A 142,160-nucleotide genomic window follows, 5' to 3' on the forward strand; every position below is an offset into this window, starting at 1 on the left:
GGGGAGACCACAGGCTGGCCATCGGCGCAGCGTCCAGGAGGCCGGGGCCTTGACCACAGGGAGAGCAGGAAGCTGACGCCACGGGTCTGAGGGCGTCTGGGAGCTGGGGCTGAGACCTCTCTCGGAGCGTGGGGGCCGGGGTCTTGCTTGTTGTTTTAAGAAGTAAGTGTTCGGTGCTGATGGGCGGTGCTAAGGAGCCCCTCGGACCGACCACGAGCCCTGCGCCCAGCCCGAGCCCAGCCCGAGCTGGCCCTGCACGCCGAGCGCCCTCCAGCCGCTCTGCCCACCTCGGCTCCGCAGAGCCTGCCACCACAGGACCTTCCCTGTCACGTCCGTCCAGGAGGTCTTGACCTCCGCGGAGCTCGCCTGGCGAATGCAGGTGTCCTGGGATTTCCGCCGCCTGCGGAACCAGATCTCAAACCTCAAGCCACTGTCCCCGACGTTCTCCGTCATCCTGATCTGTGCCATCTGCAGCCACGAGCACCGCGAGGGACCTCAGATCCTGCCCTTTGGACAACTGACCGCTCTCTGGCTGACGCTTGACCCCAGCGCCTCCGTGCCGGAGGTCCCCTCACCCAGACACCGAGTGGTGTGGACGAGGCTGGGCCGGGAGCCCGTCGCCCCTGCCCCCCCGTTCCCCCTCGCCCCCACCCCCGCCATCCACACTGGCTCCCTTGTGAGGGCTCAGTGCCCCCCCCCAGAAGGGCTCCCTGGCGCGTCATCACAGGACCCCTCCGATGAGCTCGCTGGCAGGGAAGGGGTTGTGGTGGGGCCTCTCCCGGGAGACTTCGCCCCCAGGGCCTGTCTGGGGGGAGGGGTGAGGCCCTGAGACCGCCCAGGGGAAGGCTGCCTCTGTGCTCTGCCCACCTTCACCCAAACCTGAAATGGAGTCACCGACGAGGAGACATTTGTTTTCTAGCCCCTGGACTGGCACGTGGAACACGAAGGACAAATGGCTCCTTGCGGCTTCTAGAGGCCCCAGGCTCCAAAATTCAGCCTAAGAGCCGCAATAGCAAATAACCTGGCGTCCCCTCCGGCCCCCAGCGCCCTCCCTGACGCGGTACCTTGAAGGACTGCTCGTACGCGTACACGTCGTGGCCTCCGTCCGCCTTCTGGGTCTTGCTGAACAGGATGAGGTCTTCAAACAGGAACACACGCCTCAGGTGCTTCTTCCCTCGGCAGCAAACGAGGAACTCGTCCTGGCATATCAGCCGCCCCTGTTCCTTCAGATCCACCTGCAGGCAGGCCGGCCTCTCTCAGGGGGACGGGGCATGACCTGATCCCAGCCCTGCCCTCGCGCCCCTGTAACGAAGCTTCCACAAGGCGACGGCTGCGTGAGGGTCAACTGCGCCCAGCCAGGCCGCCCCTTCATGGGAGGTGCCCCCCTGCCTCCCGTGGACGGCCCTGTCCTGGGTGACGCCTGGGCTGTCCCAAATCGCTGGGCTGAGCTCACTGGACAGAGGGCTCGGGGGCCTTCGGGTCTGCGGTGGCCGCCTGGGGCCGATCTGTCGTCTTGGAACTCTTACTAACGCTGCTCTAACAAGGCGACCGCGTCTTCACTTGGGACGGGGAATTCGGGGCGGTCCTGCCTGACCGGGAGGTCCGCTCTTCCTCCTGGCCCTGGGCGCTGGCCCCACCATGGCCCCCACAGGGGGCGAATCGGTAGGCTCAGGCCCACAGCCTAAGGCCAAGCTCAGTTTTTCCCATATCCAGTTATTTCAGAGTAGCCCCAAACACCGACGTTTAACATTGAGAGCCCGCCTGCCTCTCCTCCCGTGGCTCCCGCCCCAGCAGCCTCTCCCGGGCGTTCCCTTCCCTCTGGGCGGGGGTCTGGGGGGTCTCAAGTGTGGGCGCCTCCCCGCAGGCCTGTCCTGTGGCCCTCAGCTCGCCCAGCGCCTGCTCACGGGCGGGGCAGCCGCCAGCCTCCTGGACCAGGGCCCGGAGCAGCAGTGCGTACTTGCCCACGCGCTGCACGGGCTTCAGCAAGTAGGAGGCCAGGTCCATCTTGTCACCCAGCTCCTGCTGCTTGTTCTGCAAGGCCGGGCGATAGGGTCAGCCCGGGCCAGGCCAGGCAGCAAGGCTCACGGGCGGGACGACGACCTTGAAGAAGGCGTTGCCGTGGCTGCAGAGCAGGGCGTCCGCCCGGGCTTGTTCTTGCTGTACGGTGCGTTCCTGCCACGCTGCTCCTCCTGCGAAGGGAGGGCTGGGGTCAGAGGCCGCCCAGCTCCGCAGGGTCTTGCCGCAGTCGGGAGCGGGCACTCGGCTCCCCGGACGTGGTGGGAGCCCTAGACTCAGTCTCAAAATACCAGTTTTCAGGGAAGAGGCAAGAGGGGTGCTCAGGGGGTGGGCGCGAGGGAGGGTTTGAAATATTCATTAACAGTCAAGAACCAACTTTGGCTAAACATTTAAAATTCTCAAGATCACTGTCAACATAAAACAACACGGAAGCTGCACACAATGGCTAAAAGCATTTTTTAAGAAATAGCTGAAAAGACACAACACGTGGGACGTGCTCCAGCACCGGTGCTTTTGTCGTATTCATAGTTAACAATGCTGAACCAGGACTGTCACCTGCCCCCAGCACAGACGCTGCCCCGGTGCCCCGAACTGTGTTTCGTGACTAACTACTTGTTGAAAGAACCTTCTTTTCAGAGTAAATTAAGAATTTTATAAAGACTCAATATTCATGGTTGAGAAGAGACTTATCAAAACCTCAGGTCTCCTCGGAATGATCTATACATCCATGCGGCTCTCAGAGCTGGTCAGGAGGGTCTGGCGCTCCTCTGGAAGGGGAGCTGGGCAGGCTCGCAGGAAGACCGTGACGGGGACCAGGTGGGCTTCCTACGTGCAGGGAGCAAACCGATTTTGGACGCTGCTTTGCGCCAGCTAGCTGTGAGGGGTGGGTTGTGGACAGATTAGGTGTGATGACACAGGTGCAGCCCCAGTGCTGAGGGGCTCTCGACCAGGGTGCCGTCTGCTGACCCTGAGGCCCAAGTGTCCAGAGCCAGGTCATAACTGGCAGGGACGTATCTCCTGACCCGGACACAAGGGATCCACTCGCCTGAAACGTGGGCCGCTCCCAGCACGAGTGGGGCTGGCCTCACCCTGTTCACACAGTGGGCTGGGGACTCACATATCTCAGGAACGCGTGGCCCACGGCCCAGGGGCGGTGCCGGCAGTGCTCCAGCCCCGGGAGGAAGCGCCCGTGGTGGAAGGCGTAGAGAGTCTCCCAGTTCCCGAAAATGACGCTGCGCTTCCCTCGGAGGTCCTGGGGCAGGTCCGTCCTTTCCATTTCTGGAAAATAGTTGTCGATGACATATCCTAAGGACCTAACATACTGCCTCTCCGTGGAGATCATCTCGGCCATCACGTGCTGCGTCGGCTGCTGAAAGAGAGCCGAGGGGACGCTCAGGCCTCGCGTCATCAGCGTTATTCCTGCCTCGGAGGAAACCAGAGACTGAAACTCCAGAGTGATGAACGCGGTATGCACAGACGGGAGGCGCACAAAAGCACTGTCTCCCGTGGTTTCCCGTCTTTGGGGACGAGTAATTTGGAGGCGCTTCGCACCTGAGCTGTCCTCTCACCGGTACTGGAGGCGCTCCTCTGGCGTAGCGGAGCGCAGGGAGGTCACAGCAGAAGGAAAGCTGTGGCGACGTTTCCACGCTGCCGACCACGGCCTTTTCAGAAGAGAGATCCCTTCGGAAACTGGAAAGGAGAGATTCGCAGGCTCCCTAACTCCAACCCTGAATCCAGACGGCTTGATTCCAGCACCGTCTTAGCGGGCAGCTCTGGCAGGAAGAAGATTCGCACGCCCGCAGCAGGGAGCCCTCTGCCAGGAAGGCTGTGCTGGGGATTTGCGGGAAAACCGGTTTCTGGCGCACACCGGCGGCTAACCTACCACAAGGCGTCCCTGAAAAGTCAGCTTTACTCAGGGACCTCTGACCCAGATGCACAGAAGCCGCTGCAGCAGAGGACGGAGCGTAGGCCTGGGGGCCCGTGTGCTGCGGAGATGGACAGTAGGCGGAGGGGCCTGTCTGGGCTGGAGGTCCCCACGCACACTGCGCGTTTCTTCCCTATTTGAGAGCATCCCACCAGCCACCTTCTGAAACTACTCCATCCTAATGACACCAGTGGGGGTTGGTAGAGTTTTTCCTGCCATTATCTGTCTTTACTTTTTTTTTTTAATTGGAAGACAAGCAGCTAACCATAGGAAACGCACCGTGGTCAGAATGCTGTGAGTTCATCCTGTTTGCAGCAGACCCTGGACGGCCCCCTCACGCCTGCAGCACGGATTTTACAGGTGCTTCTTGTTTCTGGGAAGACGGCGCCTTCTGGTGGTGGGGGCCCTGGAGCCCTTGGCGGTGGCAGTGCCGACAAACACAGCTGCTGCCACGCGAGGTGCCCTTGTCACACCCACGCACGGCCGCTGAGTCACCTCCTGTAGACACTCGCCGAAAACAAGTGTTCTTCTTCAATATCCAGAAAAAAAATACACACTAGCATGGTCTGGGCATCTGGACCAAGTAAATGGAAATTGACTCATAAAGGATGGAAAGTTCTGGGGGAATGACTGCTGGCCAAGCGGCAGGAGCCCCCTCCAGACAGCTGGGTTTCCGGGAAGACGGGGCGGTCCACGCAAAGCTCCCGCCCTGGCCCCGGCATGTGGGAGGACTCGCTCCCTTGAAGGTTGTGTGCGAGGTCCCCACTGCCAGGCCTGGGCTTGGTGGGTCTGAGGCCCGTGAATGGCGGGAGGGGGACCCATCCCCAGTGGCAAAGGCAGGACAGCTTCGCCAACCTGCTCCCTCCCAGACCCAGGACGTGCACTCTGGGTGGCCAGGCGGCTCCCGGTGAGTGGACCACGCCTACCCCTGCCTTCTGCTGCCCAGACACCTTCAAAATGAGCTGGAAGGCCATCCACAGACACGCAGCTCTCCCTGCGCCTGCCCACACCCCACAAGGTCCACCTTTGACAAGGTGGTTGAAGGTTGTTTCAGAAGAGCATTTTGTAACCGTCTCAGTTCAGATTCGAGCTGCTCTCTGGAGGAAACACACGTGGACCCATCCGATGAGCAAAGGACACCAGGGGATGCCCCTCCAGCCAGGGCTCACTGCAAACAGGGACAAACAACCCAGAGGCTGGGAGGCCAGGCTGGCGTCACGGACTGTCACTGGGGTGGGCGGGGTCCTTGACCACTTTTTATCCAGACAGTTAACAAGAAGTATCTTTTTGCAAACATCTTCCTAAAGATTTAACAAAATAAACGGACATCTTCATTTGGGCAACAGATAAACGGGCACACACCTCTCACCTCAATACTTAGAGACTTTTTTTAAAAGCAATTTTTAAAGTAATTTCTTCACGTTGTGGGCTTGGTTTGCTTATTGTAATTTTCTAGAAATGGGCTCTAAACAACTAGAGTTGGTTGTTTAACCATCAGAGCGGGTGTGCTAGGTCACTACACGCCCCGAAAAAGGAGGCGGCTGTCAGAGATTCTGTTCTGAGCACAGGGAGATCACTAACGTCTTGTTTAAAATCAGACGTGAGTGCTTCAGCCTGGACCTGACGCGGAAGGCCCGGGGGGCGTCCGTGGGTTTCCCACGCTGGGGAAGGGCATTTCACGGCTCTGGGTCTCTAGACCCCACTGACCACTAGGCCCACAGGTTGAGGGCATCTGCCTCACCTTCCAGCTTGCCCTTCCCATCCTCCTCGGAGGGGTGGGTCCTGGAGGGAGAGGACAGACTCCGGTTCCGAGGGAGCCGAGGGCTCTCGGCACGTGGCCTCAGCGGGGGCCGCTTCTCTGAGGCCACAGCAGTGCCGATCACCTCCAGGCCTTTGATGAAGACCCCAGTGTGGCCCAGCCGGAGGGAGTCGCTGGGGCCACTGTCAAGCTGAGGAGTCGCGAAGCTTTGTGCTTTCTTCCTAATTTTCTGCGGGGGGTGCTTCCTGGGGTGGGCGGGGAGCAGGTGCCGCTGCTGTCCTGTGCGTGCACACCTGGGCGCAGGTGCTCGCCCTGCCCACACACAGCAGCTTGTCCGGCGAGGCCGGGCAGCAGTCAGGCCCACTCCCCAGCTCGGCCCTCGGGGTCAGCAGGAGGGGTCCAGGAAGGCTCAAGGGGCTGCCCCTCGGGTCCCTGGGCAAGCTCGTGCTTCAGGGGGCTCCAGCCCAGAGGCAGGGTGCCGGGGCCCGGGGCCTCTTCTCCAAGGGCCTCTTGCCAGTGGCGTCGGGTCTGCCGGCTCTGCAGCCACAAGGTTTGGCCCCGTGGCAGCGCCCACTGGCCGCCGGGGCCCACCACCACCACGCTCGCCCTGGGGAAGCTCTGCACGGCCTGCCGGCGACACCGCTTCAGATCCTCGGTGACCAGCTCTGGGTCCGGGTGCTCTAGGCACTGACTGCACCGCAGCGTCCGCCCGCTCACCTGCCCGGCACAGGAGGGCACCGGTCAGTGCAGTGAAGGACGGTCACGGCCAAGGCGGCCTGAGCCAGCACCCTGAGTAAACTCAGGTCACGCTCTGCCTGCTGACCAGGTCGCCCAAAGTGAGAACCAGGGTGAGCCAGAGGCCAGAGTGAGAGGAAGACCCTGTGCTCGCGGTGGCAACTGCCGGCCGGACTCGACCGTGGGCATCAGGGCTGGAGAGGCCGTGAGACGGTCCGCCGGGTGTGCGACCCATGGGCCAGGGACCTCGGGCCGAGAGTTCCAGGCCTGCCCTGGCCTCTTGGGTTCTGTGCTCCTGAGGAGTCTGGCCCTGGCGCCCTAACGGCAGGCATTCTAGGGCGCTAGCGAGAGTGCGGGTGCGGCTGTGCTGCAATCGTTCTGGGATCTTTGACAGTAAGTGGACTTTTATAACTGAGCCGGTAAACAGAAAGAACAGTTCACGAGTCCTCGTGGCCTGTCTGTCCGGTACAATAAATAAACCCCTCACAGGTCTACGGAGAGCCTGGCGGGGGGGCGCCCACCTCGCAGCGAATGTCCGCAGCAAGGACTGGGCCACGTGTGCACACCCTGGGAGGGACTGGGCCGGGGCTCTTACCGTCTCGCAGAACTCGGACCCGAGGGCCTGCCTGGCCAGCTCGCCCTCCCTCCGCTCAGCCAGGCCGGCCTTGGCGCTCAGACTCCTTCTGAAGTCCTGGGTCCCTTCCTCTGCACCTTGCAAGTCCTCTTCCATCAGCCGTAGCCCTTTCGGACGATATTGCTGCGGCCCAAGGAGCAAAGAATCAGAACAAGCCCCAGCAGTGCCCTGGGTGTCCCTGCATGTGTCCTGGTGGGCACCCACCGTCAGCCTGTCCGGGAGAGCCCGGGACGCCTGCCACTGCTTTGCATTCCCCAGAGACAGCAGCTCCAAAGGCCCGAGGAATTTCTCTCTTTCTTTTTCAAACCACGATGTGATCTACGTAGGAAAAGAAGGTTTTACTTTTCAATGTGCTAAGGAGTCCGGCCCTAAGACTTCGGAGGACAAAGGAGGTGTCAGATGCCGCCTCGGGGGGGGGGGCCGGTGCATCTGATTCCTACAGCCACACGCCTCGTCTGAACGGCGTCTCCTGAGCGCATCCGAAGGCTACTCGGCCTCAGTCTGATCCACGGTTCTCACTTGTGACTTTTCAATCTGTGAGTGGGAGTGACGCGTGGGTTGGAGAGGGACTGGGATGACCACAGGCCTCCACGGCTCACGTTTATAACTTTTAATTGTTTGGAGGTGGAAATTAAGATCATTGAGAAATGGATCCAGAAGTTTCAGTTTCAAAACTTGTTACTATGCTACACAAACTCCAGAAACATTCCTCAGGCTGGTGGCACCTGGGAGGGACGGAGGGGCGATGGCAGGCCTGCCTGCACCTACACAGTCCGATGTGGTCACGGTCATCACTTTAGAGACGCAGTTCCCATGGCAACAGCACTACGCTCACTGCGGGCACGTCAGAGGCAAACCCTCACAGGGCAATGCAGGGGCATCCGGTCGTTAGACACCCAGGAAGAGGTTTGCTATTAAAAAATGGAGCGATTGGGCTGTATCTATCAGGACAATAATTGTATTTAATGAACTCAGATGTATGAGCAGAGGAGAGAGACCAGAGTACATGCTCTTTGTGGACAGAGTCATGGAAAAAGACCATCAAACCTAGATTTTTGCAAGGAAGCACCTGCAGTCCTAGAACTGCCAGGTAGAGAAGAGGAAATGGTCAGCAGGGCAGAGGCGCCTCAGAGGTGGAGTCCCACTTCCGACCTCGAGAAAAAATAAATTCCAGTCGGTTTGAAAAATTAAATGGAGAAATTCAAACCATGAAAGTCTTATAATGGAATACATTAGTCATTCTGTAACCGAAAGACAGGAAAAGCCACATAAATCATAAGCAAAGTTAAAGGACAAATTACAAATATCTGCAACACAATCAAAGGATTAGAAGTGACATAATGAAACTATTACAAACTGTAGGGAAATTGGCCAAGTACACGAAAAAGCAATTTATTAGGGAAGTAAAAATAACCAATAAATGTAGGAAGAAAAGGTTCAACTGCCGCATAAAAGATCCGAATGCAGACAATGATGAGACACTTTATCGTCACCTGTCAGACGGCAAACGAGAAAGCCGGCCTCCGAAGGCTGCCGAGAGCCCAGGCTGGGCCAGCTGTCTGGAAGGCTGCTGGAAGATTCTGAAAACCTCAGGAGGTGCGCCCTGACCCTCCAATCCAGCCTAGGAATTTGCAAACAATCACCAAGTGTGAAGGATGTGCAGGTGGCGATGTCTGTAATAGCGAACAGCAGGGCAGAGCCCCGGGGACTCCCACCGGCGTGCGTGCCCATGCAGCCCCACCTCAGGGCCCGCCAGAGGAGCGCATGAGGCAGGATCTCACTGTGGTTAAAGCCTAGGTCCTCTCTAGTTCTTCCACAGTGTGCGTGCAATTGCTTAGGAAAAAAAAGCAACTTAACACACTATATAGGATGATCCCACTTTTAGGTTAAAGTGTATTTAGTTTTGGGTGAAGACGGCAGGCTAAAACTTATCTAACTTTGATCCCTCCTGGAACACTGCTAAAGCTTCAGTAACCTCTTTCAAGGTATAAAGGATGGGGACAACAGACAGGCTGGGAAGGAGGGGCACTGGGGGCCCTGGGCATCCTGCGCAGGCGGCGCAGCTGACGAGGAGGTGAGGGAGACCTGGAGCTGCGAGAGGTGGGGGCCCCAGTGCACGCGCCGTCCACCCCGCAGCGCCCGGGTGCTCTCTGCGCAGGGGGAGGCAGGCAGAGGCCACGGGAACACGGAGTCTCACCTCCTCCCTGGCGTGCAGCCAGGCCCGCCCCTCGGGGGTCGGAGGCCGCATCTCTGGAGGAGCCCACGAGCCCAGGAGGTGGGCCCAGCAGGGGCCTCCAGCGGCCCCGCCCCACTCGGCAGCTGGGCAGGCAACCTAGGATCACCAGGAGAGCCTCCAGCATGAAAAAGAGAAGCCAGGACAGGCCTGCAGAAGCCCCCTCGGAGGCGAGAGAGGCTGGGCAGACACCACGACCAGTATTTCAGCCAAGAGTAAGTCAGGTGCTGTGAAGAAGGTCCATTGAGAGGAATAAACAAACAAAACCCCCATGGAAGTTAACAACGTTAGAGCAGAGGCAGAAACACACAAGTGGGGTCAGAAGATAAAGTCGATAAAATCTACTCTGAAAGTAGAGGAAAAGGCCAGCGACGTGGAAAATGGAAAAGGAAGAAAACGAGCGGACCAGCAGGAAGCGTGGAATTTGGGAAACGGGGGTGCTCATCAAGAAACCCCAGCATCCCCAGCGCCTAGGGAGGCAAAGGAGGAGCCTCTGCTCACCAGGCGGAGGCGGCCTGAGGACCAGAGGTGGACGAGGTTCCCAGGAGAAAGCAGGGCCCAGCCCAAGGCTGAGAGTGCAGCAGAACAGACTCTCCACCGCAACCCGTGAGGCTAAGTGACCAGTACGGTGCCTCTGTCCCGGCGGGAGAATAAACTACTGAGAACCGTGAAGGAGAAGAGACAGCATCGGATGCGCAGGTCTTAGAGTTTCCCTCCTTCCTCTGGGAAGTCCTGGAGGGCATTTTATAATAAAATACATAATATATAAGAAACAGTAGACCCCATAGGATGGAGGAGGCCCCAGAGGCCAGGGAATCGACCCTACGGGTAGACGGGGGACCCCACAGGATGGAGGAGCCCCAGGCAGGGCCCACCCCCAGGCTGGGGTGTCTCGAGTCAGCCATGCTCCAGGCTGCCACCACCGGGCCCAGGTGAGCTGGTCAGCCCCTTGTCTGTGCTTCCCTGCAGCCTGGATCAGCTGGGTCACCATCTCCCACCACCCAGGCCCCCCACTGGCCCGTGGCTGGGCGCTAGGGCTGTTTGTGGGGAGACCAGGGAGGGAAAATACACAGTGTGCAACCCCACTGTGACTGCTGGCTGTCCTGGGGACCAGCCTGGGGTGCCCTGGGGGTGGCGCCCCTCCCACCCTGACTGCCCCACGGTGACCAGACACTGGAGGACGCAGGGCCAGCTGAGGGTCCAGAGAGTCTCCAGCCACTCTTCACTGCCCCTATGCTGCTGGCTGGGCGGGGGGCCCTGGCTTCACATTCACTAACCAGGAAACAATGGCTGATAAAATAATAAGGATTTTACTTGAAAAACATAAGCTTTTGGAAATCGTTATATGCATATGAATATAAAGAAGATCTGGATTCAAATAGCGAGTGTTACACTGGTTATGTCAGGTAGCCCAGTGCCATACCTCCTGGAGCCCTGACTGTCACCTCCCCCTGGAGCCCTGACTGTCACCTCCCCCTGGAGCCCTGACTGGTCACCTCTCCCAGGACACTGACCTGGTAGCCTCCCCACTGGAGCACTGACTGTCACCTCCCCCTAGTGCCTTGACTGGTCTCCTCCTCCTGGAGCCCTGTCACCTCCCCATGGAGCCCTGGCTGGTCACCTCTCCCAGACACTGACCTGGTCGCCTCCACCCTGGAGCCCTGTCACCTCCCCCTGGAGCCCTGACTGGTCACCTCCCCCTGGGGCCCTGACTGTCACTTCCCCCTGGCTCCCTGACTGGTCACCTCCCCCTGGAGCCCTGACTGGTCACCTCCCCTTGGAGCCCTGTCACCTCCCCCTGGCTCCCTGACTGGTCACCTCTCCTGGACACTGACCTGGTCGCCTCCCCCCTGGAGCTCTGACTGGTCACCTCCCCCTGGAGCCCTGAATGTTCACCTCCCCCTGGAGCCCTGAATGTTCACCTCCCCCTGGAGCTCTGACTGGTCACCTCCCCCTGGAGCCCTGTCACCTCCCCCTGGCTCCCTGACTGGTCGCCTCCCCCCTGGAGCCCTGACTGGTCACCTCCCCCTGGAGCCCTGACTGTCACCTCCCCCTGGAGCCCTGAATGTTCACCTCCCCCTGGAGCCCTGAATGTTCACCTCCCCCTGGAGCTCTGACTGGTCACCTCCCCCTGGAGCCCTGTCACCTCCCCCTGGCTCCCTGACTGGTCGCCTCCCCTCTGGAGCCCTGACTGGTCACCTCCCCCTGGAGCCCTGAATGTTCACCTCCCCCTGGAGCTCTGACTGGTCACCTCCCCCTGGAGCCCTGTCACCTCCCCCTGGCTCCCTGACTGGTCACCTCCCCCTGGAGCCCTGACTGGTCACCTCCCCTTGGAGCCCTGTCACCTCCCCCTGGCTCCCTGACTGGTCACCTCTCCTGGACACTGACCTGGTCGCCTCCCCCCTGGAGCTCTGACTGGTCACCTCCCCCTGGAGCCCTGACTGGTCACCTCCCCCTGGAGCCCTGACTGGTCACCTCCCCCTGGCTCCCTGACTGGTCACCTCCCCCTGGAGCCCTGAATGGTCACCTCCCCCTGGAGCCCTGACTGGTCACCTCTCCCGGACACTGACCTGGTCACCTCCCCCCTGGAGCCCTGACTGGTGTCCTCGCTCCTGGAGCTCCTCCAGTGCCTGCAGACACCTGTTGGAGGCGAGGACCAGCCTGTGGACCTCTTCGTCTACTTGGTCGTACAGCCTGCAGGCAGCCTCGATGGCGTCCCTGGAAAGAGAAGGCAGCTGTCGGAGTGTCTGTTCACAGCAAGCCCCGAGTCGGTGACACCTGGTTACAAACCCCAGCTGCACTCTGTACATCTGACGAAAACGGAAGCCCCCGAGGAGGCCCGCAGCCTGAGCAGAGCGTAAACACGCCTGTGAGCTGCAACACCCTGCCAGCCACAGGTGCGGGCACCCCGGAGGCGGCAGGGCAACGTGGGTGGGTGGGCCCGGTGCCCGGGAGGCAACAGGCAAGGAAGCATTTGGTAGGACGGATGCTGAGTCCCAGGAAGTGACCCTTCTCCACCTGAGCCTTCCAAGGAATCTGCTAGGCTTCCTTCAGTTACAAAGGGAATTAATCTCTGGTCAGTCACAGTGTGTCCGTCAGAGGAATGGAGGTTTGAACTCCTTGGAGACACTGCAGGTGATGAAGACGGGCTTCCCGTGACTGGGCAGAGCACTGGGAATCGCCCCGGCTGGGCTGCGGTCCGGCGCTGCCCCAGCGGGACACTCACTGGTAGTCTTGGCCGGCGCCGTGCTCCTCCCTCCTCAGCCGTGCCAGCACGGTGCCGCCTTCCAGCCGGAGGGCCACCAGCCGCGCGTCTTCCAGGACACGCTTCATCATCGCCCTGTGCTTGCCGATCAACTCTGCGACCTCCTGCCCGGGGTAGGACAAACGTGCTTGGAAGCCCTCCTCCAGTCCTCCCAAGCCTAGCGCTAATGGACACGTCAGTGTGACCCACGTCCCTGCTCTGTCAACCGAGCTAAAAGTGGGTGGGCTTGGCACACCCCACACGCCGCCCAGTCCCCGTAGGAACGTAGCACAGCTCCAGATGCCCTTGCCCAAGGGAAGGGAGATCTGAGGGCAGAGAGCAAGAGGGAAGCTTAAAGGCGGCAGCAGGAGGAGATGCTGGCATTTAGACGAGGCCGTGGATTTCACCGCGCACCCTGGGACCGGGAGGCATCTCCAGGGCCCTGGTTCCTAGGCTGTCAAGGTCCCTCCAGCCAGTCCACCTCTGTGTCTCCTGACAGCAAATCACTTGTGCCTCGGTGGCATGTCAGCAAATGTAGTGGTGATGTTTCTTTTCTGGGCAGAGTGGGATTTTTTTGGTCACAAGGGAAGTTTTTTGCTAATTGAAAGGGATCTATGAATGAAAAAGGGCTTGAAAATTTTTGCTGAGGATGATGGTTTTGACCCAACTGTTGTGTTCCCACCTATCTGTCAAATAAAATAAAATACACGAGAACCTACCTGTGCTGTGCTTGGGGTCCTGTGGGTGTTCAGGGAGTGGACTGAATTTTGTAGGAAAACAATGGCTTCCTCGCAGTTTGAGGTGAAGGGCTCCAGCTTCTATTGAGGTTTGAGAGCCAGGAGACATAAAGACAGGTTCTGTTAGATGTTGAAACAAGCAGCTGTGAGTTCCCACATTTAAACCCATCTCAGGTTGCAAAGCCTGCCGTGCGGCCGCCCGGTGACCTCTGCACATCAATAGAAGTTCCTCCCCTGCCCAGGGAGGGGTTTCAGTGGCATTCTCAAGGGTGCCATGGTGTGGCTGTCCAGAAACAGACTGTTGATGGCGACTATGACAGGTGTGACACTTGGTGGGGGGATGCCCTTTTCTGATTTAAGTAAAAAATCCATCTAAGGAGAAGCCCAGGAGACTGGCATGTGCAGCAGCTGTGAGTTGCACCTTACCCGACGGAAGCAGATCCAGGCACTGTGGCTGTAGGGAAAGGAGCCCTCGAGGTCTGCAGTCAGCTGGGAGCTGTCGACAAATTTGTGCAGGGCCTTCAGGGAACCCACCAGCTCACACTGCCAAGGAAGGCATTCACTGGTTGGTCATGGCCATGGACGCAGCTCTCGGGAAAAACCACTAGAATGGCTCACTCCTGGGAAAACTGCTGGGTTACTCGGTTGAGAGGATTGAGAAGCAACTTTAGGGTTCAGCTATCCTGCCTGCTGGTGGCATTACTGGAGTATATGTGGGTGGACACAGGAATCTAACTGAGACGTGAAAGGAGAGACAGCAAAGAGAAACAGAGGAAAGACCAAAAGAATGGAAAAGTTGGGGAAGAACAGACGGCAAGATGTTAACAGGAAAAGGGAAAGGGCAGGACGAGGAAGGGAAAAGTGAGAGGATGAATCAAGGATGAGCTACTTCTGGTTTGGCAGAGTTGAACCTCCCCAGACAAAACCAGACTCTGGATAAAGTATAATGACAGCCATCCGAAAGCTCTGGAGGGTGAACAAAGCCACCATGGAGGCAACTGAAACTGGGTAAAGGGACTGGCATGGGGTGGCTCCCTGTTTTTGTGGCTTTGGCCTGAAGGCAGGCTGCCAATATGGTGAGGCTGGAGTGGCTGAAGCTCTGATAGAAAATGGGCATCTTTCTGGCCTAAACAGCCAGAGGATAGAGCTGGGGCAGAACGTGAAGGTCAATATCCACCCCACGGAGAAAGCTGGGGAAAGGGAGCTCCAGTTGTGTGCAATTGGACCTACTCAGTCTAATCAAGTTAAATGCATGCTAAAACAGCATTCTGTGAAGGTTTATAATAGAATCCAGAGTCTCTACAACAGAATATTCACAATGTTCAAAAGATAATCCAAAATTACTTGACACACAAAGAATCAGGAAAATGTGACTATTCTGAAGCTTCAGGAAAAGACAATCAACAGAGATCAACCCAGGAAAGACCACAGATGCTGTAATTAATTACGACAGGACTTTAAAACAGCTATTATAACTATGTCAATGATGTAAAGGAAAAGATGCTTGCAATTAATGAGACAATAGGAAATCTCAGCAGAAACATAGAAAATCTATTTTAAAACCCACTGAAAATTTTATAGCTGAAAAACACAATATCTGAACTAAAAAACTCACTGGATGGGCTTAATAGCTGAATGGAGTCAGTGACCTTGAAGATAGGTCAAGAGAAACAATCTGATCTGAAGAAAAGAGGAGAAAAAAAGTGAAAAAACCTCCCAGATTCTCAAAGACTTATGGGACAATATCACTACTGTATGTGTAACTGAAATCAAGAAAGAGAGGAGAGAATGAGCAGAAAAGACTCTTAAGAAATAATGATTGAAAACTTCCTAAATTTGGTGATAAACATAAACGTAAATGTTCAAGAAGTTCAGCCAAACTTAACAGGATAAATAAGGAGAAAACCATGCCGAGTCACGTTATAGTCAATTTGCTAAAAAAGAAGGAGAAAATCTTAGACGTGGCCAGAGAAAAATGACACATTCCCTATACATGAACTTTTTTACTATGAACTTTTCATCAGAAACTAGGAAGGCCAGAAGACACCAGAACAACATCTTTAAAGTGCGGAACAAACAAACAAACAAACTACTGTCAAGCCAGAGTTCTATATCTAGCGAAAATATCCTTCAAGAATGAAGGCTGGGAACTCCCTGGCGGTCCAGTGGTTAGGACTCTGTGCTTCCACTGCAGGGGGCACAGGTTCGATTCCTGGTCAGGAACTAAGATCCCGCAAGCCACGTGGCATGGCCAAAAATAAGTAAAGAAAAATAAAGAAAAACAGAAAAGAAATCTGAGAGGAAGAGAGAACATTTTAAAAAAATGAATGAAGGCAAGGTAAAGACATTTTCAGATAAAAGAGAAAGAAGCAAGAAGAGAAGGAAAGAAAACAAATGAGGTAGAGAAGAAAAACCAGATTTTTAAAAGTTTTCTAATGTCATGCTCTGCAGGGGTCCTGCAAGCATTCAAGGCATTGGAGACAGGTTTCCAGGCTCCTGTACGGAAGCAACTACATCTTACAGAAATTCTTTCGTGCGTTATCTCATCTAGGTGCCCTAATATTTAATTTTATGCATCACTCAGGGTCTATCTGTCAGAGTCATCAGTCAGTCTAAAACCATTACCTGAATTGTTGCATCCTTGTCAGGCCTAAATGCTGATTCTTTATCCACCAGCAGCAAAATACTATGAATTAAGGGAGGAGATGTGTTCTGAAATAAGAAATACTGATTAGCTTTCTAATTTTTAACTTCATTGAGTTAATAAAATTGTCCAATTTTTATTGGTTCTACTTTGATAAGTTCCAAAAGTTCCTAAAATGCATAAAATGCAGTTGCCTTTGCTGTGGATATAAATTACTTGCCCTTATGAATTTTAAGGTAATCAGGTTTACTGATTATAACTAACACAGGATAAATTCACCCTTTTTTGCGTGCAGCTCTCTAAGTTTTGACATAACTTATAGTCGCGTAGCCGCCACCACAGTGAATAAATAAGACAGTTTAGCACCCCGCACATCTCTTCGCGTGCCCTGTGGCCCAGCCCCGCAGTCCCGGGCAACCACCCAGCTGTCTTCTGTCTCCGTAAACTGCCTTTCCGTATATCGTATGAGCGGACTCATGCAGTGCAGTATCGGCTTCTCTCACTTAGCACACTGCCCTGAGACGCATCCCCATTGCTGGGAGGTCAGTAGCTCACGCCTCTCACTGCTCATCATGTTGCCTCGACTGCAGGCACCACAGTCTTGTCGTTCACTCAGCAGATGAAGGACATGTGTGTTGTTTCCAGTCTCTGGCAATCATAAACAAAGCCTGTAAACACTGTGTTTTCATTTCTTTTGTGTAACTATCCAGCCATTGGTTTGCCGGGTGCTACGGTTAAGTGTGTGTTTAGCTTGTGACTAACAGCCAAACAGTCTTCCCGAGCGGCTACACTGTCCTGCATCGCACCAGCAACACCCCGGTCTTGTTCTCGTCAAGTTTGTGGTTGTAGTTGTATGTGTGATCTCATTTTGGTTTTAATTTGCATTTCTCCAGTGACTAAAGACGTTGAACATATATATATTTTTTTCTTTAGCGGTACGCGGGCCTCTCACTGTTGTGGCCTCTCCCGTTGCGGAGCACAGGCTCTGGACGCGCAGCCTCAGCGGCCATGGCTCACGGGCCCAGCCGCTCCGCGGCACGTGGGATCTTCCCGGACCGGGGCACGAACCCGCGTCCCCTGCCTCGGCAGGCGGACTCCCAACCACTGCGCCACCAGGGAGGCCCCGACCATATTTTTATGTGCCTATTTCCCGTTCATCAATTGTTTTTGGTAAAGTCTGTTCAAATATTTTGCCCATATTTTACTGGACTTTTTCCTCTATTGAGTTCTGAGACTTTATATATTCTAGATACAAGTCTTTTATCAGATATGTGTTTTGCAAACATTTTATCACAGTCTTGGCTTTGTATTTTCATTTTAGTAACAATGTCTTCTGAGGAGAAGTTTTAAATTTGGATGAAGTTCAATTTATCATTTTCTTCTTTTACGGATTATGCTGTTGGGGTCAGAGCTAAGAAATAGTCGACTAAACCAAGGTCATGAAGATTTTCTGTTTTCTTCTGGTGGTTTTGCAGTTTTAGATTTTACACGTAGGTCTAAGATCCATTTTCAGTTAATTTTTATATATCATATGAAGTATGTGTTGAAGATTTCTTTTTTCTCTTTTCTTTTGCATACAGATGTCCAATTGTTCCAACTCTATTGGTTGAAAAAAATCTTATTTTTAGAGAGTGTTTATGACTTTAATCAAACTCCTGTTTCTGTCTGCTAGATTATACTGAGGCCAGATCATTCCGCAATAAGATGCTTTATTTACCCAGTGTTTCTTCATTCATATTCCCTAAGGCTTTACTTTTTAATACTTTCTTATAAACAAATTTTAGGCTTTCTTGTAATCCCCTAGTTTGAAATGAATTTACTGGATGAGCCTCAGGACTAACTGATATCTTATCTATTTTAAGTTCATCCTATGTACTTATATTTTTGTTAAGTGGCTTCTTGTGGATGACACTTTGTAAATATTTGTTGAATGGAGAAGCCATAGAAAAGCCACAGAAAAGAACAATCTTGTTTCCCTATTTTAGAGCCATATTCTATTTCTCTTACTCAGTTTAGCTAAAATTTTGAGTTATCCTGCATTAAAACTACAAACAGTTTGGAAAAGTGTTTTATATTTCTCATATATTCCTATTTGAGTGAATTTTTACTATTAGGATTTGTTACTATTCCAAAGAGAATTAATGTTAATTCTCAGATAAGAGAGAACAGTTAATGATTTATGACAATTACCATGTTAATAAGGTAATAGTTACCTGCTGTGAGCGGGGTAAGGGATGCGCAAAGTCTCAGGAGTTTCTTCCACCAAGGGAAAAAAGTCACTATTCCCTTTTCAAAATGGAAAGCTTTTTATGGTATCTGAACTTTAATAATTTAACAAATTTGAAGTATACTTACTTGAGGTAGATATGAAGAACAGCTGAGATTTTTTGCCCTTTGTAAAAATATTTAAGTACTTTTATACATCCCTCAAAATTTAAATTGAAAATGGACACATGATCCTTAAATTCCAGCTCATTTCCATTCCTCTCCTTTGCATCGGAAATCTTGCCGTCAGCTGAGCCAAAAACAGGGCAGAGGTCTGCAGGCCAGCTTTCTCTGCAAGGCCCTCAGGGCTGTCTGAAAGCCAGCTTTGTGGAACAGTTATGTCCGACATGGAAAAGAATTGGATCTCCTCTCGTAACCCCATCATGAAGCTCCTTAGACTATTAGCGTGTCATAAAAGGTCCCAGACGTAGCTGACGTTTCCCCAGGTCCTAGCTTCTGCTCTGGGAGTTGCGTGGGTGGTCAGGGACCACCTCTCTCAGGCCTGACTCCCGCATGGGACCCGAGTGGCCCAGGATTTAAGGGAAGTCTGAACAAAAAGAAATGCTGGGGAAACCGGTAAGTGGCCAGGTCCGATCTGCCTAGATCTCAGGTCAACAGCTAGGGTGGGGAAGCGCGGCAGACTTTCTGCGAAGGGCTCGCTCGTCTCCGCCTGAGGCTGGAGCCCTGATTTCCACGGGCTCTTCATGGTTGATGATATTCACGTTCCCATCGGATGCCAAAGGAGCAGAGCTGCCAGTCCTCCCGCTTTAGGAAACGCCCGCAGAGTGTGCAGACGTGCATCTGCGTCTTCCTGGCTGTCTGGCCCTGCTCTGCTCCGTCCCGCACACAACACACACGCGGTACAGCACGCGGCACGGCATACAGCACGCTGTGCCCACCTCTCCCCTCGCCTGGAAGTTCGGAGCCTCTCCCCAGGCCGCTCCGGCCTGGCCTCCCCCGAGCCCCGCCCCGTGCAGAGCCTGTCTGCTGGGCCCCTCTTTGCGTTCCCCAGACTCTGCTCTCCAGCTGGTCAGACTTGCTCCAACCTCACTCACTAAATCTTTCCTTGAAAGAACTTCTGTTCGGCGTCCCTAAAATGCAGGCGCCTGGGTGAGAACAGTGACCAGTGCTGTACCATTAGAGATGGAACAGAGGGAACGGTGCTCAGGAGCCGCCGGAGCAGCTGCAGCTCCAGGTGCCTCTGAGAGCCCGGACCCCAGCACGGCGCTTGGCACACGGGAGCCCTGTGTGCACACATCTGAGGGAGACTGAATGTTCTCAGGCTCCCATCTGGCCCTGGGTCCCTGAAACATGCAGTGGTGCCTCTCTCCCTGTTCCAGGGACTCCCTGGATTCTACTCATGACCTGGAATCCAGGCTTGGGGCTTCCTGAGGCCACCGCTAGACCACCGGCCTTGACCCCGTCCCAGAGGGCTCCGGGACTCCTGGCCGCCCAATGACCAGGGCCCGCACCCCACAGTGAGTGGCGGCCGCCCCTGCAGGCCTCCATTCCTGTCTGGGAGGGTGACTAACTACCCTGCACCCGGATTTAGTCGGACAGGAGACACGGAGACGGTGTGAAGGGACGTCATCACCGTTCCTGCTGAGTCAGAGCACAAAGCAGAACGTCTGCACGGCTGACCCTGGCCAGCTGGACTTGAAGGTCTGCAGCGAGGCCGGGAGGGGGCAGAAGCAGGAACCTGCTTTGCTCCTTCCACCTCTAAGCACAGGCCCCTCCCCACGTCTCCAGATTCACACGAGGGAGGTGGCGGCCGCTGACCCCCTGTGCCTGGAGAAGCTCAGCGCCCCAGGACGGGACCCACCTGCTCACCTGCAGGGCTGCCAGGGCCTGGGAGAGGGCGGGGGCGGCCAGGCTCTTGCGTGCGTCCACCAGGATGACCAGCCCCAGCTCCCGCACCTCCTTCCTGGAGAAAGAAAGACAGGACGTGTTAAATCTTGTCCAGAGCGAGCTTCCCTGTCTCTCCACGAGACGCGTCCCCACCGAGATGCTCTTGGCTCTGCGAGTTCGGGACTCTTGGCTCGATACACATCCGCCTTCCGCTTCCTGAGGAATCAGCTGCTTCTCAGTTGGAGGTAGGGCAAGCGGGACTCACTGTGGTGGACCAGCGGTGGGGAGGTCTGCTTTCTCTCTCCTGCCCACCGACATCCACGCAGGTGCAGCTCTGGGTGAGTGAAGCAGGGCCTTCATCCAGGAGCCAGAGGTTCCTGGGAGTCTTTGTACTCGTTTGTGTGTTTGGGTTGACGCAGGGCTGCAGAGCATCCCCTGAAACTAAAAATCTCGCCACGTGCTTTTGAAAACCCCGTTGTCTGTATTGTGTGATCAGAAGCTTCAGTTCCAGATTCAATAGGAAAGAATAATAGGCCGGGACAAGTTGGCATATTCATTCTTCAGAACTTTCAGTGTCCCCGGGAACCGCCTTCCACTGTAGCTTCCGGTGTCAGCGAGTGTTCTAGCGCAGCTGCCTGTCTGGACGCTGATCTCTAGGTGCACACGCAGCAGTGCTGAGCCCGGGCCCTGATGCCTGCTTACACAACGCTGCAGAGCTGAACAGCTTTAGTGCCATGTTCCTGTTCGCCCCCCAGTCGGGCGTGTTCCATTTGGGGTAAAACTGCTGAAGAGCATTTGGGGGGTGTTTCTTGGGGAGGCCAGGTACGAGGACAGAAGTGGGGCTGCGGAGGCCAAGCTGACGCGTCTGGTGCTGGCGGCTCCTCAAGGCCCAGGTGGGAGCAGGCAGGTGGACGCTATGTCTCTGCCCAGGGACTTCTCGGTGCCCACCTGCTTGGTCACACGGGTCCTGGTCAGTGCTGTCAGGAGCTGGGCGAGATGCTGCATTTCGTCGGAGGGTCTCGTGTCCACCCTGCCGGTCAGACCGGAGGCCTCCAGCAGGGACGGCTGGATCTCGCTCTGTCGTCGTGGGCCTCCCTTCTCTGGCGCCCCCGGCCCTGGGGTTTCCCTTCATCTGCCAAGTCAGTCGTGGCCCCAGAGCCCGGCAAGTGGCCTCACCAGGACCACAGGGGCAGTCGTGCTCAGTGACTCACAGGCTCTCCTCTACGACGTCACCCACTTGGCGGCTGGCAGGACAGCCCCGCCCTTCCTGGGGGCTGTTCCCGGGGTCAGACGGCCGCTGGACCCTGGTCCTGAGTGGCTGAGACGGACCCCTTTGCTCATTCCTGCATCCACATTGGTACCAACTGGAACCCCAGAGCAGATCCCCTCCCCTTCTGCCTGCCCCTGCCCTGGATCCCCTGACGCCTCTGCTTCGCCCTCACTCCCAGCGGCAGGCAGCCTCCAGGCCCCCCAGTCTGGCCCCTTGGGGTCCCTGATCCACCCCAGGCCGCTGTGCAGACCTGCCTGGATGTCTCGGTCTGCATTTCTGCGGAAGCCTCCGAACTGTCTTCCCGAAGCTGCAGGCCGCTCGGCCTGCCACACGCCATGGTCTTCGGCCCAGGGGGCCTGCTGTCTTCACAGCGTCTTCCGTCCTCACGAAGTGCCCGACGGCTCCAGGCCTTGTGTGTGCTCTTGCTCCCCCTCTTGTCTGCAAACCCTCTCCCTCCTCCAGGACACAGTATGTCTGGGAAGTCCCTCTCGGCACTGTGGGCTTGTCTCACCATGGGAGCTGCGACAATTCGGGTTCACGTGTGTGTCTCCATCAGGGCAGGAACTTCTGCTGTTCCCTTTTGTATTCCCAGGTAAGTGTGGATGGCAGGATGGATGGGTGGATTCCTGCATGGCGCAGGAGGGTGCATGGATAACAGCCAAGATCCTTTCCGAGTTTAAGGTTCTGTGTATCTAAGAGTTTGATGGTAGTCCTTTCACGAGGCCAACTCATAGGAATGCGGGGCTCCTTGTAACGCACCTGCAGGAACCGACGATGAGACTCTCCCGGGCGCTCCCCCCAAAGGTGCGGCATCTCAGGTGCCTCCTCCCAAGAGCTGAGGGCAGTGGCTTCTCCCGGTGCCGCTCTCTATCAGGACGTTCACGGTTACAGCCCTTGTTGGGGAATAACCAGACAAACCTTCGGGCTCCAGAACAAGCTCCCCTAAGTCTTCAGAAACATTCTTCTCCCAGGTCTTCATGTGCAGGTGAGCAGCGGCGCACTGTCTGCACCGTCTGTGGCAAAGTGGAAAAAGCAGGGGTCTGGACGTCCAGCTCAGCCCCGGTCCCACAGGCTCCACAGCAGTCTCACTCCTTTCTCTCGGGGGGCCCTGGTCAACCAGGACCTCCCTGCAGTGGTCAAAGGAAAGCTTCTGGTAAATAGAAAATGTCATTATTCTAGGGCTTTGAAGGTGTTTACCTGAGGCTTATAGAGTATGAACTAGTGCAAGGATGAAAGTAATTGTTTTCAGAGTCGTTTCCTTATATTTTGAAATCTCTGCTGAAAGATAAGTTTGAAACCCTAGGCTCAGCGCAGTGAAAGCAGGCCCTGCAGATAACTGCGAGCCTTGCTCTGCGAAGGAGCCTGGGGGGATGCAGCATTTTAAGTCCTTTCCTGCCTGTGTGTCCCACACTGACTGTACCCGTGCTACTTCAGAAAAAATTTCAACAGAAAGTCAATGCCCCACAAACAAGCATGAGGTCACGGGTGGGAACGCTCCCACGTACCAGGAACGCTCCCACGTCACGCGAGGGCACACCAGGTAGCATGTTCCCACACGTGCGCACACGTGGCCATGAGTCACCCAGCACGCTCTCACGTGAGGTCATGTGACTTCACTCTAGGGACTGCAGAGAGATTATTTCTAGCCCCTCTAGCACACCCATGAGACATCCCTCCATCACGGCACACTACCGACTCCAGCCAAGGGCAGGGCTGCGACTCGGGGCCGGGATTCAAACCTGGGCCGTTGACCTTAGGACTGAGCCCTGGGGCTACGTCCACCCGGCACCGTGGAGGCTCTTGGTCTGATGGCTGTGAGGGAGCCCGAAGCCCGTCTGCACCCGACGGGGGTGAGGGGCCCCAAACAATGCGCGTGACTCCGGTTCTCCATCCGCCCCCATCTCTGTCCTTGGTCCGTGCAGAGCCCTGGGGAGGGTCACCCACGCGTGTCTGCTTCCTTGTGTAGGGCGCAGGAGGCAAGGTCCCCTGGAATTCCACACCAGGAAGGTGCGGCTCTGGAGGGGCTGGTGCACTTTCTTCCTGGCGCGTGTGCCGCTGGCTGCCCGGAGGCCCAGCGATGCCACAAGGCCTAGTTCGTGGTCAGTCTTTCCTGCTTTCTGGCACCAGGTACCTCCTACTTGTACAATTTCTTCACCCGGTTATACTAAATATTCTGTTTCTATCAGCTCGTGTCTTTAATCAAGGTCACTTCAAATCTTTTTTAGAAAGACACGGAGCATAAAACATGTAGACAAATAATGCCTAAAGCCAGTACTGCACAAGGAAGAGCAACGCAGAACTCAGGCCTGCATTCGGAGGACAGGGGCCCAGGTGCACGGGAGGGAGGGGGTGCGTGGGGGGCGGCACGGGAGAGCCCGGCACGAGGGCCCGGAAGGAGGGGGAGGTGGGAGACGGGACCTGCCGCAGTGACGCGCCAGACGGCAGAGCCCGGGAGCCACACGACATTACACCTCAGCTGGGTTTATCCTCAAAGGGTCTGAAAGCTGGAGGCTGGCTCAGTCCCACCTGGGGATGGTGTGGAGGTACTTCAGCAGACGGGTTAGCTCGGCACTGGACACGTGTTCGCTGGACCAGAGTGGGCCCCTTGCACAGACCTGCACCACCGCTCTTCCCCGACGGTCTCGGGTTCCTGCAGAAACAGAGGTGCTGGAGGAGGTCACTGAGAGGATGCGACCGCTAGCCGACCCCCGAGCTGGACCCAGGCCCCTGTGCTCCTCCGCCCTCCTCGTTCCCGGAACCTGCCTCAAGACGCACCTTGGAGATAACGGTGTGGCATCGAGACCGACTGGAGGGTAACATGACTGAGCCCAGTTAAGGCCTCCCTCCAGGTGAACTTTAAGACTCTGGCGGGCGGGGCGGAGATCTTGAGGCCGCCCATACGAGCCTAGTGTACAAGTTACCTGCCACCTGCCAATGTGGGGCGTGGCCTCTTTCTTCGGTCTCTCTCTGCCCTCTGTGGGCGATTCCAGATTCCACCCGGGAAGGTCCCAGAGGCTGTGAACTAACAAGGGGCCATCGTGAAAGGGGGCAGCCCCCACAGGGACACCCGCGGCTTCAAGCTCGAGGAGATGGGGCCAGGATCTGCAAACACTATCTGAGTTACCGGCTTAGATGTGAGATCTGCTGGGGGGTAGAGCCCGGCATTCACCTGGGCAGATGACAGCCAAGCTCACCTGGGAGGGTGAGGCCACTGCCATGCTCTGACTGTTTGTAACCCCCCAAATTCATATGCTGAAATCTTAATACCTGATTTGATGGAATTTGCAAGTGAGGCCTGTGGGAGGGGCTTTGGTCCTGAGGGTGGAGCCCACATGAATGGGATTAATGCCCTTATAAAAGAGACCCCTTGCCCACCTGCCATGTGAGGACACGGTGAAAAGGTGCTGACTGTGAACCAGGAAGGGGCCCTCACCGGCACCCACCACGCTGCGCCTTGACCGTGGACATCCAGCCTCTAGGGCCGTGGTAAGTGAAGTTGTGTTGTTAAGAAGCCGCTGGCCTGTGGTGTGTTGTTAGCAAGACAGCCATGCTCACCTGGGAGGGTGACCGCCCCGGACTGCAGTAGCTCCTGGTTGAGTTCCAGCTCCTGCCTGGGCGCCCGGCTGGGCAGGTCTCCTGTGCCAGGTGCCCACGCTTCACCCTCGGGGCACAGCGGCTCAGCAAGCAGGTCCGAACACCGGCTGGGGCTGCTTCCTCGGACGCTGCTGCCCTCTGCAGAGACATCAGCTGCACAAAGCAAAGAGACCTGGTCAACGATAACGTGCTTCTCTGGCCTGAAGGCAGCTACAAATGCAAGGAGAAAACAGGAGACCCGTGAACTTGTCCCATTTCTGGTGGGAAAGGTCAGTGAGCACATCTGCAGGTCAGGCTTTTCCTGAGGAGTAATGAATAAATCACATAACTAAACGGGTTCTCAGATCCTGACGACCAGAAAACACCCAAGGGAGAAACATTTTATACCGAATGATGTCACGGATCGTGACCGCAACCTCCTGCATCACCCCAGAGATTGAGGCCTCGAGCTCACACATAACCTCAGAGGGGGTGTCCTCACCCTCCACGCTGTGTAAAAGAAGGGATTCTCCCTCGGCCATCATGTCAGAAGGGGGCCTCGCTTTCACTCGTCCCCTCAGAGAAAGGGTCCTTGCTTCATACATCAACTCAGAGAGGAGGCTTCGCCCTCACACATCCGCTCAGTGAGAGGAGCCTCGACCTCAGGAATCACCTCAGACAGGTGGTCGCTGCCTCACACGCCTCTCCACAGAGGGAGGCACCACCCTCATGCATCTCCTCAGTGTGGGGGTCTGGCCATATACATGCCTCAGAGAGAGCTTCCTCGCCTCACACACCTCTTGAGAAACGGGATCTTCACGCATGTATCACCTCTGAGACGGGGGCCTCATCCTCCAAACACACCACTTCAATGAGAAAGGTTTCTTTTCGCCCTCACACATCTCCTCAGAGAGTGGGTCCTCGAGTCACTTGTCACAAAAGAGAATGGGGCCTTGCCTCCAGTGTCACCTCATAGAGGGGTGCCTGGACCTCAAGAATCACCTCAGAGAGGGGGGGTTGCACCCTCACACAACACGTCAGAGAGGGGTTCCTCATCCTTAAGAATGATCTCAGAGAGGGTGTTTCACCCTCACAAATCTCCTCAGACAAGTTCTCACCTCACACATCTGCTAAGACACAGGGTCCTCGCTGTCACACGTCACCTCAGAGAGGGGGGCCTTGTCCTCATGCATCATCGCGACTCCTTTTTGAGCATCACCTCAGGGAGAAGGGGCCACGTCCACCAGCATCACTCAGAGAGTGGGTTCCTGGCCCTCACACATCACCTCAGAGAGGGGGGCCTCACCCTCACACGTCACCTCAGAGAGAGGGGCCCCCTCCTTGAGAATCACCTCAGAGAGGGGGGCTTCACCCTCACACGTCACCTCGGAGAGGGGGGTCCCCTCCTTGAGAATCACCTCAGAGAGGGGGGCTTCACCCTCACACGTCACCTCGGAGAGGGGGGCTTCATCCTCACACGTCACCTCAGAGAGGGGGGCTTCACCCTCACACATCACCTCAGAGAGGGGGGCCTCACCCTCACACGTCACCTCAGAGAGGGGGGCCCCCTCCTTGAGAATCACCTCAGAGAGGGGGGCTTCACCCTCACACGTCACCTCGGAGAGGGGGGCTTCACCCTCACACATCACCTCAGAGAGGGGGGCCTCCTTTTTGAGCACCACCTCAGAGAAAGTGGGGCCTCAGCCTCACACATCTCCTCAGAGATGGGTCCTCGCTCTCGTGCATCTCCTCAGAGAGGGGGGCTTCACTCTCACACAAATGCGACCTTATTTGGAAAAGGCTCTTTGCAGAAGTGAACTAGTGAAGTTTAGGGTGGGCCCTAAATTGAATGATAGGTGTCTTTACACGAGAAAGGAGAGGGAGCTTGGAGGCACAGTGAGACACAGGGTGAAGGGCAATGAATTTGGCCAAGGGATGCCTGGGGCTCCAGTAGCCAGAAGAGGCAGGAAGGACCCTCCCCTGGAGCCTCTGGAGGGAGTGGGACCCTGGGACACCTTGATCTTGGACTTTAGGACCAGAACCGTGAGGATAATTTTCTGTTGTTCAGAGCCACGAAGTCTGTGGTACCTTGCTGTGGCAGCCCCGGAAATGAATACATGTAAACATTTTCAACAGTTGATACGGACATGGAGACAGGCTTCTACTGAATCAAGTGACCAGACCAATTGTCACAGGTGGGAGAGGGGAGGAGGAGGAGGGGAGTGTGGGGGGGAGGAGTGGGGGGGGAGGAGAGTGGGGGGGAGGAGAGTGGGGGAGGGGAGTGTGGGGGGAGGGGAGTGTGTGGGGGAGGGGAGGGGGAGGGGAGCGGGGGTGGACATTTACCTTCCTCTCCTGTGCAGCTGGGACTCTCCACTGTGCCTGGACAGCTGGAGCCTGTGGTTCTGGTCCCCACAGCTTGTCCTCCCAGGAGACCCCCAGGCCTGGTGCTGGCTAAGTGCTGGGAGGCCCGCCAGGTGTCACCTCGGGAGCTTCTGAGGGACCTATCCCAGGATCGAGACCTCCTGGGAAGGGTCCTCCCTGCAGCTCCTGGACCATTCTCTTGTCTCGGGATCTCCTGGGGGTCTCCCGCAGGGCCACGGATCTCTTTCTGGGTAAGACTGGCCGCTGCCCCGGCCCCCCTGGCCCTGCGGCCGTGGGTCTGGGAGCCACAGGCCTCATCCCCGATGGATTCCTCAGAGCTGGAGCCCAGGGGCATAGGGTTCTGCAGGGCCTCCATGTAGGACTTCCTGAACCAGCGTCTGGCCTCCACACTGGCTGGGGTTCTGGGCGGCCGCCTCCTAGAGCTCGGGCTGCCCCCCTCTGCGTGGAAGGCGAGGGCCTTGGAGCCGTCCTTCTTGTCCATGGGGTCCAGCCTCCCTCCTGGTCCTTCAGGGCTCTCAGGACACTCCCAGGGGTCCTGCTCTGAGGGGCCAACCCCCCTGAGGCCTCCACTGGGACTCCCGGACAGGGTCCCGGGGCTTTCGCACTCAGCCCTTCTTGGGGAAGGAAGACGGCGGGGCTGGTTACTGCTGGGATGCCCACCGCAGTGGGGCAGGGTTGGGGTGTGCTTGGAAGGTGTGCCGCCCTGGGGAGCGGGGCTGGCCACGGTTGGTGCCGGGGCTGGAGCCTCCGAGGCGCTGTCGGGTGGCGGCTGCTGAGGCCCAGGACCGCTGGGGCAGCTGGGCAGGTTGGTTCCGGTGGTGGGGACAAAGACAGGGTCTGTGACGTTGCTCCAGGGGGTGCGGTAGACCACCGAGCCCGAGGTCATCAAGCAGTTTTGCAAGGGGACACCGTTCTGCTCCCCGTTCAGCAGTTCCAGGAACTCTCCCGTGAAGACACAGCCGTACATGGTCTCAGGGACAATGACTTCCTCCGAGCCTTGTCCAAGCCGGGAAAGGCGTTTCAAGACCAGCCTGGCGGGCTGCCTCCCCGCCGCCACAGTGATCTGCAGGTAGAAGTCCCCAGGCCTGAGCCTGACTCCGCGCAGGGGCGCCAGCTGCACCACCACCTTCTCGTGGATGCACAGCGGCCACCCTTCGTGCAGGAAGAGGAGGCCTGCGTACCTGGCCTGGGGCAAGAGAGGGATGCAGGGAGGTTAGCGCTGACGCGGAACCTGTCAGAGCCCCTGGCCTCTGTCCAGCAGGAGGGTGGGCGACTGGCCCCAGCGCCCCAGAACGACAGAGGCATCAGGACTGAAGACGGGGCGGCAGAAACGCATTTGTACCCTCTTCCTGGGTGGCTGGGGGAGGCGGGCAGCTGGGGATGGGGAGGCACCGCAGGCACAGTCCCAACCCCGCTCCCAGGGCCGGCCCCACCTGGGCAGGGCTGGGCTTTCGCCCTCTCGCCCCTGCAGCCCTTGGTCTAAGCTCGCGGCACCCACGGGCAGCCCCCAGCCTCTGGAACTGCAGGGTGGGGACCATGGTGAGAGGGCACGGGTCTAGGGCCCCGATCTAGGGCCCCCACATCACGCCAGCTCCCACCCACAGCAGCCGTCCTTTCTGCTTATTTGAAGGGGTCACTGGAGTTTGCAACCAAGCTGTCGATGATGGGGTGAGTCCTTAACCACCTCTTTGAGAAGAACTTGCTCTAGAAAAAAGGTTTTGACTTCAGGATGGATGAGCCAGTGTCTCCGTGGGGCAGGAGGGTGTCAGGCTGTTAGGGAACAGCGGTGGGACGCCCACCTGCCAGAGCTGCAGACACAGGTTCTGAAACGGCATCACATTCTCCTGTTTGGGTTTAGTTCCAGCATTTTTTTTTTGCAGCTTTCCCTACTCCAGCGCTGACTTACTGCACAAACCCTAATTAAATAATACAGAAAATGAAAAAGAAGAGAGGGCTTCCCTGGTGGCACAGTGGTTGAGAGTCCGCCTGCCGATGCAGGGGACGCGGGTTCGTGCCCCGGTCCGGGAAGACCCCACATGCCGCGGAGCGGCTGGGCCCGTGAGCCATGTCCGCTGGGCCTGCATGTCCGGAGCCTGTGCTCCGCAACGGGAGAGGCCACAACAGACAGTGAGAGGCCCGTGTACCGCAAAAAAAAAAAACAAAACTCATCCTAATATACCTCTAGAGACTTTTAACTTTTCTGTGCCCTTATCCACTGTTTATTATTATTAGTTATTTAAACTGCAATAGTAATGTAGACAGAATTTGGTATTCTTGTCAGCAGTCACCCTAAGCGAGCACTTCTGTTACTCAGTTACCATCCTCATGGCCACTTAACGATCCTCTATTGTCAGAACCAACAGTGCTTCTGTGGATTTCTATTGTAAATTAAAAATGCAAGGAACATGTTCACGATATCATTTTCATGATATTCTTTTAAATTATCATTTTCTGGGATTAGGATTACAGGATCAAAGGCTATGAATGTCTTTTATGATTCTTGACAGTATGACCAATTTGTCCTCAAGAGACATACTGTCAGCAGTGGGGTATCACAGTAAGGTATCACCGTGCCCACTGATTAGCAGCGTAAGGCTTTACATCAAGAAACTGTTTCCTGAATTAACACGTATGCTGTGGAATATTGTTGTTTTAATTCACATCACGTGACTGTGAAGCCAACGGTTTCCTGATGCTTGTTTTCTGTGAATTCTCATGTACTTTTGCTCTTTCTATGAATTGTGGTCCTATTTTTGCCTTAGTTACTGCGAGATTTTAAAAAAAACATTTAACAGACAGTAATTTTTTTGCCCTCATCGTTAGCGGACACGTATCCACCACAGTTCTGAAAGGCAAACTCTCTACAGTTTTGATTGTAAATCTTTCTACTCCTCTGGAATCCAAATTCAACAGATGCTATAAATATAGTCATGTTCTGAATAGTTCCAGTTCTGAGAAAACTCCGGGTTGAAAAGGAGCTTTCTTTCTCCCATTTCAACGCCTTCTCTAAATGGTTGTTTGAGACTTCCCTGGTGGTCCAGTGGTTAGGGCTCCATGCTCTCACTGCTGAGGGCCCGGGTTCAGTCCCTGATCAGGGAACTAAGATCCTACAAGCCGGGCGGTGCAGCCAAAAAAAAAAAAAACCCAAAAAGAACCCAAAACAAATCAAAAAAAGGTTGTTTGAGGTGTTTCAAGGAAGAGGTGTTAGAACCAAAGCTTTTTTATTCAAAAGGAGGTGGGTGGGCTTCACTGTTTAAGAGCTACAGTTCAGCTGCTAAAAACAAGTGCAGAGTCTTTCTTTATAAGGAGCTTTCACAAAGCGGTTCAGGAACCTGCATGTCACAAGATCACAGCAGGTTTTCAATCATCATAGACGCATCACATCAGTTATTACAATATTCCAAAAATCTCAGCATTCCTTTCCCGCTTGGGTGACTAAGAACAAAACAAAACAAAACTTTTCTGGTCCCTTGGAAAAGCCAGAACAGGGGCTTGGCTGTGGATTAAATGTGAAAACTACTGCTGAGCTTCCCTGGGCCCTTGACAGCTTCACACACTGCTGCTCCGTGCAGACCATCCACTGTCCAGGCTGTCCTGGGCAAGGGGGCAGGCGACCTTCCTGGGCCTGACTGGGCACAGCGGGACGAGCTTCCCTCTGCGTGTGTCCATGGAACGCTGTCCCAACTATCTGCCTGTTGGGGTCCTGTCTCCCTGACCCTGTGGCAGAGGATGGTGCCCAGGTGGTCCGCTCAACAACGTATTAGCAGGCTCCAGAAGCACCTGAACATACTTGTTCGAATTTCAGGAAGACTGCCCAGCCTCCCAGATGGTGACTAGGTGTTCTTCAACGTGCCCTTGGCCTGAGCTCTGTGCATGGGGTCTGGCCGCCACACGCAACTTGCTGGCTCCTCAGTGTCTGTATGTCTCAGCCAGGGCTGAGAATTACACACCCAGGTCCGGAGCAGTCAGTTAGGGCTGCCATGGGCTACAACATCACCTTTTATCTCCAACTTTTAGGGTTTCCTTTCTATCTTGCTAATTGCGGGTGTTTGCAAAGTGAAGGAAGTGGACAAGCAGAACTGCCCTGCACCCGCACGCACGGGCCTCCAGCAGCACAACACGCTGAGGCCACGCATGTCCTCTTGTGCTTGTTTTATTTATTTATTTATTTGTGGCTGCGTTGGGTCTTCCTTGCTGCGTGTGGGCTTTCTCTAGTTGCGGCGAGCAGACTCCTTGTTGCGGTGGCTTCTCTTGTTGCGGAGCACGGGCTCTAGGCACATGGGCTTCAGTAGTTGTGGCACGTGGGCTCAGTAGTTGTGGCTCGCAGGCTCTAGAGCGCAGGCTCAGAAGTTGCGGCGCACAGGCTTAGCCACTCCGCGGCATGTGGGATATTCCCAGACCAGGGCTTGAACCCGTGTCCCCTGCATTGGCAGTTGGATTCTTAACCACTGCGCCACCAGGGAAGTCTCTTGTGCTTGTTTTTAAAATGTATGTTAAAAAACACAGGTATAAAAGAAACTTACAACCTTTTTTTGGCTTAATATTATATCACATTCTGTGTATACTAATCCATCATATTTATACATTATTGATTTAACCTTTCTCCTAAAATATATACCTGTTTTTTACTATTATAAGTAACATTGCAACACATATTATTGGGAATGAATCTGGACCTGCATTTTATTTTTGTTTGTTTGTTTGTTTGTTTGTTTTTGCAGTACGCGGGCCTCTCACTGCTGTGGCCTCTCCCGTTGCCGAGCACAGGCTCAGGACGCGCAGGCTCAGCGGCCATGGCTCACAGGCCCAGCTGCTCCGCGGCATGTGGGATCCTCCTGGACCGGGGCACGAACCCGTGTCCCCTGCATCGGCAGGCGGACTCTCAACCACTGCGCCACCAGGGAAGCCCTGGACCTGCATTTTAGATCACTTGCTGTGGCTAAACTTTCTGAGTCAAATTGTGCATGACAATTTAAAGATTCTGCATTCATTAAAACAACTGCTTTCCAGAGAGGTCATCTCAATTTTCACCACGATGAGAAGAGCGTCACCTTGTCTATCGTACTGAACTCTCTCTGCTCTGAATACTAACCTGTCTATTTTTCTGCTCGTTAGTAAGCAAAATCTGTGTCTTGTCATTTGCTTTGCATTTCTCAGACCACACGGTCTGTCTGTTCTGATTCTTTTACTTCCAGTCTTTGGGTTGTCTTTGCATTTAAAGGGCAATTCTTATAACTAGCATTTAGTTGGTCTTGCCTTTTTTCCAGTCTGACAATCTCTGTATTTTAGTTGGAATGTTAAATTCACTTAATGACATTTAATATAATTATTGACATGGCTGGATTAAATCTATCATCTTGGCATAAAATTTCTATTTGCCCTACCTTTGTACCTTTGTTCTTCCTTTTATCTCCTCTTCTATTTTTTAGATTCCATTTATTTCCTCTATTGAACTTTTAGTTATACCTATCTGTGTTATTTTTAGTGGTTGTTCTCAATATTACGATATGCATCTTTAACTTATCACAGTCTATCTTAAAGCAATAGTTTATTATTTTAAAACAATGTAAGAACCTTACAGCAGTAAGGTAAAATAATGACGTTTCCAGATAAATAAAAGAGTAGACTAGCACAGATGCTATGCAAGAAATGCTAAAGCTATAATTTCAAATTTATAACTTTAGCATTATAAAGCTATAATGCTAAATGCTATAATTCGATTTACTCCCTTCCGCAGTTTGTGCTTTTGCTGTCATATGTCTTATTGCTACATTTGTTATAAATCCCACAATGTATTGCTTTAAGTGGTCAGTAATTTTGTGTGTGTGTGTGTGTGGTCGCTAATTTTTAAAAGAAATTCACACTTACAAATTTAACCTTTCTTTGTGCTCATTTTTCTGTAGATCTGAGCTTCTGCCTGATACCATATCCCTTCAGACTCTAGACCTCCCTTTAGCATTTCTTGCATAGCATCTGTGCTAGTCTACTCTTTTATTTATCTGGAAATGTCATTACTTTATCTTCCTGTTGAAAGATATTTTTTGCTGTATATAGAATTTTAAGTTGACTTTTCTTCCTTTAACTTTTTAAAGATATTTTTCCATTGTCTTCTGAAGTCCAATGCTTCTGATAAAAAGCCACCATCATTCTTATCGCTGCCCCTGTATGTTAAGATTTCCCCTTGATGATGGGTTTTCAGCATTTAATTACAATGTGTCTAAGTGTTGTTCTGTTGGTATTTATCCTGCTCCGGGTCTGATGAGCTTCCTGGATCTATGTGTGAGATCTGTGTTTTTTAACAAATTGTTAAATTATCCAACAATATTTCTTTAAATATTTTTTCGGCCCTATTTTCTCACTCCTCCCCTTCTGGGAATCCTCTTGCACATGTGTCTGACCTGATACTCCCGTAAGTTACTAACGCTTGCTCACCTTTTCCCCTCCTCTCTGTCCTCTCTGTGCTTCCATCTGCTTCGTTTCTTCGGGCATGTCTTCAAATCATGTATCCTATCTTTTGCTGCATCCAGTCTGCATTAGTCCCATCCAGTAAGTTTTTTTTTTTTATTGCAGATACAGTATTTTTAGTTCTAAGATTTCCATTTTGTCCTCATTTTACAGTTTCCAAATCGTTCCTGAAATTCTTCATCCACTTCATCCATATTTACTTGTAGATTATTTAATATGTTTATCATAGTTTTTAAAAAGTCGGCCTTATAATTCCAAACCTGGGTAGTCTGTGAGTCTCTTTCTATTGACAATTTTTTCTCCTTTTTATGGGTTGATAATCTGGTGCCTTTGCACATTTTGTAATTTTTAAATTTTATGCCTGAACTTTTGCCTAAAGCTGATAGTTTTTAGAAAGAGGAAAGCTTTACTCTGTTAGACAGCTAGGATGAAGGGTTTATCAGTTTAAAGCACTTAGAAACAGAGCAAGTTGGGGGTGGGTTGTGGCTTTAAACTCTCCAGGAGTGCAGTGAGGTACCTCTTCACTTTTCAGCTCAGCCCCGACTCTCTTGGCCACCAAGAATAGCTTATAAAATTTACATTGCTTGAGGCTTGGTCCAACTTTCAGAAATTTCGGTTTGCCAACTGTTTCAAGTGCTCCAGTGGTTGGGTTCACAACTCTCCATCCAGGGAGGCCTGCTACCAACTGCTGCTGGACTTCTGAACTGGGGCACGTTAAAACTATGAGACGAAAATTTTAAGACCGTGAGACCATGAGACCATGAGACCATGAGAGTTGGAAATCACACTTTGAAACTGTGTGATTTTAAGATTTTGATATACTTTGCTTTCTGGTCCCACCCCTCGGTCTCCACTTATTCTGTCAGAGAATTTCTAGGGTTAGTGGAGAGGATCATCGTTACATTCGAGGCTCCTCCAGACTCCAACCTGGTGCTCCAGCCCTGAGGTCTCTGAAGCCCGGTTCCTCCTGGTCTGAGCAGAGACGGTCCTTCTCTGGCAGCTCGTCGCCCGTCCTCCCTGAAGCCTCAGTGACTCGCCCCAGGGATGAACGTGTCTTCTGCTCTTTGCTCACTTAGGAAGGCACTGCCACTCCACGGTTAAGTTCTTTTAGCTCTTTGTGTATCCACAGGTCTTGGATGGCTTTAAAGGAAGGTGTAATTGTTTGGTTCATATCAGAATTTCTTGTTGTTTTGGCAAGAGTAAAGGTCTTTCATACACTTCTACATCCTAGATGGAAATACGACTCACCTGTTCATCAGCTCTGTTTTGCCAGTTTCCTTTGTGGTTCTCTGTTAGGAGTACCTTTACAAATTTCCAAATAGAAGGGTGTCTTTTAAAAACTTGATTTCTAGCTTTATTGCTTTGTGGTCTTAAGAAATCAATTCTTTGGTATTTGTTACCATGTTATTGCTAATGGTCAATTCTGGTCAAATTTGGTAAATGTATATGAATGCTTAAGAATGTATGTTCTTTAATATTCTCTAATTGTATACATTCTTGAGATAAATGTATATCTTCTAATGGTAAAACTTGGCTAGAATTTTATCAGACTCGGTTAAGTTTGGAGAAGGTTCCATCTGTGCTTGGGAACTATATGTTTTCTAAAATTGCTGGGCTCAGCGCTCTGCGCATGCCCGTTAGCAGAGAGAGATGCCGTGTTCAGATGTTTATCTTAAGTACTATGTGGCTGCTTTTCCTCTTTGCTTTGGAGGGAGGCGAAATCTCCCACTTGTAATTCCCTCAGTTTATGCTTCAAGCATCTCAGGCTGTGTTGTTAGTTTACGGATCGTTACACCTTCCTGGTTGTTAGCAGCATTATTATCGAATGGTCCTCTAGCCCTATCAATGCGTTTGCCTTTTACTGTATTTAGTTTGTTATGAACGTCGCTACATCCATGATCCTTGGTTAGAATTCTGCTGGCCTACCATTTTCAACCTGTTATTATATATGTTGTACTTTTATTTCCATGTTTTTATCTTGTTTATTCCCTTCTCCTTTTCTGATTTCCGTTTGATTTCATTTTTTAAGTTCTAATCCCTTGCCCCTGCTTGCCCCTTGTAGAAACATTCTGTTTTATATCTTTCTGATTACTTTTCTTTTTTTTTTTTTTTGCAGTACGCGGGCCTCTCACTGCTGTGGCCTCTCCCGTTGCGGAGCACAGGCTCCGGACGCGCAGGCCCAGCGGCCATGGCTCACGGGCCCAGACGCTCCGCGGCATGTGGGATCCTCCCAGACCAGGGCACGAACCTGCGTCCCCTGCATCGGCAGGCGGACTCTCAACCACTGCGCCACCAGGGAAGCCCTCTGATTACTTTTCTTTAAACTTCTCCAAGCATTTTTTTGACACAAACCGTGATGAAACAAAGTTACAAATAAGTCAGCCAGTGATTTTAAGCCTGTCTGGTTTCTACAGAGGGATGGGAAAATAGTGGTCATCGAACTCTCAGGTTAACATAGAAACTTATCTTAAAATTAATATGATTAATAATGATCTCCAAGCCACATGCTTCGATGACACTTGGTAAATGAATAAAAAGTGCATTGAATTTACATTAACTAAAGTATTTTTATATTCACAGTTGTCAAGATAAGTTCATTTTCTCCGATGTCATACAGATGATCAAATTTTAATTTCTTAATTAAAAAGTAAAAAGCAATATAAATATGAAAATAGTAAGGCTGTCCCTAAATTTCATTTTATGCTTTTTAAATACTTATAAATATGCATCATATTAAAGAGTAACATTATTCATATGGCTTTTTCAGAAGATAAGCAGTTTGGAAGTGGAAAGGGTGATGACTTGTTAAAATGGAAGGAAAAAGAATATTAGAAGAAAGAAGACAAAACATTAGCTCAGAAAAGCTCTTCAAGACACGCCTTTGAAAGGGAGCAAGTGTTTTCAGATCCAACTTAACGCAGCTTGGCTGTGTGTGCTGCTTTTATCTCCTGACAGGCAAATTTCTCTGCTTCGTCCCTATCAATAAACACCCTTTACATGTGCAAAAGGTACATAATCATGAAGGAAATACCCTCTAGGCAGACTACTGCAAACCAAGAATTAAATCGAGGATATCCATGGTCATTTCTCTACCACACTCAGTTAAAAGACATTCAAAGAGTTTAAGAAATCAAAGTAGCCCAGTGGTAGTTTTTCCAAAAGCCCTAATTCAATATGAATGGAGCAGTAGAAGGTGCTGATTAATAAAGGTCTTACTTTTTAAGATCTCGCCACGAATCTCTGCAGCAGTTCACTGCAACACACCTGCAACGTGGCTGTCATTAGTTTTAACACGGCCTCAGAAACAACCTACAATAAAAATATCCTCCAAATAACTAAACACATAAGAGATTCACTCAGCAGGGTCTGTCTGTGTTACTGGAACTGCTCCTGTACGTCCTGAGATGACCACTCAGGAGGGGGACTCAGTCCCTTCGTACATAGACTGCAGCGAGAGTCCCCTGGGGCACCAGAGAGAAGCCTGCGGACGGTGGGCTCCATGCTCACTGGCAGGTTGAGAAGCCCTGTTTCTGGGACATAGGCCTTATTTCACCAATTATTTGGAACCAGGGAAAGGTGGAGCCAGAAGCCAAAGGGAGTAAGCGGAGCCAGTGCCCAAAGGACCAATGGAACAGAGGAAAATGGGACGGTTTCCCCAGTCACGTGTTTAAATGCTACCAAAACAATGGCTGAGACTACAATTTATTTTTATTTTTTAATAATACCCTGCTTTCTTTCAGAAAGAAATCAACAAATGCTCACTTGAAGGATGTCCGCTTAGCCCCTGGATTAGTCTGAAACGCACAGAAGCATATCCTCCTCCTTTGCTTCCTTCACCAGTGTATTCCCCTGGATCTAAAATCCCTACGGCTCAGATGAGGTATTTTCCAGCTACCAGATTAAAACCCTGCCTGTCTCTTCTCCCTAGTCAAAAGTGAGCGGGCGGGCCTCACACGGGCCCCATCCCCGAGGAGGTACTCACACGGGCTCCATCCCCGAGGAGGTACTCACACGGGCTCCATCCCCGAGGAGGTACTCACACGGGCCTCCCGCTGCAGGTGCTGCAGGGCCCTCTTGGCTGGGATGAGGAAGTCCAGGAGGCAGCGCAGCCCGTCCCCACCGTAGAGCTTCTCGGCCACGCTGAGCAGCTGCCAGAGCACTGTGGCTGCCGTGGCCTCAGAAGGTGGGTAGAGGGCAGAGAGCGTGTTCTGTATGTAGGTGTCGAGGGATTCCAGGTCCTGAGGTGGAAGAGAGGTTTGCGAAATTTAATACATCTAATAAGACAGGTGCACTGGACACCTTCACAGGCTAGCGCTGAGGTGTCCACTGTGAAGGCACCTGTTGTATGTCCGGGGACGTGAGTTATCTTTGTGAAACACAGGAGGTATGGGCGAATCCCCAGCACAGAGAAGAGTTCCTGTCGGGGAGGATCGGTTGGTCCTCACGTTGTCACAGAGCAGAAGCATCTGAGGAAGTGCTCATGTCTGTAACGGGTACACCTGACACCTGTGCCCACGAGGGGAACCCTATCTAATGCCTGTGAGTGACGGCTGTCATTGTTATCACGGGAGGCACCACCAAGTTTGGTCTGACATAAGTTCCATCCCATCAAATTCTGAAACATGCACCTTAAATGATGCTTTTTAGGATCTTCCGTGGAGCGTGGGGAATTTCTCAGGGGCTTCCCCCTTCCCCAGCACTCCTGGCTCTGCATAGGGAATGGGGGGCCCTTGTGGGGAGGACAGAGCTGGTCCATATGCCATTTTATACTCAGAAAAGAAGTTCACCCTAGGAAATACATTTTACTTGTACTGATGATTTTTTTAAATTTAAATAGAAACCATTAGGGCATCCTGCATCATAATCCCAGAATTGTGCTCATTCAGTCATTCCAAAAACAGCTATCATTGGTATCTGATTTCCCTTTAAATTTTGGTGCAACATGCTTTTATACAAAGACAGAGAGCTTTTAGTTTAAAAAATACTTAATTCTGTTTTTAGATGTAACATTTCCTGAGGCATGCCATAAGGTTTATTTGTTTGGAGAGGAAATGCAAGGCCATAAGTAACAGTTAAAAGCCAAAGAGGTTAAAATTGCGTAATTGATTTTTAAAGGAACAATGATTACTGTCTGAGACTCCTCTGAATGGCTAATCATACTTTCCCAAGGAAACTGAAAATAAAGCAGTGCATCCTCTAAGTCTGCAGTAAATGAGGACTCGAAGAGAAGCCATCTGTGCTGCCCGAGAGCCGAGAGCCGGGAGCCGGGAGCCAGCAGCCGGGAGCCGGGACCCGGAGCCGGCAGCCGGGAGCCGAGGGCCGAGAGGCGGGAGGCGGGAGGCGGGAGGCGGAAGCCGAAGCCGGAGCCGGAGCCGGAGCCGGCAGCCGGGAGCCGGGAACCGAGGGCCGGGAGGCGGGAGGTGGGAGGCGGGAGGCGGGAGCCGGAGCCGGCAGCCGGGAAGCGGGAACCGAGGGCCGAGAGGCGGGAGGCGGGAGCCGGAGCCGGAGCCGGAGCCGGCAGCCGGGAAGCGGGAGGCGGGAGGCGGGAGGCGGGAGGCGGGAGGCGGGAGGCGGGAGGTGGGAGCCGTGTGCTGCAGGGTCGGTTCTGAGGCTGGAAGCCCTCCACCTCCCCGTCAGCCTGGTGAGGCCCCCAGGCCCGCACAGGCCTTCCTGCCACGTCCTGTCCCCCGCCAGACAGGGCCACTCCCTTGTCAGTAGGAATTCTCTAAATACTGATTCTTCCCCAAAGTGCCACACGCTCTGGCTTCCAAGAACTCAAATCACACCTGCGCCACAGACAAACGTCAGTCCAGGGACTGAACGGAGCTGGTCTGGAGTGTCGGGGGGAAGGGAACGCTCCTTGAGATCCCACAGCCTTGGTCACCCACGGGGCAGCAACGGCCTCCCCGGCTGCTTCTCTGCCCTTCGGTTCCCGTGGTGACGGGGTCTGGGCCCGCACTCAGCCTGGGGGACACCCCTCCACCAGCCCCCATGCCCTGTGCGGTCCCCCCACTCGGAGCCTGGTCCTGGCAAGAGCTGCCCAAGGGGAGCTGCCTGCCGTCCGAGAGGCCACTTCCCAGGTTAGGTCAGTCGAGGAAGCCTCGGGAAAGCCAAGGGAGCGGCTCCTCCAGACTCTCCCGCGCTCGCGTGCCCGAGGGCGCTGCCTGCGCAGCCCTGTCCGACTGTCGCCGCTCTCTGGGAACTGCCGTGGGAGCCCCCTGCCACCCTGGTGACGGGGCTCACTCCTGTCCTTGGGAAGAGAGTTCTGATGCACCAGCCAGGTTACCTGACCGGAGGTGGACATCCAGGGCCTGCAGCCCAGAACAGACACGAACCACCCTGCAGCCTGAAGGGTGCCCCAGGCTGGCGTGCTCGGTATAGGCAAATGTTCCTACTTGCACACAAATTATAGCAGGCGGCAGCAGACATACAGGAGCCTGAGAGCAGAGAGGCAGGAACTATTACATTATAGCAAAACCACATTACCTTGAATACATTCAATTCTGCTTAAGAAAACAGCAAAGTATACAGTATGTTTCAGAAAGATTTCCATAAGAAATTCTTAAAAAGAGAACATTGTTTTAGTATCGTAAAGGGTGAAGTTCCATCATCTGGTACATTTGTCTGTTTAGCAACGTCTTCCGTGATGTTCGCTGGGCTGTGCGTGTGTGTGTCTGTGTGTGAGCGTGTGGGGTGTCTGTGCATGCGGGCGTCTATGTGTGTGCCTTTGTGGGGTGTCTCTGTGTGTGTGTACACCTAGGTAAGTAGGGAGCCAAGTGGGCAAATCCTTAAAATAGTCCCCAGGCCTCTGGGTGCAGAGGCAGAGGAGGGAGAGTGGACACAGGGAGGGAGGATGTCCGTTGAGCATTTCTGTTTCCACCTGGCCCCGCTCTCCATACGGTACAACTCACCCATTCACCAAAACCTGGCAAACCAGCAAATCATCCCAAGTAGACAGGAAAGGGCTGACTTCTGAAACGACTCAGGATTCCCGTCTGAAGCAAATGCACATACGGACATGGCTGGCTTCAGAGCGTAGGACTATGCCTGTTTACTTGATCATAAGTCTAACCGTGCCTTAGACTGTGACAAGTGTGAACACACATTAGTGGGATGGCTGAGACAGCACTGGTGTGAAGACATTTGATTACCATTCCGCTGCACTGAGAATCCTGTGTTATCTGGCCGACAGCAGAACTGCTTTTTCCTTTTAACAACAGAAAATTTACATCTGGAGAAACATTGTAAAGCTTCACTCTTGACGAAGGATTTTTTTTCCCCCCGCTAAGTTCAGTAAAATTGGGGTGACACGAGAGTGACTTCGTGGCAGTAAGCTCCTCCTGCCCTGCGCCTGCAGGAGAGGACGCAGTCTCGGTGCACAGGCCCGCCCCGTGACCCTCTAAGCTCGCGTGTGCTGCAGGAGAGGAGACAGAGGCTGGGGCCTAGTGGCGGCCGGTCGCAGGGACTCGGGAAAGATGCCCGCTGGAAACAACCTGCTTCTCCCTCCCGGGGGCAAGCAACAGGCAAATGTCACAGCAAACGGAGTTTCTTCTCACTGGGAGGCTTGTGCTGACTGAAGGATGCCAGCTGCACGGGCGAGGGACCAGCAGGGTGCCCGTCCAGGGGCCGGCTGGCTGCAGAGATGCAGCTGAGGCTGGTCCGCTGTGCGGTGCTCACGTTTCAATTCAAGTGCAGCGTCCCTGAGGATGAGTGAGGGTGTGAACCCAGGATGGAGCCGCAGGCCGTCTGCAGCCGTGGCAAGGCAGCGCACACGTCAGGAGAGGGTCTGCAGGGGCCACCCCAGGGAAGGCACCCAAGACGACAGAGTGCTGGATAGAGAGGGTCCCCAGCAGGTGGCGCACAGACCAAGTTCCGAGACCCTCGCCCACTATCCTGAACAGACACGCGCTGGCCTCTGACCCAGTGCAGCCCCTCACATCGCGATGGGGACAGAGAGTGCAAGGAAGTCAGAGGCATCGGCACAGCCACCTTGGGGACGCCTGCCCTGCGGCCACCCTGACGACCAAGGAGCCCAGATGCCCAATCTTGTGGGTGACCCCTTGACGTCTGGGTCATCACGCCCAGGGACAGTAGGGCGCGTCTAGGACACAGGACGCGGTCTTAGATGGGGTAAGGGGAAGACCGGGCAGCCAGTCCTGTCCACACCCCTCAGCCAGGCTGGGGGGCTTCTCCAGGACACAGTCATGTCACCTCGCTCTGAAAATCCACAGTGTGCTGATGTCAGGGTGCAGAGAGCAAACAGAAAGTGGGCTGGGGCACCGTCCCAGAGGCACCATCCCTGGGTGGCTGGGTGGGGGGGAGGGCAGTGGTCACAAAGGGCCCCCTTCTCGTCTGGGAGTCGGCCCCTCCTGCATCCCCATGACCAGCCCCCAGCCACACCCCAGATGGCGCACAGCCTAGGATGAGACCATCGGAGCTGGGGTGCCTGTCAGCCAGGCACTTCCACCCCAGAAATTCACCACTGTGGCCTTTGCCTTGGCCAGATTTTATAAAGAAAACTCAGGCTGTAAGGGCGGCAGCAGGTACCCATCATGGGACACTGGAACCCTTCCGGCAGTCCGTCCGAGCAGGGGCCCCGGGGGTGGGAGGGGTGCCCACAGTGGGCCTCCCTGTGGCCCACTTTCCATCAATGGCCACTTTCTCAGCCCCATCGGCATGAATGAGGAGGCTGGCATGCAACCCACACTCCCCCGGAGGGCTGCTCTGGGCAGCCGACCTGGTTACAGCCACTCAGCTACTCTTAACAGAGGCCTCCTTCCTGCAAGGGCCCAGTGACGGCCCCCGGTGTCCTGTCCAGGGCCCCGATGGCCATCTCTGATTTCCTGTGTGCAGAGACCCAGAAACCACCTTTGAGTCAAAGGAAACCTGTCTAGGAAGCCTGGTCCCCTTGGCTGGGCTGGTGTGCTAGCCTGTCTATACCAGATCTGGCTGCATCCAGCCTGCCCACACCCGGCCCTGCTCTCCACTGGCCAGCGGCTGTGTGTTAGGGCTTCGTGGCCCTCCCGGCTGTGGAGGCTGAAGATGCTTCTAAGCCCAAACCTGTACAGGGAGGGAAGCGTGGGGAAGGGAAAGCGCCTGGCCTCTTGAGGTCCGCGCTCTAGGCTCCCGGAAGAGTTCGGAGGTCACCGAAAGCATCGTGCGCCCCAAATCCCGCTGGCCTAGCTTTAGAGGCCCCGGGCCTTGGTGAGCAGCCGCCTCCGGCACACGTCTAGCTCTCCTGACCCGCGTTCTAACGAAATTGGCACAGGAAGCCTCCGGGAGACTGTGGATGCCAGCAGCTGGGGAGGGGGCTCCAGGGAGCCCTCGACTGCTGAGACCCTTTCTCTCTGAATTCCACAGCCCATCCAACAGCCACCTCTTAAACCTCAGTTATAACTGAGCCCAGGGTGGTGACTGTGCAGGAGGGGCATGGCTTCACTGCTCTCACTGCAGTGCCTGTCCTCCCTGAAGCCCAGGGACACTGGCCCACCTGGGACCCAGGTCTGATGCTACAGTCCCACCCAGAATTCTCAGGACCTGGGGGTGGCCTGGCTGAGCACTGGGCCTCGTGGTGACGTCTCATGCTGGTGACGGACACCACTGTGATCTGGCCAGAGGCCCCCTTCCCACACCAGGCTATGTCCTCAGGGTGCCCACGGCTGGCCCAGCTCCTTCCCTCTGTCCACACCAACACAGCCAGCAAGCCCCTGCCCAGGGAAACTCTGCCCTTCACTAACTCACAGTCTGCAGGGGAGGGGATCCCCAAAACCTGACCCCAGGGAACGAGGCCAGATCCAGGGGCAGGACATGCAGGCGGGGGCACAGGGCAAGCAGACAGGCAAGCCCGGGGTCCAGGCTGGCCTTGCCACGGAAGCAGGGGGCAGCTGTGGGCGAGAAGTATTCCAGGGATCCCTTCTCTCTTCCTGCGATAGCCAGGTGCTATCCAGGAACCCACAGCAGGAGGACAGGATGCGGCGAGGGCCCGAGGGCCTGGGACGGGAGATGGGCAGCTGAGAGGGGCCAGGGCCCAAGTGCCTGGGACGGGAGATGGGCAGCTGAGAGGGGCCAGGGCCCGAGTGCCTGGGACGGGAGATGGGCAGCTGAGAGGGGGGGTTCAGCAGCGTCCAGTGGGCCAAGGAGGGTGTCTGCGTGGGCTAGGTTCCCAGGAGGAAGTGTCCCGTGGACGCCAGGGCCTGTCCTCGTGGGCACACGCCCTCCTCCAGCAGTGAGAGAGGCTGAGGCTGGAGCTAACTTTACAGCTGCCGAGATTGATGATGAGCCCGTTGTGTTTAATGCCTACAGCCTGAGAGAGGCAGGTCTGCGTCAGCACGTGCCAGTGGGCAGGCCCCAGAAAGCCGCATATTCCAGCCTGCTGCCTACAATCCGCACTGAGCAAATCTCAGAGCACGCCAAGCGGACAGGACTGCGCCCCGTACCTCGGCCTTCCCACATGCACACACACACGCACACATGCATACACGCCCACGTGCACACACGCATGCACCCATGAGAACTGTGCCCTGCACCTTCATCTCCTTCTCACGCACAATGCACACACGTGCACACACACCCTCGCCCCACTCCTGCCATGCACCTCCCTGGACTCTATGTCTCACTTCTGCAGCCTTGTTTTCCATCAAGATCTGCTCTGGATCCAGCAGCGCGTGTAGCTGGCAGAGAAGAGGCATGAGAAAACACTCTCTAATTTGAAACTTTTAAAAATGCAGTGCTAAATATTCATTACATTAAACATTAAATACTGCTTACAGATTTTTCTATCAAACTAACAACAAAGGTATTAAAATAAATAAACATGCTAGTATTAAAAAACGACAACTCTTTGTATTTAGGCCTAAAGTGTTTTTAAAATCCCAAAAGGAAAATTTCAGTCTAAGGACCAGGACCTTCATCTGAAGAAATGACGGGGCTGGACGTGGACCTGCCCCAGTGTCTCCACAGAGCAGCCTGTGTTTCCTCAGGTCACTGAAAATAATTAAGGAAGGAACCACCTTATGCTATTCCTAGCTCTTTCATATTCAAACAAGGGTCCTTAAATTTCATGGCAGTCAGCAGAGCCTCTAAGAGAGCCTGTTCTCTGAGCTGCGGTTGGCTCTCCAGCCCTCCCTGTCTTTTCTGATATTAATGGCTTGCCGGTTTAGGGTCTTGAGTGAGCGCAAACCACGGTTCCTACACCTGCGATGTCCTTCCTGAACTGGGCCTTCCACAGCTATCTGTTAGAGCGCCCCAACGTTGCTGGGGCCACCGGCCGCAGAGGAAGCAGCGGGCCTAACAGATGGGGTCTCTAGTTAAACCCCTTGCAGGTGTCGAGACAGACGCAAAAGGCGGCTGTTTCCAGTGAAATTCCGGCTCCTCTGAGCAGATGTCCAGGAGTTGGGTTCTAAGGGTTCAGTGAACTACGAAGCCAGAGCAGGGTTCATAACAAGGGGCAGGAATACCGCTAGGCCCGCGGGAGGCAGCCTCGGCAGCTCCTGCCACCTGGTCGACTCTCAGGTGCCGGTGGGTCCCACAGTCAGAGATGCACATGGGAACCAGCTCTAGTGAGGCCCTTCATGTGACGATCCCGAGGTGGGGGGGCGAGGCGTCCATCCACGGGGAACTGGAGGTTTAGGACGGCCTTGCTGCAGCTGCCTCTAAGCGGAGGGCCTGGGGGAAGGGAGGTTTACAAGATCAACATTGGTGTGACCTGCCTGTCCTTGGCTGGGGAAGCAGCAGCTGGACCGCTCCATCCAGCCACCACCTTTGGGCCTTTCCTGGGCTGCGGCGGCAGCACCTGCCACCTGTGGGGTGAAGCTCCTCTCCCGGCCAGTGTCCCGGCCAGTGCTTCTTGGGCCCTGACCCTTGGGCCATTGTAGCTCACCTCACACCCTCCACAAATGCGTCTCGGCCTCCCTAATCCAGGCGAGCTCAGATCGCTCACCCAGCACTTAACTGTCTTCTCGTCCCGTGTCTCCAAAACCAGGGTCTGCTTTCAGCCAGTGCACCGTGTGGCCCACCCTGCCTGTTGATGGAGCGGAGTTACAGCCACAGCATCTTTAGAAGAGAAAGGCAGAGGAATGTTGGACCAAATGTTTATGACAAAGAAGCTCGGACTCTAAGAGAGCTTAACTTACATGGAAAGATCCCTCTGGGGGGCAGTCAGTCTCCAGGATGCTGGACAGAGCAAATGTGTTCCACTAAGGTGCCGAGCTGGCAGAAAACAGGGCAAACCCTCCGTGGGGCTGTTGTTCAGGGACCCCTGCTTCCCCAGGGAGGACGGTGCGCCCTGCCCGCCCGCATCAGGCGTGGCCGCGTGGATGCCAGTTCTGGCAGAAGCTCTGCAAGCAGGCTCGTGCTCCACCTTGAACCTTCCACGAGCCGCGCAGCACCAGAGGGGGGCCATTCCATGATTTACCTGATCACAGATAGAGTCGATGTGATGATTCCTGGGACTCAGGGTCACTGGTGACCACAGCGTCCGGGGGACACCTCCCACGAGGGCGGGCAGGGCACACGTCTCCACCGAGGGGCCCCCTGGACAGGTGTTCTGCAGTGCACCTGCAGGGACAGAGCTGTCTCCACAGTCCTGAGCTGGAGCTTCCTGGGTGACCGAGCCCCGAGAGGCGGGGCCGGGAGCAGAGCCTCATGAGGCATCGAGAAGCCCCCAAACTCGGGAGCTGTGAAGGTCTTGGGGGGGTCTTTCACACAGCATCCGTCAGACAATGATGGACGCACATGGGAAGCCCGATCACATGTTCACTTGGTCTTTACCCAGGACAGAAGCAGCTGTGAACACAAAGTCCCAGACCAAAGCCTGCCCTGGGCTCAGGAACCCACTGCACCAGCAGAGCCTGCCCTGGGCTCAGGAGCCCATTGCACCAGCAGTGACCAGGGAGCGACCCCCTGCTTACTGTTCACCTGCTGATCCCACGGTGGTCAGTCCGACAGACATGGTCCTGCCCTCAGCACAGAGGGGAAACGGACCTCCCGGGGAAGCAAAGGAAGGAAGGGCCAGAGGGGGCTGGTGTGGAGGGGCCAAGGAAGAGGAGTCTGGCCAGGTGGTGGAGGGCATCCCCTGGCTGAGGCGAGGGCGTGTAAATGTCAGCCCTGGTCTACAGCAGCTGTGGCACAGCACAGAGTCCCCGAGATTTCTGCACTTCTGGTTTCTCCATTTGTAACATGGAAAGGTTACGATGAATCTACTCCACCAATTATTCCACAAGGTAACAACGTATTTCATCTCGAAAGGACTTCAGAGCTTTTCATTTTTTAGTACAAAATGCACACTGACAATGAAATGTTGGCTTTTAAGGCATTTTGGCTGAATTTAGCTCTTAGTTCGTTTAGTTCTTTGAAGGTGTTCGATACAAAGTGTGCAGAACTGCCATTAACCACCATCAGTCCAGATTGGTGTCCTCGTGATGAACTATGATTTCAGCTGGAAGTAAGAGTTTTGTTCATTCTAAACCAGAAAAGGTCACGTCACCTTAGAAAAATCTCCCGTAGTCTTCATTACAGCAAACCAAACTTTTCTACCCCGGCTCCTCCGTGGAGACCCAGTCCCAGCAGAGTGTGCGCGAGCTTCGGGGCCTGCAGACGAGTTTGGGCTGCTCGGCCAATGGACGCCGTTTGCCTCTGCAGCCATATTTACAGTTCTTTCGGAGAAAAATTGATAGGAGCCATTCTTTCCTGCTTAATTTATCTGCAAAACCCTTTGTCAGGAAAGAAAAGTGCTCTTGAAATTTGTCAGCTCAATCAGACGTGTGGCTTCTCACGTACAAAGATAAAAACTCATTTTCATCCCTCCAAGGTTTTGTTGTCCTTTTTTGTTCACATCACTGTTAAACTGAGCCAAAACAAAACACCTTCAAAAGCAGGTTCCCTTTTGCCTGAGTCCAGCTGCTTTGCGGGCGTCTGCCTGCCTGGCATCCTGTCTTCAGCCAGCACACCTGGCCTCCCTACGCCTTTCGCATGTTTCCAACAGAGAAAAAACTAATTCTAGACGACACTCAATGGATGACTGAAATTAATTTTTCTAAATTGTAGATCTGACAGCCGATTTCACCTAAATCACCAATTACATGGTTTTCTTTTTCTTTGCTTGCTTTTCTTTTTACACTTTTGGATTACATTCCTACGTAAATAAAGAAGCAGCAGGTACAGAGACGGGAAGTGGGAGTGTGATATTGTATGTTTGCACTACTAGGTTTAAAGTGTTACCTAACATCTTTCCAAAGCATCCTCTGAGTGGGGACCCCCGACCACAGCTGTGACACAGCAGCTGCGAGGAAAGTTGGGAACTAGTCTGACTGGGGTTCTTCAAACAAGGGTGCAGGAACCTGGAAGAGTGCCCCTCAGGCTGGCCCTGCTCCTCGCCTGATGGCGCCCTAAGGTAGCTGCTACCGGATCCTAACTTGATACTAACCACTGAGGCAGGACGCCCACAACGTCTGGGCTTTTCCACGTGGCTCCTGTGCTTTCTTAAAGGACCTCATGATTTAGCCTTAATCTTTAGTTTTGGTGGGACAGGTGAAGACTGCTGACACTGGGCTGAGGTGGTTTGGGAATTGGGGCTGGGCCTGGGCCTGCGCTGGAGCACCTTTGTTTTTTCCAGAAGGAAGGTGGGGTGAAAGCTTCAAGTCTGCAGACGTTCTAGCAGGGAAAGCGCTACAGGGACACCTCACGAGGCCATATTGGAGTGCAGGAATGTAGAGGTAAGTGACAGCACGTTTAAGCAAAATTTAAGGTATTTTAAGGGAAATGCAAACTCTATATGCATGATTAGAAGAACAAAACAGATATTCTAATAAGAAACCCGTACTGTGTGTACTTGCAATGCTAAACGGTGCTTTTCATGCACCCTCCCTGCCACCGAACTGCCCCAAGAAAGTGACCACAAAGCATAATGGTCCCAGGCACAGACAGGCAGGGCATGTGTGGCTCCTGCCATGTGAATGGGCCCTGGGTTTCCTGAGAAAGGGACCTGAGAGGGACAGAGAAGGACTTGTCACAAAACTGGGAGGGATGTCGACTCTGAAGATGAAGCTAACCCTGGAGCCCCAAAGCACACTCTGAAAGGGCCTGGCAGGCGCTTACAGCTCCTCGAATTACACAACAGCGGGAGCCCTGGGGGCAAACACAGTAGAGAGGGGGTGGTGCTGGTGGTGCAAACTAGAAGCTCCCAGTGGCGGCCAGGCTCAGACTGCGAGGAGTCTGACGGGCAGAGCCGGACAAGTGCCGGCTGGTGGCTCTGCTGGGGGCCGCGTAGGCAGCATGTCTGCACAGCCTGGCTCTCGGGCGCTCACTGGGAGTCACACGCCTGGTCCACAAGGGAGGTGGGCAAACACCTGTGCATGAGCACTCCTCACCCACGGAGAAGAACGACCCCAGGAGGTGGAGATACCCCAAGCCACAGACCGGCAACCAGGGCAGGGTTTCCCACACAGTTTGGGTTTTCACCTGTGGTCAAGGCAACAGCTCTCTCTTTCTCCTCAAAGTGTTCGAATTTGGACAATAAATGATATGGCTAGTCTGCTTATAACATGTGGGTTTCCTTGAGCCCATAAGGGGATAGCTCTCAGCTCAAGTCCCAAAGTTTAACCCTGAATTTTCAGTTTGATTGCTACTATAAATGGGTATACCACACTGAACAAAAGGAGGGAGTGAGTGAGTGTGGAGGTGAGTGTGGAGGTGAGTGTGGAGGTGAGAGTGGAGGTAAGGGAGGGTGGAGGTGAGGGAGGGTGGAGGTGAGGGTGGAGGTGAGCGTGGAGGTGAGGGTGGAGGTGAGGGTGGAGGTGAGGGAGGGTGGGGGTGAGTGTGGAGGTGAGTGTGGAGGTGAGGGTGGAGATGAGTGTGGAGGTGAGGGAGCGTGGAGGTGAGGGTGGAGGTGAGTGTGGAGGTGAGCGTGGAGGTGAGGGTGGAGGTGAGTGTGGAGGTGAGTGTGGAGGTGAGAGTGGAGGTAAGGGAGGGTGGAGGTGAGGGAGGGTGTAGGTGAGGGTGTAGGTGAGTGTGGAGGTGAGGGTGGAGGTGAGTGTGGAGGTGAGGGAGGGTGGGGGTGAGCGTGGAGGTGAGGGAGGGTGGAGGTGAGTGTGGAGGTGAGCATGGAGGTGAGGGAGGGTGGAGGTGAGTGTGGAGGTGAGGGAGGGTGGAGGTGAGGGTGGAGGTGAAGGTGGAGGTGAGGGAGGGGGAGGTGAGTGTGGAGGTGAGGGTGGAGGTGAGTGTGGAGGTGAGGGCGGGTGGAGGTGAGGGTGGAGGTGAGGGAGGGTGGAGGTGAGGGTGGAGGTGAGGGAGGGTGGAGGTGAGGGTGGAGGTGAAGGTGGAGGTGAGGGAGGGGGAGGTGAGGGTGGAGGTGAGAGTGGAGGTGAGCATAGAGGTGAGGGTGGAGGTGAGGGAGGGTGGAGGTGAGCGTGGAGGTGAGTGTGGAGGTGAGGGCGGGTGGAGGTGAGGGTGGAGGTGAGGGAGGGTGGAGGTGAGCGAGGGTGGAGGTGAGCGTGGAGGTTAGTTTGGAGGTTAGTTTGGAGGTGAGGGTGGAGGTGAGGGTGGAGGTGAGTGTGGAGGTGAGGGTGGAGGTGAGTGTGGAGGTGAGTGTGGAGGTGAGGGTGGAGGTGAGTGTGGAGGTGAGGGCGGGTGGAGGTGAGGGTGGAGGTGAGGGAGAGTGGAGGTGAGGGAGGGTGGAGGTGAGGGTGGAGGTGAGGGAGGGGGAGGTGAGGGTGGAGGTGAGAGTGGAGGTGAGCATAGAGGTGAGGGTGGAGGTGAGGGAGGGTGGAGGTGAGCGTGGAGGTGAGTGTGGAGGTGAGGGCGGGTGGAGGTGAGGGTGGAGGTGAGGGAGGGTGGAGGTGAGCGAGGGTGGAGGTGAGCGTGGAGGTTAGTTTGGAGGTTAGTTTGGAGGTGAGGGTGGAGGTGAGGGTGGAGGTGAGTGTGGAGGTGAGGGTGGAGGTGAGGGAGGGTGGAGGTGAGGGTGGAGGTGAGGGAGGGTGGAGGTGAGCGAGGGTGGAGGTGAGCGTGGAGGTTAGTTTGGAGGTTAGTTTGGAGGTGAGGGTGGAGGTGAGGGTGGAGGTGAGTGTGGAGGTGAGGGTGGAGGTGAGGGAGGGTGGAGATGAGCGTGGAGGTTAGTCTGGAGGTTAGTTTGGAGGTGAATGTGGAGGTTAGTGTGGAGGTGAGGGTGGAGGTGAGGGAGGGTAGAGATGAGTGTGGAGGTGAATGTGGAGGTTAGTGTGGAGGTGAGGGTGGAGGTGAGGGTGGAGGTGAGTGTGGAGGTGAGGGTGGAGGTGAGTGAGTGTGGAGATGAGTGAGGAGTGGTTTTTTTTGTTTTAGTTTCCATTTATAATTCTGTTTTAAGCCGATTCAGGATATGTTGAACCTCACTTTATGAAGACTCTGTGCTGGGTCCGCCCATGTATTCAATGGCTCAGGAATTTGATGAGACACTAGTAAATATTTGACATCTGTGCCCTCAGAGGACAGTGTTTCAGTAGCAGAAGGCCTGACCCGGGTTACTGAATCCTCACAAGGACTGGCGGCAATTCTGCAAATAATGGCAGTAAATCCAGAGTGAGGTGGGAATGTAGCGCAGGGGTGTGTGTACTCGAGCAAGTCGCAGGGGTGTGAAAATAACACCCCTGCGTGCAAGGAAACCGGAGAAACAGTGTGTGAGGTTGGGACCCGCACCCGGGTCTCTGATCAGTGCTGTGCAGAAGCCCCTCTCCTCCCAGAGCGGGACCGCTGCTCTCCCCCCTCACTTGCTACATTTTACTGACCGTGTTTGAATTCAAGAGGCAAAACACATGGGCCCTGAAATATGTCACTCTGTGAACTGAGGGGGAAGGAAAAGGCAGAATGGAGATCAGTGGAACCCTACTCACGCAGGGCTGGGCCTGGCAGGGATGATGCACTTCGGCAGGAAGAGCGAGAGGTGTCAGTCTCCACCCAGCAGCTTGCTGTAAGTGTATGAGGTTGGGGGTTAACAGAAGACCCCTGATGCCGTCACAGAGCGGTGACACCCAGGTCTGTCCTAGGCCAGCCGGAGCAGGGTCCAGAGAGGAAGTTGTGCCGCCACTCGGAATGGGAGGTGCAAGACTCAGGACGCCTTTACCAGATTTGTCCCTAACAACCACCCCTCCAGGACCGCAAAGGGAAAAGCCACGTGCAACACCACCACCTGGGCAGCGCTCGAAGGCTGTGAACACCTAGGAGATCTAAGCCAGCAGTGAAGAGGCTGCTGTCCTAGTATAATTCCCGCGCACAGAGGTAAGTGGGCCAGAGGACGGTGGGTGCACAGGCTGCACAGAGCTCAGGCGTCCTGAGGATCTAGGGCCCAGGGAAGAACTAAGAGCGCCACCCCTCTAAGGCGAGGGGCAGGAGACCAGGGGAGGGGTTGGCCACTGCCAGCACCCCATGCAGCCTGCCCGAGACCCCCAAACTCATGGTGGTTGTGAACCATTTGGAGTGTGGTTGGAAGGCATCTGTTTCCTCTAGCTGGGAAGAGTGTGATGGATCTAGATGGGGTGACAGGAGGGACAAAGTATTAACTGATGTGAAAACACGGAAGACAAAGCTTACGGGAATATTGAAATAACATCTGTACTTTTTGGCAGCGTGAAATTGGCTAATAAAAGCATCTATGAGTGTTGGCATTTCAGGATTTGAGAGGTGGGCCCTCGTTTGCCTAAACACCATTGAAGGGGCTGCCGAAACCCACTGCAGGGTCCAGGTGCCTCTCTCCAACTGTCGCTCCAGCCTGGACCAGGTGCTCTGCTTCCTCTCCCCTTGTGGTTTGAGCAGAAATCCCACAGGAAGCACAGCGTCAGGGGACACTTCCTCCCAGGCCCGGTCCCGATGTGCTAACCCTGTGTTTCTGCTCTTTCCTCACTCCTTACCTGTGGTCTTTCTCATGATACACTGGTCACAGAGGCACCACTCTCCTGGATCACTAAATATTTTCCACTCTCAACACCAAAGTGCATTTACGGAGTACCTACTGTGTGCTAAGCACCCTGAAGGATACAAAGATCAATGTCCTGAGCTGATAGCCTAGTAGCGGGTGTATCACAAGAAAGTGAAAACTATAGTACTGAGGCGGGTATTGTCACAGGAGAGGACGCAAGCACCTCCTGGATGCTTGATTGTACCCCAAAGACAACACGATGGGAACGTGTGAACTCTGGTATGTGTCAGACACTGCTTAAGCATTTTATACGGATTAACCTCATCACACTCCTTCCCCAAATGGCTTTTTACCCAGTAGCTACATTTTGAAGTCTTAAACTTCTGCAGATTTCCTAGTAATTTTATATTTTGGCCTTTGACACAAACTTGTTTCTTAAAGAGGTTACTTCTTATTTCAAAACATACATTCTTAAGAATTAATCTTCTACAATATAATGAAATTTTAAAGCAGAGTTATAAAATTTATTCCAAATTCTCAACAAAATACTAGGAAACCATATCTAACAGCATATTACAAGGGTTATTGACCATGACCAAGTGGGATTTAGTCCAGGAATGCAAGGGTGGTTCAACAATCAGTCACTATAATACTCCACATGAACAGAATGAAGAAAAAGCCCCTACGATCATCTCTAATGATGCTGAAAAAGCATTTGACAAACTCTAACACTTTCCTGATAAAAACACCCAGAAAACTAGGAATAGAAAGGCTCTTCCTCAACATGATAAAAAGGCACTTATCAGTGCCCACAGCTAATTTCATACTCAACAGTGAAAGACCAAAAGGCTTTCCTCTAACAACAGGAACAAGGCAAGGATGCCCACTTTCTCCACTGCTATGCAACACTGCCCTGGAAGTTCCAGCCAGAGCAATTAGGCAAGAAAAAAATTAATGGCAAATTAATTTAGAAATGAAGAAGTAAAACTATCTCTATTTGCAGATGACACGATCTTATATACAGAAAATCACAAAGAATCTACAGATAAAGCTGCTAGAGCTAATAAGTAGATTCAGCAAAGTTGCAGGATATGAGATACAAAATCAACATGCAAAAATCAGTTGTGCTTCTCTACACCAGCAATGAAGAATCCAAAAAGGAAATGAAGAAAACAATTCCATTCTATAATAGCATCTAAAAAGAATAAAATACTGAAGAATACATTTAACCCAAGAGATGAAAGACTTGTACACTGAAAACTCCAAAACATTACTGGGAGAAATTAAAGAAACCTAATTAAATGGAAAAACATTCCTGGTTCATGGATTGGAAGGCTTAACACTGTTAAGATGTCAATACCATTCAAAGTGATCTACAAATTCAATGCCATTTCTATCAAACTTTCAATTGCTTTTTTTCTAGAAATGGGAAAAAAAATCTTCAAATTAATATTGAATTTCAAGGGGTCCTGAGTAGCTAAAGGAATCTTGAAAAAGAAGGACAAATTTGGAGGACTCACACTTCCTGCTTTCAAAACCTGCTACGAAGCTACAGTAATCAAAATAGTGTGGTTTTGGCATAAAGACAGACACACAGACCAATGGAATAGAACTGAGGATTCAGAAATAAACCCCCCAAACTATAGCCAACTGACTTTCAACCAGGGTTCCAAGACTATTCAATTGGGAAAAAATAAGTTCTTCAAAAAATGGTAATGGGGCTTCCCTGGTGGCGCAGATGGTTGAGAGTCTGCCTGCCGATGCAGGGGACACGGGTTCGTGCCCTGGTCCGGGAAGGTCCCACATGCCATGGAGCGGCTGGGCCCGTGAGCCATGGCCGCGGAGCCTGTGCTCCGCAACGGGAGAGGCCACAACAGTGAGAGGCCCGCGTACCAGAAAAAAAAAAAAAATGGTGATGGGAAAAGTGGATATCCATATACAAAATAATTAAGTTGGACCCCTATCTCACACCACACACAAAAATCAACTAGAAATGAGTCAACGACCTAAATGTAAGCACTGAAGATACAAAATTCTTAGAAGAAAACATAGGGATAAATCTTCATGACCTTGTATGTGGCATGACCTTGTATGTTTTCTTAGATACGACACCACAAGCATGAACAATGAAAGAAAAAATATATAAATTAAATTTTATCCAAATTTAAAACTTTTGTGCATCAAAAGATACTATCAAGAAAGTAAAAGGATAGCCAACAGATGGGAGAAAATATTTGCAAATCATATATCTGTTAAGAGCCTAGTGTCCAGAGTAAAGAACTCTTAGAACTCAACAATAAAAAGACAAACAACTCAATTTAAAATGGGCAAAGAACTTGAATAGACATTTCTCCAAAGAAGATATGCAGATGGTCAACAAGCACATGAAAATAAGTTTAACATCAGTAGTCATTAGGGAAATGCAAACCAGAACTACAATATCACTTCATACCCACGAGGGTGACTATAAAACTGGAAAATAAAAAGTCTTGGTGAAGCGGTGGAGAAACTGGAACCCTCATACATTGCTGGGAAAATGTAAAATGATTAGGCTGCTGTGAAAAAAAAATCTGGTGGTTCATCAACAAGTTAAACATAGTTGGGGACTTCCCTGGTGGTCCAGTGGTTAGGACTCTGAGCTTCCACTGCAGGGGGCATGGGTTTGATCCTGGTCGGGGAACTAAGGTCCCACATGCCACGCGGCAAGGCCAAAAAAAAAAGTTAAACACAGAATTACCATATGACCCTGAAGGTATATACCCAATAAATGAAATAAACGAAAATATATGTACACACAAAAACTTGTAAAGACATAATCATAGCAGCATTATTCATAAAACCTAAAAGATGGAAACAGTCCAATGTCCATCAACAGATAAATGGATAAACCAAATTTATGGTCCATCCATACAATGGAATATGAATTTTTTTTAACTTTTAAAAAAATATTTATTTTGGCCGCGCCAGGTCTTAATTGTGGCGTGTGAACTCTTAGTTGCCGCGTCCATGTGGGATCTAGTTCCCCGACCAGGGATCAAATCTGGGCCCCCTGCATTGGGAGTGTGGAGTCTTACCCACTGTGCCACCAGGGAAGTCCCCTACAATGGAATATTATTCAGCCATAAAAGGAATGAAGTTCTGATAATGATACAACATGGGTGAAACTTGAGGACATTATGTTCAGTGCAGTAAACCAACCATAAAAAGACAGATACCGTATGATTCCACTTACACTCAGTGGTACTTAGTGTAGTCACAATCATAAGGACAGAAAGTAGAATGGTGCTTGCCAGGCTCTGGGGGCAGGGCGGAGTCAGGACTTACTGTTCAATAGGTGTAGGGTTTCAGATTTACAAGACCAGGGAGTCATGGGAATGGACGACGGTGATGGTGCACAACAATGTGAATGTATGTAATACCACTGAACTAAAAAATGGTTAAAATGGTAAATTTCATGCTATATGTATTTTAACACACAAAAAAGTCACATATTTTATGATTCCACTTATATGGAATATTCAGGGTAGACAAATCCATAGAGACAGAGAGCACATTAGTGGTTCCAGGGGCTGAGCAGAGGGTGGAATGGGAGAAGCTGCCTAAGGGGTGTGGGGTTTTGCTTTGGGCTGTAGGAATGTTCTGGAACTAGACAGAGGTGGTGGTTGCACAGCATTGTGAATGTACTAAATGCCGCCAGATTGTTTGATTTAAAATGGCTACATTTGTGTCATGTGAATTTCACCTCAGCTGTTTTTTAAAGAATTAGTTCCGGTACCTTCCAGTAATTGTGATGGTAGTTTCCTTCTCATATGTGGCTTTTGTTGCTCTGTGCCCCCAACAACGCTTCCACATGCTCCTCCTATTTAAACATGTGCTTTCGGGGGAGCTTATACTGGGCTTTGAGGCTCATCTGCTCAGTTCACATCGCCGTGATTCTCTGGGTTGCCGTCTCTGGACGGGCGAGAATCAGTTTGAGAACCAAACGCTCATTCCTTACCCAGCGTAGTACTCTGGGCTGACTAAATGCTTCTTCCAGTTACCTTTTCTTTAGTCTCTTTGAATAATCCATAGGGAAAGCTCTGGGACCCTTGAACTCAAGTGGAGCTCATGACCTATTGATCTGGGCACTTTCACAAAGCATTTCTTTAAAAAATTCACAAATACATTGTTAAAATAGCTCATAATTGTAGTTGTAACTCCTCTTCCCTGGTGATATCTTTGAGCATCAACATACCTTGAAGGTAACTTCAATGAATATTTTGCCTTAAGTGATTCAAGGAAATATTATAACTCCATCGTTTTTCTCTCTTATTTGTATGAAAATCTCTCTTCCTCTCTACCACAGTCACAGAATAGCCAACATTTACTGAGCACTTACTGTATGCTAGACAGTATTCTAAAAACATCGTAATACTATTATCTTCCCCATTCTAAAGATGGTGAGGTTGAGGGGCTTACCTGCCCACCCACTCAGTGGGGGAACCAGAACTGAACCCAAGCCGCTATGGCCACATAGCCTGCATCCCTAACCACCAAGCCCACTGCTTCCATCCACACTGCCCTGTGTCTCATTCTAGCCAGAGACAGAGCCCAAGAGCTCTCAGAAACTCTTTCCAACCTCTTCCCTCTCCGGGCAAGGCCACCTGATGGCCCGCAGCTAATTCCAAACCACTTGCCAATGAAGGGAAGGCTCAGCCTTTTCCATTCACTGAAAATTCAGTCAGGCACTTCTTCTCTTCTGCACCGTGCACTACCGTCTCCACCTCAAAAACTACATGCACAGCTCATTCACTATGTCGCATCAGGTATTGCCAAGCTGCTCTCTGTACTGGCCTTGAACCTGCTCTACTAGATTGCACTCAGGCAGGTAAAGCTTCCCAGAATCAGCTGTAACCTGGCTGCTCCCTTTGAGGCCGCTACTTTATTCTTAAAAATCTCAGGAATCGTGTTAGCTCAGGCCACCGGGCAAGCCCTGCATCTGTGTAGCCCCGTGAGGTTGCGACTGGGCGGGGGAGTGACAGAGAGCTTCAGAGGAGGGGACACAGTTGCCACCTTGTGACAAATACTTGTTGAGCACCTACTGTGTGCCGTGCACTACTCCAGGCACCAGGGAAATACGGGGAATGAAATAAAGCCGGTGCTGCCTGGGGAAGCAGGCTACTGAGGGTAGTCAGGATAGAGTGATGTCAGCTCAAATCACTGTGGGGCCGGGGGCTGCGGCAGCATGACCCAGGGGAGCTTTCTGAGGCTAACGCGTACCAGGGTTGGGGGTCCCACGTTGGGGGGCTGCAGGCAGGTGAGACTTCGCCAGGGGAGGTGCACATACTCATTACCCGGCAGACGTGCACAGTTTTAGTGCAGAACTTCAAATTAATTCCTGTCCCAAACTGTGGTTGGCATTAGATTTAATCCCTATCCTAGGTCTCAGAAACATAAGTAGTTTTAAAGTCATATAAAATAAACTCACCACAAAGTCAGTTTTCCACAACCTGATTTTCTCACTTTTGGGGAAAGTTCTGTAAGGTTGGACACTTGTCTAAAAGTATCTGAAAGCTCTGTCTTTGAGAATTTGGGCCCAGGTGTGAACTGAGGCACCTGGAAAGTTGTCCCAGATTTCAGGACAGAGACAGCCTTCAACTCAGGAACATTCAGCTCGGTGATGACCTGGGTTTCCTTTCAAGAAGCATCAACTCATCCACTTTAAAATTAGACGCTATGGTGCTCCAAGAGGTGGGTGGCCACAGGTTATCCTGTAAGTGAACAGACTGAAACTCCAAGAGGCTGAACCGCCGGCCCAAAGGCTGACAGATAACAGCGGGTGGATGTGGGTGCACATTCAATCCAACGCCCCAGGCCTGTTCTCTGGGCACCAGGTGGAGGTCCAGAGCCTCTTCTCCACTCCCAAGGCACCTGCCCTCCTTGACCCCCTTGTAGGGTAAATGGCAATTGTGGGATGCCTTCTGCTCACAGGATCCCAGATTCCCAAGGCTTCTCAGGACCAACAGGTTCAGGGCAGGACTTGCCACCTTGCAGCCCACCCCTCTGTCCCACCACCCTCCTGACCCCTTCGGAAGTGTGCTGGGCTCTTAGGTCAGACCAACTGTCTCTCTGGATCATTTTTCTTGGCTGGACCAGTGAGCACTGGCCGCTGCACACCTGCTGAGTGCCAGGCCCTGTGAGGGGCAGAGGGATGCAGGTAAAGAAGCTGCAATCCCGAGGGAACCTCCCATGGCGAGCAGGGCACAGAAGCCCTGTTCTGACAGGGCAGGAGGATCAATACAGAGCAGAGGCACCACTGCCCCTGGCACAGCCGTGTGGAGAGGAAAGCCACCGCTTCCAGGCTGCTTCCTGGCTGGGAGCCACAGGTCAAGTGCGGAAGCCTGGCTTTCCACCATTTGTAGAATGGGTACCCTGTCCTGGAGGATGGCTGTTAGGGCTGGATGGCTCTAAGTGACTTGATTTTTGTTCAAGCACGAAGAGAGGACACATTAGTTCTGTTTGGAAGGAGGGAGGCATGGGAACTGGGCTTGAATGATTCTCATTAAAAGAATGCCTTGATCTGGGAGTCTGGGGTCTCCTGTGTTCGCCTGGATGATACAACCTGTGAACACACATCTCAGAGTCTCGGGGCAAATTCAGGCCGACTTTCTTTCCTTAGACCAGCATTTTTGGGATGCTTTACAAGTAATAAAGTATTCAGGTGAGACCACCACCAAGCTCATGAACTACAGACACAAAGGTCCACATTTCACAAAGGCGATTTCAGACTAGACCTACACGGGGCCCCTCTAACGGGATAAAACCACAGGTCACCTGCACCCAAGCCCCCAGTCCCCTGGAAAGGTCAGGGCTCTGTTCTCTGTGGCCCACCTGGGCAAGTCCACTTGTGATCCCAACCCAGACCACTGCTCCTGTTTGCAGACTGGATGCCAAACTATGAGATCAAAACGGGGCATCTCCTCAGAAGCAGAAGTGGGTGCATTATCTCCGTGGGGATGCCCAGCCCTCCAGTGCAGGGATGTGGCCCCACTAGGAATGCAAACATCTTCGAGTTTGAAGGTGTCCACTGAGAGCAAACGGTGGCCTCCGAAGTTCCTCCTGATGCAGAGAGCCGGGGAGCTGGAGGGTTAGGGTCAGGAAGCCAAACCTCACTTCTGTCCACTTTGAAATCTCTTTTCAGGACGCTGAGGCCGACCTGATGCTCAGTTGTTAATTATGCAGTTTCAGCTACCTTCAACTTATTTTTTAAATTATGTGTTTTAAGTCTTAATTAGACACCTGAAAGTACCAGCTAAACTTTTAAAGTGAAAATGCTGTTGGGTAACAGGAGTAGAGTGTAATTACTGTACCAAAACACTCTGCAATCTAGTTCACAGGAAAAAGGGAAAGACAGACCCGACGCACTGTTTGCAGTTCACAGGAAGAAATACAAGACAGCTTCCACCACACTATTCTAGACCTGAAATCACTGTCTTCTTTACTAGGCAGTGTTCATTATTTAAATCGACTGCCTTTCCAATATAAGTCTATCCCGGATTTTTTAAGTAAAAGTTCTTTGTCTTCGTGCACAAAGTTCATTGGTTTGTCCCACCAGTTTTGAGGTAATGAATAACTCAGGAACATTCTCATTGTTGGCGACAACTTCACAAGCGTCTTTTTGTCCTAGCCCCCTCCCCTGCACTCCCTTCACACCCCAGGAATGCAAAGCTGTCTTGAAAAGCATACTTCGCTCATAAATATTCATGAGGTTAAGGGAAACGTTTGCTAACCCTTCGTTTAAGTGACCGGAAAAAGTGAAAGCTCCCTCCCGCCGCCGCAGCCGCGGCCTCAGGACCCTCCCCACAGCCGCCGGCCGTCCCCTACCTTGTTGCCCGAGCCCCGGTCGCCCCGGCCGAGCGCCGCGCTGAGGGCCATGGTGGCGCCGCCTTTGTCCCGGCCGCGGGGAGGACAGCGCTCGGAAGGCCCGCCCGCGGGGCGTGGGAAGGGCGGCGGGCTAGGGGCGGACCCTCCCGGCCGCGCCCCCTGCCCGCCTCACAGGTGGGGCGGGGGCGGGGCCTGGGGCCTCGGGGGACGGGGAGGGGCGCCTCTCCCCCGGGGGCTCCGGCGCGAGAGTGGGAGGGGGTCCCACCCCGGGGGCTACGGGGCGGGAAGAGGCGGACCCTCCCGGCCGCGCCCCCTGCCCGCCTCACCCGTGGGGCGGAGGGGCGGGGCCCGGGACCGCGTGGGGACGGGGAGGGCCGCCTCTCCCCCGGGGGCTCCGGGGCGAAAGTGGGAGGGGGTCCCACCACTGGGACTTCCGGGGCAAAGGTTGGAGGGGGTCTCACGCCGGGGGCTCCGGGGCGGGAACAGGCGGACCCTCCCGGGTCGCGCCCCCAGCCCGCCCCACAGGTGGGGCGGAGGGGCGGGGCCAGGGACCGCGGCAGGGGCGGGGGGAAGGGGCCTTTCACCCCCGGGGGCTCCGGGGCGAAGGCTGGGGCGGCTTTCATCCCCGGGGACCCCGAGGTAGGAGGGGTCGTCTCTCCCCTGGGGGCTCCGGGGAGAAGGTTGGGGGGGTCTCACTCCCGGGGGCTCCGGGACTGGGTGTTGGAGGGGGTCTCATCCCCGGAGGCTGCTGGGCGAGGCAGGTTGGGGGCGTCTCAGCCCGGGGGTGTGGGCGGCCTTGTAGGTGCCTCGGGCCGCACCCTCACCTGGGAGGAGACCCCGCAGGGGCAGAAGGCTGGGGGCGAGCTCCTCCCTCCCCGAGCAGGGGCGGGGGCGGAATTCTTTGTGACTTTTATTCTCGCAGAGCCTGGGGACCTACCATTTTGTTCGCAGACCAGTGGCAGTGGCGCTGCACCCGGTTTCCGTGGGTGTAGACAGACTGGACTCTGATTTCTGCTGGTGAACGCTATCGGATTTTGATTTCCCCCAGTGTAGATAGATTCACACCTGACATGCAACGGTGTAGACAGACTAGTGAAGATAACTGGATCCTGATTTCCACTGGTGTAGGTGGAGCGGACCGATTTCCGCCGGTGTGGAAGGACCGGCCTTCTCTTCCCGCCAAGCGAGCTCCCTGGCTTATGGGACGCTCTCTGCCGGGTAAACAGAACTCGTGAGCCTCTGGGCCTCAGCGAGAGGCCACGTTCCCCTCCTTGGGGAGTCGGGCGCGCGGACAGTTGAACAGGCTCTCACTGGCTTTGCAACTGGAATGCCTGGGTTTCTGGAGAACCTACAGAAACAAAGTACCCCCACCTCCAGCCCCAGCCCGGGGAGACAGACGCCTTCCCTGTAGCTAGGCGACTGTAGGGCTCTGGCTTGAGGAGCACTTGCTGTGTGCTGGGGATGCAGCCGGGTTCTCAGAGGAACCCGTCCCCTCGGCGGGGGGGCGTGTCTCCCCACCCTTGTCCTGTACTGTGTCCCAACTAGAAACAGGGACACTGACTCAGTCCCCCCACTGCGGACAAACGCCATCATTTAGAGATAAAGTTCAGTTGTGCTGGAGCTGCATGGCTTCAGGTACAGAGTGAAAGAAGCTGAGGGCGGCGGGATGAGTTCTGCCCCCTCACCCAGTACCGGTTCTTTGAATTCCTCTGTGGCTCCTCTGTTCTGCTTCCTGGAACCTCCAGCCCTTCCCACTGGGCCCAAGCAGACTCAGCCCCGTCTCAATGCTGGGGTGTTACTCATTGTCTGCACCTCCCTGAGGCCCCCTGCCCCATCCTCTTCTCACCACTTACCTGCCCATGACACTCCAGAAACAGGAGCCACATACACCTCGACATAAACAGGCGCTGCATAAATCTCTGTGGTCCCAAAGCACCTGCCGGGCCAGACCTGGGCTATGTTGGCATGCTTCCAGAACAGGGGACATTGTCCCTGTTCAGCGCCTCCAGGATCCGGGAGCTGACGTCAGGGGAGGACAGCGGTGGCCTGGATGCCTGGTTAGGGTGCAGCTCTGGAATCTCACTCTTACCGGAGATTTTGGGGCCCATAGGGGTTGTGCCTCTGTTGCATCTAGGCAAAGCTGGGCCTGCACTGGGAAAGCCCAGGAGTCCTCATGCGCCGTCTCCAGCCGCAATTTCTAAGGATCTGATTCTTTGCTGTGTATCCATAGAGTCAGGGATGTCTTCTAAGAAGTTTTCCCCAAAACGTGGACTATTGAAATGGCTCAGTTTATTCAGAAGGTATTTATTGGTCACCTACTTCTGGCCAGTCACTGCATGGCACCTGTCAGGCCCCTTGGGGATCTGACATTCCAATGGAGAGAGACAATAAACCAATGAACAGAGAAATACCTCTGAATAAGGCAGATGGTCAAGCCAGAGAAGACTGTTCAGGGACCCGAAGAAAGGGAGGGAGGGAGCTGCTTGTGATTTCCAGGCAGAAGGAGCCACCTGTGTAAAGGCCCTGAGGCCGGAATAGATCTGGTGTGCTTGAGGGACAGCAGGAAAGCCGGTGTACCCAGGAGCACGGTGAATGAGGGCACGCATATGCGGAGGAGACAAGGCTGGAAAGGCTGAAGGGATAAGTAAGTCCTAGTGATGAGTTTTGTTTTATTCTGAGTGTTGTGGGAAGCCACCGTGGAGAGAGTTTGGAGAGGAAGCAACATTATCGGATACATTCCAAACATCTCACCTGGCTGCAGTGTGGACACCACAGCTGCCTGAGGCAGGAAGAACGGTCAGGAAGCCACTGCCAGGATCCTGGTGAGCGCGATGGGAGCTGGCTTAAGGTAGGAATGCCAGAGGTTGTGAAAAATGGTCAAAGCAGGATCTATGTAAAGGCAGAGAGAGCTGAGAGGAGTGACCCATCTCTGGCTCTGGGGAGTGAGGGAGAAAGAAGCTGAGGAGGAAGGTGGCAGGCAGAGAATTAGCTGATCGTGGCCTCTGCGAAACGCTTCACATGCTCCCCTGGAGACCGCCAAACTACATGCCCCAGACATTACAGATGTGCCTGTTCTTGCTTTTCCGTGCACCACATAAGACGTGAGAGGAGCCACGGGAGTAGTGGCTGTCTCAGCAGATTGGCAGTGGAGGTGATTGGTTCCTCTGGGGCAGTTCACGTCTTGTCCCTGGCAGCACTGTTGTCGAGCAGAAGGGAACAGGGCAGTGGGGATTTTCCTAACACAATCCTATAGCATTATCCGTAGTTCCTCCAGGTTGCTGACGTTTCTGGCTATTCCTGGTTCCCTGACCCTCTCAGAGATGGTATAGTCCACCTGATACGTTCTTTTTTTTAATGGAAGTATCGTTAATTTACAATGTTGTGTTAATTTCTGCTGTACAGCAAAGTGATTCTTTTTCATATGCTTTTCCATGATGGTTTATCTGAGGATATTGAACGTTCCCTGTGCTGTACAGTAGGACCTTGTTTATCCCACCTGATATCTTCCGTACTGCTTAAATTAGCTACAGTGGATTCTGCTGTCTGCAGTTAAGAAGCAGCACCAAGACAGCAACTCAGGGATTTGGGGCCTGATCAGCAGGTGGAAGGTGATACCATTTCCTGAGATGGGAGAGACTGGGGGAGAAGCAGATTTGGGAGGAGAAGACACATTAACACTGAGATGCTGTTAGACGTGTTGAGTGGACGGATTGCTGTGTGAGTTTGGCACCGAGAGGGGAGGTCAGGTTGGAAATCAGATCTGGAAGTATCCACACATAGGCATGTTTAGAGATCAGGGAACTAAATGTGCAGACAGAAGGGCAGAGGGACCAGGGCTGAGCTGAGCAACATGACGCCACAGGAGCAGATGGTCCTCCTTCTGAAACTCTTCCAAAAAACCGAAGAGGAGGGGATATTTCCCAGCTCATTCTCTGCAGCCAAAGCATAACAAGAAAAGAAACCTGCAGGCCAATATCTCTGATGAATAAAAATGCAAAAAGATCAATAAAATTGTAGCAAATAGAATCCAATAGTATATTAGAAAGATTATTCACCATGAACAAATGAAATTTATCCCAGGAATACAAGGGTGGTTCAACATAAGAAAATCAATCAATGAAACACATCACATTCACAGAACAAAGGGAAAAAAATGATCATTTCGATTGATGCAGAAAAGGCATTTTAAAAATTCCAACATCTTTTCACGATAAAAGCTCTCAGAAAACTAGGATTAGAGAGAAAATTCTTCAACAGATTAAGCAGTATTTACGGAAAACCCACAGTTAACATCACACACAATGGTGAAAGGCTGAAAAGTCTCTCCTTAATAAGATCAGGACTCAGACAAGGATGCATGCTTTTAGTACTTCTATTCAACATTGTACTGGAACTTCTAGCCAGTACAGAGAACGGAAAGAGCTGTTACAGATAGCAAAAAGAAATAAAAGGCATTCAGACTGGAAAGGAAGAGGTAAATTGTCTGTATTCACAGTGACATGATCCTATATATATAGAAAAGGCTAAAGAATCCACAACTAATAGGCAATTCAGCGAAGTTGCAGGGTACAAAATCAACACACACGAATCAGTTGTGTTTCTGTACACCATCAATGAAAAATCCAAAAGAGAAATTTAAAAACTAATTCCACTAATATAGCATCTAAAAGAATTAAATACTTAGGAATATATCTAATCAAGGAGATGAAAGACTTGTATGCTGAAAACTACAAAACATTGCTGAAAGAAATTAACGATGACCTAAATAAATGGAAAGACATCAGTTGTTCGTGGATAGGAAGAGTTAACATCATCAGGACGTCAATACTACCCAAAAATGATCTACAGATTCAAGACAATTCCTATCAAAATTCCAGCAGGCTTTTTCACAGAAATGGAAACTCTGATCCTCAAATCCACATGGAAATGCAAGTGGCTACTAATAGCAAAAACAATCTTGAAAAACAGAAAAAGTTGGAAGACTCACAGAACCTGAATTTGAAACTTACTACTGAAACTTACTACTATGTCTGGCATAAGGACAGACATATAGACCAATGGAACAGAACAGAGAGCCTAGAAATAAACTCTTACATATATGGTCTAATAATTTTCAACAAGTGTGCCAAGAACATTAAGTGTGGTAAGGACAGTCTTTTCAACAAGTGATGCTGGGAAGATTGGATATACACATGCCAAATAATAAATTTGGGCCCTTATCTCGTACCATATACAAAAATTAACTAAAAAATGGGTCAAGGGGGAATCCCCTGGCGGTCCAGTGGTTAGGAGTTGGCACATTTACTGCCGGGGCCCGGATTCGACCCCTGATTGGGGAACTAAGATCCTATAAGCCAAGAGGCCAAAAAAAAAAAAGAAAGAAAGAAAGAAAAAAAATGGGTCAAAAAACCTAAATGTAAGAACTAAAGGTATAAAATTCTTTTTTTTTTTTACATCTTTATTGGAGTATAATTGCTTTACAATGGTGTGTTAGTTTCTGCTTTATAACAAAGTGAATCAATTATACATGTATAATTCTTAGAAAACAACAGGGATAAATCTGAATGGCCTTGGATTTGGTGGTGGTTTCTTAAACTGACACCAAAAGCACAAGCAACAGAAGAAAAAAATATATAAATTGGACTTCATCAAAATTAAGAACTTTTGTCCATCAAAGGACATTGTCAAGAAAGTGAAAAGACAACTCACAGAATGGGAGAAAATATTTTTGAATTATGTATTCTATAAATTATTAATATCCAGAATATATAAGGAGCTCCTAAAAACAACAGGGACAAATGACCCATTTACAATGTGCAAAGGACTTAAATAGACATTCCTCCAAAGAAGATATACAGATGGTCAACAAGTACATGATAAGGTGTTCAGCCTCATCAGTCATTAGGGAAATGTAGATCAAAACCATAATGAGATACCACTTCACACCCACTGGGGTGACTATAAAAAAGGGGGGAATAATAAGTGTAGCTGAGGATGTGGAGGAATTCGAATCAGTGTACACGGCCCTTGAAATGTGAAGTGGTTCAGCCTGCATGGAAAACAGTCTGGTATTTCCTCAAAAAGTTAAACACAGAGTCACTGTGTAACACGGCAATTCCATTCCTAAGTATATGCCCAAGAGAAATGGAAGTATAAGGTCACACAAAAATTTGTACACAAGTGTTCATAGCAGGCCTGTTCACAATAGCCAGAAGGTGGAAAAAAATCCAAAGTCCGTTCATAGATGAATGGTAAACAAAATGTGGTCCATTCATACAATGGACGATTATTCAGCCGCAGAAGGGAACGAAGTTCGAATGCACCCTACAACGTGGATGAGCCTTAAAAACATTTTGCTGACTCAAAGAAGCAGGCACAAAAGCCATACATTGTATGATTCTATTTATGTGAGACACGTAGAGTGGATAAGTCCAAAGCAAATGATTGTTTGCCAGGGGCTGGTGAGAGGGCCTGACGGGGAGCGATTGCTAAATGCGTACGAGGTTTCCTTTTTGGGAGATGAAAATGTTCTGGAGCTAGAGAGTGGTGATGGTCGTGTGACATTCTGAATGTACTAAATGTCACTGAATTGTACACTTTAAAATGGTTAAAATGGTGAATTTTATGTTATGTGCATTTTACCTCAGTAAAAATAAATTGCAAATAAATTGAAGAACTAAATATGAGAAGCAAAAGCTTAAAAAAGAAAAGAAGAAGATTATAAAGTTGGGATAGGGAAGTATTTAATAAATGATGAGGCACAAAGCTCAGACAATGAATAAAATGATTGATGTATTTGACTACATTAAAATTTCATACTGCTGGGTGATAAATTTAAAAGGTGAGCCATAAAATGGGAGGTGTTTGAAACTGTCGTAGCCAACTAGTGGTCAGAGTCCAGAATACATAAGGGGCTCCTGAAAACTTATAATGGGAAAATCGGCAAATTATGAATCGGCATTTCAAAATGTCAGTCTTGAAGTTGGCATTAAACCCTAATGCTCAAGAAACAAAAAATGTTCACTCTTTCTAGTAAGTAGGAAAATGCAAGTGTAAACAAGCTTTCATTTCATACCTGTCATTTGGCAAAATACTGAAGGCCTAAAAATATTTAAAGTTAAAAATATTTTTTCTAAAATGTAATATAAAGCTAAAATATTTCATATTTTTTAATACTGAGATTTAAAAACCCCAGGTGTTTTGTTTGCTCAATGTTGGCGGATGTGGCAGTGAATTCACGTCAGCAGATCGCCTCAAGGCTCACGCCTGCGAGGGCAGTGGAGTCACAAGTCCTCACCCAGCACCACAAGGGCTCAGGGTCAGAGGCATCCTAAGTGCATCAACGTGAGAATGGAAAAGCGAATTGTGACCTGTGTGCAGCGGAATACAGCGCATACAGTGAATGAACACAGAGAAGCCTCAAAAGCAATGTTGAGTAAAACAGACACCAAATGACAAAAGGATCAGAACGGTATGGTGTCATTTAGGTAACCCTAGAAATACCCGCAAAGCTCTGGGACTGCTACCAACACACGCCCATGCGGTTAAAAGCATAAAATTGTGCGTGCAGTGACACACAAGGTTTTATTCCAGGAGCACCCAGTGCTAGCGTCTGCCCAGATCTGCTTTTTCTCTGTGTGGGATGTTGCATGAGGAACCCCCAGGCTCATTGAGAGCTGCACTGTCTGGGGTTTCTGCTATGGGAGCTGCCGAGGGCTGGGCTACGGATCAAATTGCTTTTCAACTTCAGAATTCTATTCTAGTCTGCATTTGCTATGGCTTTCATTTTAAGCTGTAATCAGAAATTATCTCGGGAAATATACTGGCCACAGACACCAATTTTATGTGAAACAGGTGTGTGTCTTGGGAAGGCAGAGGATGGGTGGGGAGTGTATCAAACGAGACTTCCATAAAGGAGCAGCCCGTGCCACCCTCATCGGTGCGGGGCTCCTGCCCAGGGAGCCCCTTGAGGGAGGCTGCACACGTATGGGGTGTGGTGGAAGTTCCCTGCAATGACAGCTCCACCCTCGGGCCAGAGGAAACCCTGTGCGGCCAGCTTGGGTGCACTCCTTGGAGCAGCTGTGTGCACTGACCAAGGGCAACGCAGACCTCAGCAAACCGTGGTGATGCCAGCGCCATCCCGGTTCAGTTCTTTGTGCCTTCCCACATGGGCCTCCCGCCCCCTGCAGGCTCCGTCACACCCACCTGGCTTCTTCCCAGCCTCCCTCCCTTCCTGGCCCCAGGGCTCCTCTGCGTCGGGCGGCTCGCCCCGTCTGTGCTGTGAATTTCCCAAGGTAAAGGAAATGCAGAGAGTGGTAGACAGAGGGGAAGTGTACTTGGGGAGTGGGTGTGGGGGCCATGAGGTCTGCCTTCCAGGGAAGCAGCAAGGAGACGAGGGAGGCGCTCGTGGCCCAGTCGCCTCTCCTGTGGCCACGGCTGCCGTTAGCTCTTAGTGTCTGGGCTTTTAGGGTCTGTTGTCTGTTCACTTAGAGTCTTAGACGGACATTCGAACATGTTCAGTGACCCAGATTTCTTGTGGACTCTTCAATAGCTTGTCTGTGGAACATTTAAACTCTTCGTAGGTTTCGTTTTACAGAGCTCGCTTACATTTAAACAGTGGAAAATTCATTTCGCTTTGTCTCAATCCCTTGTTGTTCCAATAGATTATAGCAAAGAATGTGATAACGGGAACTATGACCGCGGTCACCAAACATCACAGAGCAGCCCTGCCAAACGGATGTGACGGCCACGCAGGGACACAGCGGCGCAAAGACGGACTCTTCTTGGACCCAGCACGGGACTTTCCTTTTGAGCCCATGTGCCCTCGACAAGGGGCCAGCTGCCGACCCTGTTCACGGGCCACCAAGCATGCTGGCCGCTGGCTGTGAGGGGAGAGCGCCTGTCTCCCCGGCAGCCCTGTCCACACAGCCCTGAGGGGAAATCCCCATGTCCTGAGTACCTGATTCTTCTCTTCCAGAAACACTTAAACAATTGCTTGCTGTGGACAAAGTAGGAAAGCAAGGATGATCAACAAGTGCCTGTGTGAAGCAGCTGCAAGTTTTACTAAAGTACAACAAGAAAAGAGCTGCATTTGTTTAAAAGTTTTGCTGCCGTGTTTACATGTTTTTTCCTCAAACTATTGGCATTTGAAATTTCAATAACGATTAGAATTCTAAGACCACTGAGATAAAGCATTTTTAACATGTTAAAAGTTTCTAACACATTCATTTGCTGATTCTTCCAAGAAAAAAATAGTAGCTACCCGCCTTGGTCACTAGCAGTGCATCTTGGAGCATATAAATTAAAATTGTTTTCATTTCAGAAAGAGTCAAAACCAAACAGTATGAAATCCACCTGCTGTAAACCTGCACACCCGTCTCCAGGGCACTCAGTGGGAGACTCAGGGAGCGGCGTGCTCACACCAGCCCCGCTGATGCACCAGAGCCAAATGGACATGTTCCTCGCTCCCTGGAGTGGGAGTTTGTTCAGAGCAGGGCCACACGAGAGGACAGGAGGACCCGCGGGCGCGCAAAGCATGGCGTGGGCTCAGAAGCTGCAGGCCCAGACACCGAGCGCCAACCAGCTCTGGGCTTCAAGGACATGGCAGGGCTCCGAGGTGCTGCGGGAGGCGTCGCAGCCTGCCTCTTCCTGCTACAGAAGCTTGCTGACTGCCACGGAGCTCGGTCTGAGCTGCCTTGGGTGGAGAGTGAGGGGGAGGGGCTCACAGAGCCGGCAGGACACCCCACCCCGTCCTGCAATGAGGACAGCAGTGGCCGGCAGGCCAGCTGTGCCCACAGGGACTCCACACCTGCTGTTCCCCATGCTGTTCCCACCATCGGGACGGCTCTCTCCCCACCATGCCCCACCCAAGTCTTGCTCATCCGCAGGTGTCAGCTTCAGCCTCCTTTTGCGAATCGCTGGGTCCCTCCGGAAGGCTCTCTCTGCAGCTGCTGCTGTTGCCAGTGTAACTTTGCATGTTATAACTCAGTTGTCCGCCTTCCCCACTAGGGCTTTGCTCCGGCAGGGCAGCACCTGTCCCCCTCCCCGTCCCCATACCCCAAGAGCCTACGGAGGAGGGACGTACGGTGGAAAGAGGGCCTTCAAGCAGCGCCTCCAGTAAGTCTGCTGAGCTCAGGGAAGCCAGCTGGCACCGTCTTCTGAGTGAGGGACTAGAGCAAGGGCCGTCGGTGCAGGCGAGAGGCAGGGCTGGCTGCAGAGTGACGTCAGGAACGCACTGGAGAAGACCTGCCATTGGCGCGCTCAGCGCACTCTGCCTGCAGGGCTGCAGAGGGGCCCGAGCTTGATGCTGGAATCCACGGGAACCTGGCATTAAACCTAGGACAACGCGCAGTGCAATTCCTCTAGTATGAAAATAGTATTGTGAGTTCCTTATCAAGCAAAGCAGGTGCTCCGGGAACATGGCCACGGGAATGGAAAAAGCTGCCAGAGAGACACTCTAGGCCCATGGGGCTGAGAAGCCCAAGAGGCACCCCCGCGACTGTCCTCACTACAGGATGCTGGGGGGTGTCCTGTGTCCTCCCAGTGTCCTCACTGCAGGACGGGGTGGGGTGCCCTACGTCCCCCCGGTTTCCTCACTCCTGTTGCGTCCAGCACTTTCTGGTCGGTGCCCGTAGACCATTTCTCTTGTCCACCAGAATGATCGGTACTGGTCCATACACTGCCTTTGGTGCACAAGATCCCAGCCCAGCTCCAAGCCGGCAACTGTGCGGAACTCCTGCGAGGGGAGCCGGGCCCCCATCCCTGGGCGAGGGCCTAGAAAGGGAATAGGAAGCAGGCTGGCATCTGAAAGCTTCCGCTAGCTGCATATAAAAAGGTAAACAGAGGTAAACATAAACAGATGAAATATATTTTAATTATATATTTTCGTGTAACACAACATGGAGAAAACATTGTACTATAACTCCTTACTGATCAGGGTTGAAATTACTGAGATATTTTGTGTCTTTTTCTGCACTGGGCTTATAAATCCATGTGTTCCTCAGTTCCTCCGAGTCCAAGCTCGTACCGCTCACCTCACCACACGGCAGGCCAACCAATCGAGAGACAGGTGTTGTGGCACAGAGAGCAGCGACTTTACTTGGAAAGCAAGCAGACCGAGAAGACAGTGACATCCTAAAGAAATGTCTTGCCTAGAGTTGGATGTTAGTTTCTTTTATGCTACGAAGAGGGGAGGGGTGGGAGGAGGTATGGTCCTTGCACATGTCTTCTTGGTGCCGGCCAGACCCCGGAGGGGGTGTGTTAAATTCTTTGTTCTTGCAGCCATTCACATGTGGGCCTGGTCAAGATATTCCTGTGAGCTAAATGAAGGTATTTTAGCTTAATGCTCGGGCATGGGAAGCAGGGTTTCCCGAAAGGGGCCATTATGTATGCTTTAAGGTTATAGGCAACATGCCTTTAGTGATTAACTTGCAGCAAAAGCAATAGAAATACAAAGGTTAAAGTAAAAGAAACGGATCCAATATGGAGTCAGATTTGTTCTTCCCTATTACACATTCACAGGCTCTCACTTTGAAGGAGCCACAGTTCAACTGCTCGACCGCCACGTGTGGCCGTGCCTCCTGCCCTGGGCACTGTGGGCTTTCAGGTTGCCCGTTGCCCTCAGCCTGCAGCCATAGAGGGGCCCCCAGGCCACGTCAACCTGATCTGTTCTTACCTCTTGCTGCATTGAGGGCCAGGTGTCCCACCTGGGATCCTGATGCCCGGCTGGGCACTGAGGCCGTGTGGACCGCCTGCCCTGCCTTCCTAGCCTGGCCTTGCCCTCCGCCAGGTCCCTCCCGCTGCCAGCCTCCAGGATCCCCCCCCGAACGTACTGACACCTGGCCCTGTCAACGTGTCAGAAAGGAAAGAATTTCCATGAAGTTATTTATGAAACCTACCTTGACAAGTCAGTCTGCTGCTTTGAACTAAAATACAGTGTAAAAGCCAACTAAGTGCAATGTTTTGAGATTTCCTGCAATCTGACCGTTTTATTCACGGAAGATGAGTTAATGAATTCCATTAAAACCACACTGTTCAGTAACTGCAAGCAGTGCTCCGGAGATAACTCTCATTGATTCCTTTCAAAATGGCCCCCCTTGAACATCTTGATTGTTTCTACTCTGGGAACCTTGGTTCCAAAGAGACCTTTCCCATGGATTCCTGACGACAGTGAAATCCGTGGGGTGCCCTGAAGGCGGGGCTGCGGGATGGAGCCTCTGGGCTCAGCCTCTTTGATCTAGCATCTCCTTGTTAAGACAAGGCACTTTAAGATCATAGTGCCTCCTGACTAGAAAGACAGGACCGAAGTGTTCTGTGGTGGGAGCTAAGTTCAGAGATCTGACCTGTGAGTGACCCCCCAGGGCCACACTTTCCGCAAGAGGTTTGTTGTCCAGGGCCTGCTGACTAGTGACAGGAGTTAGCTCTTCGCTGTGAGGTTTCTCCTAGATAAAACTTGGTTTTTTTCCCTTTTGCTTACATATTATTTATTTTCCCAGGCAGACAGATTTCTATAGTTTTGACTAAACTGCTGTGCTCTTTAAACTGGCTTTGCTTTGGCATGTGTGTATTTCTGGTTATCTTGATTTGATCTGTTGTATCCTGGCCTCTCAATTAAATTTGAGAGACACCTTTTTTTTTTTTTTTTTAAGTTAAATTTGCTAGACACTCAGATTTCTTGGTAAAGATGCAGGGAATGTCCTTGCCCCTTAAGCTGTCAGACCTCTCAGGAGGGATTATTGCTTGGTGGCTGCACTTGGCAGGCTTATGTTGACTCTTCTGTTCATCAGAGGGAATCTCATAATTATATATGACTGTCTTCAGGAAAAGGTTGAATTATCTTGGCTATTTTCTCTTTTCTGATGTAGAAAAGTCTTATTTCTACGAGCCCTGTTTATGCCCCGCAGGTCTGGGTGGTCAGGGCAAGGGAGGCCCAAGCAGAGATAAGGGCCAGGAAGGGAGCTGCGGTGGCTTTAGGGCTCACAGTTTTATTTCCCTTCTCTCGGGGATTACAGCCCTGCCTTGCCCATTTTCCAAAGTCTCTAAGCAGCTACTGCTGTCTTGTTCAGTTTTCTCATTGCTTACATGGTTCACAGCTCAGACCAACAGCAAGACCTGGAAATCTTGGTTCCCTACCTACCTCCTCCCCAAACACAACACGTTTTGTGAGTTTCTGGTGAACCCTTATTTTGGAAGCAAACTATGCAAATGCCCACACGGACCTTCTCATTCACTTTCTTTTTTCACAGACGATAGACACTGTGTGGGCTGCCCATCACCCTGCTTGTGTCTTGGGGAGCCCTCCACTCTTCCACATGGGGACCCTCCTCTTGCCTTTTTTTTTTTTTTTTTTTTGCAGTACCCGGGCCTCTCACTGTTGTGGCCTCTCCCGTTGCGGAGCACAGGCTCCGGACGCGCAGGCTCAGCGGCCGTGGCTCACGGGCCCAGCCGCTCCGCGGCATGTGGGATCTTCCCGGCCCGGGGCACGAACCCGTGTCCCCTGCATCGGCAGGCGGACTCTCAACCGCTGCGCCACCAGGGAAGCCCCCTCTTGCCTTTTTAACAACAAAAAACACCATTATTTATTTATTTATTTGGTTGTGCTGGGTCTTAGTTGCAGCACATGGGCTCTTTAGTTGCAGCTCCAGGGCTCCTTAGTTGCGGCACGTGGGTTCCTTAATTGTGGCATGCAAACTCTTAGTTGCGGCATGCATGTGGGATCTAGTTCCCTCTTCAGGGATCGAACCCGGGCCTCCTGCATTGGGACTGCGGAGTGTTACCCACTGCGCCACCGGGGAAGTCCCTTCTCCTGTTCTTTATGTGCACAGTTCTGCATATGCAGATGCACTGCAGTTTATTCAGCCAGTTCCCTGCTGAGAGACATTTGGGTTGTTTCTAATATTTTGCTTTTACAAATATTGCTTTAAGTGAACACCTCAGGCATATAACATTTTGACTTGTGGAGGTGTACCTTCAGGATAGATTCCTAGAAGTGGGATTGCCAGGTCAAAGGGCAATGTACCCATAACTTTGTTAGACGGAATCAAATTCTCCTCACTGATAACATACTCTTTTTTTTTTTTTTCCATTTGAAATGAGTTGGTTTAATTCCAGGTGGAACAGAATTCAGGATAGAACAGAACCCGAAGAACACACATTCTGGGCTGGGTTTACTCTGATCTCACAGATGAGGTAGAAATGGCTGTGAAGAACTAAAGAAAAGATGAGCCACTGTATGTTTCTTAAGTGTACAATAGGTTTTGAGACAACGCTTCATTCTAGCTGTAGGTGGCAACAGATGTTATGGCAGGGAATGCAGATGTTTACGCAAGAGTGGGACTGAGGATCATCGTTGCCTCGGGCAGAAGGAAAAGCTTATTTTTTTGGCCAGATTTCTGAATTCCCCCCCGTGGCAGGGGCCCTTCCCCGCGGCTTCCCTTTTAGCCCCTGGCGTTCCCTCTGCCCATCCTCCTGTTTCTGCGGGAATGCCTCACCTTCCTCATCACCCCCTTGGCCGGCTTCCTGGGCTGCTCCAGGGGCTGCTTCTTTCAGCTTTGCCACCGGACGTGGCACCTGCCGCCCGTTCCCCAGACCCTGCCTCTGAAGCTGGTAACACGCTCTTTGCCCATATTCTTCCACAGCTTCTCCAGCGGAGCATTTCGTCAGAATTCCGGATTTTTGTCGCCTCGATAGACGAGAACTAATTCATGATGTCAGTGTAATGTGATTTGCATTTCTCTATCATTGGTGAAATCAAGCATCTTTTTCTATGTTCAAGGGCATTTCTCTATTATTAGTGAAATCGAGCATCTTTCTCTATGTTCAAGGGCATTTCTCTATTATTAGTGGAATCGAGCGTCTTTTCCTATGTTCACGGGCATTTCTCTATTATTAGTGGAATCGAGCGTCTTTCTCTATGCTCAAGGGCATTTCTCTATTATTAGTGGAATCGAGCATCTTTCTCTATGCTCACGGGCTGTTCGCTGTCTTTTCTGGGAACAGACTGTCTGTGTATTTTGCCTAGTTTTTTTTAAAGGGCTTTAAGTTTTTTTATTTTCGATTTTTAAAAGCTCTTTATGTATTAGGAGTATTAGCCGCCCCTTAAAAAATGATGTAATACTTGCAAATTTTTGTTTTAATTTATTTATTTTATTTTTGGGTCTTCGTTGCTGTGCGCGGACTTTCTCTAGTTGCCGCGAGCTGGGACTACTTTTCATTGCGGTGCGCGGGCTTCTCGTTGCAGTGGCTTCTCTTGTTGTGGAGCATGGGTTCTAGGCACGTGGGCTTCAGTAGTTGTGGTTCGCGGGCTCTAGAGCGCAGGCTCAGTAGTTGTGGCGCACGGGCTTAGTTGCTCCAAGGCATGTGGGATCTTCCCGGACCAGGGCTCGAACCCGTGTCTCCTGCGTTGGCAGGCGGATTCTTAACCACTGCGCCACCAGGGAAACCCCGTTAGCCCCCAATTTTTTAATGAGATAAGTTGTGTGGTTTTCTGCCAGTCATGTGGATTTGTCTTTGCTCACGGGACCACCAATTCCTTCCTGAAATGTCCTCTGCCCTTGGCCTCTGGCTCCCTCTGGCTGCCTGGCTGCCGCTCCTCTGAGGCCCTTCTCTCTCTTCCTGCCAATGTCTGTGTCCTGTGCTCTACCCTCTTCTCTCCCGGCACCCTCTCTGGATGGTCTCACTTGGAACCCAGCCTCAGTGAGAACCTCTGTGCACATCTCCCAATCCGCACCACTAGCTTGGACTCTCTGCCCATCTGCCCCATCATCACTAGACCCTCCACTCACACGTCTGCCAAGCATTCAGGCTGCGTGGGTCCCAGACTGGAGTCAGACACACACTTTCCCTGTGATTGCGCTCCTGGAGGCGGCACCCCTCTCTTAGGCAGAGATCTTGTGGTCCCAGTTCTCTGAGCTTCCCTACATCACACCTACAGGTTCCTGCTCGGATTCTGGGTGGGGCAATGTCTTCTCTTTTTACAAACTTTGTGGTGCTCTGAGAAGTTCTCAATATCCTGGTCCAGGGAGATCTTGACTGGGGGTTGAGGATTCCACTGGGCAGGACGACCCCACCTCAGAGGCTTCGTGGCATCTGCTTCCTTTGACTTGCTTGGGATCCAGTGCCCTCGACTAAACGTCATGCTTCTGCGCCCTGCGAAGGGCCATCGTGGCTCACATAAGTAGGAGCTTCCTCCCGGGCATTTTTCCTCAGCACCTACGCCACACTCCTCACCGTGCACTTCAACCTCCAGGCCCCTTCTGCACCTGGAGTGCTGTGTGCCCCCAGGAGGCTCTGATCCTGCAAATCCAGAACCCTATGGGACACTTGGGCAGTGAGCTTTTCACCCAAGTATAGATGTGCCCAGCCTGGCGTAGCTGGACAGAGGTTGCATCAGTGCACAATGGGGTTTCCTCAGCATGAGGAGAGTTAAACTCCTCTCTTGGCCCCAGAAGAAACCCTGTCTAATTGACTCTCTTTAGAGCAGAATTCTCAGCGCTCTGAGGATCCTTAACGGGCACCTAAAACCTAATGTAACCAAAATGGCACTTAAGCTCTTCATCTGAAACTTGCCCCGTGTCAGCACCCACTGTCTCAGCAGCAGCTCACCTGCCCACCTGATTAAGGCAGAAATCCAGATCTTATCTACAATTTCTCCCTTTCTCTCAGTCCCCACACCTGTTTGGTTCCCAGTCCCACCCTGTATAGGACCACTTTTGTTCTTTGTGGCATCAAAACTCATGTCCTCAAGCATCAGCGGCCCCAGGGGCCTGCAGGGCTGGACTCGTGGTGTGGAGTGAGGGAGGTGGCCTGGGTGCACAGAGTGGATGGCAGAGCAGACGTGCTATGTAGCACCCTTGCATTGTTGCCGTGTGGCGACGGCCCAGTGCTGCTAAATCTTCTGATTTTTTTCAGAAGCTAGGACTCTGGATTTGAAAACTGAAATTTCCTTTTCTTCCCTTTCTTTGGCAATCATCTGGGCGTGCCAGCCTCCTCCCTGGTTTTTATTTTATTTTCTTCTCCATTCCCTACCCTAATGTCTCCGCAGCGTCTTAGACCCCTGAGCGAAAGCGCTGAGAACATGTCTTAGGTTATGTGCATATCCTTCATGCCCTGCTTGTGTGTGTGTGCTTTTGGTCTCTGTGCACGTTACTGGGCTGCAGACCTTGCACCTCTCGCTCAGTGCAATCTCAGTGCGACGTTACATGTGCACAGTGCAGCTGTCCTGCGTAGGCGCCTGCCCCGCCCAGCTCGCCTGCCCCGTGATGGGCCGGAAGGAGCCTCCAGCTCCCAGGTAAAGCTGCGACGGGCACCCTTGTCTCTTCAGGAACGGCCTGGAGCTGCAGTGCTGTGTCATGGGACACGTGTGTTCAGCAGTACCAAGTGCTGACAGATTGCACTCCAGAAAATGCTTCACCGGTTTACACTCCTCCGGCCTCCACGTGCCCCACCCTTGCCTTGCCAACCTTTGTACATGCACAGGGGTAAAGTGACATGTGATTTTTGTTTTAATTCACTCCGTTTGAACAGTACTCAAAATAGCTTTATAAACAAAACTTTTCATGAGAAAAATGTTGCACAAGCAAAGGGAAATTTCTTCTGCGCTGAATACTTGCCTCCATGACTATCCTGTGAAAAGGTGAGACATTTAGACCTTTCATAACTTATGTGATAGAAAGTGGAGCTGTTACAGTTCTCTGAGGGCAGTAAATTTCATCCTGGCATTTGAAGCTTTGCTTGCAATTTTGGAATCAGAAAAGATATTCAAACAGCTGTTTGAGTAGAAAGACCAATGAAGAAGTACAGTGTGGAAGGCTATTTTAAGTTCTGCTATGATTATTTTATCTTCTTCTAAATCTCTCTTAATAAAAAATCTGTTATTTTGTCACTTTCTCTGGCAATAGTTGATGAAACCATTCATTCCCTATTCCCAGCTGTTGGCATATACTGCTTTATACCTGACTCTCCACCACTCCCACGTTGAGCGAACACTTGCGTGTCGCACCAAGAGCTCCAGAAACTTGCAGTCGCTCTTGGTTGCTACTAGGATTAACCTAAGTTCACAATATGGAAAAATCATGCTTCAACCTTAATGTTGTGACTTTTAACGTGGGTACTTCCTGATAGAGAGACCAGCCAGTAGACAAAAGTGTATTTATTACTTCATTGTCTTAGATACATTTTTAAAAATTGGAGTATAATTTCTCTATAATGTTGTGTTAGTTTCTGCCGTACAGCGAAGTGAATCAGCTGTATGTATACATATACCCCCTCCCTCTTGTGCCTCCCTCCCTCCCCCCCCCAATCCCATCCATCTAGGTCATCACAGAGCACCAAGCTGAGCTCCCAGTGCCATACAGCAGGTTCCCAATAGCTATCTATTTTACACATGGCAGCATATATATGTCAGTCCTAATCTCCCACTTCTTCCCACCTTCCCCTTCCCCCTCTGCGTCCTCATGTTCATTCTCTACGTCTGCGTCTCTGTTCCTGCCCTGCAAATGGGTTCATCTGTACCACTTTTCTAGATTCCACATTTATTAGGTACATTTTTGATTTATCGTTTTTTAGAGAATGTCAGGGACGCACAAACTGATGTGTGAGGATTTCTAGGTTAGTTTTGTTAGTTTTGTGAGAGTTTTGGGGTAGTATTGATACACCTCACTCTTCTGTCCTGTGGCCTCCTCAGGACCCACGAAGGGAACACAGAAGGGATGCTGCTGTGCTCCTGGCATCCTTGTCCCAGGTAAGCCGAGGCTTTCCTCCCCTTTCCTAAAAGTCATTTGTCTTTGCTATAGGTAAGCATATTATCTTCCTTGGCCTGGTGCTTCACTGCTCTTCTAAAACCCACCCGTGGAACCTCAGTTCTTCTTGCCTATACAATGGGCACCAGAAGGCCCAGTGTGGCAGGTGGTGAAATTTCCTCTCTGTGAACTCCTGAGGCCTGGGCATCAGCATGTTCTCACAAGGATCGTAGTGTTCCTTGTCTCTTCCCCACGTAACATTTACACACACGGTCAGTTCACACCTTCTCACCCACTGTCAGAAACGCGTTGGGCCCACAGAATGTTCAAGAGAAATAAATAACTACATCTTCCTTCCAGGAACTCATAATTTCACATGGGGACACCATCAGTAGTAGTGAAAATGAATAATTGCTTACTGTGTGCCAGGCTGTGTGCTAAGCCCGTTACGTTAATTTTCTTAAGTAAGTTCTCTTCCACAAACTATAGTGCAAGCAGACTGGGCTGCTGCTTTTATCCCGGGAATAATTCTGGGGTCTGGGGACATAGGAGCCGGTATGTCACGGGCAAGGAAACTTTGCGGGTATGAGGACAAACTAGGCACACTTTTGATGTGTTTGTGTTGGCTGGCATGGTAAAAGGGAATCTGGAGGAGCCCTGAAGGGTAGAGTGCATCTTCCCGGCCCACCAGTTTCCCACATGGTGCTCCTGTTAAGTATACAGCAGCACTGGGCATTCTGAGCATTGCGGTGTCTCAAAGTCCCGTGGGATGCAGAGGCCTGACCCCACCATCAACACCTTTGAACCAGAGGTGAAGTGAAGCTAAAGAATCAACCCAGACCTGATGCTGTTTAATTGGAAGAGATCACCCTTCACCCTTGTTGCCTGACAGAGGAAATAGTGAACGCTTTCTGGGAGAAACATTTTCTGTCTCTACTGTAGAGTGTCTGGGACACAAAATCAATTTTGAGACATGAAGCAGCAGGAGAAGGTGACCCATAATCAAGAAGGACACCCACAGATGACTCATGTGTTGAAATCAGCAGAGAAGGACTGAAAAACAATGAATCATAAATGTGGTAAAGGCCTTAGAGGAAATGATGGAGAAAAGTGGGTGAAAAGATAGTGCAGTTCAGCACATAAATGGGAACTAAAAAGAACCAACTGGAAGATTGAGATCTGAAAAATACAGTATTGAAATTGAAGAATTAGTTCAGTCCGACTGGGCAGAGTGGTAAAAGGAACCATGAAATTGAAGACAGGTCAACAGAAATTATCCAAACTGAAGCTCCAAACTGAAGCACAAAGAGTAAAAGGAATGGATAAAACTAACCAGGCATCCAAGACCTGTTGGATATTATCGAAAAGTCTAACTTAGGTATAATTAGAGTCCTGAAAGGAGAGGAGAGGAAACAGGGAAAGAAATATTTTCCAAAATTGATGAAAGATGTCGATACACACGTCCAAGAAGCTGAGGAACCCCAAGCATGATAAATACAAAGAAAGCCACCCCTAGACCTACCATGGTCATCACAGGACGAGTTACCTGGAAGCGGATGCTGAGACGGCATCAAACGTGCAAGATGCTTGTTAGGGAGTGTGGTAGCCCTAGATGGCCTCCAGTAACCCTTGCCTCCTGGTGTTCGTGCCCTGTGAAATCCCCGATCCACGACTGTGAGGTGGATCTAGTGAGTTTCAATTTTCATTATAACTTTTGATTTTGAAAAGTTTGCACTCAAAAGACCTTGCAAAAATAGCACAGAAATTTCCTGTGTATTCTACTCAGCTTTACCCAATGATAATATCTTACATAGTCATAGCATACTGGTAAATCAAGGAAACTGATTTTTGTACGATTTTATTAACTTAGTTACAGAACTTATTTGGACTTTGCCAGCTTTTACATGCACTCTTTGTTGTATAGTTCTTTCAGGTTTTTTAAAAAAATAAATTTATTATTTATTTATTATTTTTAGCTGCACTGGGTCTTCGTTGCTGCACGCAGGCTTTCTCTAGTTGTGGCTAGTGGGGGTTACTCTTCGTTGCGGTGCATGGGCTTCTCATTGCAGTGGCTTGTCTTGTTGCGGAGCACGGGCTCTAGGCACGCGGGCTTCAGTAGTTGTGGCTCGTGGGCGTCAGTAGTGTGGCTTGTGGGCTCTAGAGTGCAGGCTCAGCAGTTGTGGTGCACGGGATTAGTTGCTCCGTGGCATGTGGGATCTTCCCGGACCAGGGCTCGAACCCGTGTCCCTTGCATTGGCAGGTGGATTCTTAACCACTGCGCGACCAGAGAAGCCCCTATCAGGGGCATTTGAATAAACATCACCACAATCAGGATACAGAAATGTTCCCACTTCACAAAGAAACTATCTCATGTTATTCCTTAATAGTCACACCCTTCCCTCAGCCCTAACCACTGGCCACTACTGATCTGTTCTCTAATACCATAATTTTATCACTTTGAGAATATTAATGGATTATACAGCATGTAACGACTCATAATGTCCTGAGATCCACCCAAGTAGCTGCGTGTATCAATAATTTATTTCTTTTTACTGTTAGGCAGTGTTCTATTGTATGGATATACCACAGTTTATCTATTCACCCATTGAAGGATATTTGAGTTTCCTGTTTTTGGCTATTATAAGCAAATCTACTGTGAACACTTGTGTACAGGGTTTTGAGTGAACCTAAGTTTTTAATTTCTCTAGGATAAATACCCAAGAATCAAGTTGCTCTAGTCACGTGTCCACCAAAACCTCCAGCAAGCTATTCACTTCTTACCCATCTAATCTGATCAACATAATTTCATCAGTGAAATGGATCAGTGTTGTGCTCTGCAGCATGCCATGATGTTCAGATCTCTTTGGACCATATTTTGACAGAGGTGAGAGAGTAAATGTATATTGTCCATTCCATGTGAATGTGAACTGTTTCTATTTTCTGAATGGGATAGAAGAGAATACAAGTACCTGGTGCCCAAGACAGGATCCTTTCATTTACCACCATCATCAGCCATGTTTTTCAGCAAATGGAAGAACTTCTTGCTGTCGCGGGAGGACAGCAAGAGCATCGGGTGGGTGGCCGCAGCCCTGACCTTATGTGAATCCTCTCCGACCTTGGGCTTCAGATTCTGTGCTGTGCAGCGGGCTGTCAGTGACGTGGAATCTCACACTTTCACCGAGCCAGCATCTGTCCTCATGTCCACGTGCAGCACCTAGCTTTCCTTTGGGAACTACATCTCACCTGCTTCCAGTCCAAACAGTTTCGGAGGGCTGACCCATGTTCCACCCACCTGGAAGATGAATGTATGATCCTCGTCTAGACAATCCCAGTTTCAGTCCTCTGCCTGCTGTGTTTGGTTCAAGGATGAGAATGTGACCCAAGCCAGGCCAAAGGCATTCAAAGTAATGTGTTTGCATGGAGCCTTAGGGAGGGAGAAACCCTTCCCAGTAGAAGGCACGTCGAGTGTGTGTCATCCTGCAGATGCAGTGAGGGAGACAGCGCCTGTGAACGGGGCCCCCAAGGCCCTCAGCAGGACTGACGGTTGGAGAGGGACCAGGCCACACTATGAGAATGTGAGCCCTTGGACCTGATACCTCCAACCCCACTCTCAACTTGTCTCTTGGAAGCAATAAGTTATTTCTGTCATTTAATATAATTTATAATATTAATTTATTTTACTTGAGTAAGCGTGTCTAAACTCTTGTAATTAAAAAAGTCCTGAGATGTCAGGACCAATGGTCCCTGAGACACCCTCTGGCACCATGTCCTCACTGGGTGGGCGTGTCGGGGGGAGATGAAGATACTGGGTGGGGTCAGATCTAAGGGGAGCTGCCAATCCACTCTGTGTCTGTTTCTTCTGTGTCCCAGGAGAGGGAAACACCAGAACAATGAGAGGAGAGCTCGCTGGGAAAAAGGGTCATAGCATGGTTAATTGGTCTGCTTGTATTTTCCATATTTTAGGGTTCATTTTATTTGTGTGTTATTAGGAAATCACCCTTTTATTCTAGATTTACAGGGTGATGCAATAGCTTGTTCGTATTTGACTTTTAATTTCACCTCTCATTCTAGTTTTCTACGGAATTGTCACAGTTAATGAACAAATATGGATACCTTATTATGAACTAAAATCCGTATTTTATTCAGGTTCCCTTCATTCTCCCTTTTTCTGTCCTAGGATCCCACCCAGGCTATCACATGGCATTTCGTCATAGTGTCACTTTCGTATGTTCATGGCTCTGACCTTTTCTCACACTGCCCTTCTCTCAGTGGCCTAGGCAGACTAGCCGGGCTCCGTGCAGACTGTCCCGAGTGGGGATTTACCTGGTGTTTTTCTTGTGATTAGAATGGGGTCGTGGGTTTTGAGGAAGCAGATCACAGGGGTAAAGTGCTATCTCATTGCTTTGTACCACGGGAACATACGTCAAGGCAACTTACCACTGTTCATGTTAACTTTGCCTTCCTGGCTCAGGTAGTGTTTGTCAGATTTTCCCCAAGTCTGTACTGTGTGTCTTCCTTGGGATGAAGTTACTATGCGGCCCGCACACTCCAGGAGAGGGGAGTCAGCCCCGCCTCCTTAATGAATGGCTGAGTATCTACAGCAACTCTTTGGAACCCTTCCACGTAGGAGATTTCTATTCAGCGCTCCTGAGGAAAAGAAACCTCCACTGCGTAATTATTTATTTTAACCGGTGTGGATGCCCACTCGGGTAGTTATTTTAAGCTTTTGGTTAGAAGCCAGCAGTACAGTATATGCCTGCTCAGTTCATTCCTGCTCTGGCGAGTCAGAGCTCTTTCCATTGGCTCCTGCTTTCCTCTGACATAATTCCGTCTTGGGGGTTTCTTTCTTTCTTGGTACACATCTTTTTATGTGCTTGTTCACCATTTGCATTTTTTGTCTGGTCCTTGTTGAAGTCCTTTTCCATTTTAAAATTTGGGTTGTCTTTTTGTTGATGATTTGTATAAGTTCTTGATGTGTTCTGAAGAAAAGTCTCTTGTTAGCTATATCCTGTGCAAATACTTTTTTCCGTTCTGTGGGCTGTGTTTTCACTTTCTGGATAGCACCTTTTGATGCACAAAAGTTTTTAAAATTGAGGAAATGTAAACTATCCATTGTCACATGGGTATTGTAACCATTGGCCTTTGCTTATCTGTAACGTCCCGCTCCGAGGGTAAGAAACCTGGCTTCCGCCATTTGTCCTTCATTGAATCCACTGCTTGCTCCACTTCGGATTGCAGATGCAGTGGTTTCAGTATTATGAGCCTCTGCCACCTTGGGAAAGAACTTGCAGAGTCCAGTGTTTGCGCAGGGCACAATTCGCCCTTGTGCTGCAGATTCCGTTCTCTCCCAAAGCTAACTAGCTCAAGTACCTTTCGCTCCACCACCAACAGTGGGTTTTCTTTCGTACATTTCTAAATCAGGTTCTTTGGCACATTCTCTCTTCCACCCTCTGACACTCCCATATCCTGAATAACTACATTTGAATATTTGATTTACTTGTTGGGTTGTAAAAATCCATGAGTTTAGACTAATGCATAGTGGCAGGTATCTCTCACTCAGGTATCACAGGGAATATTTCAAGCCCCACCCCATAACCTGTTTGCCATCTCTGATTTACCTGTTCCAGGATGCCACAGAAATGGAGTCATGCAGTGTGTGGCCTCCTCAGACTGAATCCATTCACGTAGCAGTATACACGTATGATTCATCCTTGTTTTTTGTTTCTTCCTTTCTATTTCTGAATAGTATTTTACTGTATGCGTATGGGAGAAAAACCAGTTTTCCCCGTACCCTCCTAGGTTCTTGATTGAGGATCCCCCCCTCCTGTAAAAAAAAGACACACATAATCATACAGACAAATGCAAATAGATGTGTCTGTCTTTACAAAGCTTTAGCCATGAGTCAGTAAATCTGAGTAATAAAATACTATCTGTTTATGTCAAATAGTGGGCTCTGAACTGTGTTTCTGGCGGGTGGAACAGAAAGATTACTTGCTTAGTGAGAGCTAAAGGTTTCTACTAATATTTGTGGAGAAGATTTTTAAGATTCAGATTTGCCCTGATATGTAATCTTATGGAGGCTGTGGACTAGACTCTAGACAGAGGAATTTTTGGAAATACCATGTGTGCATCTTGGTGTTTTTTTTGGTTTGTTTTTGTTTTTGTTTTTTTGCTGTATGCAGGCCGCTCACTGTTGTGGCCTCTCCCGTTGCGGAGCACAGGCTCCGGACGCGCAGGCTCAGCGGCCATGGCTCACGGGCCCAGCCGCTCCGCGGCATGTGGGATCTTCCCAGACCAGGGCTCGAACCTGTGTCTCCTGCATCGGCAGGTGGACTCTCAACCACTGCGCCACCAGGGAAGCCAATCTGAGTGGATAAAATACCCAGTTTGTCTACAGTTTGCATTTTCCTTTCCAGCCTCAGGCAGTGATTTTAGTGGTCTAAGCTACTTTCAATGGCTGAGCATGCAAAGGAAGAAAGTGTTGTGACTTTTTTTGGGGTGTGGTGGGGAGGAGATTGTAATTGCACTTATCAGGTGAAGAAAGAAATGTCTCATGTTTTATGACAGGAGGCAAGGAGCACAATTAAAGGCAAGGCACCCTCAAGTTAGAGTTATTTCCTTGGATGTTCACATTTAAAGACTCAGTTCTCAGGACCAGGAGGACAGCTCTTGCTGGCAGAAGGTTCTGAGGAAGGATGGAAGCATCTTAAAGGAGAACTTCTGGGGCCAGTATCCTATTATCAGCGGTGTAGGGCAATTACTATTTAAGTGTTTCTTCTTTCTAGAGTGTAGGACAGTTCTTTTCCCAACGCCCAGACATAAGAAGAAAGTGGAGACTTTGATATCCGTAAGAAGGTTGTGTGGGCTTTGAATTCCTCCTAGAGCTGCATTTCTGCTTCTGTATAGGTGAGATTAGTAAAGCACGGAGGGTTGTTTTATTTAAAAAATAAATTTATTTATTTATTTTTGGCTGTGTTGGGTCTTCGCTGCTGTGCATGGGCTTTCTCTAGTTGTGGCGAGCGGGGGCTACTCTTCGTTGTGGTGTGCAGGCTTCTCATCGTGGTGGCTTCTCTTGTTGTGGAGCACGGGCTCTAGGCGTGCGGGCTTCAGTAGTTGCAGCACGTGGGCTCCAGTAGTTGTGGCTCGTGAGCTCTAGAGTGCAGGCTCCGTAGTTGTGGCACACGGGCTTCGCTGCTCCGCGGCATGTGGGATCTTCCCGGACCAGGGCTCGAACCCGTGCCCCCTGCATTGGCAGGCAGATTCTTAACCACTGCGCCACCAGGGAAGTCCCAGATCGTTGTTTTTAATTCTTTGAAGAATTGCATATCCTACTCAATGATAACTTCAAGAGGCTGACCTGCCCATCTGGAGGATGGCATGAGCACAGTGTATATATGGGTGGGATGATTGATGGTGTACAAGGATTTTAAGTTTTGTTTTGGTTTGGTTTATTTTGCCACACCATGTGGCTTGCAGGATCTTAGTTCCCCAACCAGGGATTGAATCCAGGCTCACGGCAGTGAAAGCACCAAGTCTTAACCACTGGACAGCCAGGGAATTCTCTTTAACTTTTGTTCTAAATCTGATTTCTGTTCTTTGTTTTGTTAAGGAAGTGTTCTTAGGCTCTCCATGATACTCCTTTGTCTTTCTTTTAATTTGATCATCTGAGAGGTTTCAATAGGATCTTTGTTTTAAGGTGAAAACCTAAAAAAAAAAAAAATCCTTGCAAATATTGTTTTATCAGGTGTTTGGCCAGGACAACCGGCAAATTCTCCTCACAGTATTGAACCTGTTTCTTCCTTGCAGGGGGTCTCCAAGGGTATACCTATTCCAAATGTGAGTCAAAACCAATAAGCCTTTTTTTTTTTTTTTTTTTTTTTTCTTTGGCAGTACGCAGGCCTCTCACTGTTGTGGCCTCTCCCGTTGCGGAGCACAGGCTCCGGACGCGCAGGCTCAGCGGCCATGGCTCACGGGCCCAGCCGCTCCACGGCATGTGGGATCTTCCCAGACCGGGTCACGAACCCGTGTCCCTTGCATCGGCAGGTGGACTCTCAACCACTGTGCCACCAGGGAAGCCCCAATAAGCCTTTTAAAAAATTAATTAATTTTGGCTGCTCCAGGTCTTAGTTTCGGCATGCGGACTCTTAGTTGCGGCACGCAGGATCTAGTTCCCCAACCAGGGATCAAACCCAGGCCCCCTGTATTGGGAGCACAGACCCTTACCCACTGGACCACCAGGGAAGTCCCCAATAAGCCTTTTCATAGCTTAATCATGGACAAGATGTCACTAAAGAGGGTGAAAAAAGAGCAGCTCCCACGATCCAGAGTCACTCCCAAAGACAGCCCAAAGAAATAAAGAGTAGATGAACAAGAGGAAAGGGTTATTTCTACAGCCAAGAGCCAACCAAAAAAGTAACTGACATGTTAAATGGTGAAAGTTAAAAGCTTATAAACCTAACTTAATAGCAGAAAGGGAGAGGGGAGAATTGGCTTCTATGGGAAGAACAGATGGGTTTCTTCAGGAAAGACAGCAGGTTCTTTGGAATACAACGGGTTATAAGAAAGTTTGTGGTCGTGTTTGTCTGTCTGTGCGTGAGTGTTCTCTGCATCTTCTTCAGGGTCATAAAACACCTCACAGAAGGGATTTTTGGTAGGTTTATTTTGGTATCTCTCCTGGGAATAGAAGCCACCCTGAAGAAGGAATTTATGGCCGTGGTCATTTCTCAAAAGTTTCTGCTTTTATTCAGATAAGGGGAACTCCGAGAAGGCTTTTTTTCTGTATCTGTTGAATCTCAAGTATATTCAGGTATAAATTGTCTTTATACCAATCGTGGGGTTCCGCCTGACTCTCCATACCTCCAACTTTTTCTTCTTTTTCAAGATTCCTTGATCTATTTTGAGCCCCTTGCATTTTTCACGTGAATTTTAGATTGGTTGTCAATTTCTGCAAAACATAACCTGGGATTTTGGTAGCGGTTTTTTGACTCTTTAGATCTATTCATGGAGTACCTCCACCTTAACAGAATTAAACTTTCTGACGCATGACTATGGGGTTATTTTCCAGAAATTTAGAATTTTTTCTTAATTTATTTAACAAGCTATTGTTGTTTTCAGTGTACAAGTCTTTTTGCGTTTTCTCAATGTCATCAGATCAGTGTACAAGTCTTATCCACCTTTTTCCTCACTTCTACTGAATGCTGATTCAGAACATACACAACCTCCTGGAGAAACTTGCCCCAACCCTGCCGTGTACTGCCACCTAGCTGGCCTGGAACTGAGTCACCAAAAGCCTTTGTAATTTACTTAATTCTTAATTCCTTTAGAATTCATTATTGTCATAAGTATTTATTGTCCTTGTAATAAATCATTTTAAAATAAAAAAGAAATAACGTACTTTAGTTACTCCATAGATGAAAACAAATGGATCACGCGACATACGACTTTAATCTTTGTAGAATTATTAAAGTAATACACACATTATAAAAATTGAAGTATCACCTAAGGGAGAAGAGAAGAGCTTTGCAAACCCCACCCCCAGAGGCGACTGTCATGGATGGCTTGGTGCATCTCTCTCAGGCTCTGTCTCTCCTTCTGTCTCTATCTCTCTCTCTCTCTCTCACACACAAGCAGATTCATTTACATCTATGTTGATTTCACATATATGCAGTCTTACAGATGGGATCCTGGGTGCAGACGGTTGGTTTACATGCATCCCACATATACACCCTGAAGTCTCCCCTGTCGTCAGGTAGAGACCCTGCAACCACTTTCCCAGCTGCACAGCATCCATTCATCCGTGTGGACCAGGACTGATGGATCCCACCCCCTCTCCGTGAACATTAGTGTTGTTTCCAATCACCTTCTGTTTCAGCCAGTGCTGTGATGAGTATCCTTGAAATGACATCTTTGAAAAATGGTGCAGGGATTGTAGTGGGATCGACTCTAAGAATCAGCACTGCTAGTAAAGGGTCACACCTGTGGGACTTTGATGGGTCCTGCACACTGTTCTCCCAGAGAGGAGTGTCTGGTCACTCTTCCCTCTAGGGGATCTGCTGGGGCCTCTTCTTCCTCACTTTGTCCCCTGGGCTGGTGGTCACCAGACTAGAAACCTGCCAGCGTGATGGTGACGAAAGCTGTCTCCATAGTGTTTATGTTTGCATGTGTCCTCATCTGAGAGGTTGAGCATCTCTCACATACACTGGCCATATGCACGGCCTCTCAGTGGAATTGCATGTGTTTGCTCTCTTTTTAGAACATTGATCTTCAAGAGGTTTTTGGACCACAGCTATTCTCCGGCCTTGGTTATGAGGAATGCTTTTCCAGTTTGTGTGTTGGCTCCTGCAAATCAGTTCATTCTGGGAACCTTCTGTCGTGACTACTGTGGTGCTAGTCAGCTTTGTGATGACAAAGCCAACTCCTCTCCCTGCATGTTTATGAGAAAAGGCCTGAGTCTGAGCCGCTATAGATTCTCTAGATATCTTGGCACATGGACCGAGCCCCACCCTCCCATGCTGCCAGACCCCTTGTACAAACACCTCCATTTGAAGAGTTCTTTCTTTGAAGAGCACACGCCCCTCCCCCCCAATACCCAACAAACAAGCAGACAGACATCCAGCTGGCCTCTTTCCACCTCAACCTCTCCAGAGAGCCACTCTCTTAGAAATACCTTAAGCTCAATGACACACTGCTGTCTCCCTTTCTCTGGCACCATGCCAACCCCGGGTGAGCCCTGTCTTACGTGGGCATGACGGCACCATTCAGCTGAGCTGGAGACAGTACCCCGAAGTGGCCTGATGGTACCACCGTACATTGAAAATGGCCTACACACCAAATCGGCCTTAAACACGGTGGTTCAGAGACCAGAGATGTGCATGTGCCTCCGATAAAATCACTGCTCAGGAGACCCCAGCGTCTGTCAGCGATCTTCTCCACATTTCACTGACCTTTACTCTTCCTCTTTTCAGCTGATATCTTGCTAGATCGTTCATGGAGAAGTTAGATCCCATTTGGCAAGAGCAGAATCATCTTCCCAACACATGAGAAGAGAACAGGCACAGGCCCGCACCCATCTTATCCCTCCTTGCCTGCCCTGCCCGTCATGTCAGAAACATGTGTCCCTCCTCTTGTCAGAAGCCTAACCCCAGGTAAAAGGACTTAGATGTAAAGGAAACCAGAATATTGTCTTGAGCTACGGACACTTCAAAAAACAAAGCAAAAACAACTCCCCCCCCTCCCCACAATACAGCAGGTGCAGAAGGGCGTTCTGAACCTTCTCCTCTTCCTTCCTGGAAGCAGCAGATAACATGTCCCCCCCCCCCCGCCACTGCACCCCCACCCCCCAGAGGAAGACGCCTTCCCTCTGCTGGAAGGAGAGTGACACTGTGATCGTCAAGGGCAGACAGTGGAGAATGAGAGAATTCCGTGCAGACAGACTTTGTGCAGCGTAATTCTCAACCTCCTTAGCCTCCCCACATAGTGTAGGTCCTTTTCCACAATCGCCTCTCTGTTCAACCCAACAGAAAAGAATTTAGGTTTTGCCACTTCTCTGGGTCTTTCTTCATTTCCTTAGAGGGCGCCCTGGTCAGGTAAAACTTGCGGGAAATAAATGTGTGTGGTTCCCTCCTGTGAGTCTGTTTCACGCCCATTCAATTCTCAGGACCAGCCGTCAGCTCTAAGAGGGTGGAGGTCAGGTTCGGTCTCGGCCACATCTTCCCCGCCGGCATCTTTGAATTCTACCTCCTTCCTTGGCTTGAGTCCTCAGCATGCTGACATGCTCTCAGCGACCATCTTCAGAAGCTCTGTGAACATGGGCTGGGTCTTTCAAAATGAAACGCATTCATCCTCTACGATCCAGCCCTCAAACTCCTTGGTACTGATGGACCTAAACGAGTCGAATGCTTCCATCTACACAGAAACTTGCCTCTGGACGTTTACGGCAGCTTTACTCATAACTGCCAGAACCTGGAAGCAACCAAGATGTCCTTCGGGAGGTGAATGGACAGATAGACGGGGCTCCATCCATGCAGCAGAATGTTCTTCTCACTGAAAAGAAAAATGAGAGAGAGGGAGCCACGGGGTGACAGGTGGGGCACCTTAACTGCATGTCAGTCACTGAAAGAAGCCAATCTGGAAAGGTGCCACAGCTTAGGGTACCAACTACCTATGACATTTGGGAAAAGGCGAACCACGGAAAGGGTGGGTTGCTAGGGGTTTGTGGCGGGGTTAAGGGGTGGGGTATGATAAACAGCTCAAGCACAGAGGACTTTCAAGGCAGTGAAACTATTCATTGTGATACATTCATGGCGAGATACATTTGTCAAAACCCATAGAACGTACAACACCAGCAGTGAACCCTAGTGTAAACTCTGGACTCTGATGACCATGATGTGTCCATGTAGATTCAGCGATAATGACCAACACACAGAATGTTGATAGGCTAGTTGGGGAGAGGGAAACTCTGAGCACCTGTGTGGGTGGCGGGGAGGGGGTGGATGGAGAGAGCAGTAACAGCAGAGCAGGGGGCACGTGGCACCTCTCTGTACTCTGCCCAATTTTGCCGTGAATTCAAAACTTCTTTAAAAAAATAATAAACCCCATTTAAGCAAAGAAACAAATGAACATTCCAGCAGCATCACATGACTCCTCCTCTTCAAGTCCTCAATTTGCCTGGGCCACTTGAGAGTCAAACTTCAGGAGGCACTGGCCTTTCAATCAGCATCCTTTCAAAGTTTCATCTGACGCCCGCTCTTTATCTCACTACACTCTTTTTTACACATTTTTAATTAAAAAAAATTTTTTTGGGGCTGCAGTGTGCAGCTTGCCGGATCTTAGTTCCCTGACCAGGGATTGAACCTGCGCCCTCAGTAGTGAAAGCACAGAGTCCTAACCAGTGGACCACCAGGGAACTCCCCAACACTTTTTAAAAAATATATTTATTTATTTATTTGGCTGCACCGGGTGTTTGTTACAGCACGCGGGATCTTTTAGTTACTGCATGTGGGCTCTAGTTCCCTGACCAGGGATCGAACCCAGGCCCCCTGCATTGGGAGCACAGAGTCTTAACCACTGGACCACCAGGGAAGTCCCTCTTTTTTTAAAAAAAATATTTACTTATATATTTGGTTGCATCGGGTTTTAGTTGCAGCAGGTGGGCTCCTTAGTTGCAGCACGTGAGCTCCTTAGTTGCAGCATGTGGGCTCCTTAGTTGCAGCATGTGGGCTTCTTAGTTGTGGCATGAGAACTCTTAGTTGTGGCATGCATGTGGGTTCTAGTTCCCTGACCAGGGATCAAACCCCGGCCCCCTGCATTGGGAGCGCAGAGTCTTATCCACTGCGCCACCAGGGAAGTTCCCCCTCCTCTTTTTAAGATAGTATTTTTTCTTCTTTTTTAAAATTGAGGTATACTTGACAGGCAATATTATATATTAGTTTTCTGGAACACAACATAGTGACTTGATATTTTTATACTCTACAAAATGATCACCAAGATAAGTCTAGTTACAATTTGTCACCATACAATGTTATTACAGGATTATGGACGCTATTCCCTATGCTGTAAATCACACCCCAGGACATTTGTTTTATAACTGGGATTTGGAACTTCTCAATCTTTCTCAACTATTGCACTCATCCCTCCACTCCCTCCCATCTGGCAGCCACCAGCGTGTTCTTGGCATCTATGAGTCCATTTCTGTTTTGTGGTGTTTGTTCATTTGTTTTGTTTTGTAGATTCTACATATAAGTGATATCGTAAGGTAATTGTCTTTCTCTGTCTGCTACATCTCACTTAGCATAATGCCCTCTAGGTCCATTCATGTTGTCATATGATTTCATTCTTTTTTATGGCTGAGTAATATTCCAGTGTGTGTGTGTGTGTGTGTGTGTGTGTGTGTGTGTGTGTCCAGTTTTCATACATATATATGAAAACTTCTTTATCCAATTGTCTATTGATGGACACTTTGGTGGCTTCCACATCTTGACTATTGCCAATAAAGCTGCCATGAACATAAGGGTGCATATATCTTTCTGAATTTGTGTTTTGGTTTCCTTCAGAAAGATACTCCCAAGTGTAATTCCTGCATCATATGGTAGGTCTATTTTTAATTACTTGAGGAACCTCCATACTGTTTTCCATAGTGGTTGTACCAATGAACATTCCCAACAAAAGTGCATGAGCGTTCCCTTTTCTCCACATCCTGAGCAAGACTTGTTATTTGTTGTCTTTTAGATGGTAGCCATTCTTTGAGGTGTGAGCTGATAATCTCACTGTGGTTTGGATGTGCATTTCCCTGATGATGAGTGATGCTGACCATCTTTTCATGTGTCTTTTGGTCAACTGTATATATTCTTTGGAAACATGTTTGGTCTTCTGCCAATTTTTTATTTGGGTTTTTGTTTTTTTGGAGGCTAACTTGTGTAAGTGAGTTCTTGGTCTATTTTGTGTATGAACCACTTACCAGATATATTGTTTGTAAATATTTCTCACATTCAGTAGGCTGCCTTTTTTGTTTTGTGGATGGTTTCCTTTGCCATTGAAAAACTTTTCAGTTTGATGGAGTCCCATTGCTTTATTTTGCCTTTGTTTCCCTTGCTTGAGGAGACAGGTCCAAAAAGTATTGCTAAGACTGATGTCAAAGAGTGTACTGCCTATGTTTTCTTCTAGGAGTTTTATGGCTTCATGTCTTTGTTCTAGTTCACCTAAAAATTCCATTGGTATTTTTCTAGAAATGGCATTGAATCTCTAGATAGCCTTGGGGTGTGGAATCTTTTTTTTTTTTTTTTTTGTGGTACGCGGGCCTCTCACTGTTGTGGCCTCTTTCGTTGCAGAGCACAGGCTCTGGACGTGCAAGCTCAGCGGCCGTGGCACACGGGCCCAGCCGTTCTGCGGCATGTGGGATCTTCCCGGACCAGGGCATGAACCTGTGTCCCCTGCATCGGCGGGCGGACTCTCAACCACTGCGCCACGAGGGAAGCCCTGGAATCATTTTAACAATACGAATTCTTCTAATCCATGAGCATGGTATGTCTTTCCATTTGTGTCGTCTTCAGTCTCTTTCATCAATGTCTTCCAGTTTTCTGAGCATAGGTCTTTCACCTCCTCGGTTAGATGTATTCCTAGGTATTTTATCTTTGTTAATGTCCTTGTCCATGGGGTTGTTTTCTTAATTTCTCATTCTGGCATTTTGTTGTGAGTGTATAGAGATGCAACCGATCTCTGTAGATTGATTTTGTGTGCTGCAACTTAACTGTGCTTCTTGATGAGTTCTATTTGGTTTTGGGTGTCATCTTCAAGGTCTTCTGTATAGAGTACCCTGTCATCTGCAAACAGTGACAGTTTTACTTTTTCTTCTGCTATGAGATTCCTTTTATTTTTATTTTTTAAAATCTCATTACTATGACTAGGACTTCTTAAACCATGTCAAATGAAAGTGGCCGGAATGGTCAGGGTTAGAGTTAGGTTTAAGCATAACTGGCCCTCTTCCCCTTCCTCTCTCTCCATGTCTCTGACACCTCCATGAAGGACAGGACTAGTCCACAGTCACAAATGGCTCAGGGAGTTGAGCTGGACCATTGTTTTTCTGCCCCGTAGTCCTGGGCATAGTTTTGTGTACTGTCTGTGTATCTTCTTTGGCCAGGTGTCCATTCAGATCTTTCCCTATTTTAATTGGGTTGTTTGTGTTAGAGTTATTTGTATTTTGAGACAAAATCTTTATTAGATATGTTTTTGCAAATATTTTTCTCCTGGTTTGTGACTTGCCTTTTGATTTTCTGAGTAAGGTCATTCACAGAGTACAAATCTTTAATTAAGTCCATGTTATTGCTTGTTTTCATTTTTAGATTGCCTTTTTGTGTTGTGTGTTAAAACTCCAAAGCTCATGATTTACATGGGCAAACCCAAGCTCATGTCAATTTTCTTCTATAGTTTTGAATAGTTTTGTATTTAAAATTTGTCTGTGGGGACTCCCCTGGTGGTGCAGTGGTTAAGAGTCTGCCTGCCAATGCAGGGGACATGGGCTCGAGCCCTGGTCCGGGAAGATCCTACATCCCGCAGAGCAACTAAGCCTGCGCTGCGCAACTACTGAAGCCTGCGCGCCTAGAGCCTGTGCTCCCCAGCAAGAGAAGCCACTGCAATGAGAAACCCGTGCACCACAACGAAGAGCAGCCCCGCTCGATGCAACTAGAGAAAGCCCACGTGCAGCAACGAAGACCCAACGCAGCCAAAAATAAATTATAAAATAAAATAAAATTTGCCTCTGAATAACTTTGAGTGAATTTGGTATAAGTTGTAAAGTTTGCATCTACATTCATTTCATTCCAAATGGTTTCCAGTTAATTGTTCCTCAACTAATTTTAGAAAACTTTTGGGATAGAGACTCCACTTCAGTTTGAATTTCCAGTTTAATGGATTCAGCAGTTCTGTCAGTAGGGGTCGCTGTCTCCAGTGACCTGTGAGGGAGGCGCTGCCTGCACTTCCTGCACTGACCACGGGGTGGCGCCGAGCTCGCCTCTCTGACCCACAGCGCATGCGCGTTCCCTGCGAACTGGATTCTGAGCGCAGCTGAGAGGGGTTGTGCCTCCTCCGGCGCGGGGGCGGGGGCTTCGGGTGGGACGCCCGGCTCAGCGTCTCTGCTGACAGGAGCTCGGTCTCCTTAGGACTCGCCGGGGTTTCGGCTTCAGGACAAAGTGGGGCTGCGTCCACGCTGACTAGGGAACAGGTTACCTGAGGACCCAGGTGATGCCTGAGGGAAAGGTGAGGAGACAGTGAGGAAAAGTGGGGAGAAGCTCTCTGTGGGCGACTGACGGCCGAGGGGGTCCGTCTTCATGTGACCGAGGAAGGGCTCGGTGTGCAAAGCTGGGCTTTCGGTCAGGTTTGTGTGCAGGGTAGCCAGCATGAGCTATGGGGTGTCCAGTTTTCCCAGCACCATTTACTGTGGGGAGTGTCGTGCTCCGTGGTGTGTCCTTGGTCCCTGTGTCATGAATTGACTGACCCCGTCCGTGTGGGCTGAATTCTGGCTCTCCGTCCTGTTCCTCTGGTCCCTGCGCCTGTTTTGAGCCACTTCCGCGCTGGTTTGGGGACTGTAGCTTCGTGATGAAGTGTGAAGTCAGGGAGGGAGATGCCTCCAGCCCGTTCTCCTTTCTCAGGGTTGCCTTGGCTATTTGCTGTCCTTTGTGGTTCCACGCAGATATTAGGAGGATTTGCTCTATTTTGGGGGAAAATACCGTGGAATTTTGGGAGGGGTTGCATTCACTGTGTCCATTGCTTTGGGTAGAATGGGTATTTTAACAATATTAATTGTTCCGTCCCCTGAGAACAGGATGTCTTTCCATTTATTGGTGTGTTTTTCAATTTCTCCATCAATGTCTTAAAGTTTTCAGGGTGCAGGTCTTTCACATCCTTGGTTAACTTTATTCCCAGGTATTTTGTTCTTTTTGATGCAGTTGTTAATAGGGTTGCCTTCTTTCTCTTTCTGATGGTTCCTTATTAGTGTTTAGAAATGCAACTGATTTCTGTGTATTGATTTTGCAACTTTACTGAATTCATTTATTAGTTTTAATAGCTTTTTTGTGGAATGAAATGGAAAATTGGAATTCAAAAATCCCACTGTTTCTACCGTATCCAGGTCGTCCACAACACGGAGGACAGTGGCTCCTAATATAACCTTCCCCCAGTGCCTCTAAATGACATGTGGACTTTGGGTGAACTGGATCTGGGTAAAGCTTGGCTTCTATATGGAAGTTTGATGTTTTCTCTGCTTTTCTGGCGTGCTATTGACATACATGATGTTTTGAAAAGTAATTTACTTTCCAGTAATTTCAAACATACAACTTTACATACATAAAACAAGTCTTGTACCTTGATTAAATATACTCCTAAATGTTGATGTTGACATTATTTAAAACGGAATTGTTTTCATAAATTCTTTTTCAGATTATTTTTTGCTAGTGTATACATATAAGACAGATTTTCATTAATTGATATTTTGTTCTATAACTTTGCTTAATTAGTTGATTAGCTCAAATAATTTCTTTGCTGATTATAGGTAGTTTTATATTTAAGATGATGTGACCTATGTTCTGTGAAGAGACACAGTTGTAATTTTTCCATTCACCCACGGATGCCTTTCATTTTTTCCTCAAGAGTCTGGGTAGAACTTCCAGTCACCACTGAGTAACGGTGATGGAGGCCAGCTTCCTGGCCTTGCTCCTGATTTCAGGAGTAAGTCTTTCAGTCTTCAGCATTGAGCATGATGTTTGCGGTGGCTTTTTGTACCACTCTTTTCCATATTGAACAAATTTCCTTTTAGTCCTGCTTTCTTGAGTGTTTGTCATGAAATAACACTGGATTTTCACTGTAGTTTTTTTGCATTAATTGATACGATATTATTGTGCTTTAATACATTGCTTACTTTTAATATGTTGAGCAACCTGAAACTTCTGGTGTAGAGATACTTGCTTATGGCATTATCCACTTAAAGTTCTGTTGGTTTCATGTTGCTATTATTTTGTGATAGATTTTTACATTCATATTTATAAGTTATATTGGGGTAGTTTTTTTCTTTCTTTCTTTTTTATTTTATTTTGTTTTTACGGTATGCAGGCCTCTCACTGTTGTGGCCTCTCCCGTTGCGGAGCACAGGCTCCGGATGCGCAGGCTCAGCGGCCATGGCTCATGGGCCCAGCCGCTCCGCGGCATGTGGGATCTTCCCGGACCGGGGCATGAACCCGTGTCCCCTGCATCGGCAGGCGGACTCTCAACCACTGCGCCACCAGGAGAGTCCCTCAGTGTTCTTTTTACTCATGAGCACAGGGTATCTTTCCATGTATTTTTGTCTGTTCAGTTTCCTTTACCAGTGTCTTCCAGTTTTCAGTGTGCAGGTCCTTCACGTCCTTGGTTAAATTTACTCCTAGTTATCTTTTTGGATGCAATTGTAAGTGGGATTTTTTTTTTTTTGCGGTACGCGGGCCTCTCACTCTTGTGGCCTCTCCTGTTGCGGAGCACAGGCTCCGGATGCACAGGCTCAGTGACCATGGCTCAGTGGCCATGGCTCACGGGCCCAGCTGCTCCACGGCATGCGGGATCTTCCCGGACCAGGACAAGAACCCATGTCCCCTGCATTGGAAGGTGGACTCTCAACCACTGTGCCACCAGGGAAGCCCAGGATTTTTTTTTTTTTAATTCTTTTTCTGATGGTTCATTATCAGTGTATAGAATCACAAATGATTTTTGTGCATTGATTTTTCTTTTTATTTTGGTATCCTGCAGCTTTACTGAATTCATTTTTTAGATGTAACAGTTATTTGGTGGTTGAATGTGGAAAACTAGAATTCAGAAATCCCACTGTTTCATCTACATCCATGTCATCCACAGCACCCAAGACATCGTGGCTCCCAATATAATCTTCCCATGGTGCCTCTTGTAGTATGTGGACTCCTACAAGGGTGATTAGCGTCCCCACTGTGGGTGAACTGGATATGGGTAGGGCTCGGCCTCTATAACTGAGTGTGATGTCTGTATTTCTGACATGGTATGACATGGTTGTTTTGATAAGTACTTTATTTTCTAGTAAATTTCAAGTGTATAAAAGACTTTAAATAGCAGTATAAAGTTTTCCACCTTCACAAAATACTCCAGTTAGTTTTACCCTGTGAGACTGGGAGGGCCACTCTCCCAGGGAACCAGCACATAACCCCAAAATGAGGAATAATTATGGTTTCCACATTATAATCCTATCCACAGACCTGCTTCAACTTTCACCAGCTGCCCCAGCTTTGTGGAAATGTATGTTTCCATTCGAATCCAGTTTTCTCTTTTTGGAACCATCAATGGGGCTTTTCCTCACTTTAAAAACCTTGCTGCATTGAAAGTGTACAAGATGAGCATGATCTGGGTGGTTTTCTGTATGGCTTCTTGCACTTGGGATGTTTTCACTATCTGCATTGTAGCATTGATCATTATTTCATTCATTTTTTCCATTGGGATTAAAAACACATAACATTTACCATTTAAACCATTTTTAAAAAGCTTTTTAAAAAATATTTTATTTTATTTTCTATTTTTTGGCTGTGTCGGGTCTTTGTTGCTGCACGCAGGCTTTCTCTAGTTGCGGCGAGCGGGGGCTACTCTTCATTGCCGTGTGCAGGCTTCTCATTGCAGTGGCTTCTCTCGTTACAGAGCACGGGCTCTAGGCGCACGGGTTTCAGTAGTTGTGGCACGAGGGCTCAGTAGCTGTGGCTCACGAGCTTAGTTGCTCTGCGGCATGCAGGATGTTCCAGGACCAGCGCTTGAACCTGTGTCCCCTGCAATTGGCAGGCGGATTCTTAACCACTGTGCAATGAGGAAAGCCCCATTTAAACCATTTGTAAGTATCCAGTTCTATGGCCTTAAGTACATTCACATTGTTGTAAAAATATCCTCACCATCCATCTCCAGAACTTTATTTTCCCCATGTGAAACCGTAGCCATTAAACACTAACTCCCCTCAACCCCTGGCAACCTTATTCTACTTTGTCTTTGGATTTGACTTATCTGGATACCTCATACTAGTGGAATCATAGAACGTTTGTCCTTTTCGTGTCTGGCTGGTTTCACTTAGCATAATGACTTCAAGGCTCATCCACATTGTAGCATGTGTGAGAATTACCTTAGTTTTAAAGGTTGAATCATATTCCATTGCGTATATACTACACTGTACTTATCCATTCATCTGTTGAAGGATGTGTTGTGTTGCTTCCACCTTTTGGCTATTGTGAATAATGTTGCTATGAATATGGGGTACAGATATCTGTTCCAGTCCTTGCTTTCTAATATTCTGGGTGTACACCCTGGAGTGGAATCAAGGGATCATACATTTTCCATGTTTCTGAGGAGCCACCATACAGTTTTCCACAGCGGCTGTATAATCTTACTTTATTCCTTTACATGACAGAATAATGCAGCTTATGGATCTGCCTTATTTTGCTTATCCGTTTACCTGCTCATGGACATTTAAATCTTTCCTGCCCTGGGCTATTGTGAACAGTGCTGCTAAGAATAACTGGTGTACAAGTTTTTGTTTGAACGCCTGTTTTCCATTTTTGGGGTATATATCTAGGAGTGGAGTTGTTGAACCACATGGTAATTATATTTTATATCTTTGAGTAAATGCTAAAGGTTTGTGCACATAGACTGCACCATTGTACATCTCCACAGTAACTTTTAAGGGTTCCAATTTCTCTGCATTGTTGCCAACATTTGTTGTTTTTATTTACATATTTTAAAATTTATTTTAAAATTTATTTTTATTCTAGTGTGTGTGAAGGGGCATCACACTGTGGCTTTAATTTGCATTTTCATCATGACTCCTGACGTTTGACATCTTTTCATGTCCTTGTTGACCATTTGTATGTCTTGCCTGGAGAGCAGTCCATGCAAGTTATTTGTCTGTTTCAAAAATTGTATTGTTTGTCTTTTGTTGATGAGTTGGAAAAGTCCCGGGTATATTCTAGGTAAAGAGTCTTATCAGATATATAATATGCCAATATTGTCTTCCATTCTGTGGGCTCTCGTTTTACTTTCTGGATAGCCTCTTTTGATGCACAAAGGTTTGTAATTTTGAGGAAATCCAATGTATTTTTTTCTTTCATTTCCTATGCTTTACTGTCAAATCTAAGAAACCATTGCTAAATTCGTGGTCGGGAAGATTTAATTCCTTGGTTTATTTGAGAGTTCATAGGGTCCTTTCTTGGTACCCACTAGGCCAGGCTTTAGGCCTGGGGCTGAGTCAGTGTCAGGGTTCAGCGGTCACGGTTTAGGGTTATGGGTCATTGTTGGAGAGTATGGTAGAGGGTTGTGGTTAAAGGGTCAGGGATTAGAGTTTAGGGGTCAGTGGCGAGGGTCTAGGGGTCTGGGGCTAGGGTTGTTAGGGGGTTATGGTTAGAGGTTAGGGTTCTTAGGGTAAAGGTTAGAGTTAGGTTTAAGCACAAATTGGCCCTCATTGTCCTCCCCTCTCCTCTCTGAAGCCTCCAGAATGGATAGGACTTGCCCAGGGTCAAACAGGAGTCAGGGAGCTGAGGTCAACAACTGTTTTTCTGGCCTCCCTTCGCCCAGTCCTGGGCTCTGAGAGAAGAATGAAATGTCTGTTCTTGTCTCAGACTGTTTCTTATCCACCTCAACCTCTGTCAAGCATTGGGGAGGGTGTCAGAAGTCACGCATCGTTTCCTTCTGCCCTCCTACCTGGGAAGGGTGATGCTGGCCCTACTCTGCCTGGGCAGCCCCAGGTTCCAGCACAGCCCAGACTGGAGGGCACTCAGTGGACATGTGTGGATTTATAAAGGACTGGGTGCAGTGACCTGCCAGCCCCCAGATGCTGCCTTATTAAGGGCTGGTGGGGCCCTCCTGGCACTGGAGGCATCCTTTGTCCCATCTGAGTGGGCATGAATAGATGATCAAGTCTCAGGCAGGACAGCCCTCGACCTCTGACTATCCAGGCAGGCATCTGTGGTCCTCTAGCTCAGTCCAGCCTGGGCATTGTCAGGCCCTCATGTACAGTGACGGAGCTGACCATGATGCCGGGCAATTCAAGAGCTACCTGGGCAGTGTAGACATTCCTTTGAGAAGTTTCAACTACCAACATGCATGTGGCTGAGAAGAAGGCCTCCCGCTCACGGCCTCATAGGCTGCCAAGAGAGGTAATAATCCTCTAGACATTGGAGTGTGGCCCTGACACAACACCCATACAGCAGACCATGGCCCTGCAATCCTCTGTCCTTCCAGTCGTTAGAAACTTTTGACGTGCATATTCATTAAGAATCAAAGATATGGGAGCAACTGGACCTCCCAGTGTGAGGTTTACACTGCCACTGCCATTGTCTTGGAGAGCCATATGCATCCATGTGGCCTCTGGAAAGCCTGCCGATTATGGGTTCCATGGCATGGAAGAATTCTCGAGCCTCCCGTTACTTCATTGCACAAGAGTTTCCTTACCACCCTAGCATTTGGTTTCTTCCTCTTAGTAAAGGAGAGAGAAGAAACTGGAAAAGGAGCAGTATTGTTTTTCAGGGATGGGCAATTAATATGGCCAGGGAGATGGCATAACTCAAGGACTCTCACCTCTCAGGGGCAGGAATGAGGTCTGTGTGTCTTCTGACGGCACATGGGCTGTTCTGGGCCAGCCTCTGAGATGTGAGGACCTGATGCCCAAGGAAAGAGACTAGAGTTTACCACCACCAATGATCCTGACTTTTCAGCAAGTGAAAGAACTTGCAGTCTTGGGAGGGACAGTAAGAGCACTGGATGAGTTGCTGCAGCCCCTGACCCTAAGTGAACCCCTTTCTTTCTTTTGTGTCAGATTCTGTGCTGTGCAGTGAGCTGTCATTGACATAGAATCTGTTGCTTTATCCCAGCCAGCATCTGTTCTCAGGCCCAAGGGCCTCAGTTTTCCTTTGGGAATTATATCTCACCTGCTTCCAGTCCAAACAGTTGCAGAAGGATGACCCCATGTTCCACCCAGCCCGAAGATGGGTTTACAACCCACATCTAGCCAGTCCCATTTTCCATCTTCTGGTGATGGGTCAAGGATGAGAATGCAACCCAAGCCAGATCAAAGGCATTTAAAACCATGACTTTCTTGGAATCCAAGAAAAGGAGAAACTCTTTCTCAGAAAATGGATGGTGAGTGGTTGTCAGCGTAGAACTGCTGTTGGCCCAAGGGCAGTGAGAGAGCCTGTGCCTGTGAATGGGGTCCCCCAAAGGCACTGAGCGGGACAAAGTTTTGGAGAGAAGCAAGGTCACACTGAGACAGTGTGAGCCCCTGGACCTGCCAGGTCCAAACCCAGTCTTCAACCTGCCACTTGCAAGTATTAATGTATTTCTACCCTTACAATAAATACTAATTTATTTTACTTCCGTAAGTGTGTCCAGTCGCTGGGAAAAGAAAAAGTCCTGGTTGATACATCTGAGTCAATAATCCCTGACCCTTCCTCAGGTGTCCTCACTGGGTAGGCATGGCTGTGGGAGGTGAAGACACTGGGTGGGGTCATATACTAGGGGAGCTGCCAAACAGCTCTGTCCCTGCTCCTTCCCTGTCCCGGGAGAGGGAAAGCCTGGAACAGTGATAGGATAGCCAGTAGGGGAAGAGGTTCCTCAGTGGTTAATTGGCCTTTTTGTGTTTTCCTTAATTTAGGGTCCATTTGGGTAATGTGTTTTTACAAAGAAATCCCCCTTTTCCTCTAGATTTCCAGTTTGTTACAGTAGGTTTCTCTTATTTGACGTTTAATTTTTCCTGTCTAATTTTCTACAGAATCATGACAAATAATGAACAAATACTCATACTTTACTATTAACTGAAGTCCCTATTCACGTTCCCTTTGTTATACCTTTCCTTGTTCCAGGATCTGAGAGGACATGCGGTCATCATGTCTGTTTAGACTCTTCTGGGCTCTGACAGTTGCTCAGACTCTTCTTGTTTCCATGACCTTGACAGCGTGGAGGAGGGCTGCTCAGGTACTGTATAGACTGCCGGGCGCTGGGATTTGCTTGGTGGTTTTGTCGTGGTTAGACGTGGCTTTGAAAAAGCAGACCACAGAGGTGAAGTGCTTCCTCTTCACTCTATATCAAGAGGACAGGCTCTTAAGGGAACTTCTCACTTATATTCTTAATTTTGGTCACCTAGCTGAAGTAGTGTTTGTCAAGTTTTCCCACAGTGAGGTTAATTTTTTCCCATGTCCATCCTGTGTGTCTTATGTAGGAGGCAGTCATAATGCAGAAGCCACACTTGAGGAGAGAGGGGTTAGCTTCACATCCTTGATGGACAGCTGAGTGGCTCTATACATTGTTTAGAAGCTTTCTGCATAGGAGATTTCTGTTTAACACCATTCATCAAAAACTATGTAATTTATTTTTACCAGTTTGGACACATGAATAATTATTGTAAACTTTTGGTTATGATCCAGCACTACATTATTAGACTGCTTAGTTCATTCTTGCTTTGGCTGTTGAGAGCTTTTTCCATTTGCTCTTGTTTTCATTTTACATAATTTTTTTTTTGTGGGTTTTAAAAATTTTTGGTACTTCCTTACTTTCTGATTTTTTTTTTTTTTTTTTTGCTGTATGCGGGCCTCTCACTATTGTGGCCTCTCCCGTTGTGGAGCACAGGCTCCGGATGCGCAGGCTCAGCGGCCATGGCTCATGGGCCCTGCTGCTCCGCGGCATGTGGGATCTTCCCAGACCGGGGCACGAACCCGTGTCTCCTGCATCGGCAGGCGGACTCTCAACCACTGCGCCACCAGGGAAGCCCAACTTTCTGATATTTTAAGATTATCCTGCTTCATATATTTACTGTCTCAGTCCTAGCAGCAGCCCTTTCTTCACAGAGCCCTTGTTCCTTTTATTAGCGAATGGTGTTAAAAACTTACATGTGGGAGCTAACTGTGCTCAGCTGACAGTACATCGAAATATATGCGTGTACCCCAGCCTGTGCACATACACAGAATCATAAAGGTTTCCATGTGGAACTATGTGCAGGCTAAAGAGAGTTTATACTGATATCTCCAAGGGGATCTGTTATGACATGGATATTGTAACCTTCTCCCTTTGTTTGACTGTAACATCCAACTCCAGTGGTAAGAAACCTGGCTTCCTCCATTTGTCATTTATTACATTCAGTGCTTGTTCCATCTGACGACTGATATCGTAGTTTCAGTACTGTTAGCTGCTGCTCCTCCTGGGAAAGAACATAGAGTCCCCTGTGTATGTATGGCACATTATGTCTTTGGCCTACAGATTCTGTACATTTCCATAGTTAACTTAGGTCAGTCCGTTTGTCCCACCACCAACAGCGAGTTTTTTCATACATTTCTGAATCAGTTAGCTTCTTTGTTACATTCTGTATTCCAGTCTTTGACACTCCCATATCCTAGGTAGCTAAGTTTGGATAGATTGTAACTTACTTGTTGGGTTGTAAAGATCTGTGGGTGTAGCCAGATGCATAGTGACAGGTATTCACCACTGAAGTATCATATGGACTATTTCAGCCACATATTCCGTAAACTGTTTACCGTGTCAGTTTTGCCTTTTCTAGAATGTCATATAAAGGAGGTCATACAGTGTGTAGCTCTTCAGACTGGATTCTTTCACTTAGCAATGTAAGTGTTAGGTGCATCTATTATTTTTTTTTTTTTGCACGGGTTGATGGTCGTCCATTCCTTTATATCTCTGAATAGTATTGCACTGCATGTATATGAGAGGAAAAATAATTTTCCCTCTACACTTCTATGTTCTTTATTGAGATCCCCCTTGTAATGAAAAAGAGATGAACTGGAGAAAAAAACCAGAAGTTTAATATATACCATGCGTACCTCCTGTATACTTGAAAGATACCCAGGAAAACTGAGTCACTCCCTGAAATGGCCCAAGCCGTTACCTTAAATGCTATCTTCAGAACAAAAGCAAGATGTTAGGGAATGGAGGCAGCCATTTAAGGGATGTTATTAGTCAAAGCCCAGTAAACAAGGGTATGGTTGTTACACAGATTTACATCCAGGTCTATTTCATTGAAAAGCTTTTTTTAATTTTTTAAACATTTATTTATTTGGCTGCACTGGGTCTTAGTTGCGGCCTGTGGAATCTTGAGTTGCAGCATGGGGGCTCTTAATTGCAGCATGCGGGATCTAGTTCCCTGACCAGGGATTGAACCCTGGTCCCCTGATTGGGAGCATGGAGTCTTAACCACTGGACCAGCAGGGGAGTCCCAACAAGCTTTTCTTGATATTTAGTCATCATTCAATTCCTGGTCCAGAGAGGGACATACCCTTACAAATGGAGATATCCTTAATAAATGTAAATGTACCTCCTACAAGGGCATTTTCTAATTGGTTTTGAAAGATTCTCCTGGGTCTGCTGTTTCTTAAATTAGTCAGTCCAAAATAATCCTTTTGTCAAATGGGCATATTTTGGGGTGGTGTATTCTGCTCCCCTTGACATGTATGTGCCCTAATTTGCTTATGAATTCATCTACAGAAGGACATCCTGATATCTTTAAGTTTTTAGCCATTATGAATAGAGCTGCTGTGCATTACTTGATGCTAGTTTTGGTTTGAACACAGTTTTTCAAAGCAGTTGTCTAAATACAAGAGGTACACTTCTTGGATCCTAAGGTGAGACTTTTTAGATTTGGAAAAAACTGCCAAAGTGTCTTCCAAAGCTGGTTGTACATGCATTCCACCAGCATCTTGAGTTTCTTCTTGTATGCTTATTTACTGCCTGTTTATCTTCTTGGGCCAGGTGTGTGTTTCAACCTTTACCAAATTTTAATGGCGTTGTTGGCATAATTTGAGTACAAATCCTTTATCAGACATGTGTTTTGGGAATAGTTTCTTGCAGTTTCTGGTTTGTCTTCCGGTTTTCTGAATAAGGTCACCAGACCCAAAGTCATGTAGATTACCTTTTTTTCCTAGGATTTTTATAGTTTGGTAATTGAAATTTGTCTATGGGCATTTTGAGTGAATTTTGGGTTAAGTTGTAAAGTTTGTGTCTACGTTCATTTCATTACATATGGTTTGTAATTAATTGCTCCTTAACCCTCTTTTGAGAAGATACAGTGAGATACTTGGCTCCATTTCAGTTTGGATTTCCAAACTTAGTATATACAGCAGAACTGCCTCCCAGATGAGGCCTCTGGGTTTGTGAGTGCGGCACTCCCGGCACTTTTCTCACATCCCATAGGGGGCTCCGAACCCACCTGTGTGACCCTGGGGGCACAGGTGCACCCTGTCCACAGACTTTGCTCTGTGACAAGCAGACAGGAGCTTTGTCTCCTGTCAGGGCTTAGGTTTCTGGGCCATGAGGCATTGTCCACCCTGACAGGAGCTGGGTTTTCTGAGGAACCACTGGTGAGGAGACTCCACAAGAGGTAAAAATGAGCAAGTGTGGAGAATCCTCCTGTGCAGCTGACTGCTGGGTGGGCGGGGTGCATCTTCAGGGCACTCAGGAGAGAAAGGGTTTAATGTGGAATACTGTGCGCTTTTAGTTAGTTTTATGTGCAGTGTAGATGGTGACCGGTGTCATTCTTTGGAGACTGGTGTCTAGTAGTCCTGGCACTGTTTGTTGATGGCTTTAGGTTGAATAAATTTTTTTTTTTTTACATCTTTATTGGAGTATAATTGCTTTACAGTGGTGTGTTAGTTTCTGCTTTATAACAAAGTGAATCAGTTATACATATACATATGTTCCCATATCTCTTCCCTCTTGCGTCTCCCTCCCACCCACCCTCCCTATCCCACCCCTCTAGGTGGTCACAAAGCACCGAGCTGATCTCCCTGTGCTATGCGGCTGCTTCCCACTAGCTATCTGTTTTACGCTTGGTAGTGTGTATATGTCCATGTCACTCTCTCACTTTGTCACAGCTTACCCTTCCCCCTCCCCATATCCTCAAGTCCATTCTCTAGTAGGTCTGTGTCTTTATTCCTCTCTTACCCCTAGGTTCTTCATGACATTTTCTTTTTCTTAAGTTCCATATATATTTGTCAACATACGGTATCTGTCTTTCTCCTTCTGACTTACTTCACTCTGTATGACAGACTCTAGGCCCATCCACCTCATTACAAATCCCTCAATTCCATTTCTTTTTATGGCTGAGTAATATTCCATTGTATACATGTGCCACGTCATCTTTATGCATACATCAGATAATGGACACTTAGGTTGTTTGCATCTCCTGGCTATTGTAAGTAGAGCTGCAATGAACATTTTGGTACATGACTCTTTTTGAATTACGGTTTTCTCAGGGTATATGCCCAGTAGTGGGATTGCTGGGTCATGTGGCAGTTCTATTTGTAGTTTTTTAAGGAACCTCCGTACTGTTCTCCACAGTGGCTGTACCAATTCCCATTCTCACCAGCAGTGCAAGAGTGTTCCCTTCTCTCCACACCCTCTCCAGCATTTATTGTTTCTAGGGTTTTTGGTGATGGCCATTCTGACTGGTGTGAGATGGTGTCTCATTCAAGTTTTGATTTGCATTTCTCTAACGATTAATGACATTGAGCATTCTTTCGTGTGTTTGTTGGCAGTCTGTGTATCTTCCTTGGAGAAGTGTCTATTTAGGTCTTCTGCCCATTTTTGGATTGGGTTGTTTGTTTTCTGTTGTTGTTGTTATTGAGCTGCATGAGCTGCTCGTAGATGTTGGAGATGATGAATCCTTTGTCAGTTACTTCATTTGGAAATATTTTCTCCCATTCTGAGGGTTGTCTTTTCACCTTGTTTATGTTTTCCTTTGCTGTGCAAAAGCTTTGCAGTTTCATTAGGTCTCATTTGTTTATTTTTGTTTTTATTTCCATTTCTCTAGCAGGTGGGTCAAAAAGGATCTTGCTGTGATTTATGTCAGAGTGTTCTGCCTATGTTTTCCTCTAAGAGTTTGACAGTTTCTGGCCTTAAATAGGTCTTTAATTCATTTTGAGCTTATTTTTGCGTATGGTGTTAGGGAGTGATATGATCTCATACTTTTGCACGTACCTGTCCAGTTTTCCCAGCATCACTTATTGAAGAGGCTGTCCTTTCTCCACTGTCCATTCCTGCCTCCTTTATCAAAGGTAAGGTGACCATATATGCGGGGGTTTATCTCTGGGCTTTCTATCCTCTTCCATTGATCTATATTTCTGTTTTTGTGCCAGTACCATACTGTCTTGATTACTGTAGCTTTGTAGTATTTTCTGAAGTCAGGGAGCCTGATTCCTCCAGCTCCGTTTTTCGTTCTCAAGATTGCTTTGGCTATCCGGGGTCTTTTGTGTTTCCATACAAATCGTGAAATTTTTTGTTCTAGTTCTGTGAAAAATGCCAGTGGTAGTTTGATAGGGATTGCATTGAGTAGGTAGCTTGATTTGGGTAGTAGAATCACTTTCACAATGTTGATTCTTCCAATCCAAGAACATGGTATACCTCTCCATCTCTTTGTATCGTCCTTAATTTCTTTCATCAGTGTCTTATAATTTTCTTCATACAGGTCTTTTGTCTCCTTGGGTAGGTTTATTCCTAGATGTTTGATTCTTGTTGCAATGGTAAATGGGAGTGTTCTCTTGATTTCACTTTCAGATGCTTTCCTCATTAGTGTATAGGAATGGCAGAGATTTCTGTGCATTAATTTTGCATCCTGCTACTTTACCAAATTTCATTGATTAGCCATAGTGGTTTTCTGGTGGCCTCTTTAGGATTCTCTATGTATAGTATCATGTCATCTGCAAACAGTGACAGCTTTACTTCTTCTTTTCCGATTTGGATTCCTTTTAGTTCCTTTTCTTCTCTGATTGCTGTGGCTAAAACTTCCAAAACTAGGTGGACTAAGAGTGGTGAGAGTGGGCAACCTTGTCTTGTTCCTGATTTTAGTGGAAATGCTTTCAGTCTTTCACCATGGAGAACGATGTTTGCTGTGGGTTTGTCATATATGGCCTTTATTTTGTTGAGGAAAGTTCCCTCTATGGCTACTTTCTGGAGGGTTTTTATCATAAATGGGTGCTGAATTTTGTCGAAAGCTTTCTCTGCCTCTACTGAGATGACCATGTGGTTTTTCTCCTTCAGTTTGTTACTGTGGTGTATCACGTTGATTGATTCGCGTACACTGAAGAATCCTTGAGTTCCTGGAATGAACCCCACGTGATCATGGTGTATGATATCCTTTTCACGTGCTGTTGGATTCTGTTTGCTAGTATTTTGTTGAGGATTTTTGCATCTATGTTCATCAGTGATATTGGCCTGTAGTTTTCTTTCTTTGATCATGGTGTATGATGATCCTTTTCATGTGCTGTTGGATTCTGTTTGCTAGTATTTTGTTGAGGATTTTTGCATCTATGTTCATCAGTGATATTGGCCTGTAGTTTTCTTTCTTTGTGGCATCCTTCTCTGGTTTTGGTATCAGGGTGATGGTGGCCTCGTAGAATGAGTTTGGGAGTGTTCCTCCCTCTGCTATATTTTGGAAGAGTTTGAGAAGGATAGGTGTTAGCTCTTTTCTAAATGTTTGATAGAATTCGCCTGTGAAGCCATCTGGTTCTGGGCATTTGTTTGTTGGAAGATTTTTAATCACAGTTTCAATTTCAGTGCTTGTGATTGGTCTGTTCATATTTTCTATTTCTTCCTGATTCAGTCTTGGCAGGTTGTGCATTGCTACGAATTTGTCCATTTCTTCCAGGTTGTCCATTTTATTGGCATAGAGTTGCTTGTAGTGATCTCTCATGATCTTTTGTATTTCTGCAGTGTCAGTTGTTACTTCTCCTTTTTCATTTCTAATTCTATTGATTTGAGTCTTCTCCCTTTTTTTCTTGATGAGTCTGGCAAATGGGTTATCAATTTTGTTTATCTTCTCAAGGAACCAGCTTTTAGTTTGATTGACCTTTGGTATCATTTCCTTCATTTCTTTTTCATTTATTTCTGATGTGATCTTTATGATTTCTTTCCTTCTGCTAACTTTGCAGGTTTTTTGTTCTTCTTCCTCTAATTTCTTTAGGTGCAAGGTTAGGTTGTGTTTTCGAGATGTTTCCTGTTTCTTAAGGTAGGATTTTATTGCTATAAACTTCGCTCTTAGAACTGCTGTTGCTGCATCCCATAGGTTTTGGGTCGTCGTGTCTCCATTGTCATTTGTTTCTAGGTATTTTTTTTATTTCCTCTTTGATTTCTTCAGTGATCATTTCGTTATTAAGTAGTGTATGGTTTAGCCTCCACGTGTTTGTATGTTTTACAGATCTTTTCCTGCAATTGATATCTAGTCTCATAGCGTTGTGGTCGGAAAAGATACTTGATACAATTTCAATTTTCTTAAATTTACTGAGGCTTGATTTGTGACCCAAGATATGATCTATCCTGGAGAATGTTCCGTGAGCACTTGAGAAAAATGTGTATTCTGTTGTTTTTGGATGGAATGTCCTATAAATATCAATTAAGTCCCTCTTGTCTAATGTATCATCATTTAAAGCTTGTGTTTCCTTATTTACTTTCATTTTGGATGACGTGTCCATTGGTGAAAGTGGGGTGTTGAAGTCCCCTACCATGAATGTGTTACTGTCGATATCCCCTTTTATGGCCGTTAGTATTTGCCTTATGTATTGAGGTGCTCCTATGTTGGGTGCATAAATATTTACAGTTGTTATACCGTCCTCCTGGATTGATCCATTGATGGTTATGTAGTTTCCTTCTCTGTCTCTTCTAATTCTAGTCTTTATTTTAAAGTCTATTTTGTCTGATATGAGAATTGCTGCTCCGGCTTTCTTTTGGTTTCCATCTGCATGGCATATCTTTTTCCATCCCCTCACTTTCAGTCTGTATGTGTCTCTAGGTCTGAAGTGGGTCTCTTGTAGACCACATATGTATATGGGTCTTGTTTTTGTATCCATTCAGCCAGTCTGTGTCTTTTGGTGGGAGCATTTAATCCATTTACATTTAAGGTAATTATCGATATGTATGTTCCTATTCCCATCTTGTTCATTGTTTTGGATGTGTTATTATAGGTCTTTTCCTTCTCTTGTGTTTCTTGCTTAGAGAAGATCCTTTAGCATTTGTTGTAATGCTGGTTTGGTGGTGCTGAACTCTCTCAGCTTTTGCTTGTCTCTAAAGGTTTTAATTTCTCCATCAGATCTGAATGGGATCCTTGCTGGGTAGAGTAATCTTGGTTGTAGTGTTTTCTCCTTCATCACTTTAAATATGTCCTGCCAGTCCCTTCTGGCTTGCAGAGTTTCTTCTGAAAGATCAGCTGTTAACCTTATGGGGATCCCTTGTGTGTCATTTGTTGTTTTTCCCTTGCTGCTTTTAATATGTGCAGCCTGCCATGCTATAGAGGTAAAGGGAAGCTCAACTTGAGTACTTGCCTCGAGGTAAGGCCCTGAGTAGACAACGCACAAAGGGAGGCATGCGGCTGTTTCCACGAGGTCTTCATCGGGGTTCTGCCGTATTTTAAAGGAAGAACCCTTTTCAGGACTCCTAGGCCCCTCCGGTGTGCATCATTTTCCCTGCAGGGTCACTGAGTACCTCCAGACCCCTGTGGGCCTGCTGAGCAACATTGAGGCCGGTCCGTTGGTCCCTCGGAGGCTCTCTGTGTATGCTGAGTGATGGGCAACACACTGCACGTTTCTTCAGGAGAGCTAAATTTCCAGAGCCCTCGAACAGCCTCAGGACCACATTTCTGGCCAGTAGGACGTGCCATGGAAGTCTTCTTCATGGCCCTGGTCTGAGCTGCCATGGGAAAACATTGTGCTTACAATTCTTCGAGGACCTCGTACGTGAAGTCACTCTGCTGGAGGAGAGAGTCAACATCCTGCCGTGCTGTGTCGCTAACAGGACACTCAGCGTGAGCACTTGCCTCAAGGTAAGGCCCTGAATTCCCGTGCAGAAGCGGAGGAATGCAGAAGTTTCCATGAGGCCGTAGCCGCTGCTCTGCCTTATTTTAAGGAGAGTACGCTTTTCAGGACACCTAGGAGCCTCGTGAGGGCACCCTGTCCCCTTGCAAGAGCACTGAATACCGGCATGCTCCCCTGGGCCTGCTAAGCAACATCCAGGCCTGTAGCCCTTTGGAGTCACTCTGTGTACGCCGAGGGTAGGGCCACACACTGCACTCTTTCTTGGGAGAGCTTGACGTCCCCAGCACTCCCACAGGTTCATGAATACTGCTCTAGCAAGTTCCAACATGCCATGGAAGTGGGAATTACCGCCCTAGTCTGAGCAGAACTGAGGAAAGCACTTGGCTTCGCATTCCATCTAGGACCTCCTACCTGAAGTCACCCTGCCTCTAGGGGAAAGTCAGCTTGCGTCCTGACTGCCACTAAAGCCCGGTTCGTCGTGTCACACTGCCGGCTTTTGAAGAGCCACAGGCCTGGAGGCCTAGCTAGGGCGTAGCTTGGTTGAGGCAGTTCGCTAGTTGCAGAACACACTGCTTCGAGAAGTTGATTGAGAGAAGGAACCACTGTGTAATCTGTGTCTCTTTTGACTTGTGAGAAACCACAGGGATGGATGCTGCATGTGCCCATGGAAACGGGGACCTGATGGAACTAGCCTTGCTCTCCCAGTTTGAAAGCTCCATTCGTGCTGCCTTGAATCTACCTGAAATTCACTGCTGTTGACAGGCCTCTAGCCACTGTAGGCATGCTCTGGGAAGAAAACGAGATTTCTATAGCTAAACTGGTTGCTTCCATGGCCGTGGTGGAGCTCATACTGCCATGCTCTAGAGCTGACGGGAAACTCAAGGTGACTATTTGCCTGGAGGTAAGGCCCTGAGAAGCCTTGCAGAAAGAGAGGCATGTGGCTGTTTCCACGAGGTCTTACTTGCTGTTCTGCTTTATTTTAAAGGAAGTACCCTTTTCAGGACTCCTAGGCCCCTCCGGCGTGCATCATTTTCCCTGCAGGATCACTGAGTACCTCCAGACCCCTGTGGGCCTGCTGAGCAACATCGAGGCCCATAGGTTCCTTGGAGGTCTTCTGTGTATGACGAGTGATGGGCAACACACTGCACGTTACTTCAGGAGAGCTACATTGCCAGAGCCCTCGGACAGCATGTGGACCACATTTATAGCCCGTCCAACATGCCATAGAAGTCTTCATCAGGGCTCTCGTCTGAGCTGCCATGACAAAACACTCTGCTTAGAATTTTTCTAGGACCTTGTACCTGAAGTGACTATACTCAGGTAGGAAGTCAGCATCCTACCAAGCTGTGTGGTTAATGGGACATTAAATGGGAGCAGTTGCCTTGAGGTAAGACCCTGAATTGCCGTGCAGAAGCGGAGACGTGCAACAGTTTCCATGAGGCCGTAGCCACTGCTCTGCATTATCTTAACTGCAGTTCGCTTTTCAGGACACCTAGGAACTTCGCGTGGGCACCGTATTCCTGGCAGGAACAGTGACTAAGCCTAGGCTCCCTTGGACCTGCTAAGCAACTGTCAGGTCTGTAACCCTTCGGAGCCACTCTGTGTATGCCGAGTGTATCGCAACACACTGCACTCCTTCATGGGACAGCTTGAAATCCCCAGCTTTCCTAGAGTTTCTCGGACACCCTTTTGGCACGTCCAACATGCCGGGGAAGTCTGACTCAATGCCCTAGTCTGAGCTGCACTGAGAAAAACCCTCAGCTTCGAATTCCATCTGGGACCTCCTGCCTGAAGTCACCCTGCCTCCAGGAGAAAGTCAGCTTGCGTTTAGACTACCACTAAATCCCAGTTCTTCGTGTAACACTGCAGGCTTATGAAGAGCCACGGGCCCGGATGCCTAGCTAGGGCATACTTTGTTTGAGGCAGTTTGCTAGATGCAGAGCACCCTGCTTCCAGGAGTGATTCAGGGAAGGAGCCACTGCGTTACCTGTGTCTCTTTTGACATGATAGAAACCACAGGGATGTATGCTACGTGTGCCCATGGAAATGGGGGCCTGATGGAGCAAGCCTTGCTTTCCCATTTTGAAAGCTTCATGCATGGTGCCTTGAAGGACCTGAAATTCACTGCTGTTGACAGACCACTAGCCACTGTACATCTAGCTCTGAGAATCAAATGAGTTTCCTCTATCTAAACCAGGTGCTTCCGTGGCCGGTGTAGAGCTCAGCCTGCCATGCTCTAGAGCTAAACGGAAACTCAACGTGAGTACCTGCCTGGAAGGAAGGCCCAGAGTATCCGTACAGAACGGGAGGCGTGCAGCTGTTTCTATGAGGTCTTAGTCGCTGTTCTGCTGTATTTTAAAGGAAGTACCCTTTTCAGGACTCCTAGGCCCCTCGGGTGTGCATCATTTCCCTCCAGGATCACTGAGTACCTCCAGACCCCTGTGGGCCTGCTGAGCAACATCGAGGCCCATAGGTCGGTCCCTCGGAGGCCCTCTGTGTATGCCGAGTGATGGGGAAATCTCTGCACGTTCCTTAAGGAGAGCTACATTTTCAGAGCCCTCGAACTGCCTCAGGGCCACATTTCTGGCCAGTGCAACGTGTCATGGAAGTATTCGTCATGGCCGTCGTCTGAGCTGCCATGGGAAAACATTTTGCTTACAATTCTTCCAGGACCTCGTACTTGAAGTCACTCCACTTGAGGAGAAATTCACCATCCTACTATGCTGTGTTGCTAACGGGACACTCAGTGTGAGCACTGGCCTCAAGGTAAGGCCCTGAATTGCCGTGCAGAAGCCAAGGCATGCAGGAGTTTACATGACGCCGAAGACACTGCTCCACATTATCTTAATGGCAGTACGCTTTTCAGGACACCTAGGCGCCTCGCGTGGGCACGCTATTCCCAGCAGCAACAGTGAGTCCCTCCAGGCCCCACTGGGCCAGTTAAGCAACTTCCAGGCCCATACACTTTCGGAGCCACACTGTGTATGCCGAGTATAGGGCAACACACTGCACTCCTTCATGAGACAGCATGAAATCCCAGCACTCCCAGAATTTCGTGAACACTGTTCTCGCACGTCCAACATGACGCTGAAGTCGGATTCATTGCCTTAGTCTGAGTTACACTGAGAAAACCCTCGGCTTTGCATTGCATCTAGGATCTCCTGCCTGAAGTCACCCTGCCTCCAGGAGAAAGTCGGCTTTTGTTCCGAATGCCACCAAAGCCCAGTTCTTCATGTAAAACTGCAGGCTATGAAGAGCCACAGGCCCAGAGACGTAGCTAGGGCGTACTTTGGTTGAGGCAGTTGGCTAGATGCAGAACACCCTCCTTCGAGGAGTTGATTCAGGGAAGGAACGCCTGGGTAACCTGTGTCTCTTTTGACTTGTTAGAAACCACATGGATGTATGCTGCGTGTGCCCATGGAAATGGGGGCCTGATGGATCTAGCCTTGCTTTCCCATTGTGAAAGCTCCATTCATGCTGCCTTGAAGCGACCTGAAATTCACTGCTGTTGACTGGCCTCTAGCTACTGTACGCCTGGCTCTGGGAAGAAAATAAGTTTTCTCTAGCTAAACTTGGTGCTTCCATGGCCAGGGTGGAGCTCATCCTGCCATTCTCTAGATATAAAGGGAAACGCAACGTGAGTACTTGCCTAAGGAAAGTCCCTGAGTATTCGTACAGAAAGGGAGGCATGCAGCTGTTTCCATGAGGTCTTAGTCGCTGTTCTGCTGTATTTTAAAGGAAGTACCCTTTTCAGGGCTACTAGGCCCCTCGAGTGTGCATCATTTCCCTCCAGGATCACTGAGTAGCTCCAGACCCCTGTGGGCCTGCTGAGTAACATCAAGGCCCATAGGTCGGTCCCTCGGAGGCCCTCTGTGTATGCCGGGTTATGGGCAACACACTGCATGTTCCATAAGGAGAACTACATTTCCAGAGCCCTCAAAAAGCCTCAGGACCATATTTCTTGAGAGTCCGACGTGCCATGGAAGACTTCGTCAAGGCCATTGTCGGAGCTGCCATGGGAAAGCATTCTGCTTACAATTCTTCCAGGACCTCGTACCTGAAATCTCTCTGATCGAGAAGAAATTCACCATCCGACCGTGCTGTGTCACTAACGGGACACTCAGTGTGAGCACTTGCCTGTAGGTTAATCCTTGAATTTCCGTGCGGAAGCGGAGGCGTGCAGCAGTTTCCCTGAGGCTGTAGCTCTGCTGTGCATATCTTAACGGCAGTACGCTTTTCAGGACACCTAGGAGTTTCACGTGGGCACCCTGTTCCCGGCAGGAACAGTGAGTCGCCCCAGGCCCCCCCTGGGCCTGCTAAGCCACTTGCAGGCCCGTAGCCCTTTGGAGCCACCCTGTGTATGCCACGTACAGGGCAGCACACTGCACTCCTTCCTGGGACAGGTTGAAATCCCCAGCACTCTCACAGGTTCACGAACACGGTTCTAGCTCGTCCAACATGCCCTGGAAGGCTGACTCATAGCCCTAGTCTGAGCTGCACTGAGAAAAACCCTCGGCTTCTAATTCCATCTAGAACCTCCTGCCTGAAGTCACCCTGCCTCCAGGAGAAACTCGGCTTGCGTTCCGACTGCCACTAAAGCCAGGCTATGTATGCCGATTATAGGGCAACACACTGCCCTCCTTCATGGGACAACTTGAAATCCCCAGCACTCCCAGAGTTCCACAATCACTGTTCTAGAAAATCCAACATGCCAGGGAAGTCTGACTCATTGCCCTAGTCTGAGCTGCACTGAGAAAATCCCTCGGCTTCGCATTCCATCTAGGACCTCGTGCCTGAAGTCATCCTCCCTCCAGCAGAAAGTCGGCTTGCGTTCTGACTGCCACTAAAGCCCAGGTCTTCGTGTAACACTGCAGGCTTTTAAAGAGCCACAGGCCCAGAGCCCTAGCTAGGGTGTTCCTTGGTTGATACAGTTCGCTAGATGCAGAACACCCTGCTTCGAGGAGTTGATTCAGGGAAGCAACCACTGGGTAACGTGTGTCTCTTTTGACTTTTTAGAAACCACAAGGATGTGTGCTGCATGTGCCCATGGAAATGGTGGCCTGATGGAACTAGCCTTGCTTTCCCATTTTGAAAGCTCCTTTCATGCTGCCTTGAAGCTACTTAAAATTCACTTTTGTTGACAGGCCTCTAGCCAGTTATAGGCCTGGCTCTGGAAGAAAATGAGTTTCCTCTATCTAAACCAGGTGCTTCCATGGCCGGTGTAGAGCTCAGCCTGCCATGCTCTAGAGCTAAACGGAAACTCCACGTGAGTACCTGCCTCAAAGAAAGGCCTAGAGTATCCATACAGAAAGGGAGGCATGCAGCTGTTTCCATGAGGTCTTAGTTGCCGTTCTGCTTTATTTTAAAGGAAGTACCCTTTTCAGGACTCCTAGGTGCCTCGGGCATGCATCATTTCCCTCCAAGATCACTGAGTACCTCCAGACCCCTGTGTTCCTGCTGAGCAACATCTAGGCCCATAGGTCGGTCCCTTGGAGGCCCTCTCTGTATGCCGAGCGATCGGCAACACACTGCACGTTCCTTAAGGAGAGCTACATTTCCAAAGCCCTCGAACAGCCTCAGGACCACATTTCTGGCTAGTCCGATGTGCCATGGAATTCTTCATCATGGCCGTCATCGGAGCTTCCATGGGGATATATTCTGCTTACAATTCTTCTAGGACCTCATACCTGAAGTTACTCTGCTCGAGGAGAAATTCAGCATCCTACCATGCTGTGTCACTAACGGAATACTCAGCGATGCGCTTGCCTTAAGGTAAGGCCCTGAATTGCCGAGCAGAAGTGGAGGTGTGCAGCAGTTTCCATAAGGCCGTAGCTGCTACTCTGCATTATCTTAACAGCAGTACGCTTTTCAGGACACCTAGGAGTCTCGCGTGGGCACCGTATTCCCCGCAGGAACACTGAGTACCCCTAGGCCCCCCTGGGCCTGCGAAATAACTTCCATGCCCGTTGCCCTTCGGAGCCACTCTGTGTATGCTGAGCGTAGGGCAACACACTCCACTGCTGCTTGGGACAGCTTGAAATCCCCAGCACTCTTATAGGTTTACAAACACTGTTCTAGCACGTCCAACGTGCCGGGGAAGTCTGACTCATTGGCCGAGTCTGAGCTGCACTGGGAAACACCCTCGGCTTCGCTTTCCATCTAGGACCTCCTGCCTGAAGGCACCCTGCCTCCTGGAGAAAGTCGGCTTGCGTTCTGACTGCCACGAAAGCCCAGTTCTTTGTGTCACACGGCATGCTTTTGAAGAGGCACAGCCCCGGAGGCCTAGCTAGGGCATACCTTGGTTGAGGCAGTTCACTACATGCCGAACACCCTGCTTAGAGGATTTGATTTGATTCAGGGAAGGAACCACTTGGCAACCTGTGTCTCTTTTGACTTGTTGTAAAGCACAGGGTTGTATGGTGCGTGTGCTCATGGAAATGGTGTCCTGATGGAACTAACCTTGCTTTCCCATTGTGAAAGCTCCATTCATGCTGCCTTAAAGCTACGTGAAATTCACTGCTGTGGACAGGACTCTAGCCACTATACGCCTGGCTATGAGAAGAACATGAGTTTCCTGTATCTAAACCAGGTGCTTCTATGACCGGTGTGGAGCTCAGCCTGCTATGCTCTAGAGCTAAAGGGAAATTCAATGTGAGTACTTGCCTCGAGGTATGGCCCTGAGTATCCATGCAGAAAGGGAGGCATGCAGCTGTTTCCATGAGGTCTTACTCGCTGTTCTGCTGTATTTTAGGGGAACTACCCTTTTTAGGACTCCTAGGGCCCTCGGGTGTGCATCCTTTTCCCTTGAAGATCACTGAGTACCTCCAGACTGCTGTGGGCCTGCTGAGCAACATCGGGGCCCATAGGTCGGTCACTCAGCGTCCCCCTGCGTATGCTGAGTGATGGGAAACACACTGCACGTTCCTTAAGGCGAGCTACATTCCCATAGTCTGCGAACATCCTTCAGGGCCACATTTCTGGCCAGTCCAACCTGCCATGGAAGTCTTCATCATGGCCACCGTCTGAGCTGTCATGGGACAACAATCTGCTCAGAATTCTTCGAGGACCTCGTACCTGAATTCACTCTGCTCGAGGAGGAATTCAGCATCCTACCATGCTGCGTCACAACTGGGACACTCAGCATGAGCACTTGCCTCAAGGTAAGGCCCTGAATTTCCGTGCAGAAGCCGAGTCGTACAGCAGTTTCCATGAGGCTGAAGCCGCTGCTATGCATTATCTTAACTGCAGTACACTTTTCAGGACACCTAGGAGCCCAGCGTGGGCACCCTGTTCCTGGCAGGAACAGTGCGTCACCCCATTTCCCCCTGGGCCTGCTAAGCAACTTCCAGGCCCGTGGCCCTTCACAGCCACTCTGTGTATGCCGTGTGTAGGGCAACACCCTGAAGTCCTTCTTGGGTCATCTTGAAATCCCCAGCTCTCCCAGAGTGTCACCAACACTGGTCTAGCACGTCCAACATGCCAGGGAAGGCTGACTCATGGCCCTAGTCTGAGCTGCACTGAGAGAAACCCTCGGCTTCGCATTCCATGTAGGACCTCCTGCCTGAAGTCACCCTGCCTCCAGGAGAAAGTCGTCTTGCGTTCCTACTGCATCTAAAACCCAGTTCTTCATGTAACACTGCCGGCTTTTGAAGAGCCACAGGCCCGGAAGCCTAGCTAGAGCGTACCTTGGTTGAGGCAGTTAAGTAGATGCAGAACACTCTGCTTCGAGGAGTTGATACGGGGAAGGTAACACTGGGTAACCTGTGTCCCTTTTGACTTGTTAGAAACCACAGGGATGTATGCCGCTTGTGCCCATGGAAAAGGGGCACTGATGGAACTAGCATTGCTTTCCCATTTTGAAAGCGCCATGCATGGTGCCTTGAGGGACCTGAAATTCACTGCTGTTGACAGGCCACTAGCCACTGTAGGCCTGGTTCTGGGAAGAAAATGAGTTTCCTCTATCTAAAGCGGGTGCTTCTATGGCCGGGGTGGAGCTCAGCCTGCCATGCTCTATTGCTAAAGGGAAACGCAACCTGAGTACTTGCCTCGAGGAAAGGCCTTGAGTATCCGTACAGAAAGGGAGGCATGCAGCTGTTTCCATGAGGTCTGAGTCGCTGTTCCTCTTTATTTTAAAGGAAGTACCCTTTTCAGGACTCCTAGGCCCCTCTGATGTGCATCATTTCCTTCCAGGATCACTGAGTACCTCCAGACCCCTGTGGGCCTGCTGACCATCATCGAGGCCCATAGGTCGGTCCCTCGGAGGCCCTCAGCATATGCCGAGTGATGGGCAACACAGTGCACGTTCCTTAAGGAGAGCTACATTTCCATAGTCCACGAATAGCCTTCAGGACCACATTTCTGGCTAGTCTGATGTGACATGGAAGTCTTTGTCATGGCCCTCGTCTGAGCTGCCATGATAAAACACTCTGCTTAGAATTCTTCGAGGACCTCGTACCTGAAGTCACCCTTCTCAAGGAGAAAGCATGCTACCATGCTGTTTCACTAACGGGACGCTCAGCGTGCGCACTTGCCTCGAGGTAATGCCTACTGCGTGCTGTGACCCATATCACCTGTGAGGACACAAGCCACAAGCATACGTTGGGTCCTGTGAGCCTCCCAGCCGATACCTGAAGGTGAGGGCGGCCCTGTAGACCCCAGCCCTCTCCACCACGCCTAGTAGGTGGAAGACCCACTTCTCCTTGCCATTCCAGAAGTGGTTCTGGGGCTGTCCTGGGAGGGCTTCTGGGGTTACGCAGGCTGAGCCCCTGTTACTAAGTCCCCACTTCCCCACAAGAGCCTCCAGAGCAAGCTGTTTGCCCTGTTGCCTGAATGACCGCCCACCAGTTTTCTCAAGAAAGAATCAGCGGTTTCTGTAGCAGCGTCTGCAGGCAGCTGTGCATCTGGGCCCACGTTCACATCTTCTGTGTAAACACTGAGAACCTTCCCTGACACGTGCCCCCGGCTGACCCCCTCCGCATGTCGACCACAGGCCCCAGTGTGGGCGTCAGACTGGCCGCCCGTCTCAGCCTCCTGTTGTTGTCAGAGCTGCTCCAGGCTCTGCTCAGGACCCGTGTACCCACTTTTCACAGGGCTGTCCTGCACCCCCACCTTCAGCAGGAGTTCCCCTAAGTATTTAAGTTAAGGGGTCCAGAGATAAGAAAGGACGCTACAAACAAACAAAGAGATGGACCCAGCTGGGACCAGGATGGCAACGAATGTGACCTCCAACCGACCCCGAGTCTCATCACATGTTGAATTTACTACATCAGCATATTAAGTGACACACCCACCGGCGGCCATGGCTGGACATGAAGGACCAGAAACGGGTAAAAGGAGGTGGCACCCCAGCCCCTTGGAAGAAGCCCCGCCCCTTCCCCAGAAGGCCTCTTCATCCCATCACTAGCCTCCCTCCTCCTCCCTTTGTCTTTACTCTTTAAAATTAAACCTCTCTCTCCAGGAGGGCGAGAAGGTGATCTGTGAACTCAGTTCCCGCTTCTCCACTCTTTGGCCACTGAATAGAGCCTGTGCTGTGTTGGTCTCGGCTTTGGTTCTGTTATTTGCCTACTTGAACCCACGTGGGAAAAGGAAACCTTCCCCGCTGAGGCAGAGCACCTCGCAGGCTGGGGCCCGAGCAGGGTGCACATGACTTCACCTGGTAACAGTCTGTAAGGGGACGGTGGTCTCTGCCCGCGTGGTGGGGGAGGGAACACCTACAGCCACAGCACCGGCTCCGTGGATGGCACGGCGCCTCATGGGCCTGGACTGTGTGCTCTCGTCCCCCCACGCCTGACACCCCCTGACAGTCGTGACGTGGTGACACTGGCTGCTGGGCGTCCAGTCAGGGGGGACCAGAGGCAGCACCTGGTGCCAGGTGAGATGTGCCTTTTCACGGGCAGGGGACATAGGAGATATTAGGACTTTGTGTCTAGAAAACAAACCAAACGGCTAGAAGGTGATCTGAGCTGTGAACTTGAAACCCACGTGCGAGGTGAGGGCTCCCACTGGACACTGGCTCGGGAGCTTCTGCACAGGCGAGACCACACCCGTGCTTCCCGCCCGACCCCTCCAGGCCTCCCTGTGGGCACAGCTGGACCTGCACCCCTCAGGCTCCCCGGCCCAGAGCCTGGAGGGCTGATGCTGCTAGGGCCTGGGGATGCGAGGGGTCCCTCCACCAACGCTGCTCGGCCCCTCCTGCCCAGTGACCAGGGGAGGGAAGCCCCGTGGAGTCTGAGGCCCGGCACAGGCGAAGCTTGTACCTCCCCCCCCCCGAACCCCGGCCTCGCCCTGCTTCCTCAGGCCCACCACCTGCCCCCCCTGGTGCCCGCGTCCCACCGACCCACATTCCCGGTGTGGACGTTCACGTTCACAAGCCGCTCCATGTCCTGTTCCCACATGGGACACCCCATCCCTGCTTCTCCCTAATGACGGCCCGGACCCCGAATGTTCTGGGCAGGAAGAGAGCTGAGGAGGACGCTGGCCTGTCCCGTCTGCCTCCCGGGGGCCCAGACACAGGGCTCGGGGGCTGCTGGGCCTTGAGGTCTGGATGCTCCCAGGTGTGGGGTGAACCTGCCACTGCCCGCTGGAGCTGCCCCTTCCGAGACTCAGGAAACAGGGGGACCCACCAAACGGAGCCCGTCCCCAGGCTCTGCTACAAGTCTGCTCGGCTTTGCTCTCCCCATCCTGAAGACAGACCTGCGGGAAACAGGGCCTGCGATTCCCATACTGACGGTGTTCTGTGGAATTTCCACTAGACCCCTTCCTACCCTGTTCTGAGCAAATTACTAGTCAGTCCATGCTACCATCACCCCAGGAGCAGACCAGGAAGCTGAGGCTCCCAGAAGCCAAGTAATCCAGCCGGAAGCACAGCTGTGGGACCACGGAGTGGGGTCTGCACCCGCCACCCGCCCAGGGGGACGGCCCATTCCCTGCAGCTTCCATGCCTGTTCCCTTCACCCCCTCCCGGGACCAGCTCACAGAGCCTCCTCTTGGGGGGATTCACTTACCTTCTTCTAACAGGATCCGTCTCACTGTCCTGTTCTGGGATCACCCGGAAGGCTTGTCACTGAAGCAGGATCAGCCTCACATCACCAGGGCAGCTTTCCTGGATCACACGCACCACCTGCACGTCCACTCTCAGCTCAGACCCAGAAAGGCCCCCTCGGCCCTGAGCCCCATGGCTCTGCCTGGGCTCCCACCTCCTCCTGCCTGGTCTGTCCCTCTCATGTCCCCTGCAGGGTCACCAGGAGCTCCCACCTGCCCCAGGCAGGCTGTCTGCTCTGTCCTGGGGAGGCCTCTGTGGTGTCAGGTGGAAGACATAAGAGGTACCCGTGGGGCCTCCCTCACGCAGCCCAGTGGCCAGCACCCACCTACTCACCTCATCACTCTGGATGGACGGGTTCAGGGGGCCCGTGGCATCTCCTGGTTCTCATTTCATCCCAGCACTGCCCACAGGGAAGTTGGTAAGCAACTCTGTGCCGGCTGCACAGAGAGGGCGCTCATACACATGCCCTACACCCAGCACACAGGGCTGTCATGGCCAGGCGCCTCCCAGGATATGGAGCTCACCTGGGCAGGATCCCAGCAGCCCACGGGGCTCTCGTGGTCAGGCCCCTCCCAGGATACGGAGATCATCTGGACAGGCACCCAGCAGCCCATGGGGCACTCATGGTCAGGCCCCTCCCTGGATATGGAGCTCACTCGGGTAGGCACCCAGCAGCCCCTGGGGCCCTCATGGCCAGGCCCCTCCCCAGGTATGGAGCTCACCTGGGCAGGCACCCAGCAAGGCTGGGCACACAGGAACCGTGCATGTAGCCCTCATTGCAGAGCACCCCCAGCTCACCTGTCGCTCAGAGCTGACCCTGAGCACCTCAGAGCAGGACCTGAACTAACAAACAGCAGCTCCGACAGGTCTGTGACCCTGGGCTTCACTCTGTGCGGCCTCCTTCCACCGGGTCTTCCAGAGGCTTGCACTGCAGCTGGGGCACCAGGCCTCTGTCTCCACCCACCACCCCTCCTCTCCCTGACTCCTGGGTTCCTTTCATTAGGAGAGGGTCTTGAGGTTGTCACCCACTCATGGACCAGAGAAAACGATTAGAAAACAAGCAGGGCTGCAGCCCCGTGTCTATCCTGACCCTCAGGACCCCACACCTGTTCCTTGGACCTGGCCAGTGCAGCAAGGCCCGTTTTCTGCAGCTATGAGCCCCTGAGGGCGAGGATTGGGTGGCCTGGGCAGCCTGACCCGGCCCGCCAGCCCTCCCCAGGTGTGCCTGGGTTGAGATCAATATAAACACCGCTCCAGACAGCAAGAGCCCCTGCAGCTGGGCCTGATGCCATATTCTCTGCCCCGTCAGCAGTGTCGGGGCTGGGCTGGTAGGAGGGAGTAGGGCCCACGGCTCTGTGGGTGGCCCAGTGTGAGTGGGGCTCTGCTGGACTTTCCGCAGGAGTTGCCGGGCTGCCACCTGCTAAAGAAGAGGATGTGTCACCCATACCTGCCGCTGGAATTTCTCCCCGGGCAGAGGTGAGGAAGGAGAAAAGCAGTGGGGGCCTGGACAGGAGGGGTTCCTCAGGCAGGGAAATGGAAAGCTTCCAGAAGAGCACCCGGGACCAGGACCATCCTGGCTGGCCTGCAGGCACCAACTTGGCCGGCGTGCTGTGGCTGGGGTGGCTCCAAGCCCTTTCCTCTAGGCTTTAAAGTCTTTGCACACATTCAGCTGTTTTACCTGGGAAGGGTGGGAACAGTTCAGCAGCAGCTGGCCTGGGGCTCAGCTCACGTTTACTCACAGACGCCTCGGCACCGTCCCCCAGCCCTGCAATGAGAACGCTCCTTGCAGCGGGGGGCTTCTGGCTGCATGGGAGACGATTCCCCACGTCTGTTGGTCAGAATTGTTTACCACTGGGGCAAGTGTTCTGATAGGGTTTTCATCTGTGTAACTAGTGGGTTCTTAATTAGCAACGTGAACGGTGACCTCAGAGGTCCTGAATCAGGATGGAAATACTTATCCCCAACATGTACAGGCATAAAAACCTGGGGAGGGGGCTTCCCTGGTGGCTCAGTGGTTGAGAGTCCGCCTGCCGATGCAGGGGACACGGGTTCGTGACCCGGCCCGGGAGGATACCACATGCTGCGGAGTGGCTGGGCCCGTGAGCCATGGCCGCTGAGCCTGTGCGTCCGGAGCCTGTGCTCTGCAACGGGAGAGGCTGCAACAGTGAGAGGCCCATGTACCGCAAAAAAAAAAAAAAGGAAAAGAAAAAAGCTGGGGAGGCTGTGTGCAGCCGGCACCCTTAGGGATTGGCTGCCGACTGACCCCTCAACATTCTGGTGTCCAGCCACTGCTTTAGGATTTCTGGGGCCCAATCTGACTCTATGGGTTCTGCAATCCAGCCTCTGTCGGCCTTTAATGAGATCTGCACTTCCAGAATCCTACAGAGCAGGGTCTGTGTGACTGTTCTGTGGCTTGTATAAAAAATGACCACAAGCTGGGTGGTTTAGAACAACAGGAATTCATCCTGCCCCAGTCTTGGAGACCAGACATCTGAGATCAAGGTGTTGCAGGACGGAAGTCTCTCCAAAGGCTCCGGGATAGGGGTCTTCCTGCCTTTTCCAGCTTCTGGGGTCTCCAGGCATTCCCAGGCTTGTGGCTGCATCCCTCCCGTCTCTGCCTCTGTCTTCACGTGGTTTCTCCTCTATATCTGTGTTTCTCCTCTTTTGTCTCTCATAAGGACTCTCTCAATTGGATTGAGGGCCACCCTAACCCAAGATGACTTCACCTCGAGATCCTTAACTACATATAGAAAGACCCTTTTCCCAGATATGGTCCTGTTCACGTGTTCTGGGGGGGGCACATGTTTTGGGGCCAGCATTCAACCCATTACCTGTGTATAAAATAACACTCTTTTAGGAGATTACCAAGGTCCCATATGGACTGGCAAAGACAGTAGCCATGTAGGTGGTGCACGTGGGGCCGTGGTGGTCTGTGGAGAATGAGGACCCTGAAATCACTGGGAAGGGATGAAGTCCTGGCTGCATTAGGTGAGCTCTTCCACCACGGGGTCCGTGGAAACAGTCACTCCACTCTCTCCGTGGAAAGGGACACAGTGCCGAGTCCAGAAATGGTTATGTTGCAAAGCTGGCTCTTCCGGGATCTCATCATCAATAGCATCATGTAACCAATAACTATGGGCTTGGGGGAATCGGTTTCTGGCACGTGATGACAGCACTGTCTCTTTAGGCTCATCCAGCCTAGAATAGGTATGTTTGAAGGAGAAGAGTTTGGGAGATTGTGAAGCTTGGTTGTCAAGGAAACTGAGCAGGTTTGTCAAGGCTGTCAAGGAAACTTCTCCCTTAAACTGAAGGCAGGGCTGGGAGAGCTGAACTCCAGGGGTCTTTTAAAGGGGCTGCTCTGAAGCACCATCACCTAAGAGGAAGTCTCAGTGTGAGCTGGGGTTTGAGAAAAGTGTGATGAGATGAAGCCTGACTTTCTGTGACAGCTGGGGAGGGGTTTGTAAAGCACCTTGACTTTTAAGGCAAAGTTTGTTGCTGGAACAAAGTGTCTCTCAAAACTGGCCTGAAGTTCAAGATGTCTCTGTCCCTTTCTTGTGAGAGTCCAGGGCAGGTGGGTGTCAGGTCCCAGGCTCTGTCCCCCTTGTTTCTCCTCCCTGCTTCCAGGTGAGGTCTCCAACCAGCAGGGTGGGGTGACCAACTGGGCTTCATGCCCTCTGTTGTAGGATGCAGGCTGGCCAAGGCCCTCACCACCTCCACCCCTTCCCCTTGCTAACATGAGACACTGCACCCCAGTTGTAAGGGGTGGGAAGGCTGGGAGGTGCAGGGTAGCTGTGAACAGGAGAAAGGGAAATGGGTTCTGATGGGCAGCTGTGCGGCCCTGGTGTGACGGTCACCTGGACGCTAGTGCACAGACTCTGGGGCCTGTGAAGCTTCGATGCTTTGTGGTTCTGGAAATCCTATAGGAGACGGTCCACAGCAGGGAAGCTAATGCTCTCAGTGGAGGTGGTGAAGCCAGAGATCTGCAGTTCAGACTGAAGGTGCCGATGTACATACAGGAGAAAACCATCTCGTGGGATTGGACTTCAGGCACGTTTAACATGAATGCAGCCATGTTAATGCCTAGCATCTTCTATCTTGTGCCTCCCCTCAGGGACCCCCTCCTCAGTTCCTGAGGATCCTGTAACCCACGTACAGGGGGATGGAGAGTGGGCTGTGTCCAGTCTGAGCCCTGAGTTAACCCTGCGTGTGAGTCTGCTCAGGACCGCCGTAACAAATAGCACAGACAGGGCAGCTTGGGTAACAGACCTATCTCCCAGTCCTGGATGCTGTCGGAGATCAAGGTGTGTGCACGCTGGCTTCTCCTGAGGCCTCTCTCCTTGGTGCTTAGACAGCCATCTTCTCCCCAGGTCCTCACATGGTCTCCCCCTGTGCCTCTCTGTGTCCTAATCTCTTCTTGTAGGACATCAATCCTATTGGATTAGGACCCACCCTAGTGACCTCATTTTTACCGTGATCACCTGTTTAAAAATCCCATCTCCTAATACAGCCAGGTCCTGGGGTCCTGGGGGTTAGGGATTCAGCATGTGAATTTGGGGGGACGTGACTGAGCCTATACCATCCTCCTTAGGAACCAAGTGTGCTTCAGTCCTTCCTTCCGTCAAGTCACACGAGGTGATGTAATGGCTCAAGGAGAGGCCACTCGTGCAGAGTTTGTGTCCCAGCTGGGGAACCCTTCTCTGCTGTCTCTGATCAGGCCGTGGCAGTGCCGGCCCAGTCCTGAGGTGAGCAGTTCTGGGGTTTCCTGCCGTGTCGCCCGGCCTGCTGAGGTGCTCATTGTCAGGGAGCTCAGGAGCCAGCAGCCTAGTGGGGATTCCGGGGACTCTCAGGGCCTTGGCAGATGTCTCTCCCGGCAGATACCCTAGCGGAAGTGGGGAAACATTTGGGGGATTACAGGCGGGAGAGAGTCCGTCTCGTTTATGCTTCAGAAAGACCAGGTTGGGGTGGGATGTGAGACGCACCGTGCGGGCAGGGAGCTTTGTCAGGCCTGATGGAGGAACCAGGCACCAGATCGGGCTTGGGCCAGGGCTGTGGGCGTAGAGGGGAATTAGTGTGGGAACTGGCCACAGACTGTTGTCGAAATCTCGGCTTCCCTGTGCACCGAGGCTGAACAGAAATACGGAGACGGGTTTTGGAGGAAAAGAGATGGCTTTATTTTTCTGCCAGGCAGAAGGGAAGACACAGCTGGCTAGCGCCTCAAGAACTGGGCATCCCCTCCTTGAGAATCAGGGAAGATTTTATATGTGGGACTCTCGCAGTCAGGGTATAGGATAAGGGTCAAAGTAGTGAAGGTCTTGCATTCTTCCTTTCCTTTGCATTATTTCAAAAGAGTCATAGTTGGCATCAGGCCGCCCGGTAATTGGGGTCCAGCAGTCTGGTAATTGCGTCCGTTTGCGTCTGGTTTCTCGGCGGTGACCTTGTTTCTGAAATGCAAAAACCATAGGGGGTGATTTTTTAGGAGGGGCGTATAGAATGTAAGTGCTGGACATAATAAGGTTAGGGAGTGAGAGGCACGTGATGTAACTCTCACAGAGTTAGGGATGATGGGTGCCAGAGGTAAATTACATAGTGTCATGGAGTGAGGTTAGTCTTGTAAAGTACAAATCTAGTTACTACAAATGAGTGACAAAGTAAAACAAGGAGTGATGAACTCTTTCAGGCCAGGTTATGTTTCTTCTCTAGCCTCTTCGCTGTTCCCTTTGTTTTCCTTGTTCTCAGGGCAGGGAAAACTTCATTTCTATTTTTGCTGCAACACGACTCTGGAGGAGCAGATGACAGTCAGTGGGGCACAAGGAGAGTGGGAGCGTGGGAGACCCCAGTGTTTCTGAACAAAATGTGGGTCCGCTTGCCCGAGTGCAGTAAAGCCAGTCTGACACCGGGTGTGGTGAAGGAAGGTGCAGCCTTAATTGTACAAGTTCCAATAGAAGGAGGCCGCGTGGCTTGTGCTCTAAAACCCCAAACTCCCTGAAGGATTTCAGCAAAGCAATTTTAAAGGCCAAGTTAAGGAGAGGTGTCACAGGGTATGTGATCAGCTGGTGCACAATTCTCTGGTTGATGGTGAGGTAACAGGCGGTTAACATTATAAATTCTTAGGCACCAGAAGCTCTGGGGATAGGGTTAGGGGTAGGGTCAGGGTACGGGTTAGGGTCAGGGTACAGGTTAGGTTTAGGGTACGGGTTAGGGTATGGCTACGGGTTAGTGTTAGGGTACGGATTAGGGTGTAGGTTAGGGTTCGGGTTAGGGTTAGGGTTGGGGTTAGGATTAGGATTAGGGTTAGGGTCAGGGTTGGGGGTTGGGGTTGGGGTTAGGGTTAGGGTTAGGGTTAGACAGTTAGGGTTAGGGGTAGGAGTAGGGTTAGGGTTAGGGTTAGGGTTAGGGTTAGGGTTAGGGGTTAGGGTTAGGGTTAGGGTTAGGGTTAGGGTTAGGGGTTAGGGGTTAGGGTTAGGGTTAGGGTTAGGGGTTAGGGTTAGTGTTAGGGTTAGGGTTAGGGTTAGGGTTAGGGGTTAAGGTTAGAGGGTTAGGGTTAGGGTTAGGGTTAGGGTTAGGGTTAGGCTTAGAGGGTTAGGGTTAGGGTTAGGGTTAGGGTTCGGGTTCGGGTTCGGGCTAGGGTTAGGGTTAGGGGACGGGGACGGTTTAGGGTCCAGGTGAGGGTACGACAACGCTTTAGGGGGAGCGTACGTGTGAGGGCGCGGGTTAGTGTCAGCGTACGGGTTAGGATTAGGGGACGGGTGAGGGTCAGGCTTCGGGGAAGGGTTAGGGTTCGGGTTCGGGCTAGGGTTAGGGTTAGGGGACGGGGACGGTTTAGGGTCCAGGTGAGGGTACGACAACGCTTTAGGGGGAGTGTACGTGTGAGGGCGCGGGTTAGTGTCAGCGTACGGGTTAGGATTAGGGGACGGGTGAGTGTCAGGCTTCGGGGAAGTGTTAGGTTTCGGGTTCGGGCTAGGGTTAGGGTTAGGGGACGGGGACGGTTTAGGGTCCAGGTGAGGGTACGACAACGTTTTAGGGGGAGCGTACGTGTGAGGGCGCGGGTTAGTGTCAGCGTACGGGTTAGGATTAGGGGACGGGTGAGGGTCAGGCTTCGGGGAAGGGTTAGGGTCCGGGTTCGGGCTAGGGTTAGGGTTAGGGGACGGGGACGGTTTAGGGTCCAGGTGAGGGTACGACAACGCTTTAGGGGGAGCGTACGTGTGAGGGCGCGGGTTAGTGTCAGCGTACGGGTTAGGATTAGGGGACGGGTGAGGGTCAGGCTTCGGGGAAGGGTTAGGGTTCGGGTTCGGGCTAGGGTTAGGGTTAGGGGACGGGGACGGTTTAGGGTCCAGGTGAGGGTACGACAACGCTTTAGGGGGAGTGTACGTGTGAGGGCGCGGGTTAGTGTCAGCATACGGGTTAAGATTAGGGGACGGTTGAGGGTCAGGCTTCGGGGAAGGGTTAGGGTTCGGGTTCGGGCTAGGGTTAGGGTTAGGGGACGGGGACGGTTTAGGGTCCAGGTGAGGGTACGACAACGCTTTAGGGGGAGCGTACGTGTGAGGGCGCGGGTTAGTGTCAGCGTACGGGTTAGGATTAGGGGACGGGTGAGGGTCAGGCTTCGGGGCAGGGTTAGGGTCCGGGTTCGGGCTAGGGTTAGGGTTAGGGGATGGGGACGGTTTAGGGTCCAGGTGAGGGTACGACAACGCTTTAGGGGGAGCGTACGTGTGAGGGCGCGGGTTAGTGTCAGCGTACGGGTTAGGATTAGGGGACGGGTGAGGGTCAGGCTTCGGGGAAGGGTTAGGGTCCGGGTTCGGGCTAGGGTTAGGGTTAGGGGACGGGGACGGTTTAGGGTCCAGGTGAGGGTACGACAACGCTTTAGGGGGAGTGTACATGTGAGGGCGCGGGTTAGTGTCAGCGTACGGGTTAGGATTAGGGGACGGGTGAGGGTCAGGCTTCGGGGAAGTGTTAGGTTTCGGGTTCGGGCTAGGGTAAGGGTTAGGGGACGGGGACGGTTTAGGGTCCAGGTGAGGGTACGACAACGTTTTAGGGGGAGCGTACGTGTGAGGGCGCAGGTTAGTGTCAGCGTACGGGTTAGGATTAGGGGACGGGTGAGGGTCAGGCTTCGGGGAAGGGTTAGGGTCCGGGTTCGGGCTAGGGTTAGGGTTAGGGGACGGGGACGGTTTAGGGTCCAGGTGAGGGTACGACAACGCTTTAGGGGGAGCGTACGTGTGAGGGCGCGGGTTAGTGTCAGCGTACGGGTTAGGATTAGGGGACGGGTGAGGGTCAGGCTTCGGGGAAGGGTTAGGGTCCGGGTTCGGGCTAGGGTTAGGGTTAGGGGACGGGGACGGTTTAGGGTCCAGGTGAGGGTACGACAACGCTTTAGGGGGAGCGTACGTGTGAGGGCGCGGGTTAGTGTCAGCGTACGTGTTAGGATTAGGGGACGGGTTAGGGTCAGGCTTCGGGGAAGGGTTAGGGTTAGGGTTCGGGCTAGGGTTAGGGTTAGGGGACGGGGACGGTTTAGGGTCCAGGTGAGGGTACGACAACGCTTTAGGGGGAGCGTACGTGTGAGGGCGCGGGTTAGTGTCAGCGTACGGGTTAGGATTACGGGACGGGTGAGGGTCAGGCTTCGGGGAAGGGTTAGGGTTCGGGTTCTGGCTAGGGTTAGGGTTAGGGGACGGGGACGGTTTAGGGTCCAGGTGAGGGTACGACAACGCTTTAGGGGGAGTGTACGTGTGAGGGCGCGGGTTAGTGTCAGCATACGGGTTAGGATTAGGGGACGGGTGAGGGTCAGGCTTCGGGGAAGGGTTAGGGTTCGGGTTCGGGCTAGGGTTAGGGTTAGGGGACGGGGACGGTTTAGGGTCCAGGTGAGGGTACGACAACGCTTTAGGGGGAGCGTACGTGTGAGGGCGTGGGTTAGTGTCAGCGTACGGGTTAGGATTAGGGGACGGGTGAGGGTCAGGCTTCGGGGAAGGGTTAGGGTCCGGGTTCGGGCTAGGGTTAGGGTTAGGGGACGGGGACGGTTTAGGGTCCAGGTGAGGGTACGACAACGCTTTAGGGGGAGCGTACGTGTGAGGGCGCGGGTTAGTGTCAGCGTACGGGTTAGGATTAGGGGACGGGTGAGGGTCAGGCTTCGGGGAAGGGTTAGGGTCCGGGTTCGGGCTAGCGTTAGGCTTAGAGGCCAGGGACGGTTTAGGGTCCAGGTGAGGGTACGACAACGCTTTAGGGGGAGCGTACGTGTGAGGGCGCGGGTTAGTGTCAGCGTACGGGTTAGGATTAGGGGACGGGTGAGGGTCAGGCTTCGGGGAAGGGTTAGGGTTCGGGTTCGGGCTAGGGTTAGGGTTAGGGGACGGGGACGGTTTAGGGTCCAGGTGAGGGTACGACAACGCTTTAGGGGGAGCGTACGTGTGAGGGCGCGGGTTAGTGTCAGCGTACGGGTTAGGATTAGGGGACGGGTGAGGGTCAGGCTTCGGGGAAGGGTTAGGGTTCGGGTTCGGGCTAGGGTTAGGGTTAGGGGACGGGGACGGTTTAGGGTCCAGGTGAGGGTACGACAACGCTTTAGGGGGAGCGTACGTGTGAGGGCGCGGGTTAGTGTCAGCGTACGGGTTAGGATTAGGGGACGGGTGAGGGTCAGGCTTCGGGGAAGGGTTAGGGTCCGGGTTCGGGCTAGGGTTAGGGTTAGGGGACGGGGACGGTTTAGGGTCCAGGTGAGGGTACGACAACGCTTTAGGGGGAGCGTACGTGTGAGGGCGCGGGTTAGTGTCAGCGTACTGGTTAGGATTAGGGGACGGGTGAGGGTCAGGCTTCGGGGAAGGGTTGGGTCCGGGTTCGGGCTAGGGTTAGGGTTAGGGGACGGGGACGGTTTAGGGTCCAGGTGAGGGTACGACAACGCTTTAGGGGGAGCGTACGTGTGAGGGCGCGGGTTAGTGTCAGCGTACGGGTTAGGATTAGGGGACGGGTGAGGGTCAGGCTTCGGGGAAGGGTTAGCGTTAGGGTTCGGGATAGGGTTAGGGTTAGGGGACGGGGACGGTTTAGGGTCCAGGTGAGGGTACGACAACGCTTTAGGGGGAGCGTACGTGTGAGGGCGCGGGTTAGTGTCAGCATACGGGTTAGGATTAGGGGACGGGTGAGGGTCAGGCTTCGGGGAAGGTTTAGGGTTCGGGTTCGGGCTAGGGTTAGGGTTAGGGGACGGGGACGGTTTAGGGTCCAGGTGAGGGTACGACAACGCTTTAGGGGGAGCGTACGTGTGAGGGCGCGGGTTAGTGTCAGCGTACGGGTTAGGATTAGGGGACGGGTGAGGGTCAGGCTTCGGGGAAGGGTTAGGGTTAGGGTTCGGGCTAGGGTTAGGGTTAGGGGACGGGGACGGTTTAGGGTCCAGGTTTGGGTACAACAACGCTTTAGGGGGAGTGTACGTGTGAGGGCGCGGGTTAGTGTCAGCGTACGGGTTAGGATTAGGGGACGGGTGAGGGTCAGGCTTCGGGGAAGGGTTAGGGTTCGGGTTCGGGCTAGGGTTAGGGTTAGGGGACGGGGACGGTTTAGGGTCCAGGTGAGGGTACGACAACGCTTTAGGGGGAGCGTACGTGTGAGGGCGCGGGTTAGTGTCAGCGTACGGGTTAGGATTAGGGGACGGGTGAGGGTCAGGCTTCGGGGAAGGGTTAGGGTTCGGGTTCGGGCTAGGGTTAGGGTTAGGGGACGGGGACGGTTTAGGGTCCAGGTGAGGGTACGACAACGCTTTAGGGGGAGCGTACGTGTGAGGGCGCGGGTTAGTGTCAGCGTACGGGTTAGGATTAGGGGACGGTTGAGTGTCAGGCTTCGGGGAAGGTTTAGGGTTCGGGTTCGGGCTACGGTTAGGGTTAGGGGACGGGGACGGTTTAGGGTCCAGGTGAGGGTACGACAACGCTTTAGGGGGAGCGTACGTGTGAGGGCGCGGGTTAGTGTCAGCGTACGGGTTAGGATTAGGGGACGGGTGAGGGTCAGGCTTCGGGGAAGGGTTAGGGTTCGGGTTCGGGCTAGGGTTAGGGTTAGGGGACGGGGACGGTTTAGGGTCCAGGTGAGGGTACGACAACGCTTAAGGGGGAGCGTACGTGTGAGGGCGCGGGTTAGTGTCAGCGTACGGTTTAGGATTAGGGGACGGGTGAGGGTCAGGTTTCGGGGAAGGGTTCGGGTTAGGGTTCGGGCTAGGGTTATGGTTAGGTGACGGGGACGGTTTAAGGTCCAGGTGAGGGTACTACAACGCTTTAGGGGGAGCGTACGTGTGAGGGCGCGGGTTAGTGTCAGCGTACGGGTTAGGATTAGGGGACGGGTGAGGGTCAGGCTTCGGGGAAGGGTTAGGGTTAGGGTTCGGGCTAGGGTTAGGGTTAGGGGAGGGGGAAGGTTTAGGGTCCAGGTGAGGGTACGACAACGCTTTAGGGGGAGTGTACGTGTGAGGGCGCGGGTAAGTGTCAGCGTACGGGTTAGGATTAGGGGACGGGTGAGGGTCAGGCTTCGGGGAAGGGTTAGGGTTCGGGTTCGGGCTAGGGTTAGGGTTAGGGAACGGGGACGGTTTAGGGTCCAGGTGAGGGTACGACAACGCTTTAGGGGGAGCGTACGTGTGAGGGCGCGGGTTAGTGTCAGCGTACGGGTTAGGATTAGGGGACGGGTGAGGGTCAGGCTTCGGGGAAGGGTTAGGGTTAGGGTTCGGGTTAGGGTTAGGGTTAGGGGACAGGGACGGTTTAGGGTCCAGGTGAGCGTACGACAACGCTTTACGGGGAGCGTACGTGTGAGGGCGCGGGTTAGTGTCAGCGTCCGGGTTAGGATTAGGGGACGGGTGAGGGTCAGGCTTCGGGGAAGGGTTAGGGTTCGGGTTCGGGCTAGGGTTAGGGTTAGGGGACGGGGACGGTTTAGGGTCCAGGTGAGGGTACGACAACGCTTTAGGGGGAGCGTATGTGTGAGGGCGCGGGTTAGTGTCAGCGTACGGGTTAGGATTAGGGGACGGGTGAGGGTCAGGCTTCGGGGAAGTGTTAGGGTTAGGGTTCGGGCTAGGGTTAGGGTTAGGGGACGGGGACGGTTTAGGGTCCAGGTTTGGGTACAACAACGCTTTAGGGGGAGTGTACGTGTGAGGGCGCGGGTTAGTGTCAGCGTACGGGTTAGGATTAGGGGACGGGTGAGGGTCAGGCTTCGGGGAAGGGTTAGGGTTCGGGTTCGGGCTAGGGTTAGGGTTAGGGGACGGGGACGGTTTAGGGTCCAGGTGAGGGTACGACAACGCTTTAGGGGGAGCGTACGTGTGAGGGCGCGGGTTAGTGTCAGCGTACGGGTTAGGATTAGGGGACGGGTGAGGGTCAGGCTTCGGGGAAGGGTTAGGGTTCGGGTTCGGGCTAGGGTTAGGGTTAGGGGACGGGGACGGTTTAGGGTCCAGGTGAGGGTACGACAACGCTTTAGGGGGAGCGTACGTGTGAGGGCGCGGGTTAGTGTCAGCGTACGGGTTAGGATTAGGGGACGGGTGAGGGTCAGGCTTCGGGGAAGGTTTAGGGTTCGGGTTCGGGTTACGGTTAGGGTTAGGGGACGGGGACGGTTTAGGGACCAGGTGAGGGTACGACAACGCTTTAGGGGGAGCGTACGTGTGAGGGCGCGGGTTAGTGTCAGCGTACGGGTTAGGATTAGGGGACGGGTGAGGGTCAGGCTTCGGGGAAGGGTTAGGGTTAGGGTTCGGGCTAGGGTTAGGGTTAGGGGACGGGGACGGTTTAGGGTCCAGGTGAGGGTACGACAACGCTTAAGGGGGAGCGTACGTGTGAGGGCGCGGGTTAGTGTCAGCGTACGGTTTAGGATTAGGGGACGGGTGAGGGTCAGGTTTCGGGGAAGGGTTCGGGTTAGGGTTCGGGCTAGGGTTATGGTTAGGTGACGGGGACGGTTTAAGGTCCAGGTGAGGGTACTACAACGCTTTAGGGGGAGCGTACGTGTGAGGGCGTGGGTTAGTGTCAGCGTACGGGTTAGGATTAGGGGACGGGTGAGGGTCAGGCTTCGGGGAAGGGTTAGGGTTAGGGTTCGGGCTAGGGTTAGGGTTAGGGGAGGGGGAAGGTTTAGGGTCCAGGTGAGGGTACGACAACGCTTTAGGGGGAATGTACGTGTGAGGGCGCGGGTAAGTGTCAGCGTACGGGTTATGATTAGGGGACGGGTGAGGGTCAGGCTTCGGGGAAGGGTTAGGGTTCGGGTTCGGGCTAGGGTTAGGGTTAGGGAACGGGGACGGTTTACGGTCCAAGTGAGGGTACGACAACGCTTTAGGGGGAGCGTACGTGTGAGGGCGCGGGTTAGTGTCATCGTACGGGTTAGGATTAGGGGACGGGTGAGGGTCAGGCTTCGGGGAAGGGTTAGGGTTAGGGTTCGGGCTAGGGTTAGGGTTAGGGGACGGGGACGGTTTAGGGTCCAGGTGAGGGTACGACAACGCTTTACGGGGAGCGTACGTGTGAGGGCGCGGGTTAGTGTCAGCGTACGGGTTAGGATTAGGGGACGGGTGAGGGTCAGGCTTCGGGGAAGGGTTAGGGTTCGGGTTCGGGCTAGGGTTAGGGTTAGGGGACGGGGACGGTTTAGGGTCCAGGTGAGGGTACGACAACGCTTTAGGGGGAGCGTACGTGTGAGGGCGCGGGATAGTGTCAGCGTACGGGTTAGGATTAGGGGACGGGTGAGGGTCAGGCTTCGGGGAAGGGTTAGGGTTCGGGTTCGGGCTAGGGTTAGTGTTAGGGGACGGGGACGGTTTAGGGTCCAGGTGAGGGTACGACAACGCTTTAGGGGGAGCGTACGAGTGAGGGCGCGGGTTAGTGTCAGCGTACGGGTTAGGATTAGGGGACGGGTGAGGGTCAGGCTTCGGGGAAGGGTTAGGGTTCGGGTTCGGGCTAGGGTTAGGGTTAGGGGACGGGGACGGGTTAGGGTCCAGGTGAGGGTACGACAACGCTTTAGGGGGAGCGTACGTGTGAGGGCGCGGGTTAGTGTCAGCGTACGGGTTAGGATTAGGGGACGGGTGAGGGTCAGGCTTCGGGGAAGGGTTAGGATTCGGGTTCGGGCTAGGGTTAGGGTTAGGGGACGGGGACGGTTTCGGGTCCAGGTGAGGGTACGACAACGCTTTAGGGGGAGTGTACGTGTGAGGACGCGGGTTAGTGTCAGCGTACGGGTTAGGATTAGGGGACGGGTGAGGGTCAGGCTTCGGGGAAGGGTTAGGGTTCGGGTTCGGGCTAGGGTTAGGGTTAGGGGACGGGGACGGTTTAGGGTCCAGGTGAGGGTACGACAACGCTTTAGGGGGAGCGTATGTCTGAGGGCGCGGGTTAGTGTCAGCGTACGGGTTAGGATTACGGGACGGGTGAGGGTCAGGCTTCGGGGAAGGGTTAGGGTTCGGGTTCGGTCTAGGGTTAGGGTTAGGGGACGGAGACGGTTTATTGTCCAGGTGAGGGTACGACAACGCTTTAGGGGGAGCGTACGTGTGAGGGCGCGGGTTAGTGTCAGCGTACGGGTTAGGATTAGGGGACAGGTGAGGGTCAGGCTTCGGGGAAGGGTTAGGGTTCGGGTTCGGGCTAGGGTTAGGGTTAGGGGACGGGGACGGTTTAGGGTCCAGGTGAGGGTACGACAACGCTTTAGGGGGAGCGTACGTGTGAGGGCGCGGGTTAATGTCAGCGTACGGGTTAGGATTAGGGGACGGGTGAGGGTCAGGCTTCGGGGAAGGGTTAGGGTTAGGGTTCGGGCTAGGGTTAGGGTTAGGGGACGGGGACGGTTTAGGGTCCAGGTGAGGGTACGACAACGCTTTAGGGGGAGCGTACGTGTGAGGGCGCGGGTTAGTGTCAGCGTACGGGTTAGGATTAGGGGACGGGTGAGGGTCAGGTTTCGGGGAAGGGTTAGGGTTACGGTTCGGGCTAGGGTTAGGGTTAGGGGACGGGGACGGTTTAAGGTCCCGGTGAGGGTACGACAACGCTTTAGGGGGAGCGTACGTGTGAGGGCACGGGTTAGTGTCAGCATACGGGTTAGGATTAGGGGACGGGTGAGGGTCAGGCTTCGGGGAAGGGTTAGGGTTAGGGTTCGGGCTAGGGTTCGGGTTAGGGGACGGGGACGGTTTAGGGTCCAGGTGAGGGTACGACAACGCTTTAGGGGGAGCGTACGTGTGAGGGCGCGGGTTAGTGTCAGCGTACGGGTTAGGATTAGGGGACGGGTGAGGGTCAGGCTTCGGGGAAGGGTTATGGTTCGGGTTCGGGCTAGGGTTAGGGTTAGGGGACGGGGACGGTTTAGGGTCCACGTGAGGGTACGACAACGCTTTAGGGGGAGCGTACGAGTGATGGCGCGGGTTAGTGTCAGCGTACGGGTTAGGATTAGGGGACGGGTGAGGGTCAGGCTTCGGGGAAGGGTTAGGGTTCGGGTTCGGGCTAGGGTTAGGGTTAGGGGACGGGGACGGTTTAGGGTCCAGGTGAGGGTACGACAACGCTTTAGGGGGAGCGTACGTGTGAGGGCGCGGGTTAGTGTCAGCGTACGGGTTAGGATTAGGGGACGGGTGAGGGTCAGGCTTTGGGGAAGGGTTAGGGTTCGGGTTCGGGCTAGGGTTAGGGTTAGGGGACGGGGACGGTTTAGGGTCCAGGTGAGGGTACGACAATGCTTTACGGGGAGCGTACGTGTGAGGGCGCGTGTTAGTGTCAGCGTACGGGTTAGGATTAGGGGACGGGTGAGGGTCAGGTTTCGGGGAAGGGTTAGGGTTCGGGTTCGGGCTAGGGTTAGGGTTAGGGGACGGGGACGGTTTAGGGTCCAGGTGAGGGTACGACAACGCTTTAGGGGGAGCGTACGTGTGAGGGCGCGGGTTAGTGTCAGCGTACGGGTTAGGATTAGGGGACGGGTGAGGGTCAGGCCTCGGGGAAGGGTTAGGGTTAGGGTTCGGGCTAGGGTTAGGGTTAGGGGACGGGGCCGGTTTAGGGTCCAGGTGAGGGTACGACAACGCTTTAGGGGGAGCGTACGAGTGATGGCGCGGGTTAGTGTCAGCGTACGGGTTAGGATTAGGGGACGGGTGAGGGTCAGGCTTCGGGGAAGGGTTAGGGTTCGGGTTCGGGCTAGGGTTAGGGTTAGGGGACGGGGACGGTTTAGGGTCCAGGTGAGGGTACGACAACGCTTTAGGGGGAGCGTACGTGTGAGGGCGCGGGTTAGTGTCAGCGTACGGGTTAGGATTAGGGGACGGGTGAGGGTCAGGCTTCGGGGAAGGGTTAGGGTTCGGGTTTGGGCTAGGGTTAGGGTTAGGGGACGGGGACGGTTTAGGGTCCAGGTGAGGGTACGACAACGCTTTAGGGGGAGCGTACGTGTGAGGGCGCGTGTTAGTGTCAGCGTACGGGTTAGGATTAGGGGACGGGTGAGGGTCAGGCTTCGGGGAAGGGTTAGGGTTAGGGTTCGGGCTAGGGTTAGGGTTAGGGGACATGGACGGTTTAGGGTCCAGGTGAGGGTACGACAACGCTTTAGGGGGAGCGTACGTGTGAGGGCGCGGGTTAGTGTCAGCGTACGGGTTAGGATTAGGGGACGGGTGAGGGTCAGGTTTCGGGGAATGGTTAGGGTTAGGGTTCGGGCTAGGGTTAGGGTTAGGGGACGGGGACGGTTTAAGGTCCAGGTGAGGGTACGACAACGCTTTAGGGGGAGCGTACGTGTGAGGGCGCGGGTTAGTGTCAGCGTACGGGTTAGGATTAGGGGACGGGTGAGGGTCAGGCTTCGGGGAAGGGTTAGGGTTAGGGTTCGGGCTAGGGTTAGGGTTAGGGGACGGGGACGGTTTAGGGTCCAGGTGAGGGTACGACAACGCTTTAGGGGGAGCGTACGTGTGAGGGCGCGGGTTAGTGTCAGCGTACGGGTTAGGATTAGGGGACGGGTGAGGGTCAGGCTTCGGGGAAGGGTTAGGGTTCGGGTTCGGGCTAGGGTTAGGGTTAGGGGACGGGGACGGTTTAGGGTCCACGTGAGGGTACGACAACGCTTTAGGGGGAGCGTACGAGTGATGGCGCGGGTTAGTGTCAGCGTACGGGTTAGGATTAGGGGACGGGTGAGGGTCAGGCTTCGGGGAAGGGTTAGGGTTCGGGTTCGGGCTAGGGTTAGGGTTAGGGGACGGGGACGGTTTAGGGTCCAGGTGAGGGTACGACAACGCTTTAGGGGGAGCGTACGTGTGAGGGCGCGGGTTAGTGTCAGCGTACGGGTTAGGATTAGGGGACGGGTGAGGGTCAGGCTTCGGGGAAGGGTTAGGGTTCGGGTTCGGGCTAGGGTTAGGGTTAGGGGACGGGGACGGTTTAGGGTCCAGGTGAGGGTACGACAACGCTTTAGGGGGAGCGTACGTGTGAGGGCGCGGGTTAGTGTCAGCGTACGGGTTAGGATTAGGGGACGGGTGAGGGTCAGGCTTCGGGGAAGGGTTAGGGTTCGGGTTCGGGCTAGGGTTAGGGTTAGGGGACGGGGATGGTTTAGGGTCCAGGTGAGGGTACGACAATGCTTTACGGGGAGCGTACGTGTGAGGGCGCGAGTTAGTGTCAGCGTACGGGTTAGGATTAGGGGAGGGGTGAGGGTCAGGTTTCGGGGAAGGGTTAGGGTTCGGGTTCGGGCTAGGGTTAGGGTTAGGGGACGGGGACGGTTTAGGGTCCAGGTGAGGGTACGACAACGCTTTAGGGGGAGCGTACGTGTGAGGGCGCGGGTTAATGTCAGCGTACGGGTTAGGATTAGGGGACGGGTGAGGGTCAGGCTTCGGGGAAGGGTTAGGGTTAGGGTTCGGGCTAGGGTTAGGGTTAGGGGACGGGGACGGTTTAGGGTCCAGGTGAGGGTACGACAACGCTTTAGGGGGAGCGTACGTGTGAGGGCGCGGGTTAGTGTCAGCGTACGGGTTAGGATTAGGGGACGGGTGAGGGTCAGGTTTCGGGGAAGGGTTAGGGTTACGGTTCGGGCTAGGGTTAGGGTTAGGGGACGGGGACGGTTTAAGGTCCCGGTGAGGGTACGACAACGCTTTAGGGGGAGCGTACGTGTGAGGGCACGGGTTAGTGTCAGCATACGGGTTAGGATTAGGGGACGGGTGAGGGTCAGGCTTCGGGGAAGGGTTAGGGTTAGGGTTCGGGCTAGGGTTCGGGTTAGGGGACGGGGACGGTTTAGGGTCCAGGTGAGGGTACGACAACGCTTTAGGGGGAGCGTACGTGTGAGGGCGCGGGTTAGTGTCAGCGTACGGGTTAGGATTAGGGGACGGGTGAGGGTCAGGCTTCGGGGAAGGGTTATGGTTCGGGTTCGGGCTAGGGTTAGGGTTAGGGGACGGGGACGGTTTAGGGTCCACGTGAGGGTACGACAACGCTTTAGGGGGAGCGTACGAGTGATGGCGCGGGTTAGTGTCAGCGTACGGGTTAGGATTAGGGGACGGGTGAGGGTCAGGCTTCGGGGAAGGGTTAGGGTTCGGGTTCGGGCTAGGGTTAGGGTTAGGGGACGGGGACGGTTTAGGGTCCAGGTGAGGGTACGACAACGCTTTAGGGGGAGCGTACGTGTGAGGGCGCGGGTTAGTGTCAGCGTACGGGTTAGGATTAGGGGACGGGTGAGGGTCAGGCTTTGGGGAAGGGTTAGGGTTCGGGTTCGGGCTAGGGTTAGGGTTAGGGGACGGGGACGGTTTAGGGTCCAGGTGAGGGTACGAC

At 51.3% G+C, this 142,160-nt stretch overlaps 1 protein-coding gene and 1 long non-coding RNA gene across 2 annotated transcripts; one reads left to right on the forward strand and one right to left on the reverse strand.

Annotated features, from left to right (window-relative positions):
• Window positions 1-47: 47 nt before the first annotated feature.
• LOC115853157 (pleckstrin homology domain-containing family G member 4B) lies at window positions 48-60,539 on the reverse strand. Its single transcript, XM_060293151.1, is given in 21 exon segments — window positions 48-468; window positions 1,065-1,235; window positions 1,762-2,031; window positions 2,101-2,144; window positions 2,147-2,189; window positions 3,134-3,382; window positions 5,677-5,951; window positions 5,954-6,416; window positions 7,030-7,191; window positions 7,273-7,386; window positions 11,872-12,019; window positions 12,528-12,670; window positions 13,265-13,363; window positions 13,709-13,825; window positions 15,908-15,994; window positions 20,022-20,115; window positions 23,836-23,959; window positions 24,865-25,056; window positions 27,226-28,450; window positions 37,770-37,967; window positions 60,473-60,539. Coding segments are annotated over 21 exon segments (4,548 nt in total). The 5' UTR covers window positions 60,524-60,539; the 3' UTR covers window positions 48-189.
• Window positions 60,540-95,781: 35,242 nt separating this feature from the next.
• On the forward strand, window positions 95,782-112,517 carry LOC132594675 (uncharacterized). The gene is made up of 4 exons (XR_009560844.1): window positions 95,782-95,958; window positions 99,382-99,568; window positions 103,578-103,689; window positions 112,136-112,517. It is a non-coding gene; the product is annotated as an uncharacterized lncRNA (long non-coding RNA).
• The last annotated feature ends 29,643 nt before the right edge of the window (window positions 112,518-142,160 follow it).

This window comes from Globicephala melas, unplaced genomic scaffold, assembly GCF_963455315.2.
Source record: "Globicephala melas unplaced genomic scaffold, mGloMel1.2 SCAFFOLD_233, whole genome shotgun sequence".
In the NCBI taxonomy this organism is placed as follows: domain Eukaryota; kingdom Metazoa; phylum Chordata; class Mammalia; order Artiodactyla; family Delphinidae; genus Globicephala; species Globicephala melas.